A 144,179-nucleotide genomic window follows, 5' to 3' on the forward strand; every position below is an offset into this window, starting at 1 on the left:
GCGTTTGGGTCCAAAGAAGAGAAGACAGAAGGAAGGGAATTATGTATGTTCAGATCATTTTCTTTTGGCAATTTCAGAATGAAAGCTTTTGTTGATGCTTTTGTTTTGAAACAACACTACTTTTAGAAATGTTATTTGATTTAAAGAATAAAAGTAGAAATTATCAGAAGAGCAAATAAAACGTCTTTGAGCCAGTATGTGATGTTTCATGCAGCTCAAAACAACATGCATACGGACTGTGACATCTGATCATTTCCTTGGCTGAGCAGCTCTTTGTACAACCCTATGCAGAGGATCAAAGTTTAGTGACAGAAGTCATACGGTTACATATACTGATGCTTCTCTGTATTACATTAAATCACTGCCCCTCCATTTAGAGGGATAGCCCCACAAGATATAAGACTTAAGAGTCTATTTGGTATGTATCAAAACAATAGAATTTATAAATGAAGCGTGTGAGAGGCAAGGCTGGAGATGTTAAGTAAGCATTACAGAGTTACAGCAGCAGGGCAGCACCATTTAAAACACACTTCAGAGATTAAGGAGTTTAGGAAATCTCTAGGTATCACCCGCATGGATATCTCTACAAATAAGCAAGAACAGTGAGACAGGCAGCTGGAGAGAGGAAGTCATGACGTAAGAATCTCTTTTTGTTTCAGTCCCAGCCCTGGCTGCGCAGGGGATGGATTAAGCAGCGGGACAGAGAGCAGCTGAGGATGACAAACTAATGCTCTCTGGCCGAAAGACAGAGCCCACCGAGCCCCTCTGCTGCCCACAGTGACCATGTCACATGTAACGGCAACAAGGGAGGAAACCTCAACTCACTCCAACCTCGGAAGCCTCTGGAGTTATTGCTGTGTATGACCTTACTGCAGGCCAAGGTAAAAACCTGTCTCCAAAAGCTCTGACCCTACAGTGGTCTGGGGAACAAGATCTGGCAGCTCGATCCGATCCCACCCCTACACACAGGGCACAGGTTCTCTGAGCAGGGTAAGGTGCGCAGCTCCATTTCCACTTTGGGCTACCGCGGGACCAGCATCACATCTTATATAAATCCTCCCTCTGTGTGTGATACGGAGGGGATGCAAAGTACGGAGCTGACAAGGCATCCTCAAAGCCAAGGACTGAAATAGTGTGGAATAAAACTAGTTTTTCCCTCATTTCAGTCTTTGTTTTTAAGTGAATGGATTAAAACTATTAAGCTGGTCAAGACAGAGTAAAAAGGTATAGAACAGAGTAAAATACAACCAATGGCAGAGAGAAAGAAGAGATGCAGAAGTTGTTCCTGTGCAGTGTCTGTTACCTTTGTCCGCTAAAAAGCCTTGTCAGCTATACTGGATTACTATATAGACATTTACTGTATAGACATACTGTATGTGCCTTTAGTTTTCAATGCTTTTTACTTTTTTTTTTTTTTTAAAGTAGATAATTACTGATATATTTTATCCTGATTAAAACACTAGGATTGCTCATTTTTTTAGTGAGAAATGGAGTTAAGCTTGCAGTTTCTTTTTGTTTCCTGTACTTAAAGCCTCTAAAAACTGAGTACTTTGACTTTAAAGCAGCCACTGGAGACCAGTGGATCAATGCATAGGTGGATTTACCTAAGGACTTACTGCATGCTTGCAAAAGTTATGTTGGACATAAAACAAAGGAAGTAAGATGACTTTTTAAACTTATGGTATACATTTCATTATTGTACAACTCCCCTGCTTATGGGGAACATTTTTAACCTCAACTTCTATCAGCTGTTATAGAGTAAAGGTAGAAGAAAAAATACACAGGACTTTCTGAGGTCTCCTTTGAGTTAGGATAATAAATCAGAACCTGTCCATTAATTTCATTCCTTGTCTGTCCTCAGCATTGCCACAAGAACATTGTGTTTCCCTCAGACTGCTGTTTTGTCCATCACATTTATCACAGTCTTTATAGGTCTGCTTCTATTCTACAGATGGGTCATTAAGCTTTAACCGCACGTATTTGATAGCTGGTACCCAAAATTCAGCCCATCCTCACAAAGGGATTTCATCCTCTAAATCATGTGGTGTAAAGAGCTCCAGAGGGCAGCGGAAGCAAGGTGATCCTCCAAACAAGATGATAACTTTCAGTAATAACCTTTGCAAACCTACGAGCGAGGCAGCGTGGGCTGGAGCACCATCTGCTGGCATCCTCTCCGCTGCCTGCTTGCATCGGGGCGCTGCACATTTTGGTTGCTCCCACACACCCCTGGGCACCACAGCTTATTGCCCCCAGGACACACGGTGGCCAGGGATCCTGGCTCCCACTTCCCTGCGGGGTGTGGGACCCAGCAGCATCACCTGGGGGGATGCAGGAAGGGAAAGGACTGTGGGCATCATCCTCCACCAAAGCGTGGCAGGAGCTCAGGGGGCTGCAAGAGCAGGGGGTCCAGCCTTCCCGGCCATGCTCTGCAGCCATGCACCTGGCCATGCACCACTGGGGCTTCCCCGGGGAGCACAGCCAGCAGTGCCACAGGGCTGTGCATCCGCCACATCCCCACTTCCCCACGACCTGAGCACAGGGGAATCTCGCAGCCGCTGCTGGAGCTTGCCTCTACTGGAGGCACGAGCATCTCCGCAAAAACTCCACATTTTTTGCTTTCTGGGTACCGCTGACCTTGCCTGAGGCCTTCCCTGAGCAGAGGGGAAAAGATTTTTGCAAGGTTGATTGGCTGCCAGGAGAAGTAAATATGTTTGTTTTTTCTCAGCACATTTCCGTAAGTGTTCTCCCTGTAGAGCATCCTTTCACTGTCTGTCTTTTTAAGTGTCAGAGGACACTCGCATATGTTCCCTTTCCTCACATTAGCTGCTGCAAACTCAGTTGGTGTATGGATTTTTTGCCACAGGCATTCCACAGAGGACAGAAGGGCCCAGGCAGCTGTGGAGAAATCCTGGCTCGCGTGGAGGTCTCCACAACTTGGAGCATCTGCAGGTGCCAAAAGCAACTTTTTGCATGACCACATTTAATAGTCACTGGATAAAATACACAAACACTAGAGAGAGTGCAGAGGGGAGATCAGCAAGAACGAGCTCAAAAATGTGACCTCTGAGGAAAGGCCAAACAAACTGAGGCTGCTCAGAACACCCTTGAGATGCAAAGATCGAGAAAGGGGAAAGTAACTATCCAGTCATGCTGCAAGGAGAAGCAATATGTTGTTCTCTGTGTCCCTGGGAACAGGACAAGGTGTAGAGGGCTCAGCTTACCCTGAAAAAGGTTCATGTTGGACATTTTGGAGACGTCCCAATAGGACAGAAACACAGCACTGCGTCGAGTTGAATGGGGGGTCTCTATGGCCAGGACCAAGTAAGGCTTTTCTCAAGGATGAGGGAGATATAACTGACCTTGTTCCAGTGTGCAGGGGTGGATCTTCGAAGCCTGTTCCAGCTGTGCAAATCTTTGGCTCCTGGGAGCACACTCATGTGTCCCTGACATGTCCCAGGGAGAAACATCTGTCCGCTCAGAGGCACAACTCGGTGTCTGAAGAACAGGAGAAAAGCTATGGATGAAGCTATGGAGCCGATGAAAGTGGATGTCCAGAATTACAAGTTTACATTTAAGGCAGAAATTAGGCCCAAATTCTACTGTAGCCTCTTAAACCTTTCTTCCCCTGCTTTGGAGCTGAAGTTTAGTCCTCCTTATCACAGTCTCATGCATAATGTTAATGAAGATCACGCCAATGTCTAAGCATGCTCAGTGTCTGAACATTTTAGGGCCCAGTTGTATTATCATTTGTTATTCCTGTACACATTCTCAACCTTATAAGCTAAATCTGGTTAAAAAAAACCCACAGGGGCCATTTTAGACTCCAACAGACAGACAGAAAATTTGCCATGTTAGGGTAGACAATGAGGACTCTTTGTCTGTGTAAAATTGATAATTCCCATGGTCAATGACTAGATGTGGGAGGAAAGGGAAAGCAAGGAAATTTTTTTAGGAAAGACAGCAGACTGAATGCAAGACCAAGTTTCAAATGTTTCCAAATCTCTGTCACTGGCATCAGTGCACTTAATAGAAATCATACTAATATGCAAATGTTTTCAATTCAGCTATTAACTTTTCATATTTTATTTGTTTATTTAGTCATGGTATTAACAGTAAAAATATCTTTTCAGCACAGTGCCTTTGGGGATATTAAAGAAAGTTCCTTTATTATTTCAGGCAGCTCCTGAGAATAGCATACGTGTTTTATATAGATGCGGCAGATCAGTAAAAGCATTCGCTTATAAGACATACAAATCCAGCATTTCGCATTTTGCACTCCTGCAAAGGGATAACAGAAAAAAATTAGGAAAGACACAGAGCAGCAAGCTAGGAAAAATCCTACAGTAAAGCAACACAAAGGCCCAAATACTCAAGCCTCTTTTAAATCAGGTCTTTATAACTTGTGTTCTAGATTGCAGTATGTAACTCACACCAGCTTACACTCTCACCTGTTTGGGTACAAGTCTGGAAGGAAACCGAATACTTCAGGTCTGGCCTTCAGCCTGCATGCAGACCCCCATGTATGCCCCAAATGGCTCAAATGTGTCTCTGGCCAAGGGTTAAATTTTAATCTGCATTTGGTGGTAAATGAAAAAACTTAGCAAGAAAAGAAACACTGCTGTAACCACGAGGTTTTCTTAAATTTCATCTATTCCAAACCATCCTGAATGCTGTAGAGGTTGATAAAACCAGCTGGTGAGGTAGATTAATACCTTGCAGGGGGCTGATCTGCTCATACACTTCAGACAATTCATTACACAACACTACTGATATATGTAAGAAAAAGAAATGGTAGGAAGTTTCTCTAAAGTCTATTACGTACATCTGTGTGAAGATGTATGCAAGCAAATCGTGGATGAACTCAGTGATCAAGATGGCAGCATTAGAAAGCTTCTTTGTTACGACCGTACACAACTTGGGGATATTTTTTTCTGCATTTAATTTCAGTACTATGAAAGACCACCAACTTTTGCAAAAAAAGTCACTCTGTATCTTACCATTATCTGTATCCAGCCAATATGTAGAGTATACAGCTGACCCCTGAGTGGAGAGAAGCACCAAGTGTAAAATTTGTTACAGAAGCTTATGCCTTGAGATAGTATTAGTCTCCTGTTTGTCTGGACTGCATCAATACTGCAACGAAAACAAATCAAAGTCTTAAGAGGCCACAAATGCCACATTCTCTCTGCTGTGTTGAAGAAACTTTCAATTACAAAATGAGTGAAGCTAGTTAAACTCCATAAAACTGTTGATTGTGTTGGTCTAACACAATTACCGTCGTTGCAGAAACATACCTTTCTGCTAGCTCTTTTCCCTTTCTCTTAGGCACATTGCTCCAAAAACATGGAAGAACGGAATTTTGAAACTCCACAAAATGCAATTTGCATCACTGGATTTACGATGCAGTTGCTAATGGCCAAGATCAATAAACTGTTTAAGTGTGTCAGTATGCTTTGCTGGCTGCACATAGGTATGAAATGAACCCAGTTTCTGCTGTAGCCTTGTAACCCAAAGAAACAGTGTACTGGAAGAAATCCATATCCACTCACTGGAAAAGTGGGGAGTTTATCTCTGAAAGCACGCTTACACATTTGCTAGCTGCTGAATGAGATCAGTACATAAAATGGATCACATTCATTTTTGGTGCAGTTATGTCATCCTCAAACATGGGTTGAGCTCTACATGTCTTAAATTCCATATCTTACATTTGATTCTGTAATTTTTCTGCATGATTTTGTAACAGCGGTGTCCACCAGTGAACTCGGCTTCAAGTATGCTAAAACTGTGAGTCTTAAATTCATAATTCATTAAAATAAAACATTGCAGGAATGTGAAATAAACATGTATAAATAAAAATATTCCCTAACAGGAGCCGCATGGGTTTTAAGGGAGTTAAACCAAGGATGCTTCTGGCCAATTATTTGATACTAACAATCACTAGATGCTAAGGGAAGTACCTCATGAAGTACTTCTACACGAGTTCTCATGGAAATGTCTGTTATATGGTATTTCTGTGCTGCACAGCTGAGCAAAGAGGGATGCCATGCAGTGTACTGTATCACATATTAGCAAGGCAAGACACTGGCTGTATTAGGCATGGGGAAGGCAAAGCGGATATTATTTTTGAGTTAGCTAAATACGTTTTGATGTTTCTCAAATAAGATAGCAGGACAAATCCTGAGAAAGCCAGGCACCAGATAAAAAGTTATGCTTAGAATTTAATCCAACAATAATGGATACATTTCTACAGGAATAACAGACAAGGCTCCTACAGGCTACATCTATGGTAGTAAATTAAGCAGTGCCAGGAAACATATTGTTGTAGCAGTCCCTACCTGTTTTCCCAAACAGCCATGGGCATGCTGGAGAGAGATTGCCGTCTCCACGCTGCCTTTGGTGGGCCCACAAACCAGCATGCATCTTCCAACAGATGTGTACTTTTTGCTTTAGCCACTCCCGTGGTGACTCTCTCCGTCACTGCAGCAAACAGTTTGATGAAAAAGAGCCAGAGGTCTGGAGAAGAGGATTTTCTGAGGGGTTCCTCCCATGTTCACTGCAGTCTCATCTCACGGATGCACTTGGAAAAGTGAAATTCTCTGATACCGAGGGCAGAGAGCTGGCTTTCATCAGTGCATCCAGCACCCCTGCCCGCTCACCCCACTGCGCTTGGCAGCTTCCTTCAACTGTTTTTGCAGGTGCTGAGGAGTGAGAGCTGCAGTTTCAATGCAATAGGCCCACTACCCACTGAGGCTGTGTCCACCCCTCCAGGAAGCACCTGGCAGCCCTGAGGAGCCGAGAGGGGACAGAAAGGCTGCAGCCACTCCCGTGGTGAGCACGTAGTGCCTATGGCTGTTGCCCCCCTTTTCTGGGATGAGTTGACAGGCTGTATGACTCCCCAGGACTGCGTTCCCCTCACGAGATCCCAGGCAGGGGGTTGTGCTGGTGCCACCACCTGCTAGGGAGTCGGAGAGCATCAGAGGGAGGCATAGATGCTGAGCACGTAGCCACCATCAGTACGAGGCCAAGGACGGCAGCCCCAGGATGAAACCATCTCCGATTGCTACCTCTGATTCCCTGCTTGTTTGCACACACACCGAATCACAAGTCACTCCGAGAAGTCAAAAGACAGCACAATAAACAGAGCCAAGAATCAGACCAAATAGGCTTGAGATCTCCAAAAGCCTTAGTCATATGAGTAGCTCACAAAAGAGTTTCTTCCAACGCCACCCTCGTACCATCAATGTCTGCTTGTCGAAATCAGCATTTTTTGGTTTGCTGCACCTTATGCAATGGCTGTGAGTGGCTTCCCCCAAACCCCCCCCCTACCAAAACCCAATAAGCAGAAATTGAAGGCATCTCAAGCACTTGCTGAAGTCCAAACAACCATTTAAATTACATGGGGAGGGCTTATTTACCTCCACACCCCCAGCTGAGTTGCTCTGCTCAGTCCTGGCATCTTCCCAAGCACAGAAACACCAAATGCAGCTGAAAGGCCCCACCAGGCTGAACAACCCAAACCACTACCCAGTTCCTTTCCATACAGATTTGTCTTGCTGGTCTCCACTGGTTTCTTTTCAGGTTTAATCACAACTGTAAATATTATCTGTTTTTCTAGCTAAGAACTTAACTAATAGACTGGATGTTCTTAATGACGTGGGTGTGGGTCGTTTGCTCCAGACACACTCTGTCAGACAGACGTGTGGTTTTCAGTAAAGCCCACTGGGTTACTGGGTTTTGACAGCCATGGGGCAAGTCAGCGTGCTAGGCAAAACATCAAAATCCCAAAGCCCAGCTGCTACATTCACAGTTAGCAACACCCAGAAGAGGAAGCCAAGCTCAACTCTTCCTACACCAACCCTGGGAATTACAAAATTATTGACCCCAGCCTGGATGCACCTGGCTGCACGCAACCCCCCTTCGCCCCCTTGTCACAGGGGAGTAGCTGAATCTCCTCAGGCTTTGGTGGAGGCTGCCTGAAGGAGTGGCCCATGGGCAGTGCCAGAGGGACCTCCAGTCAGAAGCCATCTGGACCTGTCCTCAGGGCACACTCAGCCTGAGCATCACTGCTGTGAGGTCAACCTTTGCCAAACCTCAGTGCCCTGTCCCCAGCGTGCCAGTGAGTAAAGCAAGACCAGTCACATCATGTAACACCCAGTAAAACCACATGGGAATAAAATGTCAGGGTTTTCTTCACCTTTAAAAGTAACTCAAAGTGAAGTCTCCTCAGTGTCCTTTTTTCGGTCAGACTTTTTCCTAAAATCAGACTGGGTTTTTTTCCTAGGAATTATATATTTAGACATATATATGTACATCCACACACACATACATATATATTTCATATTTGATAGACAGGTTGACAGCTATAAATACTTGCATTTAATTAAGGTGGTACTCCCAGTCTCCTGGCTCTTCACATCTGCACCTGCTTCACACCGATTGTGTTCTGGGTATATTCATCACAAACCACAGTTGGGATTCTGGATGTCATGGTGCTTGTTTTCACGTTTCTCCACTCTCACTGAAAGTGCCTACACATTTCAGGTCACAGGACCTTTTGCATTGGGAACACAGTTAAATCCTGGGTTTTTTTTTTCAAGGCTTGTGTTTCTGTGTCATCTGAAATTTGTAACTGGCTTTGTATCGAAAATATCATTTGAACGTGCAGTTTATTTCTACTGAATACCAGTTTGCCACAGTCGAAGGCCCTTGAAACCCCATTAAATCATGGCTTACCTGCAGTTCTGTTTTTCTACAGAGAAAAGAAGTACATATGGCAAAGTACCCACTGCAGCTGGGAGCTACGTGAGGCTTGCCGTAGTATTTTAGCAGTGAAACTTGGGGCCACCCCATCATCATGTAAATCCACCGTCCTTTGTTGGTGTTGTTTGGTAGGAAGCTGTACCATTAGTGTCTCCCCAAGTCCAACAAAACAGCTCATCAGCGGGGAACCCACCAGCCCCGCTTCGCAAGTGAAAGGCTTATCACAAAGTCTTTCAATATCAGCAGGCTATTTAAAAATGGAATTTGTGGCACTCTGCAAGAGACTTCTGCAATTTCAATTAGGCTTTCTTTGGAATGGGCTATCTGAGAAAAGAACAGTTTTGGAAAATAAGGGCTTTATCTACTTATTAGCAAGTCAATAAAAGCCATGAAGACTCCAAACTTCTGCTCTGGCTTTGTGTGCTAACAGGCCAAACAACCTAGCTTCATTTGAAACTGGTTTCAGATTACTTGCAGATGGCTGGATGGAGATGAAAGACTGCATAAAGGTGTTCCTTATTCTATTCTCCACTCCCTAGACTATTGGGCTATGTGCTGACACTTGGATGCTTGTTTTACAATATCATTTGACATGTGGGATTTATGTGTCAAAATTTCATTTAAAGCCAAGAAAACGTCAACTAGCAAGTACAGAGAAGCAGCAAAAGACTGTGCTTTTCAAGACAGAAGTCAGCGAGTCGGACATTGCCAAGTCTTAACCCTGTACCAAGCACACACAGACAAAAATCTGACCCAACTGCCAGCCAACTAAGATTCCTTTGGTGTGTTCTGCTGAGATTCCGTTACTGCCTTTATCATTAAGAAAATAATGTAATAAAATGAGACCTTTTCCCTGAATGCATTAATAAAGATAACTTGTTGGTCAAGCTCCAAAACCACTGGAGCCACATTTAATTTACTGCTTTTATGGATGTAGGATTTGGTTTGCTGCTATGTTCAGTCCACTGCAACAATATAATGGGAAATTGTAATGGCATGTTTAAAAGAAAGGGTTTATAATCTATCACTGAAGCTTTAAAATGTCTTGTGCAGACATCCACAATTAAATGCTACCAAAAATGGGCATTTCACATGGTTTCACCACAGCTCACCAAAGGGGGAAGGGGGGAAGATCCAAATAATCATCAATATAGCTCTGTGTGCTAGTCACCTTCAAACAGTTTGGGGAAGAGAGCTGCTAAAACAGCTTTCAAGGGCTTGTGACCCCATTCTGCTGCTCCTCATATTAAGAGTGTCTGTGCATTACTTCATAAAATATCAGATGGCATACTGCTTTATTTCCAATCAATAGAAATAATGAGTTATCATAGAATCATTTAGATTGGAAAAGACCTTGAAGGTCGTCAAGTCCAACCATGTGAAGGTTATCTGAAGGTCTTTCTGATATCTTATGACTCATTGTTGAGAAAGGCACTGGTCTTTGGTCTGTGCCTAGCTCAGTCAGTGGAGACTTTGCCATCACCAACACATAAAGCACTGAGAAAACCAGAGCACCTGCGGGGCACAGGACCATGGGGCTGTCACACCGTAACAGCGATACAGGTGGTACGAAAGACCTGTATCCCACCAATCTCTGAAAGAGCTCTCCTTTTTAAGGGCCTGACCACAGCCTCCTGCCTTGGGCAGAAACTGCTCCAAATAGCTGCATCCACTTGGGCTTGGTGTTGCCTTGCAATGCAAGAAAAATGGGGAATGGAGTATCGGCTTGCTTAAATGTTTAAAATATCCTTTACCTGCAAAGGAGATCGTTCTTCAGTGAGGTTTTCAGGTGAAATGCCAGCCTGAAGGACTAGACAGAAATTGGCACAGCTTTGGCTGACACGCAACAGATGGGCTCAAGCTATCCTCCAACATCCACATGCGTTTCTTCCCTCCTCCTCCTCCTCCCAGGGCAGCAGGACCTCCTCTTCTGCTCAGGCTTTAGAAGATGACAGCAGGAGCTCGCTCTCCGCACCACTGAGCAGTCTCCCATGACACCATGACATGATCCAGCCCCTGGTGAAAACAAATAGAAGCTCCTGACAGAGAGCGAACACTAAACCCACCCAGTTCCTTTGGATTTATTTTAAGATTGTGGGTTTTGGTAAAGAATGTCTGACAAATCCTTTCAAATTGTCCTAGGAAATGTGCCCGTCTCTTCACTTTCAGGCAAAGGAGGAAGGAATTTGCAATTTTAATTTTACCATCAGGATTGATAAAATGCTTTGTAGGTTATGTTGGGAAAAAGCATTCTCCAACCTAGGTGACAAAAAAAGCCTTATTTAGAAAACACAGCTTGTACAGAGACTTACTCTAGCTGCAGAATTAAACAAACACTTTATTCATGCTCACAAGTTTCTATTTGTGCAATTTTTGCCAGAAGACCGAATTGGTCTGTGATATGTAATTTACTGCTCAGTGATTTTAAAGATGAATATTTGGATTCTCATTGATATTTGATTTTTATTGCTCATTTTGTTATCCAGGAGGTTTCCACATGCAGCTTTATATAAACTCGGTCTGGTTTCTTGTTCTGTTCTCAGGATACAGCGTATCTTGCTTTACTAAGAGTTTGGAAACAAATGCTCTGGTGGGTTTTTTTTTTTGTTTGTTTTGCTTTTCTTCCTCTCTACAGCTCATGCTTATACTTTCTATTAATTCCTTGCTGAAGGTAAAGTCTTTATTATTGGGATTTCTATCTGGTTTTGGAACTCCTCATCCTTGCAGACCTGGTAAGCCAGGCTCCCCGCAGCAGAGGCAGCAGGGCATGGCGTGTGCTGTCCACATCCACGCTTCTGCATGTCCTAAAACCTACCTGAAGCCTGTGGGCTTGTGTGTCCAGCATTGGCCCACTATGACCAGTGAGAAATGGGTGAGACCCTGAACAGCCCGATGGCACCAGGGCCCTTTCCGCCAGCTCAGCTTGATCACTGTATGGATGCTGTGAAGTCCACTCTGACCAAAGCTGCTTTTAAGAAGCTCCAAGGGGTGAAAGTCCTGAAACCTGAAGTAGAGCTCAGATCAACAGAAGGTTAAATCCAAACCACTAATCCTGACAGCTCATGCCCAGCAGGCAGCTGACCCACCTGGGAGCACTGGGACCTGGATGCTCCACTGATAAGGGCAGAGCATGGTCCCCCTGCCCACACCAGGAGCTGCCCCAAGCCTTGGCATCTCCACAAGCTTAAGCCGTGTCAAAGCCCACTGAGGAGACCCCCTTAGAGGGTCACTCCAGTAGATGCCCAAGGGCAAGCCAAATAGGTGCTGTCAGAATAGGACTCCTCACAAAACACAGCAGCAACGCTCTTGAAAAGTGGACAGAGGGAGGCGATACCCCTTTGCACGCCAGCCAGGCACTGTGACACTGCAAGCAGCAAGCAAATCCACTTCATTTCCCCCTCCCCACGGAGGGCTCGCAGCTCACCAGGTCCCCTGATTGTGTTTCACCTGGGCGCCTAATCAAACAAACTGTTCATGAAATAAGAGCTGACTGAGCAATATTTCAAACCCTGCAACTCTCCGTACAATAGAAGTTGTTTTAAAATTACTTGCCAAATTAGCTGAAGCGAGCCAGAAGCACTAACTCCTGGCCAAAGACCTCAATGCAAGTTTGAAAGTTGAAATAAAACTTTTAGGGCACTTGAAAAAACAGGAGATGAAGGAAATGGCATTCACATTTATTACAGAAATGTAATTCATAATCCCAGTGGTGGGAATGCTAATGCCTTCTGATTGATTACAGTGATTTCTTTGTGAAAGCAGAAAGATCTCTGGATCTGAGGACGCTACAAAGAGCAAATGAAACGTCCTGTAATCATGGCTATAACTCAGGAAAGCAGTTAGGTAGGTGCCCTACCTCAAGTACCTGCTTAAGTGCTTTGCTGAATAGGGTTGTGCTTAAGTCAATGTTTTAGGGCTTTTTTTTTTCCCTTGTAATAACCTTTGTCTTGCCTTGTTCTTAGTGAATGCATTCTGTTTCTGCTTCACTTGATTTTTAAGAAAAATAGCTTTCCAGAAACAGCTAAAAACATTTTTAGAGATTTACTGCTATGTTTCTTATCGGCCATTAATACAGCATACAAGAACTAAGAACTGTCTCTAAAAATTAACACTGACTTCAGTATATCTGTCATCCCACACAAAAAGCACGTGTCTTCCAACACAACACCTCTAAACACCTCTCTTGGCACTACATATTTTCACCCAATAGTGACCTTTAGTGAATTTTTCTCTCTCCTCTTCCTGCACATCGGCTTGTAGCGTGGCAAGGCTGTGGCAGGCAGAAGGACCTGTCCCGTTCCGTGGGTATTCACCATGGCATATAAACCACCTCTTATTTGTTGCTCTGTTTATAGAAAAATGAGGTGTGTTTACTATCACAATAGCACTGAAGGCCAAAAAGACATCCAGAAAAGTCTGAGTTGCAATGCAATCGTGTTGCATCCCCCACTGACCTTTCTCATGAGTACCTGGTGCAGCACAAATGGTTATTTTGCCATATCTTTTGCCATTAAAAAAGTGCCATCATCCAGCAGAACACTTCAGTGCTCCCCCAACTTTAAGCGTATGAATAGTCCCATCAATGTCTATGACAAATAATATGGTTCCTCTCACTGCTTCTGCAGTGGATAGGGGACAAGAGAGATCAGATTTTATCAGATCCATGTGTATTTGGAATAACAGGTAAAATAGGGTATCTCCACACATTATGCAGTTTTCTATCATTGATTAAACTCCTGAATCCTTAGAAGCAGATAACTGGGCACCAAGCATATTCCCCTCTGAGAATTAGATGCTCGCTAGTCCTGAGGTTTTAAACCTACACCATCCTTCAGTCAGTCTTGTACAAAAAACCCAGCAATTTTTAAGTTTATGGAAAATGCCTGAGTGGATTTTCTGTGAAGTTTCACATACGAGAAGTGTATGTCACTCCTCTTATGGAGGGAAGGACTTCTAAGCACCTGCAACTAAAGTCTTCAAAAGAAAGCACCACGCAGAAGTATCAGCAGAGTGGTTTAAGTGTCATTTTCCTGGGCATCAGCAGTAAAGCAAACTGTGACCAGTCAGATAACTGAAAGGTCTGCACGTATGTATCATGCATGGTTCCTGTAAATTTCTCCTATGAATAAGCACACTTTCAGATGAAGAACTGGTAATTTATCTCGATTAGCTGCTCCACTCTTGTTGCTTCAGCTACACCCCATCCTGGGTATCACAACAGGGCGTGATTGCCTGCATCCGACAGCTCCCCCTACAAGTAATAATAATAATAATAACAACAACAACAATAATAATGCCAAACAAACCGGAAAAGGGGGGGTGGGAAGAGAGAAAGGAAAATAATTGCTAAAACATGGCCTGTACTCAGAAATTACCTTTTTTTCCCCCAAGTAATATACATTGGAATCTCAAGTGAATGGAGTGTATAATTCTTTGTGAAATGGACACAGACTTAATGCAGAAACAAATACTCAGAAACAAATTGGCTCAATCACACATATGCATATATGTCTGTGTTTTACTCAGACACACACAGAAACTATGACTCCTTTTATCCAGTTAATTGTATGTCTTCCCCTAACGTCTTACTTTCTGTACTTTCAAAACCTTATTTTTTAATTAAAAACACTTAGATTTTTTTTTTATTATTTTTTCTTCTTTTAATGACAAAGCCACAGCAGACTTGTGGTAGGCTTCTGGAGCGCGATTACCCAATTCCACAGCACCAGTCCCTTTTCTTTTTGGATGGTAGTCACAGACTCCAGATGCCAATGTACTGAGGCTAATTTTTTCCATCAGCAACATCTAGCTATTTGGCAGGCTGCTCTAGCATTTTTGCTGGCTGCCTCAGAGCAGTTAAATGGCAGTGCTCTCCATATATTGCCTGGGAAACTGATTTACCTGGGTGGTATTTTAATCAATGTTTTGCCCTACCCATACATTTTATGCAATGGCTTCCTACTAATATACGTGCCTGTGAATTATCTTCTCATTAGATTTCCACAAAAATATATTTTCATTTCCAGTCAGAGTCCTGTGCTTAAATGCTCTTTTGTGATTCGCAGGCTCCTGTGGTCACAAATCCAGGGTACAAGGATTCCTGCACCCCCGTGTTGAGGGGCAGTGGAAGCCATGCAATTAATTCTCCTCAATTCACCAGCCAACCTGAGAGAGACAGAAGGGAAATGGTTTCAGACTGATCCCAATTTCAACTTGCAAGTTTGTTACATCAGCAGAACACTTCCCTTCTCAGTGATACTTCCAGTTGACTAAAACTTTCTATACAATTCAAAACTATTAGAACAAACTAATTTCCAGGTAAAAAACTACTCGACCCCTATTTTTTTCCTAACTTGATTAACAAATGTTGAAAAAAAGGTGGTGGTGTTTGTTTTTCCTTTCTTTTTCTGACCAGAAGTCTTCAGGGAGTTTTATATGAATCTACAAGTAAATTTACTTGCCTCAAAGCTTCATTTTTTTATACATAACATGACATTAATGTCATATTGTACTATAAAGCTGATATAAAAGATTGGTGCTAACTTCACATACATATATGTAAAAGCACATACATATATGTAAAAGCACATACATATATATACACACATACGTGCATGCATACTATTAAGTGTCCAACATCCATAATTTACTTGAAAATATATCACACCTAAGCTGAGTGACATAAAATTGGACCTCAGTAAAGGCAAGCAGAGGGCACAGTTCAGCTGGGACAAGGACAAGGCTGCAAGGAGAGTCAAGGTTCTTGGTGCCCACATGGCACTAGGCGAATGGGACAGACCTGCACCTCGGGACACTTGTGTTAGATACCAAGAAAAAAGTTCTCACACCGTAGCTAGTTAAATGCTGTCCAAGTCTGCCCGTGAAGGAGGGAGATACTCAAGGTCAGACTTAAGAAGTGCCGGTTGCAAAAGGTTTGGGTGCAGCTGATGTTGCAAGAGCATCTAGGTGGTCTATGAGCCCAACCTCCACCCCAGTTCTGTGAGCCAGGGACTCCAGACTTGCTCTCCTGGCTGTCCTCACCTCTTTCTTTCATCGGAATTTGCTTCCCTTGCAAGTGAGAGACAACAGGCCGTTGCTAACATCCCCTACAATCAAAACATCAGGCGCTTTCCAGGGAATGATGAACGGTAAGTCTCTCCCCACCAGAAGCCAATGGTGAGCTGCTGTTCAGCTAGAACGCTGGACATCTTTCCTGTGAGATGAGCCACGACGATTAAGCCGTCTACTGGTTTGTATATTAAACCTTTGCATTTTAATTAGGGGTTCAGGAGGAGAGCTGTTTTCTTTGGAAGGCGAAGGGTGTAATTTTCATTTTTTTTCCCCTCTGGTGCTCCCTCCTTTTGGGAAAGTCTCCCCATGGAGCTGAAGCATGGATAATATGATTTTGCAGCAGGAAAAGTGTTGTCTGTGGAACACATACTTCAGAGAACAGAGCATCCCCTTGGCTGCAGGGTGCATGCTTCGGAGCAGGTGGACAGCCGTGAGGCAGCGGGCAGCTCTCCCCACAGCGGTGATGGGAAGCGCTGCCCTCTTCACTGCATGCACACTTCCATGAGCAAACAGAGGGCTTCCTACCTCCCTTGCAGAAGCAGGTATCTCTGTGCATCTGTGCTGTGTGGGTGCAGAAAGTGTCAGGGAAAAGCACCAGTGACGGGGTGTTAACGTGGACTCAGACTGCTCTGGGTCCCTCCAGAGCGATGGCACTGCTGCGTTGGCTGTACGCTCTGTGATGGACTTTCTCCACGTGAGAAACAGCTTCTTCATGCTGGGACTTTTCCTCCTGTGCATCTTTTCTGCAATCCCAGCTGGTCTCAGTGCTGTCACAGCCTTCACAAGAGCCATGCCTGCTTCCCCTGGAGCCGATGACAGGCTCCACACAAGAACAGTTTGTCTCATTCCTATGCCTAGAGCCTTTCTTCTCCCCACCCCAAACCACAGTCTTAACCCAGAGCTGGGGAATGGAGATGAAGCATTAAAACACATTTTACTCTGTGCTGGTGAAAAAAAAAAAACAACATAGCAAGCAATCATATTTTGTAGAAAGTAGCAAACAAACATTTTTTGTAGGACAAAGCGCATCAGAATGACAAGCAATACCTTTTGAGCTTTTTCTGAAGCAAGACTTCATAGCCGTCCCTGACATGGTAGCATACAATGTCCATCTTCTCACCAACATACCATAATGGGAAATAAACTGATGACTGGAACAATCTGTAATTTTTATTTTAAATTAATGGAGGCCAGGTCCTCTTCAGGATGAATTGAAAAGCCTTCCTCTTGCCTTCAGCAGTGATTTAATGTGCTGGACTGTGCTCAAGTGTCACCAAATCACCTGCAGGCTGGTGCCTCCCTGCTGCAGCTGGAGCCCCAGGGAAGAGCTGGCAGAGCCAGGGCACTCTGTGGAAAACCAGGACAGCTGCTCCCTCCGTTTATCAGTTTCACAAGGAGCCTGCCACCAGCTTTGGACACCTACGTGCTCTTGCAAATCCGGCAAAATATGACTTCTTCATGGTGTGAAAAAAAAGCATAGTTTTCTTCCTTAACAGCAGAATTGAAGAAACCTCATCCCTGTGTCAAATGTGATATTGCATAATTGTGAATGGTTTGTGAGCAATTATATATTACTTGCAGCCTGACCTCCAGAGCTACTTAGCAATATCTATTTCCATTTAACTCAGCTGAGCCACCTGATTCTCTGATGCCTTTGGCTCACTTATATTGTCTTACAAAAGATAAATTTACAGATGGAGACCCAAGTGTTAAATTATGTAAGATATGAGACCAAGATTAATCTACAGAGGCCTAAAGAAGTCATGGTTTGATGTCAGCCATTACCTCACACTGGCATCCTTCGGCCACTCAGAAATGTAAAGATGCACATGCACGCTCTGTTGATATTGCTCTTTGTCCCACGAAATGTTTCTCCTTGGCCAGCGACAAGTCAGATTCTGGGACATAAATCCCAATGCTGTTTTATCACTGAGTGCTGCCACACAGAAGATAAAACTCGCTACTCTCCCTGCTTTGCTGTCAGCCCTTTCTCCCCTGGCAGCTTGTCACATGCCACTCACAGATTACACAGCTTTCATCTACCCAGCGGTGGACACCAGCCTGCCGTGATTTTGCATGCTTGCATCTGTAGGTCATGGGGAATACTCAGTACCATTCATCCTGCTCATGCAGCCGACAACTGCCTTGCTGCGAAGCTCACTGGTGGCCACCGGGAACAGGAAGATCCTTCGCTTATGATAAGCAGCAACACCAACGTTCTGATACTGCCCTGTAATTTTAAAACTTGAGGCTGCAGCTTCTCACACCCTTAGCCAGTAACAATCTGACAGCTGCCTTCATACCAGCTGGGCTGCAACACCACAGGGCTTCACCTTCCCAAGAGTGGCAGCAGCAGAAAGGAAACACGAAGGAAATAGAGAGAGCAGTGTGACCGGTGGAGGGCTTTGCTTGTGGGCAGCAATGCCTCGTCTTTCATTTTTACTGCATTATCCATCACATATGTCCATAGGCTATGGCTTTCCAGACTCCTGTAAGATCAGGCTTCTAATCAGAGAGATCAGATGAAGGTCTTTAACAGAAGGAGAGAAATCCACTACCATGATAGATGGGTTGTAGCACTTGGAGGTGAAGAAAAGAAAAACAGCCAGTGAACTCTCCTACAGCACACAGTGACAGTCCATATGAAGCAGCCGTAGTTCCCCTTTGGGAGATGTTCCTACGTGAAGTATTCATGGCCAGCAGAGCCAATGTCCACCACAGCCAAGCACAGTGCCAGAAGCATCTCCTGGCTGACTCACAGGCTTCTGAAAACAAGGCCTTGAAGAGATCATACCAGTTTTCGTGTACTTGCATGGCTTGATGCTTAGAAAGTAGTCATCCATCAGCAAGGAAAAGCAGTGCTGAAGAAAAAGGTTTTTCCCCTTTGATAAATCTGCTGATTTTTTAGAGAATATTTTTCATTCTTTCTATGAAAAAAAAGTGCATAAAATTAAAAATTGATAGCACTGAGTGCATCACATCCTAGGTGTTCAACATGAGACGCTCCGAAAGTGTCAGGTCTTTAGAAAGCATCAGGCAGGAACCTAAACGTGAATCCTTTCTGAAGTTATTTTGTTCATGTATCCAAGAAATCTGACCCCTAAAATAAGTTTATTTTAAAAAGTGCTTCTGTAACCTGTGAATCATTCAACTATAATTTTGATGTAGCAATAGTTAATCAAATACTGCTGGATATTTGTACTTGTAATCATTGATGAGATCATTACTTTCTTACCTTGTATTAAGCTAGTATTAATCAACTGCTTGCACAGAACAGGTTGAATTATTATTTTAGGCATAAAATAGCTTGGGTTTATATTAAAAACCACTGCTTATCTCTGTCCAGCAGAAGATTTAAAGCATGGCACTTCTCCAATCTCAAGGAAAATACTCTAGCTGAGGTGGTTCCTCAGTGCTCAATGAGAAACACAGGCCTTGCCAGATAGGAATAATGGCTGTGTGTTAGATGATGGAGATTCAATGCGCTTGTTTAATTTGCAATCATACACAAACTTAATAATAAACCTCCTCAGCAAATAATGAGCATTTGATGTAGGGCATTTTTTACTAGGGACAACAAGCATGAAAGTCAAGATGAATACATTGCTTCAATTTCATGGACAATGTGAATTAGAAACAGGCTGCATACGTTCTGTTTTAACTTAGAGAATAAACTGTTTTCATTTGTCTAAAAAAATAGATTTATTTTCAATAACACTAAAACCCTATTTTTCTTCCTCCTACTGATTTTCCCAAATTTTTCACAAGTAGGGAGTAGCTGTCTTAAATATGGCCAATAAATTTTGTTACTTAGTTGGCTGTGAGACAGCAAACAATAACTTTCTTGCTATTAATTGATAGCTACAGAAAAGATGCAATGGATCACCTCAGACAGCTCAGATCAGTCTTTTCATGTTAACATTTGTTTAGAAAACACAACTTTGCAAGTGATTGATGCAAGGAAAATTGGCTACAGTCTCCTCTGCCATATTGGCTAGAAATGCCTGTATTTAACATCTAAAAGACGGATTTCCATGTTTGGTGGGTTGCTCAGGCACATTTCTCCTATGTACCAGTCCCAGCCCACATCTAAAGGTGCCTAGAGGACACTACAGTGAGAGTGACAGTTCACGGTATGTTCAGAGGCAAGGAAGAAGTAGGTGGAAGCCCCACTTCTATTCCTGCTGCCACATCTGACAGCTGAGTGGCTTCAAGCCACTTCCCTGCGCCTTCCTCTCCTGCAGGAGAGAGCAAGGAGCACCACCACACTACCTGCTCGATGGCTGCCTAGTGCCAGCCCAAGGAGCCTTGCTCAGCCCCTCTGTGCCCTGCACTAAACCAGTTACACCAGCAGACTGCAAGACAGCACAAAAAAAAAAATTTAAAAAATCCACCAAGATGAGCAAAATCAGCTCAAGCCTGCAAAGTACCAACTACATCTATAGAGTAAGGAAGAAAAGGTTGCAGCATAAGTGCCCCTACAGATGTAAAAAGTGCACAGGAAAGAATTCCACAGTTCAGTAAAGCAAGGGGACAAAAGCCCACTGGGAAGAGTGCGGGAACAGCAAGGAAAGGCTGCCCTGAAAGATAAACAAGCAGGAGGATGGGAAGTAAACCCTGGGAAAAGAGAAAAAAGACGAAGAACAGATGGTAGTGAACAAATAAAGCCAGACACCTAGCAAGGATTATAAATCTTTTTTATATAAACATCAGTAGAGGAAAGAGCCCAATAGACTGGTAAAATATTATTTATTAACTCACAGTTTGTGCATTTTATGGTGCCCAGCTGAGCGGCAGGTGTGTAAGACCAGTTCCTGGGCACTCTTCAGGTGTGCTCCTGCCTCTGGAGGAAGGTGTTCTGTAGCTGTTTTAATGTGGATTTTTGCCTACACCACAGGTTGTGGTTTTGCTCAGAATTCCCCCAAATGCTGCAGGGAAAGAAACAGCCAAAGAGAGTTCAATGTGTAGCTATGACCAGGGAGCTCTCTGCCAAGCCTCTGTAAAAAAACATGTCTTCAGGGAGGACCTGTGAATGTTTTGCATGGGACATTCAAGTCAAAGGACTAAATTGCTTGGAGGAAACAAGAGTTTCAGGAAAGCTTGAGCTTTCTGAAATTGGAAAATATTCTTGTTCTAGATAAACCCATAGGAAACAGTCCATCCTTGATATGCCAAGTATCTCTACAACAGAGATGAAACTACTTCACCTAATAGCTATTATTTACGAAACTGCAAAACCATGTTATTTTTACTGAAGCAACAGAAGTGAGACAGATGGAAGGATGATATATCCGGGTGCCTCCATCCAGAGACATTGAGACAGACACCCTGCAATACAAGGTCTGTGCTAGGTCACGGGCAGAGGGTCAGTTTATTTTGCATGCTGTGGTCAGTTTGAAGGCTGGAGTCAATGAGAAATTATAATCAGTGAGTTAGCTCCAGAGAGCTAGGATAACAATTATATTTACTGACCACACTGGATCCTACAAAGGCTATTTATTACCTCTTACTAACTAATTAAACTCACTACTGATGGCATGACCAACCCATGCAGTGCCTTTTGTTATTGCCTGGACCTGCTGTTCCCCTCAAAATACTAGAGCAGCTGTCAAAAAACAGTGAGTCTATTCCTGCTGACAGTTGTGCTTCGTTGTGTTTTACATGCTGTGGTTATCCTGTGCTATTTGTGTGTCACGTCGTTACGGGCATCTTTCAACGGTGCCTCTCTTGCTTGCAATCACTGTAGAAACCCGTTGTGTCCCGAGACAAAAAAAAATCACAGCGATGTTTTGTTATTGCATTTAACCTTCATCAGTTCATACTCCTGCCTTGCTCCCGTTTCTCTGGCCTCAGTTGCCAAACCTGCAGGAACTTGAGCTCTCATTTTTTTAAAAAATACACGAGAAGTAAGATTTTATTACTGCTGTCCTGACATTTCTATATGGATTTATGTATTAGATGTGGATTGGCAGATAGATGGGTATGCAGTTTTCTTCAGGAGCCACTATATTTATTTACTATCATTTTCCCCTGTGGTGGATTGAGCACAACAGGTTAATAGTTACCTTTCCAAAACTCCAAAACTGCACTTTGTGGCAAACAGGCTAAAATGATGCCTCCTGCCTGGAAACTGACATGTAAAGCATTCTATGAGTACAATAAAACCCCAAAGGGCAAATATGAAGTGGAAAATATTAACGATAAAAGGTAAGTTGTCATGTCTGACTAAATTAGATGCATCCTATTTCTGTTTAGCTATAGTCCCCTTCAGCAGGGGGACTATGCTAGGGGACTGTCACAGGGGACCGATAACACCTGTTTAAAATAAGAACATATTTTTTGCAGTACATGTGAACTGAGAGGAACTTCATTCACCTCTGCCCCCCCCCCGAGGGGGCAGGGATTTTTCTTGGCCACCGACAGTAACTCTTTGATTTGCCTGGGTACATATCCTTGGCGTGTGTGATCAGCGTTATTGGTTTCATCTGTTCTCTGAAGGAAAGAACAAAATGTCTTTCCTTGATTCTACCCTTTTAAATTGACCCAAAGTTATGATTTTGAATATGCCTTCCTCTGTGCCCAAGGAATCACCCGTCAGGCACCCTAAGGATGTCTGGAGCGGGGCAGGTGGGAGGTGCAGTCCCGGGTAGCCTCACGAACAGCCTCAGCGACCTTCTAAAGCATCTCAACCCCATGTGTGATGGGCCACCACAGCCTGTACTTTCTCAAAGACTGGACATTTTCCCAAAGGCTTCTTACATCAAGCTGTTGCGTACATTCCTAGTTCTTTTCCTCAAATGCTGTAAAAAAATCCTTTTACAAATACCGAATCTCTTCCAGGGTTGTATTCAATTTGCAAATGCTGTACACATCTGTGTGTTCGTCATCTGGAGGTGAGGGGGAAGGCATTGGCCACATCAGGATGTTATTTGTGCCAGTTAACATGGGCTTTCCACAAATAAAGACACTAAACCTTTCGCACCATACCCACAGGCTGTCGTCTTTACAGTTTTTGACTATAAAACACTTTAAAGTGTTTGTTAGTGTCTACAGTGCATAAACTGCTGATCTAATGCTTTAGGTTTTAAATCAAGTTGACATTTGTATCAGTCATAGTAATGAATTTGTGGTTGCATAGAAATATTCCCAAACATACACATCACCCAAAACAATTCATTCTGAATGCTACGAAGAGAAAGGAAGGCCTTTTCCCACAAAGCGCGTGATTAAATGGTGAAATGTATCATCCTTACCTTATGGAAACCTCAAGTTTAAAGGGATTAAAAAAGAGATTAGGGAAGTTAATAGAAAACAGTTTAGTGCAGGGGCTCTCAGCTCGCAGCTTACCATGTGTCACGGTGGATGCCAGGCCCCCAGAAGACCATACTGCTGGTTTTGGTACTCTTCTCCCAGGCATCTGCTGTTGGCCATGGCTGGGGCAGGACATGGGATGGCTCCCATGATCATCGCTACCTTCCTTGGGAGCTATGGATACAACGAGCCTTCCTGCTGCTGCCTCTGAAGCAAAGTTATGACACTGGGAAGAGACCACCAAGGCATTTGAGCTGTATCCTTGGGAGCAGATGCCCTTTGCTCTTCTGGTGGTACATGTTCCAGCTCCAGTACCATCCCAGAGTAAGACTGGGCTAAATGTGTGCATGGGTGCAAAGAAAAGGAGTCTTTGCAAAGTCAGCTACTACCACAGTCCCTCCACTCTGGGACCACTGATGAATGTTCATGCTCACAGCACTGACTGTTCATTAGCAGAAGCTGTCATTTTTTCATCTGAGATCACTTAACTGAAGTGTTTTGCCAGTAAATTTCTGGCACTTCTCTTCATGAGGAATGCCAGACACAGCAAACTGTTCACTAGTTGCTGCATCTACACTTTTAAATAATTGACAGTTTCATTTTGTTCAATTTTACAGAGACATTGATGTATGTGGCAGTTCCTTTAAGAGATGCCTCTGTGCTCAAACTGAAGCCACATCTGAAGAAACAGCAGACTGGCGAAGCAATATTTCTATTTGCTCTTCCTCCTTAACCTAAATACCTCCAGCCTGAAACGCCAAATGTTGGACTCTACCACCTCCTTTATCTCTCCACGTACAATAAAAAGGAAACGTATTTCCAAAGATGACATTTTTATTGTGAAATAACCTGTTGCTTTTTTAAACACTGTTTTATTTTCCTCTCCATTTTCCCAAACTCTTCACAGTCTACCCAAACTAACTGAGTTTTCTAATGCTGTCCATCATTTAAAAAAATAAATAAATAAATCTGAGCACACATTATTTAAATTATTAAAATCCACCAGGGCCTTTCTACATTCTCTAGCTTGTTTCTTTTTCAAGGAAAAACTGGTTGAGAAAAGCTGGAGGGAAGGAACAACTGGAAGGGGACACGCCGTGGTTGATGTGAGGTTTGGAGACAGGTTTTGTGAATGGCTATGCTGAAGGCAGGAACGATGGAGGTTTTGCTGTGTTTCCTCAAGGGAAACACACTCTCTTCTTGCCTGATCTCTTGCAGGTCCTTGTGACTGAGCCATCGCACAGCGCAGCTGGGTGTGCCGGTCTGCAACGCTACAGCTGTGCTAGTGGCACACAAACTGAAATTCAACCTTTTAACGTAGTTGGGACTTGGCTGATCAACATGGTGGAAGACTGGGGCCTAAGCTCTAACCCAGCATCCAGAGCCAAGAGCCAAGTGAGCAACTTGAACGTGGGCCCAACGTGCTTGCCACATGGAGAAGGCAAGCAGCCATCTGCTGTAACCCTAACCGTCCCGTTCAACCGTCACATATCTAAATACCCCACTAGACTCCACAGCAACAAACAAAAACAGAGTGAAAATGCAGAAATCTTGCAGATTAGTAGATGTGCTCTGAGCTTTGGAAAACTAGACCACTTGGATTAGACTGTTTTAACTTCATCATTTTGGTGAGGCAGGGAGGGAACTTTAGCCTTAATCTCTTTAGTTTATTATCATGTCTAAGCTCTTGCTCACATTTTTCATCAGATGTAGCAGATATACTCAAGAGGGAATATCGTTCTCTGGTGGCATCTTTACGTAGCTTTGCGTAACAGATTAATGACTTTGCTTGGCTGGTTTATAATGTTCTGTTGACTACAGAAGGGTGACACTTTTTTGGAAGAAATGCTTTTCCCCTAAAAAATGTTTAAGTCAACCAAAATTCTTTGTGATTTGGCTGATATTTTTTGGCCAAAAATTATTAAACATTCAAACATTTCAGAGGTTTAAATATTTTTATTTGCCATTTGAGTTGTTTTGCTTCCTGCTTTACCAAGGACTTTTAAAAAATAAAAATGCTTTTATTCAGCTCTCAATTAAATTCATTTTTGGTGGTGGTGATGATTTTACGATTTAATTTATTGAATTTTCTTCACCCCTTCTTCCAGTTTTGGGGGTTGTCTACCAAATCCAAAAGCTCATGGTCTTAGCATCTCTGCCATTCAGGCAGTCATGGATAACTATTTGTCCTGCTTACTGCAATTTAGAGACATGTTCCTAGTGAGACTTGCTGCTGCAAAGCTTTAACACTCTTTAATCCAGCTGATCTGAGAGTTCGTAGGCAAAGTAGTGATGCTCAAAATGTCAGGGGGCTTATGATCACTGCACGGGCACTATGCTCCAAACCTGGGTGCACAATTTCCTAGGCGTTCCTAGAGTTGGGTCTATTTTTACCTACATGAGACTGTTTGTTTGTCTAGAGCTTGTATTATTTCATTAAATATCTCACACAGGAAGGTATTCTTCTTAACGTCCTCTTGGCTCTACTTCGCAGTGAAGAGGTAGCCTTTCATTTGTGAAATGGGGTCATGCTATTGCCTCCTCCTGCAGCTTCAGTATTTCAAAGTTAGCAATTACCCTGGAGGTAAAGCCCTAAATCAGCAGTTTAGAGGATTAGGATCACTCTCATAAGGCCTTTCTCACCTGACTGAATCTGGATTTATTTGGCACTGAGAGGCACAAATCCAGCAGCAGGAAATGAGTGTCACTTCACAATGCTGTTATTGCTCTCATGGCTCAGCTCTAAACCCAACCCATATTCAGCATCTTCTTGAATAACGAGCGCCAGAAAAGGAGAGAATTTGCGCAGCAATCACCGAGCCAAATACGAACACGAAAAAGTCCCCACACCACATAATATCTCCTTGATTATGGACGCAAGGTTGAAGGCTCGGGTCACCTTTTTAAGCCAAAGGATTGTACAGGGAGCCTGAACTAATCCATCAGCCACCACAATTCCCAGCTCTTCTTTCGAATTGCCAAGTTCCACGACAAATGTAGCCAACACCGTGCCAAGACAGAGTGCCGTACCAGAGCAGAAAGTATCTGACTGAGCCCCTTTTGCCATAACATGTCCCCAGACTACTTTTAATTCACCAGCCTCTAGGTTAACTGCAACTTAACGTTTTCTGGCCATTGATAAAAGGTAGGAAACTGCCCTGGTCCAGGATCTGGTCCTGCTCATTTAATTGACTAGGTTATAGAGATTTTGCTCTCTCCTTGTGTCAAAAGTAAAATATAGCAGGGTAAAACAAGTAAAATACCAGGAACCTGACATCAGTACAGAAATCATTAGCAAGTAAATTCACAGTCTTATCACAGCTCTATCAAATTAAATCGGCAAATTCTCTTTTCCCTAACCTCAAGCCTCTGCCTCAGCCTTCATGAACTGGCATTATGTATTTTACTGCTGTTTAATTCCCTCGAGTCACAGCTCAGCCTTTCCAGCACTTTCATTCAGCCAGGCTGATGAGTCCACAATGATGACTCCAGTTGTCTCTACTTAAAAATTGACTTAATATTTACATTTATATGAGTTCCCCAGGGTGTGGGGAACCACCACATATAAAAACCAGCCCCTGCTCAGGTAGCTGTTTACAAACTCTTATGATCTAATTATTGAGAGCTTGACTCCCGTGTTAGTGGAAGGCATTTCACCATCAGCCAGCACAAAAGCATCACTTGCTTGCCTCTTCTGTCTGTCAGCCCCAGTATTTGCCTGACATGAACTTCAGTGCTAAGTCATTCTGCTTAGCTTCATCCGCTGTGGCTGACCCAGCAGAATTAACAGCTTGAGTCATTCAACAGCAAAGACAGCTGCAAACCCAAGCACTGACCCCAGCACCTTGTCGTCACACAGCCACAAGAAGGCTAGACCCTTCTTCAACCATCCTGCACAGGACCTCCATGAGAACAAACTCAGCACGCCCATCTAACTCCGAAGCAGGATGCTAAAAGCGCTCAGGATATTCCCAGCAGCCACAGACGGAGGACCAAGCCTCTGCTTCCTCCATGGACCTCACGACAAAGCAGTAAACATTCAGTCTTCTCGCAGGGAATTTCTCTTCACGCTGCTGTTGTTCTGTTCACCCAAGTTTGAGTATACTGGATCAGAGGTTCATCTAAACCAGCAGATCTAGTTTTTCCAGAATATGTTCCCAAGCTCCAGCCAGCTGCGGCTGAAGGATTTCCTGAGCCAGAAGCAATGTCTTTCTATTAAGACCCCTGGGCGGACCTTTCTTCCACAAACTTTTGCAAGAACATTTTAAACTTTGCATACACACACAGGCACATTTTTGTGGCTATAGATACATTAATTCAGAGAAGACTATGTATCATTGATAAGCAAAATGATTATTAGAGCAACGGCATGATAGGGGCCAAATAGTTACATAAGCAAAATGAATCCAATTAAAAGCCCATTTTTCTCACAGCCACAGTCTTCTGAATCATTCATTGTTCAGGCTGAAGTTTTCCATGCCTAAAGAGAAGGGTTTTTTTTCTTATCCCCTTAAAGTCAAAGCAAAATCCCTGCAACCATTTTTAGGTTATGGGAGAGTGATTCTAACCAAACTTTTTCCAGAAGAACTACAGTAAAAACAGATGAAATTTGAAACTTGGCCATGACTGAGTAATCAATGAAAATCAGTGCTCTTGCACGCTTTGAAAGGAATTGGCTTTAATTTAGCAAAGTCGTGGCTTTCCAAAACCAGCGTGCTGTATACTCATAACTGAGATGTTGCCTGCAGGTGGATGCAGTGCAGGGTCGCTGAGCACACATACTGATTTCAAAGAGCTCTCTAAGTTGCTGCAGAACCTGCCACTCACTGAAGTCCCCATGTAGAAGGGGGATATTCTTTTATGGCTATGATGTTAAAAAAATACCATCCAGAGCTTGCTTCCACAAGATCTGAGCTAATCCAACCTTTGAGCTTCCTCCAACCTCCACCAGGTGCGAGAGGGCCCTGTGCACATTCACACTGTGGGAACAGGCTCAGGCTAGCAAAGGCAAAAGGGAAGGAATCCATCAGCCTGCTATCTTTTCTAAGAGCATTACTGGGTCTGAAAGAACCAGGTACTCATGTTTTCCTTCTGGGAAGGAAATTCCTGCAGCAGCTCAGCTTTGGAGGGGAAGGGAGAGTCCTCCCTTGGAAAACCCAGCGGTCCCCTGGCAGTGAGGGACTCCCCTGAGATGCAGATGGTGATGATTAGGACCCCTTAAGATAGATCTTACCTCATAACTCTTATTTCTTGGATGGGTGCTTGAACTCCTGTGCAGCCAGGGAAAACAGGATGAGTCCTGGGTGACCAGAGGCAGCTGAAGATCCCTGCTGTTCTCTGTGCACTTCGTGGGACACTGCCAGCAGCCAGCGCATCTTCTGAGGGTGTCCTTCGGGAGTCAGCAAAGTTACCAGCTGATTGCTCAGTGGCACATCTCCAGAGACACCTGTTGCTTCTGTAAGGAATTCACTGACTAAATAATTCAGACTAGCCAAGAACCTTGGTAGGGCCAAATGGTTAGAAAATTGATAATAGCCCAGTAACCAAGTTAGGCTACTTGAACTTCTCCCCCTGCTTTTTAGAGTGCATATTTCCTGTAATAGCAGCCACATCTGATTATTTTTAAAGCTTGGTTGTGCTTGAAACAATATAAGAAATTGTGTAATGTTGTAAGACAACATCTAACAAACAAAAGCCAGCCCCAGCTTCACCCAGTGACATTTTCTGAGAGTTCTCCTGAAATATCTCCTTATACTTAGGCACCACTCATTTGCACATTTTTGTTTCCTTTACATGAATAAATGGTTCCCACAATATCTGAAAAGTTTCACTTCAAACATTAATCTTGAAAGAAATTTTTATGAAGCAATTTCCACCATGTCAATTTATAGCTCTTTAAGATTCCTCTTCGGGGAATCATTTCCTTGGACAACTAATTACAGGAGCAGCCCTTTTTTGTCAGAATTTATAAATGCAAGAATAAAGATAGATAACATCATTCTGACTCATCTGAAAATTGGTATTGTGCTTTTTCTCTATTTTTAAGGTTTTTATAGCATTTGGATGACGCATGACAGATTACTACCTTGACTTTATGCACCGCCAGGAAATGCTGTTATCCAGCAGGCAATACTGGAACACAAAACTCTAGAAATTATTTATATGAATTAGACTTATTGTACTTCCCCCCCCCCCCCCCCCCAAAAAAAAAAAAAGCTCCTCTGTTCTTCTGGTTTAATATATTATATATTTTGTCCTTCATCAAAGCACACAATGGCAAGCTCTGAGCCCTTGAGAAAATGAAGTGCACAAAAAGTTTGGCCAGGTAACAGCACATAGAAGATTATGTAAAAACATGATGATAGAATCACTTTTAATATTAAAAGTGCTATAATGGATGACCTGGGGCAGGGTTAGGTATGAAGGAAAGAAAATTTCTTAAATTCTGTAAAATCTCAGGTTTTGACTGCTTTACAAGTTTAAACCCTTTTGCAAAGATACACCTATACAGAATAAAACCTGTTAACGCAAGTCCAAAGATAAATGATCCATGACAATTCCTATTTCTTTCAAAATGTAGAATTACTTTCAATACTAATTCTAGTAGTATTCCAGATTGAAGTGTAATAAGCATCTGGCACAAAACAAGCAACTTGTGTGTTCTTTCCCAAACATCCAAAAAATATTTTAACGTTGGGTTAATCAACCTCTAATTACCCATGTAGGAAGGAGTGGAACACTGAAGCATCACAGCATAGGCATGCAAGAACCAAGTCAGACCCAAGAAGAGAGTCAGCTTTGAAATCCTTTGGCAACATGATATAGTTGTTTCTGTTAGAAACCCTAAATTACCTTTTCTTTTATGGGCTCCCAATCCCACTAGTCGAGTTCTTAATTTTTGTCACTTGCCATAGAAAGACTTTGATCATGTGCTAAATGGTTTTACAGTAAGTGGGTAGGACTGCAAGTAGCAAGATACAGAAAAAGGAATTTATCCTCAAGAGTCTCTCTCATTTTGATGGGTTGCCTTTGATCCCACAAAGACCGGATTATAACTTTAAAGTCTGTCCTAGCAGTGGGTGGATCATCTCAGGAACTGACCGGAGAACAAAGCACATTCCAAAGACAGAAATTGCAGGACCTGGCTTAAAACTGTGAGCTGCAATTCAGGGACTTCACCAAAAAAAGAAACCCAACACTGGTGCCAAGCCATCTGACAACCACAGAATTTGGGAGAGCATTCAGCTCACTTCCTTTTTTATCTCTTTGTCCAGCCTCCAGCTTTCCCCTTCGAGACCATCAGGTTTGTTCTTCAGCAGCCACTGTCAAGCAAAGTTATTCCTTGAATGGTGTTCCGTTTTGCCTATACCTTGTGCAAATAACAGGAACTGTTTGTCATTTATGGGAACGAAACAGAGAAAAGAATCTGGCCTTCCATTCCTTTGGGCAGCTTAAATACTGAGGATACAGTGTTGAAATACTTCAAAACTGAGGAATCGGAAGACGAAAAAGTGAGAAAAGCATTCAAAATGTCTACAATAAAAGAAAGAGATGGAAACAAAAGAAGTTAAAGATTTATTTTTCCTTTGGTGAAAGCCAGCAGGGAATTCTTGAAATTCTTCAAGCTACATTGAGCTACATCTTCTAGATCTAAATGTGAAACCACACAGGATTTAAGTACATGCTTCCAAAGGCATTTCAATCACTGGCAATTTTACTCCCACAGGAAGGCTACCTCTTTTCTTCTCTTTCTTCTGCATCTTCTACCATGTCTTCAATAAAGTTGTTTCTCACTCGTAAATTTGGTTTCTGACTAGTGGGTTTTGTGAAAATCATAAAGTGATAGATTTATTGCAGAGGGAAGCATAAAATGATGTGATTTTCACGTTGTGAGCGCTCTTCCATGTATCTAAGAGATCTGTCCTGTGTGAGAATTCCCACTGAAGCCCTGGGGGAGAATTGTATTCAACTGAATTATTCCCAGATGGCTAAGTTGCAGTTTTATACTTACAGATATTGAAAAGAGGGAAACCTTGTGGGTGATGCCAAGAAGTGGAAAAGATGTTAGAGGGAAGAAAAAAAGAGTGGGCTTCTTTCTCCTGTGTCCCATCACAGAAACGGTCCACTGGCTTGAAAGCCATTTGGGGAAGGGAACTATTTGTATTGTGTTGCAGCCCTCTGACCAGAAGGAACATCCATAGGAAAAAACCAGTTAATTAAGCCACCAACGATCCATTTAAAACAACAACAAAGCCTACTGGGAAAGTTCCTGGGGAGGAGATAGTACTGCTGTATTTGGGGCATTTCCTTCAACATTTCCACAGAAACCCACCCAGTTTCCAGGCTGTAATCCATAACATCCAGCGACCGGTTCAGCCCTGGAGTCACAGATGACACTTTGCAGACTTTCAGCAGCCAGGAAACTGAGATCCAGCTGCAGGAGTTTCATTTGCACAGAGGATGCAGACCCCAGTCCTTCTGAGCAGGGTGCCACTTTCCCCAAGTTCACTCCTTTCCCCTAAAAACTACACACCTCCCCCTTAGAATTAGCCTGCTCCAAATAAAAGCTACCAATAAGCTTAACGACCCTCCTAGGCTGTAAACAAAACAATTAATTCCATAAAATTCCATTAAAAATTTCCATTGCATTAATTCCAGAAAAGTTACATTCCATTTAATTCCATAAAAAGAGCTAGGAAGCTCTTCCTACCTAAATGTCTATGGTAAAAAAAAAATATCTCCGTCTGTGGCTGACCATGAGATATTCCCCTTTAAGAAGTGTGTCAAAAGTTCTGCAAATCATTTTTAGAGGTTTCTAGATGCATTATTTATAAGTTCTTTTCCTCTCCCAGAACTCTTTATAGTTGAAATTGTAGCATTAATGGAGCTTGGCTTTACAGGCAGAGACAGAAATAGAAACAATAAAACTTTAAAACTTACTAAAATATTTTACGAATAAGCTGCTGTAAAATACCAGGCATCTACAGAGCACGCTGTGGTGAGAAATATTCTAAAGGCCTTATCATTGCTTCTTGGAGATGACCTACATAACTCACAGCATCTTCACTCAGAAATACTGCATCTTTCCAAATAAATGCTGCGAAACTTTTCCAGACCACATTCTAAAAATGCTACAATCTTTTTATATATCCCATATACATATCTTTCTTACTTTCACATCTCTAAAATGGAGTAAAATGATTCAGTAATGCAATATTAAATAGAAAAATGTGCTTTCAGTCATCTGACTACAGCTCCCCAGTTTGAGTTCGATTCCCAAAACAATTTTTGGCAGGAAGAGATATTGCAGGGAGCAAACAGAGGCAGGGAAAGAGAAAAGGAAAAAGATGTAGATTCATGAAATTGGAAGCTTGAATAAAATGTCCCTGCCTTTGAATTTTCATGCATTATTTATTAAATGTGATCATCACTATTACATTTCAAAATACCTTGATGAAAATTCAAACAAAATATTTTTAAATAATTGAATCCCTGGGCAAATTTTGAAACAACTCTATTGGTCCAAAATTCACATCAAGAAATGGCCGTTCTATACAGCCTAATGGATTAACCACAGCTCTGTGAGTTATGGTGCCTTTAAGAGTACTGAAGTCCATGCCAATACTCACGATGCTGGACACCACCATCTCTCAGTACATTTTCTTTTGTATTTGCATTCCTGTTTTATGCATTTTTTTCAAATGATAGTATCTTCTTTCTCTGTGAAAATCAAATTATTTCTTCAAACGCAACTGTGCAAAGCAGCATTAATTCAAAAGTGTTCAATATATCTTTCTAGGCTGTACTACTGAAGAAACATGTAGAACCTCCAACATCACTTAGGGAGAGTAAGCATTACCCAGATAACTAGTAAGTGAAGGGAATCGTAATTTTACTAAGGTCAGAGACCTCACAGAGGATAAATATGGCTGAATTAACAGCTAGGTTATTTTGCATTCAAGAATCAAAAAAGAGCTGGCTGCAAATGCTTCAGGTCTACAAGTGTTTTGTTGCAATAATTTTGGTATTATAGGAATATTTGAATAGCAACTGAATTAAATTTATTTCAAGATGCTGAAAAAGTAGGTTCTGATGAGAGCCACAAACACTACTCAGGGACTAGAGAAAGTGTGACAGTAGAAAAGGTCAATATTTTTAGTAGGTGAAGAAAGAGATTAAAATAGATTTGATTACAGTAAGCAATCATACCCGAAATTCAGGTGCTCCTTAACCTATAGCAGAACAAAGTATTATAAGAACCGATAGCTGGAAGATGACGTTTTGTTGACAAATTCCTATATGAAATTAATCCAAATGCCCTCTTAAAAACTGACCAAGCTCCGTTCCAATCAGGCTTGCTTCTGCCACTGGCTCTACCGGAAAATATCTAACAATCCAGAAGAATCTACCTGTCAAAAACAATCTAGGAAAAAACCTGCCTGTCTCTACCAGTGACCTTGCTTCAGCTCTGTCCTTCCCTTTTTAAAGGTCACCCTTTGCTCCCTCTCTAGTAGTGCTCTTCCCACCACACTATTCCTCCAAATGACAATGTACTATGCAATAAACATGTAATTTTGTAATTGTAAAATTAATTCTTCATTGGCAACTGTGTTGAATGCTTTTCTGAAACTCAAATACATTAATTCCATTGAATTTATCTACAGAGTTATCTCCTCAGAGATTGCAGAGTTTGGGCACATGACCTACCCTGAAACCCACGTGCATCCTATTGCACCTGTGTGTCATGAGTTTTCTCCAAAGCTGATTCTAATCCCATAGAGGTAACTATTCAAAAGTTGTATGAATCGCTGTTTTCCCCTTCTTGTCAGGACTCCATCATGATTTTCTAGTGGCATGCTCTCATCCCTTCCCCAATGAAATTATGTCAATGCCATACACACACACTCTTTCACAATCTCAGGACAAGGACTATTCTTTCCCCTCTATTTGAGCATCTTAAGATCTTTGAGGTAAGTTCCCACCTTATGCGCGGTGGTCTTCTTCCCTGCCCTTACTATTAACTTTGTCCTGTCATTCATTCCACGGTCAACATGATCACTCGCTTTACTGCAAATAGAGGTTAAAAATTATTTCACTTGAGCCAGGAGAGCTTATTTTTAACCTCTACTTCATTTTTCAGGGTTCCTACTTCTTTTCTTCCTTTTTACGAGCAAAGAACCTTTGGCAGTTTGTTGTAATTTTCTTAAGTCTATCCACTGACCTTTTGCAAACCTCACGCTTTGTGCCTCCTTTAAAATATAAACACTTTTTACCGGACAGCCCGTGCCCTGTTCTCTTTGCCCTGGATAACCTTTGCTATCCAGACAGTTCCAGCTAACGTTCACATCTTTGGCTTGACACAATTCTAAACTTCCCCAGCATCCAGACTGCTGGGTCCCAATGTCTTCACCTTTGTATTATTAAAGTTTGCTCTTTGAAGTCAGTAATCCTAGAATGTGGCTTACATGACACAGCTTTGATCATATTCCCTGCTATTTTGGGTAGTGTGGCTATGCCAGTGTGATGCTCCACTTTGAATCTGTTAACTAGAGCAAAGCATGTGGCAGTACAGCTTCTTATATTCAAATCAGCCCATTGCAAATTAATCTGGTTTTCTTTACTGGCTAGATACTGTTGTGTAGACATAATTCTTAGTTACAGACCTATTTCTTCCTTTTACTGGAACAGGCTGTTATTTGGTTGATGATGGTTTTTTTTTTTAATTTGAACAAAACTAACTTTGGATTACAGATGCAAGCTTGTTTTGTACAGTCAAGTCTTCCAAGGCATATTAATTAGTTATCGAAGTAGAAAATAATACCGATCACCTTTTGTCAACTGTGTGAATAAATGTGTTAGCTCTATATGGCCCTAGCATGATTAGCACTACCTGTTCACTAGCCATGCATATATTATTACAGAAAAACATTCCAGCACAACAATTACAGAAACCCCTACATGTATGTATATACCTGTGCCTCAGCCAATCTTAGAAAGTACAAACCAGGAGCAGCTCTTTGGCTACTTTCTCCCGAAGTGACAGTAACCCCAAAACAGCTTTATTTTTGCTGTCCCTTCCCATGTCTTCACAGCCTATCACATTAATAATGTATGGTGCTACCACATCACCTTCTGCCTTTAGTTCTGCTCCCCTTGGGCAGCACACATTTTTCTGATACTCGTGTTCCAATTGTAATTATTATACTTAATTTCACATCCTGCACAAGCAGTTTCAGTGCGCTGCCAAGTATCTTTTTGAAAAACACAATGGAACCTCAGCTGCGTCTGCCTAACCTCATTCAGTACCATACCTGACCTTCCAGCTTCCACTGCATCACCTGCCTGATCACTACTCTTGGTAGTAACATTTTTTTCCCACCGTAACAGTTACACAATAATTTAGGTCAGAAAGGACCTCTTGAAGTCTATAATTCAACCTTCTGCTCAAAGCATTTTGAGCTTCAAAGTCACATCTATTTGACCAGGGCCCCATTCAGTTTTGTGAACCTCCAAATCTCTTGGTCGTTCCCCTTGCCTCTGTGACTCCTTTCTCCCTTATCTCCTCACCCGACTTTTCCATATAATAGAACCAGACTTGAGAAATTATGTGTGTCCTCCCTGACCTTCTCCACACTGTTTTGTAGCATCCTTTCCTCCTCCTTGACAGACTGGCAGAACTCTGCTGAAGGTCATCTAGGGTGCAAGGTCTTGAAGCCTCAACTTCTCATCACTATCCTTGATTGATTCCAAGCAACAGTTTCTTTTTTTTGTGAGACCATAGGTGAGAAAAGGAAAAAATTTTGTTTCTTAGAGATTATTTCTTGGTGTCAGATCTTCAACGTGTAATTCTGTCCCTGGCAGGCAGCACAACACTGTCTTCTGGACCAGCTGAGCTGGCAGGCACTCAGTTCTGCTCAACAAGAGTCCTCACTAGCAGATCTGCTCCACGTCTGTATGCATCTCTGCTTTTCCTTTCAACTGCAGTTTGTCTCATCATCTTTTCTCTGTCATGGATTTCCACATATCACCCTCTTTGTTCATTGCTGAGACTCACAACACCTCTGCTCAGGAGACAGACGCAGCAGATAAATGTACACACATTTCAGAAGCATGTAATCAGCAGTCACTGGAAGGATTTTGCTCACATTATTTATAATTAATTTCTCTCTCAGGAACAATACCTTCAAATCTGTCCTTTTTTATTTCTTTGAGGCAGTTTTTTTTGTAAATTAAGCAGATCAGCAGGTGACAGGTTCAATGGCGTTCTACTAGTCCCCACTATTGCCACAAGCATCACTGATTCTGCCACGGGACACAATACCAGGCACTTTTGTTTGTATACGTGAGCATTATCATTGCTACAAAACAAGCTGTAGCAATGGACTAGCAGCTGCACACTCCCCAAAGCACTACCTAGCAGTCTTGAGTATCACAAGATCTTCCTTGGCAGCTGATGTCCCAAGCAGGCAGATGAACTGCATACGCCTTTTACTTAGTCTCATGTTTTAAAATTTAATTATCAACATGTCCTCCTTGCCTCGTAATTTTATCTTTACACTATTTGCAGTAATCAAATTTCCTTGTTGCTTTTTGTTTCTATGGTATAAACATCACTACTTAACTCGATTTAAGTCACAAAATATCTCATTAAACCCCATCCAGAAACTGTTGGTAAGAGGTTTGTGTTACTAAACACTCATTTATCTCTAATTATAATGATGGAACATACCACATTCTTTTGATAGGAAGCATTCACATCTTGGCTTCACACCTTAACTACTTAGGAATCAGAATCCCCAGTTTTCAGTTATTAAAACGAAGTTACAAGAAACATATGAGGGATGGAAATGGTGGGCAACGGAACATTTTAGGTAGATATAGAAAAAAACTAGAGGAAAAGTGAGTGAGTTCAAGCATTATCATTGATCAAGCATAGTGTATGATATTCAGAAACTAAGTTATAGTTTTCTGCAATTCTGCTGCCAGAGAACAGAGTAGGTTGCTGAAACTTATCAGTCTCTACCTAGCGAATGTGTGATCAGCTGATAGCACAAGATGCTCCATTAGTGTGACAGAAGCCAAGATTCAAAGTGCAAAAGCTGTATGACCGTGGAGTTCAGCTTAAAGTTGAAAAACCACATGTACCTCTCAAAAACCCCACAAAAACTCCCAAACCCCAAACAAGTCAAATAAACCCAACAACCCACTGAAGAAATCCCAAACCCTTCCTGCCTACCTTAATGTTAACAGTTATCAGGATAATTTTGAAGACTAATTCTACCCACCACTTGACCTCAGGTGAAGTGCTTACAGGATGAAGCCAAGTAGAAAAGTCCCTGTCTGAAGGCGTGATTATTCTGTGCGTTCAGTAAAAGCAGGAGGAAATCAGGCAGCACACTGTAGTTTACATAAAAATAGAACAAGGAAACAGTAAGCGACCTTTCCCTTACAGACCTTCTCAAGACTTCTCTAAAAGTCACTCCAAAATAAGCATATAAAGCATATAAAGCAAGGCTTGCATCAATCACCATGAAGCATAGAGGAACCTCCCCTCCAAATCCCGCCCGCCTTCCCCCCTTGCCCCATGCTGGTTCGACTCTCTTTTCCAGGCTCTTGAATTCCCTTCTTTTAATGCTCTTCCTGCTGGTTTACAGCCCTGCACACCGGGGAGCACGTTCTCTGCTGCCAGTGACTCTTGTTACGGTACCAGGGAGGCACACATGTTGTCCATTTCTTCCAGGTGCATTCTTTTATTCAAGTCCCACTGAAATCAGTGGAAGAAGTCTTGGGGTGTTGGATCAGAACCCAGTATTTTCAAACCTTTTGAAATTAAATGAACCCTACAGTTTGTTAAAAGGGACATGCTGGAAATGAGTCTACACCCAGCTAGATGAGGCTCGAGACAGGAATTTCCGAGGTCAATGCAAGCAAGCTTGACTTGCTACTCATTTCTTTTGCTTATGGCACCAGTAACATCATTTTAGAAACTCTTTGGAATTTCCCATTTGAAAGTTTTCAGTGAAATGCTGCAGGCATATATAAGTAACATCAAGGTATTCCTTCAGGCTGGGCTAGTGAGCGGGCATCATCTAGCTCCATCCGTTCTCACGTGTCACCTTTACATACCAGCTACTGTTGGCCGACCAGCTCTCACAATAAACAGCTCAACTTCCATGCTCTGAGCTCTCAGAGAGCCTTTCATAGGCAATTTACATACAATTTTAGGGAAGGCGATTGCGTTAGGATTGTGTTAAATACTCTTAAACTTCAAAAAAACCCTGTTAAACATAAGATTATTTTTAAGTGGACAAGGTGATATGGATATGGCTGACAGTTTTAAGTGTAGTTTGTAGTTCAGCATTCCTTTTTTTTTTAACATGATATTCAAGAAATTTGAGTTTTCTAATTGGAATGAAATTTTCAGCTGATGTTTTGAATACCATGGTGGATCACTTCAGTCTTTTACCATTACATCTGCATCTTCAGGCACTGGGTTTGGCATCTAATGCTTCATCCAGTACCGGGCTTGTTTAGGTCAGTCAAACATTGATACAGTAAGGGGCTGCAATTTTTATTTTTGTGACTATCATCAGCTAAAGGATTTGTTATTTCCTATATTGCTCAAGTAACTCACGTGTCAAGAAACAGAACCATTCTGCAATTCTAGCCTACCCCGATGCCTCTCTGTATTCCTTACAGATGCTCTTCTATTATGTTTTACAAATTTTAGAAGAAAAGCATCTGACGTTTTATGACAAATAGCCCTAGCAGCAATTTAAAGTGCAAGTCTAAACCAGAAAGTTTTAGACCTTCAGTTTTCCTTTCTATAAGGCCCCTTTTCTTTTGCTTAGACATCCACATTTTTTCCAACGTTTTTAAAAAGTTGTATGTATTTATGGTGGAATTTTCAAAGCCACCAAGAGGATTTGGATGCCAGACTGCAGCTCTTTTTAATGAGATCTGGACATCCAAATCCATACACAAATTGAATATACATTAAAATTTGTATACATGCTAGCAAACAGCTAGCAGAGCTAGCAGCTATGCAACACCCAAAAGTATACTCAATTTGATTCTGCAACACCTTAGTCATTCTAACCAGATCATCTACAGGGAACTATGCCATGTACTGCCATAGCGAGTTGGTTCAGTTGTGCCAGATACTAAGAGCAAGAGGCTGCAAAGCCATTTCACTTGCAAAGTAAGCCAAATTCTAAATATAAACCTCCCACCACAGTATATTCAATTACAAAGTCGCAACTGCCTCCTATTCCAATTAGTGTTTTTACAGGACTTTAGAGAATACCACTCTCCGTTCTCAGCCAACCAGTACCAGCTCCCTTCCTGCAAGGATTCCTCTGTGTCCTTCACCCGCAGGGGACTGGTTTTCAAGGAGCACCGTAGTCAGCACACACTGGGAGGAGATCTAATCCCAATGGCCCCACACACCTACGATGGCCAACTGGATTGCCATGAGCTGTAGAAGTATAAAGCCATATGGGCACAATTTTCAGTCTGGTACTAGTTGATGCTCTAGTAACAATTTTTATCAGTGCAGCATTTTTTGGCTTCTAGGTCTCCCAAAGAGAAGATTTAAACATAGCTCTTCAGGAAGCTACATGTCAGTTAAAGAAAACAAGTGACATACAGCACAGAGAATTGATGGCAAGCAAATGTAAACAATAGTAGGAATTGGCAGTGTAATTGACTTAGCAACAAGGGTTCATTTTTATCAGAACTGGTTTTAGCTAGAAGTGCTTTAGGAACAATTCCTGTCTTCAGCTGAGGATAAAATACAAACTAAATATGGACATGTGTAGGTAACTAGTGTTTTTAGTATCATTTTAGAAAATCAGTATATATATTTTTATAATCTGTAAATGATGGATTCCCTAAAAATATGAAGGTTTTTCTTCTTTGCACAGGAATCTGTTTGAACGTCAATTTAATGATTACTACTGGTAGATGGAATTTTGATATCCATTTGGTAGTGATTTACACCAGTGTTTTGAAGGCTGCCAACAAGCAAATCCAGAAGGCAGGCAGCCAAAATTCCAGAACAGACAACTGTCTTTTATTTTATAGCTTATGCATTTTGAGCTTAATATGATTTTCCACTAACAAGTTCTGTACCTTCTCCAAAGTGCTAAAACTGGTGTGCAGAATTGCAAAGTAACACAGTCTCCTCGAGGCAACCTAATATTAAACTCATGGTAAATTATAGAAGTTATACTGTTTACTTAGGGAAAAAAACAGAAATGTTAAAAGAACTACACATGATTTATTGCAGACACTTGCTTCAATGGTCACATTTTTAAGCTTGATTATATATGAAACAACAACCTATCAGCTAAGCGTTGTTTCCCCTTTGATACAGAATGAACAAATAGATAAGAGGCAAGGAAAAGATTGCTATAACACTTATGAGGAGCACAAAGTATGCATTGGTTGTATCACACATTTGATAAACAGGATGCAAATCATATTTCATCTTTTCAGAAAGGCATCTAAAAGAAGCTGCATTTTAAGGAGCAAAAAGGGTACAAAGAAACAGGGGTTTCTCACCTTACAAGCAGAACTATAGGAAGTGGGCACACATTAGCATGGTGATGGCCAAATCGTATGCTAAATATGACGACTGAATGCTTTCTAATGCTAATAGTTTTCCATTGGCAACAGAAATATTAGTAAATGAAAAGCTACTTAACCATCAGTCTAGACTCTACAGATGAAACGAGGCCCTAGCTACCACTCTGTATCCATGAGCATGAAAGATCAAACACAGTTTCACTGTACATATTATTCTTCCACCACTCACCCATCAAAGATGATCCCTATCAGAAGAGCACGTGCTCATTACTCCTCGGAGCTATAGCTGCCACTTGACCATTACCACCTGAAACTAAAACCAGATTAGCTAAGTTGTTGACTATATAGAAAAGGTAGTTCTGTGTGCCATGCGTGCCTCCTGAACTATAACCGCACAGAACTGACCACCACAAAGAACACCTTTCATTCCATTAGAAATTACTTTACAAGTTAAGACATACAAGTCCAAACCAAATAGGCATTAGACAGCACGTTAACAGGTGAAAATAGTATCAGTTCTGAAATAATGGCCTTGAAGTGATACTCCATGTTCATTATGAACTGGGAATGAATCTTCTGCATTGCTTTGCTCTTCCTGGCACAGGTTTTTGCCTGACTATAAAACTTACCATCCTGTCTCCTTTCTTAGTAACGTTTGTCTATCCCAATGAATTTCTAAGCTACATCTTGTTTCATACTCCATGGCAGTAGAAAGAACAAACGCCAACTTTAAAAGAAGCACCCCTGCAGAGCAGCATGGATGCCCTTGCACGACAGTACAATGCAGGTGTAGCCTTAGAAACAGGATCTTATTTAAAGACAGGTTATGAGCCCACAGGATGCAAACCTTGACACGTATGACCAAGGAAATGACAAAAGCCACTGCACACATGCTGCTCATCCCACAAGATCACATAGTCTAACTGGACCGTATGCTTTTCCTCCGCCTGTTACAACCTGTACAATATATACCTCTGTACACATCCAACTTGTAACAGAGTCCCAGGCCAATTAGACCCTTCCCTATAGCCCAACTGTAACACAGATGATGCAAAAGACTTTTAAATATACACTGAAGAGAAACCGGAGTTACTCTAGATGTATTTTCTGTGTATTTTATTGATCTGATACAATATACAAGCATACACAACAGTATAGGCACGTGCATGTGTCTGAATATGCATACATACACAAAATGCCATATGTATGATACATACAACAAACAAGGCTAGATTATCTGGTCTTGCAGAGATACACCCAGTACAGGACTAAAAAGCAGGTTGCAGGCATACAAGCCCTTCAGAACCGTAACACTGCCTGTTCCTACAGCTGCCTGGGGACCTATTCTGTAATAGGACAGAAAAACAACAGGTATCTATTTTAGATCTGGTAATAAAGTAGATGGTTGCTTTTATCTTACCACTGGTTATTCTGTTTTCCAAGGGTGATCTGTTATTATTCAGATAATTGCGACTCGCTGGCTTTACCTCAGCAGGTAAACAAAAGGTGCGCAGGAACTGCTAAGTGGAATTCCACAGCATGAAGATAAATAAAGCCCACTGGGGAGCCACGGCAGATGATGAAACTGCATCAGGCCCAACAGGTTGTTGGGACCCAGGGGCTGAGATGTGGGAAGTCTGGGCCAACACTTGAGAAAGAGCTCAATAGGAATTATTGCTTTATTCTTTGCCCCTCCAAAACCCACCGTACTTACACATCCCTCTAGTCCCCTCTTCTAATACCACCACAGAAGTCAGAACCCACCAGCATGCTAATAAAGCTTTTCCACAGTGAAGAACTACTACCATTTATTTGTCATTGACATATTTTATGAGGAAAACAGTAAAGTTGGTCAAGTTGGTTATCAGGCACCTGGCTGCGTGATTTGCATAGGAAACCACAGTTGTTGGGAGCTGAAAGAGAAGCCTCATGGCCTCACAGTGTATTCTGAGAAGAACACGATGGATAGTTTCTGGCTAGTTTCTATTTTAACTTTTCCAGCTCCTGAAAACAAAAAGAATACTGATGATATAGCTCTGACAGTCATATTTTGCTTGTTAAACAATAACAAAATACATTTTAAGACACATTTTTTACCATGAACTAACGTCAATTAATAACCTAGACCTGAATTTCTTCCTCTGCGGCAAGTTCACGGCTTGGATCAATAAGACAAGTTCCTATCATTTTCCCATCAGATATTACTGGAGAAGCAGTAGGTGTCTGCATGGTAAGTAAAGAGAGAGAAGGAGAAAAACTGGGGGTCATGGTTGGTGGAGGGTATACAAGATTATGGGTAACGGGAGAACGAGGATATTTTTTAAATGCTTGCCCAGTTATTATATCTGGCATACGTGGTGGCACTGTCCTTATGCCAGGCTGAGCTACTGATGTTATCAAGGGAGGAGGGAAAGCCAGAGATTTCTTCTCCTTAGGGAAGCTATGAATGTGTACATTTTCATCTTCCAGTTTTGCAATATCATTAAACACTGAGGCAAGAGGTTGAAATCTGGGCTCCCAGCTGAGCACATAATCCCAGTTAAAATCGCCTCCGAGATCCTCATCAGAGGTTCCAAGCGCTGCAAGTGAATCATACACAGAGTCCTGCCTACCTGACGTCAAGACATATTCTCTTGTGAGGTCTGTCATTATGTCTTTCTCCTTTATTCCAATCTTAAGTGTTTGAGACAACATTTTATGCGCATAGACTGTGTCGCAGGCTTCTTTTGTGCCTTGTCCTTTAATGGCCCGCATGCTCTCCATGCTCTGCGTGGGAGGCACAACATCCATTTCTCCAGACTGACAGGAGAGCTGATCAGACTCCCTTGGGATCCCCGAATCTGGCACCTGTGAGCCACGCTCGCTCAGCGCTGAGCCAGTGCTCTTTCTGCAAGGATGCTCATTGATCCTTTTGATTTCCTCGTCCTCTGCAGTTTCTCTTTCAGCAGAACCGTGGCCACTGGAATCTGAATGCCTGCAGGGGACACCATCATCCTTCCCCTCTCCGATTCCTGCTAGGCTCAGCCATTCTGCTATGGCACCCATGGGAAGCCTACTGCTCTCAGTGCTTTGGATTTGCTGGCAGTCCTTACCTTTGCTGGCTGAATTCACTTCAGTAGCTGAGGAGGATACTGTGGCTTTTTTCACACAAGAGTGCATCGGATCTTTCTGGTTATGTCTCAGAATAAGCGCAGTAAGACTGACTGCAAGCAGTAGGAACACTGTCAAGGAGACCAAAACACTAATGGTCAGGCTGTATGCTGACGCTACAGGATAACTCTCAGGAGAACTGGAAACATTTACCAAAACGGTGCATACTGTGAACTTTGACTCAATTTTGGGGCTATGAGCTCTTACCAACAATTCCAGTGTGTCATTCCTTCTGCTGCCGTTCTTCTTTCTGTGAACAGTCTGAGTCAAATAAATATTACCACTGGTTTGATTCACAGAAAAGAACGGAGAAGTTTTTAGCAGGGAGTAATGAACAATTCCATCCAGTCCACCATCGCTGTCTGATGCTGTCACTCTGCCAAGCAACTGGCCTGCTTCATTCTTCTCAGGGAGATTAAAGAAATATTGATCTTGTGTAAACACTGGGTCAAATTCATCTCTCCCCTCAATATCTACCTGAACCGTAACGGTAGCCAGTGAGTCACCTTTATCTTTTGCTTGAATTATGAGACAGTACCTATTCTGACTTTCATAGTCAAACATTTGCTTTGTATGAATATCTCCTGTCAAAGGATCAATGAAGAACATGTCATGGTCTCTAGGAGCTTCACGATGAGCCAAACACGAAGACTGGATGGAGTAGGTAAGGTGTCCATAGGAGCCTTTATCAAAATCCAGTGCATTAACAGCACACACAGAAGAAAAGGTAGGCAGATTTTCACTGACAATGCAGCTGAGGCTGGGAAACAAAAACAGTGGGGCATAATCGTTGTCATCTAGGACGCTAACAAGAACAACAGAAAAAGCCACATTTTTTACATCAGTTCCTCCATCTGTGGCTTGGATGATCAAAGTGAATTTCATGGTCTCCTCATAATCCAGCATTTTCATTAAATCCACTGATCCCGTTTTCCCATCCAGGCGAAAATGTCCCTTGTCATTTCCAGAGATGATAGCATAAGTGATCTCAGCGTTAGTGCCTGCATCGCAGTCATTTGCTGAAACTTCAGTAACATGACTACCGACAGGGATGCTTTCTTTGACATGAACATGGTACTCCAGGCTGCTAAATACTGGAGGATTATCATTAACATCCAGCACAGTTATTAGCACAGTAGCAGTTGAATTCAAGGAGGGTATTCCACGATCAGAGGCAAGGAGGACCAAACGGTGAGAAGCCGCCACTTCCCTGTCAAGAACGTTGCTCAAAACAAGACCACCAACAAGTTTGTAGGATGTTTCTGACTCCATGACACTTGTTTCCACGGAGAATAAATTCTCAGCATTGCCATCAATAATGGAGTATTCAACATACGTGTTTTCACGTGTCCAGTCATAGTCAATGGCTGAAAATGTGAGGATGCTTTCTCCAATTGAGGCATCCTCACTCACTGTGAGATTGTACAGAACCCTCGTGAACTGAGGGGCATAGTTATTTACATCTTCTACGTGCACCTCTAGGGTGGTAACTGCACTCAGAGTGGGACTGCCACCATCCGTGGCTTCTATCAGGAGATGAATAAAGGACACCTTTTCCAGCTGTGTCACTGGTCCCGTAGCGAACACCGAACCTGAAAGTAAAACAGAATTAACTAAAGGCCACACTTCACACTCATTAAGACAAGTAAATGTGATTCCGAAAGCTGAATCTAACCAGTTATATTTGAAAATGACTCAGCTGTAAAGACTGCACACTCCCAAGTAACTCTCGCATCCAGAGTAGTGGGTCAATGGCTCAGCGTCTGGATGGAGATCAGGCCGGAGTGGTGTTCCTCAGGGGTCCGTATTGGGACCAGCACTGTTTAATATCTTGATCACTGATGTAGACAGTGGGATCAAGTGAACCCTCGGCAAATCTGCCAACACCACTAAGCTGAGCAGTGCAGCTGACATACCTGAGGGACAGGATGCCATTCAGAGGGACCTGGACAAGCTTGAGAAGTGGGCCCGTGTCAACCTCATCAGGTTCAACAAGGCCAAGTGCAAGGCCCTACACCTGGGACTACACCTGGGGCAGGGCAACCCCTGGTATCAATAGAGGCTGGTGAATGAAGGGATTGAGAGCAGCCCTGCAGGAAAGGATTCAGGGGTACTGGTGGGTGAAAAACTGGACATGAGGCAACAATGTGTGCTTACAGCCCAGAAAGCAACCATACCCTGGGCTGCATCAAAAGCAGCAGGTCAAAGGAGGAAATTCTGGCCCTCTTGGTGAGACCCCAACCTGGAGTACTGCATTCAGTTCTGGAATCCTTAGCACCACCAAGACATGGACCCATTGAGGTAGGTCCAGGAGAGCCACAAAAATGATCAGAAGGATGGAACACCACTCCTACAAGGAAACACTGAGAGAGTTGGGGTTGCTCAGCCTGGAGAGACCTTATAAGTGGCCTTCCAATATTTAAAGGGGGTTTGTAAGAAAGATGGGGACAGGCTTTTTAGTAAGGCCTGTTGTGACAGGACAAGTGGTAACAGTTTTAAACTAGAAGAAGGTAGATTAGATTATATGTAATTTTATTATTAATTAGATTAGATATAAGGAAAACATTTTTACAATGCGGGTGATGAAACACTGGAACAGGTTGCCCGAAAGGTGGTAGATGTCCCATCCTTGGAAACATTCAAGATCAGGTTGTATGGGGCTCTGAGAAACCCGATCTCACTGAAGATGTCCCTCATCATTGCAGGCGGGTTGGACTAGATGACCTTTAAAGGTCCCTTCCAACCCAAACTATTCTATGATTCTAAGAAATCATAGCTAATGCTGCAAAGCCAAGGCCTACACACAATGATGCAGTATCAAATAAACATACTGTGTTTAGACCAGCAAAAAATTCTCTTCCTAGTAACAGGCTGAACATGCAAACTGCATAAAATAAAAGGCAAATCAAAGCTAAGGAAATAGAGGCTCCTTATTAGAGGTGGCTATACTGTGCAAGTTCATTACTGAAGGTCATTAGTTCTCCTGTTTTGCTTTCAATCCAGTAACAGGATTATGGGCTTGCCTGTTATTTAGATAGGATTGCCAATAAGTTATGTAAACATGTTTAATTGAAATTGCTTATCTAAACATGGTGGTTGGACTAAATGACCTTGAAAGGTCCCTCCTAACCCAAAACAATCAATGACACTTCATTCATAAGCTATCTACCTCTACTTCGCTCTTCACGGTGTGTAGCTAAGCACCACAGACCAATGCTGTGTGACAATTTTCTGATCACAGTTGGAAACAACCACTAGTCAAACATAAGGACAGGCTGGTCAATAAGAGTAACAAATGGGTAAAAAAGAAAACAGCTTTAACTGGGCGAGACATTTGTATAGTGTTTATAGTTGCCACCACCCAACAAACACTCAAAAATTCATCTCATGTAAAAACCTTATTGCAAATAAGCAATAAGAACTTTCTCATAGAATAGCTGCACATCATTTTTGCAGTATCTAGCAATCTCTAAAGCCGATATTCCAAAAAATCTTCTGTATAAATGCATACAAAAAGAGAGAGACACAATTTTCCACCTCCCAGAGTGTTACAACACTAGGCCAGAAAAATTTAAATTGGTGTATATTTTAACTATTGAAGAAAATTAGGTATTTTGGAGATACACATGTATTTCCATGTTCTCAGTTTAGAAAACTCCTAAAGTTTTCTAAAGAAGCAATCTTAAATACATACTGCCCAAACCCCATTATGACAGTTTCAACTTGTACTGAAAAATAGTAATTATGAACTGAAATTGAGTGAAATCTAATACATCAGCTGAAATGTTACGAATCAATGCAAAACATGCAGCAACTTTTCTATCAAATTACATCAGAAGAATAGCACCTACAGGACGCTGTAACTAGCTGCCTCATGCATGGTTCAGGAACAAACAGAGAACTCTAGTTTTTGATGCGATCAGTTCTTCATCAATAAGCAGTTTAGCAAAAACATATGGTGGACTTTGACCACCAAAGATTTCCAGAACTCAAGTGATCACTGGCAACAGGTAAGGAAGTGCAATAGGACTCTTCCATTTACATTGAAAAAACTGAAATAATAAATTGTGCTTACAGACTCACCGTTCTTGTGATTAATAGCAAACCCCTCAGCAGAAGAGAGGATTTTGTAGGAAATTATTCCATTATGCTCTGAATCCCTATCCACAGCAGAGACTGTCAGAACAGTGGCATCCATAGAAATGAGCTCTGGCAAACTCACCTGACATAGAAAGCAAAATTATATTTTTTACAGAGCTTAAGAAAAGGTTTTGAAAATTAAACACACAATTTTCTTCATTTACTCTTAGTGGAAAAAAACAAACACAGTTTTCAGCATTAAAAAAGTTTCACCTACTCATTTTCTTCTGGGACAAAACTAAAGAGTTGAGATATTGAAAACAATGCACACAATACAGCCAAAATTTATAGTAAACTTCAAATGGTAGTAAAATCTGTCTAGTTCTAGTTCATGATGATGATGAGTTCAGAGAATCACTGAATCTCTTTTTTCACCAACTAACGGAAGGAATATCTACAATGGACTGCACTTAAAATTGGATTTTCTCCCTGCTTTCAGAAACACCTTGATTTTCATACCTGGAATACAGTCTGCAGTCCCTGCCTGGAGTGTATGATTGACCATTAAAAAATAAATAAATACATGTACCCAGAAAATTCCACAACCAGAGCACTTAATCATCACTGGAGTATTGGTAGAATTTAGTTTTTTAAAATGCTCCCTTCTTCCTTCATATGATCTAAGCCAAGAAAGTCCTTTCCCTTCTTAAGAGCTTCCATTATTTCAAGTCCAGACACAGCACTTTTGTGACCAAAGTTTCCTTCCACCTTATAAATCCAATTTCAAATTAACAGTATGATACAGCAGCTACCTTTGATGTACCTTCAACTGTTAGTTTAAATCATTTTAACAGAGAGATTATATGCATATAATAGCCATATATATGAAACTATATTTGAAAAGTATAAATATGAAAACACTTGAAAGAACAATAAAAGGGTAAAAGTCACAGAATGATGAATAGAGAATTATACGTATCACCAACTGAAAAGAAGCAGTGCATCTTACTGTCCAACCAACACATAAAACATCAGGATTGTGGAGAGAGAAGCTCACTTGTTTATGCTCGCATAGCCAACAGAGCTACGCTGGTTTGCATCAGTTAATAACCCTGCCTGCAACATCTGCTCCAATCTACAAAAAAAAAATATCCTAGCACTTGCACAAGCAAGTACTTGCCTAAACTATTCTCCAAAATCAGACACATATGAGGGTTGAGGAAAACTTAAGGCAAAGTCTAAAAATCACTTGAGCTTTAGTGGTGCTTTTTTTATTTCCCCCCCCGTTCCAGAATTTAGACTTGTAAATGGCCAATTTTCACAAATCCTGACAACTCAGGCACCTGCATATTTCACAGGTATCTACAGTCTGTCCCATAGTTACCTAAAACTGCTGCACCTGCTCAGAGGTTGATATGTCACCTTTACTCAGACAAGTGTTTAGATCTACACCTTGACTGAAGATTTTTAAAAGAAGCATTTTTAAATCCAAGTCTTCTGTGGTGCCTCATATTCTTGGCTCTGAGCACATCCACCACACACAAAAAGCACCAACCCAAGCAGACAGCTCAGCTCACAGGATTGCAGAACGGCGGAGGCTGATGGGCACCTCTGGGGGTCACCTTGTCCTGGCTCTGAGCCGGGTCACCTAGAGCAGGGTACCTGCCCATGGATATAGTTAAGTTTTTAGTATCTTCAGGGATGGAGACTCCAGAACCTCTCTGGGCAACCTGGGCCAGTATTTGGTACACAGATTGGCAGCCTTAGTGCAGCCGACCTTCACCTGGAGCTCCAGGCTTTGTCTCTCTCCCACCCCAACCTTAACTCCAAGCCATGACAGGTGCTGATGCTCAGCCCAAGCCCCACGGCCTGAGGGCTGATGAAGTCACAGCAAACCCCTTTCAACAGGCTCCGTCGAGAGCTCTGTACGATACTGTGCTCACTTTGGCAGCACATATCCTAAAATCCGAATGATACAGAGAAGATTAGCACGGCCCCTGTGCAAGGATGACATGCAAATTCACGAAGCGTTCCAGATTTTCTTAAAGATCTGGGGGTGCTGGCTGGCAGCAGGCTCAGCACGGGTCAGCAGCATGCCCGGACAGCCAAGGGGGCAACCCACATCCTGGGGGGCATCCCAGTATAACCAGCTGGTCAGCAGAGGGGATTATCCCACTGTATTCAGCACCGGTGTGGCCAGACCTTGAACACTGTGTCCAGTTCGGGGCCTTGACATTTAAGAAGGATGTTCAGGTCTTCAAATGTGTCCAGAATATGTCACCAGCAACAAAGCTGGTGGAAGGGCTGGAAGGAATGTCCCATGGGGAGGAGCTGAGGACTTTGGGCTTGTCTAGATGGGAGAGGAGGCGTCTGAGGGGCGACCTCGTTGCTCTCTGCAGCTCCCTGAGGAGGGGAGGTGCTGAGCTCTTCCCCCTGGTATCCAGTGACTTGTGAGAGTGGTTCAAAGCTGCACCAGGGGAGGTTTATACTGGACACCAGGAAGCACTCCTATACCAAGAGGGTGGTCAAGCGCTGCAAAAGGCTTCCTAGAGAGGTGGTCGATGCCCCAGGCCTGTCGGTGTTTAAGAGGCATTTGGACAGTGCCCTTAGCAACATGCTTTAACTTTTGGTCAGCCCTGAATTGGTCAGGCAGTTGGACTAGATACTCATTGTTTATTACTACAACAATTATTACCACATTACATGTAGTAATAATTGTCCCTTCCAACTGAAATAGTCTAGTCTATTTTATACGTGCTCTAATACCTTTGATCATCTTAGTGGCCCGTAGTTGTCCATAGTTGCTAAAGCAGCTTTGTTTCAAAATACTGTTGGAAAACTTACATCTACAACAGCCTAGCAGTCCAATTGCTTGTCCAGAAGCCCAATAGCTGAGCTGTATGTCCTCCTCAGTCTAGCAGGGGATGCTGGGGAGGTCAAACATGTATACCTTACTTCCTTCTATGACCGCCACTGCTGTAAGGCAGGGTTACACATTACAAACTATATGTGCGTAACCTACCATACGGGCATTTGCTGCACCTCTGTGGTGCTGTGTAACTGAAAATGAAAAAAAATCATGCCATAGTAACAGGGCCAGAATAAACATACAACTTGTTCACCGTTGTCTCAGGAGGAGGAAGTTCTGAACACCGGACCCTGCTCCTCAGACCGGTCTGGATTATATCTGGTAACGCCCAGTGATGAATGCATGGTGTGTGGAGCACAGCTAGCATTCACACCACTTTCCCCCTGAAGTCAGGAATCACAAACATGAAAACTGAACAATTCCTTCAGTCCTTTTTAGCAGAATTCCTACAAAGGGGCTGGGGTTTCACCAGAAGAGCTCTGCTTTGTTTCTGCTCAGTCATAGTTTGCAGAGACCTTCCCTCCCACTGCTCACATGCATTTTTAAGACAAATATAAACAAGCACTCCTACTATTTATCATCATATATGGAAAGACATCACATGTTTGCTGTCCATTTGCTATGTTCCCACCTGATACGAATCCTGAGTAAACACTGGTGGGTTATCATTAACGTCCAAAACAAGGATGGTGAGTTCTGCTTCTGTTTGATGTACAGAATCTGAAACTACAATTCTCAGCTTATGCACAGCAGTTTCTTCAAAATCTAATGGTTCCACCACAGTGACTACACCAGTGTGTTGATCGATGGCAAATTTCATTCCAGGACTATTATCATAAGTAAAACCAAACTGAAGTGCTGGCCTGGAGTCCGCATCACTTGCTGACACTCGAGTCACTATAAAGCCAGGCAGGGCACCTGAAACAATAATTTTCAGAATAAGTCATAGCTAAAATATGATGTTATAATTTCTGAAGATTTTGCCAATTTCCCAATATTGAATCTCAGTTTTTGGTGTATTTTGACTTCCTGTTTCAGAATAAAAGCAATGTCCATAAACGCTACAGAAACAGTAGTGGATTTCTTCAAATGCATCTGCTTTATCCCAGTTTTAATTTCAGTTTCCTTTAGACCTTCCCAGATCCAGTGTAGCCTTAACTGTTTTTTTAGGAGGAACAGGAATTTCCATTATTTTCCCCAAGCATTTATTGAGTATTGTCACAGACTTCCACAAGAATATTTAACTGAGGCATCAGAGTCCCCATGTCTGTGTAGAACGAATGAATGCAATTCTGAAGCTTTTCCAAAGGAGGCCACTAGAGAGAAATGAGACCTCCAGCTAAACTTATGTAGCACAAAAGTCTTAAGAGCTCAAGGTATAGCCCTATGAGATTGAGAAACTGGATACAGAGAGCTTTTGCATTGTGCTAGATTCACATGGGATTGCAAACTGAACCTATTAGTAATCACCTAACAAAGCCTAGAGCTAACAGAAAGCAAAACATTTCCTATTTGCACACCTGGGGAATTAAGCCTCAAAAACACTGTGCAGTGTCCTAAAGCAAGTGTTCTTAAACAAAATACAAAATCTAAATAAGTAGCCAGTAGTTTACAGCTGCTGGGCATCCATGATTCCCATACCTCTCATTACCATTGGGAGCTAAATATAAGACAGGCTAAAAAATATCACTAAGAAAGACAGCCTTGATATTTTTTGTTAACAGGAGTACTGGAATTTCAGCACCTAAATCTTCATAAATTTCCAGCTGTGTATCTTAATGCATCACAAGTACATGTATTTTCAGATGCTGGGCTTAAGACTCAAGGTCTGCAAATGCTGAACTAATGTCACACAACATGCCAGATGTATGCTGGGATGAGAACTCAGGAGGGTCCTGGGTCATCCTCTTCATGATCTTCAACTGCATCAAGCTATACAGCATTTTAATGCTTCAATCAAATTTACAGAAATTATTCTTTCATCACATGAAGTTCAAAATGTCTAATTTCTGGCAATGCTGGTTTTAACACCAAGTATTTTTATTGGAGAAAAGCAGAAATTGAAGACATCTGAAGAATATGACACTGCAGTCCAAAATGAACAGATTACAGATGTATTTTTGCAGAGTTTGTTTTTTTCTTTCTGAATTGCCTATGGTTTTATTCCAAACTATTCTTAAAAACAACGTCTGAAGATTAAGAATAATGCCTCTGAAACAAAAGCAGATCACAATTTACTTTGATATTTCAGTATTAATACAATCCATTATCCTTTTTAGTACAGGTGCTTAGTTACACAAATCACCAAAAGCATCGTTGTCTGACAAATCCAGTTTTACGATAACATTGCTGTACTATCACACTTACTTTCTAGGACCTCCACTTCACCTAGTGGTTGGAGAACTGGAGCATTGTCATTAACATCTAACACTTGTATCCTCACAATACTTGTGGCAGAAAGTCTGGGGTTTCCTTTATCAGCAGCTTGTACAACTAACCTACAATTAAAGGAAGCAGTAGTTGTCACTATTGGTCAGAAATCACTGAATTATCTACCAGTGGTATAAGCAGGGGGAAAATCACAAATGAAAATATTAGCCCTTTCTGCTCCTCATTTCAAGTCTTAAATTCCATCTTTCTTTCTATAAGATTGACTGTCTGGAGGGTGGGTGTGTGTCTTGCAGGAAAAATGTCTAGGAGATTTTAGGTGGCAGAAACGTAAAAAATCACAGAAAAGGAAGCATTAATCTATTCATTTCACCCGATTTCATACCAAACACAGGTGGTTAAACAAGCTAGCAAGACTTTCAAAAAAGGACACATTTCTCCAGCTGGTAATTCAGAGGAGGAATTAAAACTTAGGTACTAAATTGTCCTTTGGAGGAACCTCATTGTTCAGAAAGGGACAACAGGAATGTGAAAATCGGGTTATATGAAAGCATTCAAAGTAATATTCAGCCAAAATGTTTGCAGAGACCTAGAATAGCCCCTCCAGTATATTATGAATGTAAGCGATAAAGTGAAAAACCTGAATACATGCACCAATTGACAATAGCAAAGTTATCACTGATCTTAGTGGGACCAGAATCTCACCGTCAGATTGAGAGTTTGCCTGTAGGCTTCCATTTTACACCTGCATAAGGATACGTAGTAGATTCTGCTAACAACCTTTTGATTTCCACAAACAACACGGCAAAGATGACAGTACATAACGATGTGATAAACATGGATAAAAGGATGTTCACCGTCTCTGGCAACTAGTTTCTGAACAACAGTGCAGATGTTTATTGTAAGCAAAGATTATCTGGAAAATTTCACTACTCCTCAATACTACAAATTATCCAGAAGGGAATTCAAAATTAAATCTAACTCGATAGGTGCTCTAAAAAACAGGAGCAGACAAAAAAACAAACCAAGCTATGCAAAAGGATATACAAGGCAGAGTCTGGCATCTCAATTAAATGTTTTGTGTATTAACAACTGTTTGCATGGTGCATCATATTTTCTGTCTCCCTGTAGATCTTCTGAATGCTTTATTTCTCCCTCTTTCTGCTAAGTCACAGTTTCAAGTGTCGAAGAGATGTTACTCCCTAAATGTTCACATGTCAGTATGGAACACCAAGGCTGTGACTCAGGCTGCGGATTGCAGCACTTCCATTCCTGAACCACACCAGCTCTGCTCTGGGTGTCCTTGTGGTTTTTGACACTGACAGAACAACATAACTTGAATTGCAGGCTAGTATTCAATCAGTGACCATGTATAATTCCATATAGAAAGTGTGTTTTTTCTAGAATGAATATTGGTAAGGTATACATATGGAAATATTTTACTAAAAATAATCACTTTCTAAGGTTTCAGGAAAAAACTCTCATAAAAACATCTCAGCCAAGGTATTAAAATTAAGTTTCTGTCAACACTTCCATTATAACTCCTATTATAAGGGACTTAGAACTTCTGCAGATGAAAATGTTCAATTTAGATAAAATAAACAACTCCTTGAAAATTTGAAAGAACCAATGGTAACATTTTGAAATTAAACAGGAAAACAGTTTTGAAAGCTTCTTTTGCTATTCATTTTTCACTTCAAAATGTACAGATTAATAACTTATTAATAAAAAGGAATATGAAGCTTCACATTCCTCAAACCGGCAATTTGAAAGGCTAGAATTCCAATGTAAATACTGAAATAAAATAGGCTGCCCATTAAAGACAGATATGAAAATTATTGTGCTTACATGTTCAATGCTAAATCAACAGTACACATCCCTCCTTTGAAGGACTGATTTTAGGCATTCTTTTAAAGTATTAGTCACAAAAATTCTATTATGATATTTAAACAGCCAAAAATCAGAACTGATGTTTTTGATTCAGTGAAAAACTGAAAAAAAGAAACTCCAAATGAAGTATTCTGCATATTAAGTTAAAACAAAGTATTTCCTTTAGGATACTATTATCAAATTACACTGATACTTTAAAAAAATTATCACATTCTGTTGATTTTTGGATGGTTTTTTTTATTTTCTAAAAGTTATTCTGATTCATAAGAATTCTGAGAGTATGTTTAAAATTTTGAGGTCCCATAGGATAGGAAAGCTTGCAAATATTTTAACTGATGCCACAACCATATTAAAAAAAAAAGGGGGTGGGGGGGGTAATTTCCACTGACACACACAGAGAAATCTACTTTTTGTAGAGATTGCAGTACCTAAAATGGGTGTATTAATGAATCTCGATGTTTTCTCTTTAAGACATGATTTATTTGCTTTCTAATTCCAGTTATGGCATGACCTGTAAAGAAAAACTGTCATGTCCACTTGATCGTATCTACTCACAGTTTCTTGGAAAACAGGAAAAACCCTAATACTTAGTACAAGACAGCTTATAGATGGAAAAGGTTTACAGAAGCATCTTTATCAGGTTGTGGAGAAGAAAATTTGAACTATATTCTAATTAAAGAACAGAATATGTCCCTATTTCACGGATTTGGCTTGAGTGTTTTCTCTGTGTCTACATATTTATAAAAAAACATTTCCAGAGAGGGAATGGCTGTACAGTTCTTAATAAACTAAAATCCAGGAACTATCATCATTCCTACAGTGAACCATCACACTCACTTAGATCAGTAAGTGTTGCCACAGATTAAACAAGACTGTATTTCTTCCCCTGAATTTGGGAAGTATGCAAGAACCCACAGTACAAATGGGCAGCTTTAGTCCCGTTCTCAACACTGTCTGGCTTGCACCCAGGCTCTGCGGGTAATGGATATCAACAGAAAACTATAAAATAAGTAACATGAGCGATTTCAAGTTAAACTGAACGAAAAGAACAATACATTTTTATAAAAAACTTGCATACAAACCTGTAAGATGAAGTATTTTCATGATCTAGGACTCTATTAGTTGCTAAAATCCCTCGTGCGGAATCAATTAGAAACGTTGCATTTTCATTACCAGATAAAATTGAGTATTCAGTTTCTCCATTCAGCCCACTGTCAAGGTCAGTTGCAAATACCTGTTTGGGAGCAAAACTGAGGCTTAATTCAAAATGGCAGAACGTGATTTCAGAGAGAAAAACCTTATACCAGAGTCATCTATTTCTGGTTACTTTCCTTTTGATTGCACAGATTTAAGGAAATAATCATAGGACCCCAACATGAGTGTCACGTGAGGTCACAAAATCTGCTCATGAATTGCAATAGGATGCACCTGAATTCTTCCCCTGAGCAATTTGAAATTCAGCTACACAAAGCACTAGGACTGAAGGTAATCATTTTACACTGCTTATATTACTGTAATGTTACTGTTAGAATGCTTTCTCTGTTTAGTGCATAAAAACACACTTTCTCATGGGTCCAGGACTGGCCTTTAAAGTACTACTGCTATGCAAACAGACAAAGGATAAAATAATTAAACTATTACATTTTCAGAGCTTTCATGGAATGGTTCATTAATTACTTTTTAAAATACGAACCAGTGGATGTAAAAAGGGCAGAGGCAAGCTATAAAACCAACAGAATAAGTAACATTCAACAGCAGCGACCAGGTTTCTCGAAGACTCCTCTGACTCTTTGAAGAGTTGTCTTTGTATTTTCCTGGTTGCTGAACAAGCATTATAATGAGCATGGGATCCAAACCATCGCAGAGGCAACCAGTCAGATTGAATAAAGGAAACAGAACAGAATGTATTCTGTCATAAAATTTTGACTACACATCTGGGTTTACTGCCTTTTGATTTTTCTCCATTCCTGGACATATGTTTCTCTAAATACAATGTCCATCAGTTTCTAATCACTTTGGCCTGGAGGCATTTGTAGCTTTCCATTTATTTATTCTCTAGAGGAGGAATATCTTTAGTACCTAACATGACCCTCACTGTGACCTGACTTGCAATGCAAGAACATGCACTGAGGAAATTATGCGTTCTTCTAGTCCAATTGATGTCTTCTTTTGCTCTAATATGGCCAGCTGGAAACACTTTTGGAGAATGGATCCTTTCAGAGGAAGAAGTGTTTGCACATTTAAATTGAGACAAGCTGCTCTTTAGGCATCAGATTTTAAATTGAACACTTGGGTTTGACTCTACTAGTCTGATGGGTTGAAAGTATTCTTTTTATTGCTTCAGCCCTTTCAGTAGATGCATTAATGCAAGGCCCAGCCTATATTGTAACCAGAACCACAGCTCTGAATGGTATTTTTCAACTATTTGGAGTGAAACAAAAGAAAAAAAAAAAAAAAAAGAAGAATTTAAAGTCCAGCTGCACAAATATTAAGAAGATAAAGAATTCTCTTTCAAGTTAACAAACTTGAATGAAAGATCTGAAACATAGGCTAGAAAAAAAACCATTGAATAATTTAGATATTCAAGCAAATTGGTAGCAACTCCAAGAAACCCACTCAGTTTTTAGAGACAGTGGTCCACAACAGATCTAGCTGAAATGTAGGCATGAATGGATCAACCAAACTTCTTTTTAACTACAGCACTGGGCTTGGCAAGATAAATTTCCACTCACCTGTATGATGTCTGTTTTAGGACTCTGGCCTTCCCATACTGATGCTTTGTAATAGCTTTGCTCAAATTTTGGTACATTGTCATTCACATCTTGTATCAAAACCGTCACTCCACAGAGTGCTGAATTCAAGCTATTCTCAGCCAAAACGGAAAGATGTATTTTATTCTTAACTTCAAAATCAAGAAACTTTGGCTCTTTTACTGTGATTGCACCTGGTTTATTAAAATGAAAATAAAATCTGAATGTGACATACGTATTCAGGAAAAAAAAATGCACAAATGCAGTTATCAAGTCCCTAACATATATCCTTGAACTCAAGGCAGAATTCTAGCAAGCTCTGCACCATGTCCTCCCTCTACCTAATATCACCCCCACATGCTAGTTACTGTACAAATCGTGGACAGCTAAGTTTTCACTGATCAACCATGTTGGCAATTTCCTAAAACAAGACCAATTGTAGAGCAACAGAGAGCAAGAACATGGCTGCATGATGTATGCTCCTTGATACACAACGTTGAGCTAGCTGTGTCTGAAGAGACTCTTGGCCCTCACCTGAAAATGGCAACATCTGGCCCTTCATCTATGTCCAAATCAGGCAATAGTTCTATCAATTTCTGTATCTGTCTGACAGGCAAAATACAGAGCCTTTCTGATGCTGTGAGCAGCTCCCAACTGTTACTCTACCAAAAAAAAAAAAAAATCAGTGAAAATTATTGAGACTACAAGCACAGTTAGACATCTCCACATTAAACCTGAAACATCCTTGGAAATCCATGGTCATTGTTTTGATGTCCAGGTAATATAGCATTATACTAAAAATTCTTCACTGCATCTACACATCATACATACATAATTTCTAGTTAATTTCATCAGAATTCAAATTCAATTTTGCATGGATTTTCCAGTAATGATGCCAGGAATATCCATATCCCAAACCTGTAATAGCATAAGAACCCATCTACTGTGGCTCTCCAAGCTAGTGGGGTTCAGTTCTCATTTTCTAAGCTAAGCAGCACCGACTTGTTTAATAATAATAAGATTGCTTATGCATCTGTCCAACGTTCAAGAACTGCGTGTTGAACATCAAGATTTCAGAGCTGGCAGGTAGTGTCTCTTCAGCACAACACTGAAAAATTACCACATTCTGTGTACAGAAAAAGCTAAATAGATAGCAGTAGAAGGAATACACTTCAAGATGGTAGAGAGTAACTGAAAGACTCTAGTGTGGAGTGGAGCAAATAATGAAGTTTGAGGTACACCAGCTAGGAGGAACAAGTGAAAGAACCAGATTTTCTCATTCTAGAGAAGCGACCATGAGGAAGTAATAGGGTAACAGTCTTGAAATACATAAAGAACGGGGTTTGCCATTGTCTCATGTCTACCGTTACTAGTTTAAGTAGTAATAAGTTTAAATCCCTTCAAGAAACAATCAGGTAAGTATGAATAAAAGCTTTCCAACTGCCAAGACTTGTATGAACTATTAAGAGGGTTTGCCGAATCACTATCTCTGGAGGCTTTTAAGAACATGACAGACAAACTTCTGTCAAACTCCGGCACAACTGAGTTCCCTTCTGCGTCAGAGGACAGACTAGTTCATGGGTCACTGGGTCACTTCCTAGTATACTTTATATGATTCTAGTATATAATAAATGGCCCTAGAATGGGAGAAAGTCTTCTCCAAAGTGGGGATAATTAACACCAGTGCTTGAAAAGACAAGTAGAGCAGACCTTTAGCTGTTTACAATACCTAAGATAGAATGGGCATAAATATAGCTTGAAGCACATCTGCTGTAGAAACAATGGGTAGAGAGTTACCGGTGTCAAAATTAAGCTAAGAACTGCTCTTAAAATGTCCTGAAAGGCTGCACTTCAATTAATGTCTTCTAAGAAACAGAAGAAAGGTTTCAGAAAAAAGGAAACAGAAGAAACCATAACGGTTCAAGTATCTCAAAAGATAACTTGTGACTTCCACTGCTACAAAAATTCCACTATTGTTTGTAAACAGAGTGCTTAGGAGACTCTTAAAAACATCACATAATAATTTTTCAGCCTGGCTTGATAAAAAAAGGAGGTGATATTGGAGAAGATTCACTTTCTTGGGGATAAACTTCTCTGGGTCTAAGATGTTCTTTAAGATTAATCTTTCTACCTTTATTTCAGTGAAATAAGGACTTGGAAATCAAGTGTATGGTCTTTAATTGCCCCTCATCTAAACAAAACAAAGCAATTTTAACTGTCCACCAGCATCAAACATGATAGCTTTACAGGATGCCTGGGGACATCAGAATAATCAGAGATTAAAGCCTCCAGGAACTCAGGGAGAAAGTAAATTGTTAAGAGTACAAACTATTCTTTTTTGCCTGAAGCAAAGAGCATTAAACTCAACAAGAGTCTAATGTCTCCTACATTTGGGGTGTTTTGGAGGATTATGTTTATTGAGTTTTGGAGCAACTTTATGATGAGAAACAAGACGGAGTCTCACCTTGGATCACAAAGCAGTAGTTTATCAACTCCCAATACCTGGTGATCAAAGTTAATCAGAACTGAACATTTTAAATAGGTATACTTGTGTTCAATTGTTTTCCAAATCAACTTACAATTGTGCAGGTCTCTTCATATCCCTGGTTTTACTAATGATTTATTCATTGTAACAGGAGAGTAATACTTTAAGATACCCCTGGTTCTTGCAGTAGGAACATGCTATGGTTTAGAGATCACACTCTCGAAGCGATAGACACAGACAATTGGGGGGAAAAAAATAATCCAAATGTACCTGTAATGGGATGTATGGAGAATATGCTTTCCTTGTCACTGAAGATGCTGTATTTTATGTTTTCGCCTGTAAATTTTTGTTCATAAGCTTCTACAGTTAGAAGTGATGTACCTATGGAAGCAATAACACATTTTCATCATGTTCACTTTAGAAGGTTTTATTCTAAATTTATATTACTGTGATTAATAGAAGATGCAGAGCCAAATACCTATGTACTAGGTTAGGTGCTCATTTATGAATTAAAATAGTAGATAATAAAAGTAACTCCTCCATAATTTTCACTGCATTGCAACTTTACAGGCAAGGCACTGCCTACACATCTCTGCCCAGTAAATTGCTCATCTCATCACAACTTCATCACCTGCCTAAATAAAACAATGAGATTTAATTTTTTGTAATTGCAAACTCCCATGTACCACCAGAATTACCTCTTACCTGAAGTCATATGTATTCCTTTTATTCAGATTATGCTGTCTTTGGTCATTTAAATCTCACTTTTTCATTAATTCTTTTAAGGAAAACAGTCCTTTTTTTTGTTCATCATAGGAATGCATATTACCCCTGAATCACCATAAAGAGTTTATTTTTCCTTCATTTATCTGAATTCAATTTAGATTTTAATATTTTAAAATAAATATTCTTCAAAAATTTAATTATCAGTCTTTTGACAGAGAGAATGAAAAGGTGGAACTACATGCACAGCTATGTGTGACTTCAAGCAAAATCCAAATTCCATGAAAAAAGCAGTAATTTAATATAGAATGCAAGAGACATGAAATAAAAACCCTGTTTGAAATAGGATTAGAGGAAAAAAGTGGAACTGAATATATTATCCTGCTCAGCATCATCACATTTAACAAAAACGTAGCCAGTTTAAAAAGCATTATCAAGATTTTAAAATAATTATTACTTTCAAGTGATTTATTAAATTGTTTAGCACATGTGGAAATTTAATGGATTTTAATTATTTTAATTATAATTTATTCCATGCAACTGTGATGGAGTGAGGTTATTGTGCAACCTAACTCCTCCAAACAGCATTACAGACAACTAGCTATTTCATCTGCTGTTCACACTCAGTGTCCTAGATGTCAGAGGAAAGGACTTTTATCTTTAGTATAAAAATGAGAGGAAATTTTGCTCTTAAGAAATGTAGCAAATATTTGTATTTCAGCGTTGTTCCTTATTAATTTCTAAAAATAGGAAATTTTAAGTGGTTTGGTATTTGCTCCTAAAGTCCGACTGTCAATAGCAAAAATATGCCAATTTTTGCTATTTAGTCAATATTTACTAGAAAATTTCTGGAATTGAGAGCCAACTGTCCAATAGGTAAAAGCTGATTTAACACTGCACTGGGGTTTTTTTTAGGAACTAGAACAGGGAGGGTTAGGTTGAATTTTCATCGCTGAGGAACTCTGATTTACTACAAAAGTCTGGAAGCAGAGTTAAAGGTAGGAAAAAAATTAAAAGTCCAAAGAAAATCACTATTTATATTCTAATGCTGTCAACAGACTTTTTGTTTGCTTGCATGTTTAAGAAGAAAAAACCTACCAGAAATAAAGGAAGTAGCAGCTTTTCTACTTGAATCTCTTTTTTCAGGGGCTAGAGGTTAATACGTTATTGCTCTCGCCCTCAAACCCTCATCATTTCAGTTTTGTATTTTTCACGTAGTTAAAATAATTTACAACTTATTTTTGCCAGTGAATACATTTCTTCTCTTTCTGATACCTTTCACAGAAAACGACTCCTTCAAACAGCAAAATTTTACAGTTCACTGTCAACACAATCTGAGCAAACTCTGTGGTCTGCCCTGTACAGGTAAACAGCAAACGACAGCACCGTCTGCTGGAGCTCGTGACTGCAAGTCCACATGATTCAAATACTGCTTCAAGCAGAAGACACAACACGTAACACCTAACACGGAGCAAAAGAAGAGCAATGTGCCACACTAAAATGGCACAATGAGCATGAGATCAGCACTGAAGCAAGTGCAAGGAAGGAGGGAGGTCCGGACCACAGCAGAAAGCAGAGAGGTTTGCTTGAAATACTATGCCATCAACTTCTGAATTAGTTAAGAATGTTAAAGGAAGTGAAGAGCGATGCAAATGTTTATATTTAGGGTTTTCTTCAGTTCAATCACAGACATCCTGATTGCATTTGAAAGTCTCTCAAACTGCTTTGAATAGCCTACACCAGCCTTCACCTTACGCCTACTGCCCTGGAACTGAAGCCCGGCAGTGTGGACAGCATCTGCCTACCTTGCCAGACAGGCTCAGAAAAATGCCCTGTACTCTGTGTTAGGACATAACAGACACCAGAACTGAGCTACGTATCACTATATCATCATTCTTCTTCTCTTTCCAGTATTCATTACAGCAGTCTCTTTTCCCCTTCTTTGTCATCTAACCCTGGTTCATGTTCGCCATTATTTCTTGAGACCTCTTAATGATGCATGGAAGAAAAAGCTAACTGAGCACAAAGAGTAGAAGAGGACTTTCAGAGTAAGAGGCTACATTTTTTTTTAGACCCATTATGGAAAAAAATAGAAGATTCAACTAGTTTTACTGGTGAAACTGTCTCCAAGGAAGTGCTATGCAACCAACTGTTCCAGTGAAAGCTTGGTGAATAATAAAAGTTTCTTACCCTCTGGAGACTGCAGTGGCTTGTTTAGTTATTAACTGGCTTCTAAGTCTGTTGTAATACAGTTTATAATATTTAAAGACATTAAATATTCAATATTAAACAAAGCAGAAGAATGGGGGTTTGTGAAGGTCATCAAACTTGGAGGTCAAACACTTCAAGAAAATCTGACCACAAGGACCAATTCCTGAGGCACTCACCCAATTGACTGGTTCAGACTAAATTAAAACGAAGGACCCTTAGCTTTGGCTTTCATCGTTTATAGTATTCAGATTTTTTATTCTTTTTAAAATAAACTTAGAGTTTTCCCACTCTATTAGTTAAGGTAGAAATAAAATTAGGAGGAAAAGCCACATTTATTAATACCAGTTCTACAAATAATCAGTACGTAATGTAAATCTCCCCTGGACTGAATACACTGGTACCATTCATATTTGTAGGGGTCTCAGGATCACATATATCCTGTAAGCTAACTCCTGTGAGAGTTTTAATCATAATCATGCTTTTTTTCCCACTAAAATATTTGATATTTACTTATGCTTATATAAATAAGAAAATATTACACACAGAGCCAAAACAGTACTGGTATTTAGTAAAATCTCTCATGCTCTTAAAAGAATTTGATCTTCTTAGCAAATAGACTTATTAAATATACAAACTAACATTTTCGGATGTAACCCTCCTGTTTACCCTGAAGCTTTGTAAAATTTCCTTTAATCAAAACAAATTAAACTGAATCTTATTTGTATTTTCTGTAGATTGAATGGGAGAACATGTGACTATGGCATTCTGATACCAGAGTTCCTTGAGGCATTTCCCTGATTTCAGGTTGGATTGTCTACCCTGACCCAGGAATGTATCGACACTTAGGAAAAATTAGGATGAGCTAAGTTTATCTATTGCCATAAAGCCCTGATTTTTATCTTATTTCTGTAAACCTAACAAAACTTACCTTCCCTTTTATTATTTTTTTCTTAATTAGAAAGAAACTTTAATGCAGGATTAATGCAGGTTAATCCCACGTCTCCTGAAAAGACTGAAACCCCCTGGATTTTAGTCAAAAAAATAGAAAAGTCAAAAAAAATGACACTCCTCCCCTGGAAAGACCCACAAACAGGTTCTCGCAGCACTTTCTGCAAACACAAGCCTGCTGCAGCAACGAGAGAGAAAAATGAGAGCCTAGAGTTTGCCTCTGGAAACACCTGATCCCTCTGCTTTCCGGACACCTAGGAACGAGGGCCCCCCTCCCCCCGCCATACATCACCATAACTGATTCTCAGTGGACAGATCAATGAAGAGACAGAACATGAGAAATTAACACAGATTGCTGTGACATCCGAACTGTATGTTATGGAAAAAGCAATTCCCCCAGGGCACGCTCTCCTTTGGGAAGTGACACACAATTAACTCCTGTGCAGTGCTGATTCCAGTAAAACAGGGCTTGGAGGCCTGGGGGTGCATGACTCACATTCACAGAAAAAAATCAATTTTAGGGTGTCCAAACCTACTTGTATTTCCTGGACAATTTCATGGAATAAAATGCATTTTTTTAAATGTCAGGACAAATATGTTTAGGGATTTTTATTTTTTGCATTTTTGCATTTGTAATGGAAGCAATAAAAGAAGCATAGGTTAAAAAAAAAAAAAAAAAAGAAAGAAAAAGAACACTAACAAACTTCTTATCTCAAAGGTTCCATACTCAAGAGTGCTCAGTACGGAATGAAAGTTAAATAAATGCTCCTCTGCCTGAGCAGACCTGAACCTACACCTTTCCTATTTCAGGAGAGTGTTTTAACCACCAAGCTACTGCATGTTCCATGCCTTCCTGTTGGAAGCCTTCCACTTTTTCCAGAATCCTACATGCTTTTTGGCAGACATTGAGAGCGCTAGACAGATGCTCTAACTTGGTGGTTTGATGTCTCATCACGACTTTTTAAAAAGAGCCTGAAAGTAAAATATTTCATCTACGCTTTAAAAAAAAAGTCACTTAAAAAAAAATCACCTTATTGCCTAGTTTTGATCTGTTAATTGAAACATCAGTAATGCTCACAGCATTATCTTTATCTTAAAACACACTGCTGAAAATTTGGCTTGTAGTCCCGAACAGGCACAGAGAAAGGAATGGCTGAGTAACCACAGCAGTAATTACTGCAACAGCTATTTTCACCCTTCATTCTCTGTTCTGTTTGCAATTAGGCAAGAATATTGACTGGTTTTCCAAAATTATTAACACATTTCTTTTTTACTGATTCCTAATCAAATATATAGGCTGTTACTCAAGATCTAAGAATTCACTAGTCTCACAATACCCTTAGGATATAAAGGAATATTGCTTTCATTTTACTGAGGGAAATTTGAACTATAAAGAGGATAAATTACTTGTTCAAGGTGACCCTCGTGAGGCAGTATTTGAATCAAGAATATAGTGCACGTCAGGTATCTAAATACATCTGGTCAATTGTACAGTGGGATTTGTGGGCAGAAAAACGGGGAAGGCACTCCTTTCCGCCCCTCATTAGAATGAGCCCATCCCCTGAAGTCGAAAAAGGTACTTGCCATATCTAACTGGCAGGGGGCATAACTACAAATATTTTCTGAATGACAAAAATTAGAGCAGTAATTCTGATCATCATACAGAAGAAAAATACAACAAATCTGTAAGCACTTTGTGATTGAGGCTGGTTTGTCTATAGGCAGCATTCAATAGCACAGGATCTATGCAGAGATACACCGTAGAAGCCTGAGTGACAATGTGCCACAGCCTCCAAACTCCTCTCTCCCTCACCCCAATCCCAACCCCCCATTCTCCTTCTTGAAAGTCCAAATCTTCGGCAAGGTTTTGTAGTAGCTTCCAGAGATACTCTATTTCATGAAGGGTTTTTTGCAAAAAAACAAGAAAAGTTGTGTCGCAACTGGTTCACACCACTCACATCATCTGAGCTTGTGTGCACTGACAAGTGAGGCGAGTAAATGCTGTTCACCCATCATTAAAGTCATTTTGCTAAAAGAGTGAACCCACTGATGCTCAGCGCTTCCCAGGCTGAGGGATAGAAACACACCAGGTCTGACAAGGTAACTTTATGTTTCATGTGAGCATCACTATTGTACATGGGCAGCAAACACAAAAGCCAGACGACGCCTCCAACTAACAGACCATGTTTCTTTTTCATGCTGGTGTACTGGAAAAGGACAGATGAGTATTTGCTACACCCAGATAAACCTTTCCATGCTGTTGCACGGGAAAAAGGTTTCCCTATACTATTCATTACAACTACCATTCCAAAAGGAGGGGAGGGTGGCAACCGCAAGAACACAAATTGGGGTTTGATGCCCACCTGCTGCACTGTTCTCTGGCATGCTTGCTTCATACAGGCTACGGCTGAATGAAATCTCCTCCTCTTCTTCCGTAAAAATAATGACCATAGCTGTGGCTGTCCGAGGTGAGATACCTTGATCTGAAGCCACCACTAGCAGCTGGGTGCTGAAGTCCTTGGAAGCCAAGGGTGCCTGAAGAATGATGTCACCTGTCTTTGCATCGATCTGAAATACGGTTTCTGCTATCAAACTAAAACCGACAGTTCCGTTTGATCCCAGGTCCATGTCCTCTGCTCTCACAGTGGCTACTGTCTCATTCACAGAGGTTTCAGCAGGCACAAAGGCCCTGATAGGGTTCTGCAAAAAAACAGGATCATTGTCATTGACATCCTCAATGTGCACCACGACACTGACAGTAGTGCTTCTTGGCAAATAGATGCTAGAGTCACTTGCTACAGCCCTAAATGCGTACTGGGATCTGGTCTCCCGGTCCAGTGCCTTTGTAGTAACTATAGACCCCGTTACACTGTTGATAGCAAATGCTCCAAAGGTGTTGTCAACAAGGGAGTACGTAACTTCGCCATTCAGGCCATCATCTTCGTCAGAAGCAAAGAGGTCGAGGATGGCTGAGCCTTCCTCTAGGTCTTCTCTCACAGAGATTTGATACTGGGTCTTTGCAAACAATGGGTTGTGGTCATTTTCATCCAAGACCGTTAGGTAGAGCTGTGCAGTGGAGCTTCTCGACGGACTGCCTAGGTCACGGCACTCAATTACAAGAGTGAAATTGCTGACGTCTTCTCTGTCTAAGCTACGAGTGACCAGCAGCTTTCCTGAAGTGTTATTTAGTGTGAAGTATTCTCCAACATTTCCACCTTTCAAATACATAAAAAATAACATGATCACAAACAATCGCTTTCTAAAAAAGAATCCCTTGTGAATACCACTATGGTAATTGCAATAACATGATCCAATTGCTCATACAGCTGGTGCGCTTATGTGCTTTTCACATATTTTATTCTCCTTATATGAATTAAAACCTGCATTTCATTTAAATCAGTGGGTGGCAATGACAGTAAATACAGAATGTCATATCAATTTACAGAGTGGCTATTTTGCCAGATGCATGTCTTTTTTCCCAAAGCAGCACACCTTATAAAATCTCCTGCAACTTCGCTGCTGCATGAAGTGACCTCTTCCCAACCTTTGTTACAAATTCCAGAAACCTATAAAGCATTGCTGACAATTGTAATTACTTGCTCCTTGTTCTCTTCTACAAGCCTGTCTCTTGGAAGCGAATAGTTGTGTAAGGTCTTGATTTGGAGGGCATGGGGACGGGGAGGTAAATATGAAGCAGTCAATAGAAAAGTCAGCATTTTAGTAACTGTGAATGGCATATATACTTTATAACATGTAGAAAAATCAAAGGTAATTAAATTAAAGATCATAAAAGATCGTGAAATTAAACCCAAGAAAACATAAAGGAATTCAGAACTGTTTCTTCAAAAGGAAAACGTGTTGGCTGTTACCACAGTAGCTATCTGCCTACGTTTGAGCTATTGTTGAGAGCCGCAAACCAAAGCAAGCACAGCAAATCAGTATTTGTGCAAAGTATTACAGGAGGCTTTGAACAGCTGTAGAGCTTACACTGGCATAGTGGACACGGGGGGAGTTTGGCAATATGAAACCCAAGTACGACACTACTAATTGCTGGGTGAAAGAAATTCTCACGAAATAAAATCAAATAAATAAAATTAATTAAATCAAATTAGATTAATTCTTGTGCTTATTTGCAATGGTATATTTACATGCAGAACTTCCACAACTGTAACAAAAAGGACAAAATTATGCCTTCATGATTAATGCCTGCTTCTAGCATTTGGTAGTTTTTTTTCTTTTCTGTACTATTTCAAATCCAGAAAGCAGATTGAAACTGTGCCTGGAAAGCGCTTATTAATGCTGACAAAGGGGTGAAAGATCTTTTATTTTTTCCCCACACGGAAGTAGCACATGGACAAGATGGGAGCCAGGGAGGCCTGGTAAAATCAAGACTAGTCTAAAACTTCAATACTGCTGTTTATATATTTCCTGATTTATGCTAACAAAAGTGATGGAGTGTAAACTTACCGATTATTTTGTATCTTAGAGCTCCATTATTGCCAGCATCCAAGTCCATAGCCCGGGTAATGTAAATGACAGAAGGCTGCTGGTTCTCTGGAATATGGATCTCAGAGGTGGGAAGAAGAAATATGGGAGAGTGATCATTTTCATCCAGGACCCTGCAGATAACTGTCACCGTGCTTGACAGCAATGGGGTTCCACTATCTCGAACCAAAACTAAGATTAATAAAAATAAAGCAAATTTTATACCATGGTTATGGCTGCAACAATAGATGTTCCTTAATAACAGCAGAACAGGAAAGTCATTTGTGCTATGCAAAAAGCACATGCTCTTCTGTACCCGAAAATCTTACCACTTCCATCTAATTCAGCCGTCATCAAAAAAGGTAACACCACATCCATTCTCACTTCCAGTTTTACAGGCACTCATAGTTACCTTTAATACTGAAAACCTCCTGGGTTTCCCTGTCCAGTGATGCAGCTGTTACGAGTTCTCCACTGTCCGAGTTCATCTTGAATTTCTCATAACCAGCTCCCGGTACAATTTCATACCGAAGCAAGGAATTCAGTCCTTAAAAGCAAAATGAAAGTCAGTAAAACACAGCCACTGTCCTCACATTCAGGTCTTCAGATTTTTCTTTTTCTTCTCCCCCTCCCCAGGAAATGGGTTATGGGTGAAATTACTATTTTTAGTGCAGTGAGTAATTGCTTCTTCACTAACTCAAAAGGGCTAAATTCAAAATCTGGATCTTCAAAATCCTTGTCCAGATGCTGCTTTGTGTCTGACTTTTCCAGCCACTCAAAGCGACCCCAGAAACATTTCTAGGCACTCAGGGCATCTCTCCAAAAAAGCTGACTTATCAACATTGTGCAAGACAGCATTAATTTAGACCACGGGATCCATGCATTTGTCTTCTGCTCCCCCAGAGGTAGGTAGTTTACTTCTCCACAGGCTGTCATGCAGAGTACTAGAGGCTGCCCTGGCACCTCTGGCTCTCCCCTCGGAGCCAATGCAAGGATCTCTATACAGTAAGACACTGAAAAGTAGAAACAGAGAAAACATCCACTTCTTGGCATGCCCACCAGTTCTAAATATCCGTAACACCGAGCAGGCAGTTTCTCAAGTCACAGCAGGACTCACAGGGTAGCCATCTCCTAGTCGTCTTCAACAGAAAAGCCAACTTGGTGGGCATTCCTACAGCTCATCTCAAGCCTTTCGGGTGGCTCCCACTTGTAGCCAGTCTCCAAACGATACTCTTGGTTTTATAATGCTGTGCAGGATTTCCTGAAGGGAAGATGAAACAGTTTCCTTCCCTCCAAGTTTGTCTGAATGTCAATTCCATTCAGTTTCTTATCAGACCTACCATTTGTATATAGTACAGGGATATTAGCCTTCCTGTCTTTCTCTAGGAAACCGAACAGACTTTTAGAAACCTTTCTTCCAAAGTTGCCCACCTGAGTTGAAAAAGAAATGTGACTCCACATTCTTAACTAATGTGGTTATAAAATAATTTCTTCCATATTTCTTCTAGTTTCAACCCCCTCATGAGGAAAGTGTAGTATCGTCTTCATCACGTTTATATTGTTAACTGTAAGGAGTTTAATCCTACATAATATTTGAAGGGCTTGTACTATTGTGTTAATTTTGGGGTTGGTTTTTTTTTCCCAATTTTTCTAAGTTTCATTCTGTGGTTTTCCAACCAACAATTAGTCTTTTAATAAGGTAGGGACAGTTGGTGCACCTGGAAAACTGCAGCACTCCTAGTCATAGGAAAACTGCTATTCAGAGTCAAAACTGCCCGCCTGTTCTCATCTGCTGCAGTCAGAACCAGGACAATCTGCAGTGGAGTTGATGGCAAAACACTGGTGTGAGAGAAGAAACAGAGCCTCCAGTTTTTAACATCCATGACTTCGTTTGCCTTTGAATAGTTTTGCTAAACAGTTGACAACACTACTGAAATTTGATTAAGAGAATTATTACCATAAATGCATTTGCACCTAAACTAAGTCAAGGAACGGATACATTCATACAACGTACAGCAGAAGGAAAAATGAGTTACGGAATCCTTCCAGCTTTGTGGAAGAAAGGAGAAAAATCACAGTAGTAAGGACAATCAAGGAGAACGTCTTGAAAGTTTTAAGTTTACCAACACACATTATCTGATCTGTCCATACCAGATACCATTCAACTACATTTAAACAGATATTCATAGCTCTGCCTGCATTTATCTATCCTTAATTACCAATATGCTAAAGATGGAAAAAATGATACTAAAGGGCTGGTATTAACTACTGGCCTTTGGTCTCTTGCCACTGAACTGCTTCAACCGTGTGTGTGCCTTCACTGGCATATTTCACAACAGACATGATTTACAGACAGTGCTGAAAAAACACAGGTACCATCCAAGTTGACTATTCACACACTGTTGAAATTAAAACTTTTAATTAAGGACACAGATACCTGACACCTTAATTACAGTTATTTACCAAGCACTTACTGCTTCCTCTCTCATACACAGCTGCTAGGAGCATACACCTAACAGTACGAGAAAGCTGCACACCCTGCCCAAGAGAGGAGCATGACAACTCTCTGCATTCACATACCATGGCACAGCAGCTGCACATCTGCACTCTTGGTTAACTATTCAGTAGTGCTGGCTACATTTCAGGGGCTGAAATTACAAACTTAAATGAGAAACAAACTATACTTGCCGCACATTATGAGCTGGAAGAGGAGCAAAGCCCCTTCCTTGCCACTGGCCAGTGGCAAGGACCCCTTTCCCTGCAGGCCAGATGGCAGGGTGGACACACGGGGCCCGAGCTCCAGCCAGGGAAAGGCTTCAGCCCTTTTTCCCATTCCCCTGCCACAGCACAGGCAGCCCCGGCGCTCAGCAGCAGCCGTGGTAGTACATTGTGCATATGTCTAGTGCCAAGACCAGTGAAGAAGCAATGGGAATAAATGTCCCCCCTGCCCCAAACCTAGGCTCAAGCCTCATCTTTATGATACCAGTGTTGTTAAGACTATAATCCATGAATATGAGCAAGACAAAATGTCTACTGAACGGCAATAAGCCCTGTCTCCTAACTCTAAGTCAGCACCCCCTACTAACTTTTCGGAGATTTTTCTCCTAAGGCTCCAGACATAGCTACTGAACCACAGAGGTCCACATCAGCTTCAAAGCAGCCCTTGGCACTAGCTCAGTTCGTTCAGAGCTTCTGCAAAGACCTATCTCCAGACAAACCCCTGATCTATCTTAAAAATGCTGCTGATAACTTTGTTTTCCCATGCATTCCCCGCACGCCCCCCCCCCCCCCCCCCCCCCCCCCCAGCTTTTAGCTGTACTACACACATCTTTACACTTGCATTTACTCATGGTGTGGTGTTAGATGTTGGCCTGGGGGCAGGTGGAGAGCTCGCAGAAAGCGAGGCAACATGGAGCTGCAGCAAGTGCAGCTCTTGTATGTGCAAGAGGGACTTGAATGAACATGATGTTTCATGGTTATCCACGTGAAAGAATCATTAGAAACAAAGAAACTTGCAGTGATTTCCTAAAAAAAAAAAAAAAAAGAAAAGAAAAAAAGGGAAAAAAAAGAGCAGGAAGCAAACTTAAAGCTTGGGTCAAACACAAAGAAGGTGACAGCTGCTTGCCTTCCCTCATCCCTTCCCAAGGCATGAAGTACAAAGACAAATAAAGCAAAGGTTGATGATGGCTGATACTGTCAATAAAAATGATTCTTACCTGTGGTCAGTCACAGAACATATGGGAAAAAAAAATAAAACTGTGATGGGAGAAAAGTCCTCCACTGAGACTATGCAAATATTACTGGGATGTGAACTGAAATTTAAAAGGCACGTAAAAATAAAAGTAAAAAATGTGATGTAAAAAATTAAGAACAGTGTGAGAGGAGTTACCTTACTCAAAATTCTGTTCCAAAAATGTGAAAAAAGTGAGTAGCTTTTTATTTATATAACTCTTACATAAATTCTATTTCCTTACATTATGAGCATCACTTCAGTACTTGTTTGGAACAATACTTGTACAACACACATATGACATGGGGCCAAAACAGCCAAATGTGAGAAAAAGGCGCAACAGAAAGATTGTGGTTACTGGAAAATGTACTTTAAAAAAAAAAAAAGGCAGGAAGGAACCATCAGCCACAATAGTGCTCCAGCCCGAAGTGTCTGCACAGGGAGGCACACGCTGTGCCACCCAGTACACTTGGAATGCCCTTCCCTCTCCACCCTGTCAAGCCACCCCCATCCCTCCTCCTAACAGCTCCCAAAATTTCCCTTCTGCTGTATTTCCCACAACATGTGCAATACATAAATATCAGGGATGGAAAAAAAAAGAGGGAGAGGAATTCAAGCAAATTCCCATTTCTTTTCTCTAGTATCTTGCAAATTCTTACTTCAAAGACTGCCTTTTTTTTTCCCCCTCAATAATGTGAGCCACAAAAAGAAAATACTTGGAAGAGCAAGGTACAAAGGTAGACCATAATGCTGCTCAGCTGTCATGGAGATTGTCATAGACAGGGCTACCCACCCAGTCCCACTTTCTAAATACTTTACATACTTGTGGGGAAATGTCTCTTCTATATAGCACCTCTGTTGAGCTCACATCAGCCTTTTGTAATCAATACGTGCTCTACATTAAATGAGAAATCTTACCAAATACAGAAAATAATTTTGGTAACAAGATCGATTGTTTTATCTACTTTTGGATAGCACAACCTTAAACAAGCCTAAAGATGTGCAAAAAGCGAACCTACAGTAACAAGTCACTCACAGAGCTGAGACCACCTTTGGGCCAATTGCAACAGTATTGTAATATTTAATTATTTTCCAGACTTCATCTTTACTGCAGACCGCAGCCTGTGTAGCTGTTCCACGTTACACCAACGGCATGCACTGTGTGTGGTACTACTTCGGACAAGTTTCTCCCCAGCACACAGAGTACCTGTTCCATCACACGCCTGTTAGGTATTCCAAAAGAGCAGGCAGCTGAAGAGATGGAGCGCATTTTTTGTCGCTTAGCAAAGACTCTCACTTTTAGTTCTTACCTGTGATTCAAAGAGCAGAAAAACCACCCCTTCTTCCTCATCCACGCATGTTTGAAAAGCAATGCATTAATATTCTTACATATGCAAAACCCCGTTTGGAATCTGGTGCGGCTTCCACGATCTCTTTGCAGCTCAACTAGCTGGAAAATCTTGGATGACAGTGCCCCTCTCTGGTTAGCAAAGATCAGTGCGTGTCTGCCCGTTCTCTTACAAAACCGGGACCCTTCCCTAATGAACCGTTTTAAAACGGTTCAAAACGCTCTGATGGGAGAGCAACACAACGTTCAAATATTAACTTTAACCCAGCTGAACCATCGTTTGCTGTTTTATAACAAAAGCACGCCGGCTATCCTCACACGAAAGCTAAAGCACACTGAGCTACTGCTCTGCATCACACAAGCGCACATAACACATGTAACATGCCTGTGTGCAAGGCAGAATACCTCCAAGCTGTGAATAAAGGTTGAGGGTCTGAACCACAAGCCACGTTTTGAAACTCAAAACTCATCCATTACCTTGGGAAAAGCGCAACGGCTGTACAGGCAAGCACAGCAGGCAGCAAGATTTGATCAGCCTACTATGGTCCGCAACAAAATGAATAGCAAGAGGCCAGAAATCACCTGCATCTCTGTCCACAGCTTCCACCTTTACGACAAACTCCCCTGGATCTTGATTTTCACGAACTGCAGCCTCGTAAAGTTGCTTCAGAAATATTGGGGTCTCGTCATTCACGTCAACAACGATGATGGTTAGAACCTGGGTGGCAGAGAGAGCTGGGCTGCCATCATCGAGAGCCATGACTGTCAAACTGTAGTGCTCCTGAATCTCACGGTCCAGAAGGTGGGCTGTAGTTAAGAGTCCTATTATAAAGAAAGAAGGTATTATAAAAGTATTCTGGTCCAAGTTAGGATCCCAGTTGTTCCAGCACTCTCAGCTCCCATGTAGCATCATCATGCATGCTGTGTCACGGCTGCAAGGCTTCCAGACTCTGGAGTCAATCATTACCTGTGATGCCCTTTAGAATGCTAATTGGCCCAGAAACACCCATTTCGACATCAAAAGAAACTGGGATTCATGGCATATTCAAGTGAAGTTCAGAGATTCCTTTTTATTTAACTTTGGGCTTAACTTCATTTCACTTCTTCTGCACATAAGTTATGCAATTAGGAGCTCTACAGATCAGTGTCAGCTGTATCAAACAGTGGATTCAAAACCAGAAGAACCACCAGAAAACACTGCAATTATTGGGGTGAAATCTGCATTTGTGTGCAGACAGTGTAATAGTTGCAGAACTCATTCAGGAACCAAAGAATTTCAGCGGGCTGAAGAATGAAATTCATCAGCACTTTGAGCCTTCATCGAACATATTCCATGCACAGTATAGTGCACATTCCTTGATCTTGACTTTGCCTTTTCTCATGTGTACACACAGCAACATACACGTGTGCCCATGCTGTAAGTATGCATCATGCAATTATCAGAATTAAGTATTTCACTGCACACACTTTCTTCCCACATTCTTTAATGGGCTACTGGAAGATGCTCCAGTACATCTACACAACACAGTGTCATGCAGAAGTTTTTGAGCTGAGTCTCACTGAGTTTGCCTACTGCACACAGGACTTCCAGGCTCATGTGATGCTCTGCCCAAGGTAATCACCCCTGAGGATAAGTCACCTGGGTCAAATACCATAGTAACATGGTATTTCGGTATTGCATTGTATGCACTCCCAAATATTACTGTGAGAAGCACAGTACAAGAAATTCCTGAGAACAGAAGTTACAGTACCTGTGATTTTATCCAATACAAATACATTGTTTTCATTTCCTGAAAGAAGGTGGTATGTAACTTGCCCGTTTCTTCCCTCATCGGGATCCTTTGCAATTACGCGGTGCAAAAGGGAGCCCACCTCCACATCCTCCATGACATAGGAAAGAGGTGAAGATGTAAAACTGGGACTGTTGTCATTGACATCTAAAATAACAATTTTCACTGCCAGGGAACCAAGCCTGCGGTCAGTTAGATTTATTGCCTGGTCTTCTGCAGACACTGTAAGGATCACAGAGCGAGTCATCTCCCTGTCTAATGGAAAAGCTGTGGTCAAGGTGCCATACGAAGGGTGAATAAGAAATAGATTTTCATGCATGTCACTCATTTCTAGGGAATACTGTATTTTGCTGTTCAGAAAACTGCCATCTCCATCTTTTGCATCGAATGTGTAAACCAGAGTGCCAATAGGTAAATTTTCCTCTATGCCAATCACTACAAAGTCATCTTGAAAATATGGGGAGTGATCATTCTGATCTTCCACATCAATACTTAGGAAGACAGTGTTACCCTCCAGAGGATTCTTACTATAATCCTTTATAATAACTTGCAAAAGGAAGTGTGAAGCTGTTTCATAGTCAAGTTCCTTGGAAAGAAAAATGTCTCCTGTCAAGCTGTCTATTTCAAAATGATCATCATCATAGTCTTTAGCAATAGTGAAATGCAGTTTCCTGTTAGTTGTTAGATGATTTTCAGGCCACTTCAGAGAATTCAACACTTGCGCAGGTTTAAAATTTTCAGGTATGACAAAGCGCTTGAAATCTTGAGAGAAGCCAGATCTCCCATTGGGAAGTGGAATCACCTGCAAAAAACCACACAAAGATTGCAATATTTTCCCATTGTTATTATCAATAGTGTAATGAAAATTGTTTTCCTTAATTTCCTTAATTGAGAGTTTAATAATTTATTATTTGTGGCTATATTTATACTCATATATTTATATATGTATATACTTATATATGCCCCAAAGCTAGGAAACCAACTCAATGTGCTCCGTAAGAGCTCACACAGTCCTTGGCCAGTCATTCCGTAACTCTATCTTTCATTCCCACATTGAAAAAAAAAATATAAAAAGACACAAGACTGTCTTCTCACCCTCTGAATCACAGGGGTACAACGACGGATGACTTGAATACTGCTATCTCTGCCCCTTCTCTGAAACATTTCAGCTGTCTTTCCACATAGGACAGCATCACAGGGAAAGATGTGACAAAAAGCACGGTACGTTATGTGGTTTGCCAAACACAAGCAGATAACTGGGGGTTTTGGGGGGTTGTTTATGGTATTACAGGGTTTCATTCACTATTGATTGCTGCAGTGTTCCAAGTTAATGCTTTAAAATGAAAGAATGCCTTTAACTGTGAGAACTGCATTTGCCTTGACTGAAGCCGTTTTTTTCCAAGCTATCCAAAATTAACCATCTTTTTTAGGTGACATGAAAATAGCAGCCTTGGTGACATTCAGCTTCTGATAAAGGAGCACGCAGGCGGCCCGGACAAAGCAGCCCCACTGCGGCTTGATGAACAGCAGGTGGCTGGCTGTGGAAAGAACACACGCTGCATTTCACACTCACATGCAGAGCAGCACTGTATAAACCAGCACAAAGGAATAAGCTATCCTTATACTGGGTTACAAAGACAGAATTTAGAAAAAGAGAATAACATAGCAGAGGGGAAAAAAAAAAAAAGAAATCTACTTTCTCCCTCACTTTCAGTCTCCTCCTGATATCTGCTTTTCCTTCTGCCTACCTTTTCCTTCTCTTTTCTGGTGTTCATAATGACCTCTACTAAATTGCAAACATCATCTATTTGCAAGACAACCCAGTATGCTGTTGTGTATTCTTAACAAATCGAAATCAGTCTGCCCTCTCATTTCCTCCCCTCAACAGAAAAAATTAATAGAGAAAACTACCATGAGACAAGGCGCTTATAATTTTGAATTTCTGCCTTTATTCAGCTTATTTAACTTGTTTCTCCCAAAATTGTTTTTGAAAGAAACAATTTCTAACATAACTGTTCCACCCGTATGACATAAACAAGTACCTGGATGTAAAGAGCAGCATGTCCTTGAAGTGAAGGAATCCCCTGGTCCCTGGCTGTGACCACCATTCTGTAGTCAGATCTCTCAGCATGCGACAGAGACCGGGTTGTTCTTAACTCCCCACTGACAGCATCGATCTGGAAACATCCTATACCTTCTTCTATGGGGAAAAAATGGATACGAGTTATTGCAGATCTCTTCAGCTTGCCTCCATAGTACTGCACATCGTAATTAACGGTAAGAGCAGGACCCAGAGGACAGGGAACCTGCTGCACTCACTTGGTTCACAACTCCGTCCTTCACTGAGTACATGGTTAACATAAACCTCTTACTCTGGATTTAGAAAGCTACAGAGAGAAATGCTATTGAGTCCTAAAGCAACTGCTCAATTTTGGATCATTATTGACACCAGTGGTGCATGCAATGGGAAAGCAGAAGACACCCCAGGACTGGTACTCCTACTTCCAACATCAGTTGGCAGGCAGGGCCAGAGGAAGAATTAAGTCTTGGTCTCTGAACCAGCATGAAAAGTCAAGTAATGCTGGATACACTGGCTGGCTCATGTCCTTCATAGCCTATGGGTAGCAGAGAGCCATATCTACCCCTAAGACACCATAATTGAGTGATGCCACCTGCCCTGTCTGTACTCTGAACCAGGAGCTGATTGGGGTAGCTAAAACCTTAGAGTAAATTGTTGCAAAGCAACATGTGAATATTGGAAATTATGTTTACATCCCTCATCAAGGACTGGCTGCATGCTAATAACAAGCAACTTTAAGTAAAATTACTACTTGCAGCTACATCACATTACATTTATTCTAGAGTTTCAGAGAAAAATTCTACCATAGAAGAGTAAATAGCTCTGTGACTTGGAATCATAGAATCATTTAAGTTGGAAAAGATGCTTAAGAGCAAGTCCAACTGCAAACCTCACACTACCAAGTCCACCACTAAGCCATGTCCCTAAGTGCCACATCTACACACACATCTTGTAAATACTCCCAGGGGTGGTGACACAACCACTTCCCTGGGCAGCCTGTTACAGTGCCTGAAAACCCTTTCAGTGAAAAAACTCTTCCTAATATCCAATGTAAACCTCCCCTGGTGCAACTTGAGGCTGTTTCCTCTCATCCTACCTCTTGTTACTTGGGAAAAGAGACCGCCACCACCCACCTCCCCTCCCATCATTTTCAAGGAATGCAATACAGATTACTCTCCAATATTTAGTAAAATGGGAAAGTATCTATTACTTGGTATACCCTACCTGAAACTGAGAAAACTGAATTTGTCGTAACTACTTCTCTCTTCAAATACTATGCAAACAACATTTTTCTATGTGAATTTTTAATAAGGTGTGCTAGTAGGTTAAACAAAGTCATGCAGCATAACAGCTGCTATTCTAATAAGCAACTGTGGTAAAAATAAATTCTGTGCAGATGTAGTACACAAAACACCCATAAAGAACTGTATTTCCATAGGCACCTAAGTGAGCATGAAGCTGTTTACGTTCTCCAAATCTGCACATGCAAATTAATTAGCTACACATAGAGATGTTCATTTTTGTATCCAATCATGTCACCTGGAACTGTAAAATATTTGCACCTGTACAATCTGAAAAAACACTGAGCAGGCTAATTAGCAAACAGGGTTTTCACAGCCAACAAATAGGAGTTTTTTCCAATATTGTTCTGCTATTTTTGACTGACTATAGGTTTCTAGTGCTCCACGAGTCCCTTCTGGGTTGACTCTTGCAGTCTGGAACGTAACAAGGAAATTGCCAACAAAAGACAAATATGCAGAGACAATTATATTGAATGAGACAGTTCTGCATTCTTCATGATAGTTTCAAAATACTAATGATGCCGTGTTACTGTTTTCATAAATTGCTTTTGGTTACTTTCCTGGTTTAGGTCCCAACAGTATGTCTACGTTCACAGATAGGCTATTTTGTTCCATATACTGTTTCACGACACAAAATCCCACCTAAGCAAAAGACAGGGGATATGAAAAACAGAACACATAATGTGAACTGCATGCATATTTTTAAGATTTTGCTAAAACTGACATTTAAGATAACTGATAGGAATAACTAACAAGAAAACAATTCAGTAAACAGATGAGCACAAACATTATTCTCATAATTTTTCTACCAAAAATGGAGCTACAGTTACTAAACTGAATGAAAAATAAAAATTAATTTTTTTTTAAAAGGTAATCAGAGAACAAAACCATTGCAAATGCATAATTGCAATCTGAGCATGAGGCTATGAGGATTCACCCTTGCTTCAGCAGTGATGAGGGTAGTCAGTACCTCTTAACATCAAGACCAATACTTGTTCAGTTTCAAGTAGCAGAACATAGATAGCTAAGCTCAACTGAAGGTGTCAGTCCACAGAGCTTTGGAAAGGTTGAGGCTTATACATAGGAGAAAGGAATGGTCAGAATCTACGTTTCTGAATAACATAAAGGAGAAGTGATCAGAAAAATTACCAATAGCGTTATTCACTAGAGACTGCATCTCCACTCAAATCCAAATACTGCATGAACGCTCCGTTGTGCACATATTTTGGCAGTGATGAAAGTAACAGAAAAGTCTAATAATGTTGGAAAGAGATACTGTATAAAACCAGAACCCCTTGGGACTTACATTTTGAAAGTCTCATTTTCATCTATTTCATCTGGTACTGCACTATGAAGACAATCAAAACTGAAACATCTTTATTTCTATTTTTCTGGTGGTTTTTATCAGTCTAATTTTTAATTTATTCATGGACAGTTTCAAAGTGTAGCTATTTCATTCCAAATGAGAAAAAAATTCAAGAAAAAACCCTTATGAAATTGATTTCCCTTCATCTACAGACTAATCAAACTTTTATATTACATCTTTTACATAAAGCAATTCCTTTAATTTCTTTCATTTCAAAAATCTACCTAAAGACAGATCTTGCTTTTGAACTGATTTCATAGATGATGTGCTAAGAGAAGAGATAGACCACTTTTGAATACTTTTGCCTAAGATTACTGAGGGCATGTGCACGTGAGTGGTATCTTGCTCAGTTTCTAAATACACTCCAAATCATCCTCCTCGTTTTTTTGAAGTTCAAAGTGAGGAATAAGGGAAAAGGCAGTTTCAGGTTTTACACTCAAATAGCATGTCAGTCATAGCTCTAAAAGCTCGTGCACCCTGCACCTCCAGAAACAACTGCTCAGCTTTCATCTCCGTAAGTCGCCTGAATTAGGCAACTGCTGCTTATATCATATACTCCAAAGATGTCCCTTTTTGTATGAAGAGAAAAGGAAGAAAGCATAGAAGACATGGACAAGAAAGAAGGAAATTGAGAAGAGCAGATGAAACGTGGAACAGAAAAAAATTACAACTCTTAATAACTAGACTCTAATGGCCCCAGTCTCTTCTTGTGCTTGCAATTCTACCTTAACGTGCCAATAAACGGATAAGCATTTTCACTTAAATTTCCCACCTCTGCGTTTTCCAGCCCGTTGGCCAGACTTTCATTTACATGAGGTTCTCCAAAGCCCAGGCACCTTCTCAGCTCTGTGCCCTCAAATAATAATCTGCAGTATTGGACAAAAAAAGATGGCCTGAGAAATTCCAGGCCACGTGTGGCTGTGAACTGTGGCAGAACAGTCAAGCCTTCCAGGCACTGGCATTCAGGCAAAATGGCCCAGAAAGCAGAGAGAAGGTGACACTAGAGTCTTCTCAGACATTCATGACCTCAGCACACAGTGGTTGTGTACAGCTAACTCTTACCTAATGTCCTGAAGAACAGTATCTTCCCTAGGTTTTAAAATAGTTAGTGCCTTGGCCATCTCATTCTCCTTTGAGAGGAAAGAAAAGATGTTTCTCTTAACAGAAAAAGAGGAAGGCAATGCCACGGCTCCCAGAGCTCGAACACCACTGGGCTGCTGCAGAAATGCAGCCCTCTCAAGTTAAGAGATGCTCCCTGCATGCTGCTTGCAAATCACCCTGGAGAACGAGTACTCATCCACGGACACATACACCACTTGCCAACTCCTGTGTGTATGCAGTGCGAACCAGGCTCCTCCTCTCCTGGCACTCTGGTGGTCTAGTGCCAATGTATCTGCAGAACTGGTCCAAATACAACTGTAAAAGCCTCTACTTCGCCAGTGCTAGTCTTAAAACAAAAAGCAATAGTTTACGATGCACTTTAAATACAGACTAATTTTTGTTATAAATGCTATACTCTAACCTATTGACAATCATAAAGAAGGGCAGACAAATCACTTAGCAATTGCCAGTGTCACTAAGGAATAGTACACATAGCCGGGATCCTCCTCCCTCTGAACTAGGTTACGCTTTCAGTGATAACACTGAAGCGGAGGTATGGCCATATGATCATGCATTTCTATACACCTAAATGTTTATGGATGATTTGTTTTGATTTCCTGGGAAGAGGGAGGGGCATTCTGAAGGAAATACTTGTCCTCTGAAGGCTAAAATTAATCTGTTGGGTAAACCTCATAGTTCTTTTACAGATTTTTCCTTACATAATTTGTTGGAATTTGGCATTAGCCCTCCTGCGTAGCTTACTCTATTGCTGCTATCCTGGCATTTCTTTAAGGTCTCAAGAACATGAAAAACTACCCTGTGAGTCTTACAAGCTTCTTAACAGCTGACACTGACACTCACAGCTCTTAATCTTGTGGCAGTCCCTCAACTGTTGAAAAGAGCACTGGTCTGCATGCAGTCCGCCAATTAACCTGATGTCTTTGTGTTTAACAAATATGGCTGTAAATTAGATCATGTTTCTTCATATTTTAGTACTGAACAGTGCCCCAGAACTAGAATATACTATTTTAAATATAAACCAGGCAAGAACTTCACCATGAAACAGAAGACCAGATGTTAAAGGCTGTGAGCCAACTAACAACAACAACAAAAATGAGTATCAGAGAAGCTCAGCTGTTTCTGGATTTGTTTATCAGGAAAATATCTAGTTCCAAGGCTGGCAGGGCTCTTTTAGAGAGGTTTTTTTGCTGCTGTTTTTATCCTTTCGTTCTTTCTAGAGACAACATTTACAAGACCAAGGATATTTTGTGTTGCTAGTCATTTTTATAATCTGAACTCTTACTTACTCCCCTCCCGGGCTCTACAGTGAAGCCAGTAAGAAACTCCAATGTGCTGTTTAAAGGAGGGGGATATAGTTAGATACACAGACAGCCAGAGACCCCTGAAGGACACTTCCCGTGTTGCCTGGCCATCACCCTCCAAACAAAGCGTTATATACTACTCATTCCCTTTTTCTTAAGGGGGATCAATTTTGTGCAAAATACTATTACTCATAGTGCAGAAGTCTATGATTCTGTCCAATTCCCTCTAGAAGAGGCAGCCACTTGTATCCAAATTAAGGGAATAACAGTATGGCCATAAACTGACTCTACAGTCTTTTATTATCAATATATATTTCAACAGCAAAATTTTCAATAGAGTTATTAAATGTCTCATTTTTTTTAAAGCATCTCTTGGTGGAAGAGAGCAGAGTTAGTTCGCTGGCCCTTGAGGATTTGGATCTTAAAGTCCTTCCATTACTCCACAGAAGTCAAAAGGGTACATAAAGACACAGTATAACATAATCCACGGGAATCTTTTGGTAATCTCAACCTTGGCAAGAGGAAGCTACAGATTCTCTTGGTCTTTAAAAGCGAGAAGTAATGTAGCTTTGCAGTATTTTGTCTCTGCAGTGACAAAAAACTGTAATGAGTTTAAACGAACTGAGCCCACGTTTGAGCTCTGCCTACACGGGAAAGAACACGTGAGGAAATGCGCTGAGTGGGTGGAAATACTGGAAATGTTTTCTTGCTCTGATGAAACAGTATGCTCCACATGCAAGTTATCATAGACTACAAATACTGAGATTGAAAGGTATTGATTGCTTTAAACTGGTAGAATAGAGCAGGTACCAAAATGAAATAAATAGTTCTGTTCTTAGCACCTCTTGCTGTTTTGAACCAATAGTGAAGCAAAGCAGGAGGAACAGGCACGTCTTCCTCACTTGTTACAGAAAGGAATTCTCTCTCGTGTAAAAGTGTAGCAAGTGGTATATAGGAAAAAGAGAGATCACAGCTATGTCTCTTACCATTATTAATGCCCCAGTCCCACTTACGCTCTAATTTAGGACTGTTCTGTTATTGATTTCACTGCAAAAAACCCCCTAGATCCTATAGCTTATCCCAGAAGTGAACTACTACATGTAGGAATTACAGGGAAAACTGAAGAAGGTAAGTGTTTTTAAGCAGCCAGGCTATGTCAGGCTAACAGAGTGCTGAACAAAGGGTGAAACACGAACTAAAAACCACAAGCCTCATTGCTTGCTCAGATTATTTGCTGATCCCTCTGATCCCCATCTCAAACTGTCATGTACCATTCTTCTAGCAGGAAAATTTTCAGCTGGTCATGGGAAAAGGGAGATCATCTTTCCTTTAAGATGTTAAACAACTGACTGAAACACTAAACTGTACGGTGCAAGATCACAGTCCTAATCTTTTCTGAGTGCTGTTTGAATGCTCTCCGGCCGGCCACACAAGCAAACCAAAACCCTGGGGAGATGGAGCAGAGGGGGAAGGGAAGAAAGGTAGCAGCTTGCACCTCCTTAGATCATTCATAAGACATATATAATGGTCCTGATTCCTATTTACACAGGCACCTTCATTATCTAACAGACACAAAACATACATAAAATCCTGCCTGTATACGTGGCACCCTTAAAGCTCCAGTTATTTCAATGTATCTTTTCTTATGAATAACACTATAAATTCTTACCTGATTCTACTGAATATAATACAACACCGTTGTTTCCAGAATCAAAGTCTTTTGCAAAGAGAGTGGTAATGAGCGTCCCCGATGGCTGCCCTTCCAAAACCTGTCATCAAGCAATTTATAAATAATTTAGAAATATCCATGGACAACAGCAAGTCTTAAAATAAATTCCTTGCCATAACATGAGGGTTTAGCTGTTGTTCTATTTTCCATTTCAGTAACATTTACAGTCAGTGCAAACGGCATTTCAGGAAATGGTTAAATAATAACAGTTCTAACAATCCTGTTACGGTCTGCTGGTATTGCTAATTCAAAAATCTTTAGTAGAGCAGACTCAGAGATTAGAAATCAGAAGAGATTCTACTGCATCCATAAATGAAATTATACATGTATATCCTTTACATCTAACAGTATAGAAGGCAGAAAAGTGCAACCCTTTCATGAATCTTGAAATTCACAAAAAAAGTCTCGATTCAGAACGGGTTACGTGTCTGTTTTGGTGCTGTGCTGTCCCTGTTCCACAGCACGGGGGTTTGGGCTCCTGCCACAGGGTGGTGCTCAGACACCGCCAGCACCCCGGGGCCAGACCCACCTTGAGGCGCAGCTCCTGCCCCGGTGACACCTGCGGGAAGAGGGGCTTGTTGTCGTTGAGGTCCCTCACTGCGACGTACACGGCTGCTGTCGCGTTACGCCGCGGTGCCCCGTGGTCAGTCACTAGGACGGCCAGCTGGTGGTGAGCTTGTTTTTCACGGTCAAGTGCAACCCAGTTTATGATTTCACCTGACAGAGAGAGAAAATGAAGGAGAAAGGGAGCTTGATATCTACTATATGCTAGCACTCATCTTTCTACATGCAATTACACATTTAATTTATCATGAAATAACAATACATGTCTTCTAATACAACTTACTTACATCGTAAGTATATAACCTCAGATGTCCAAGCTCCATTCCATACAAATGTGTCAATCACAGTTTGCACTTGTACATTAGTACCATCTCACATCCTTTACTGTACAGTGGAAGCCTCAGAGCAAAGGCAGAACACAGTACAAACCAACACACTGACCTTCCACAGAAATCCATCTGGCCTTTTCTTCACCACACTTTAGGGCAGACAATATTTAAGCACAGGGTTTTAACTGCTGACATTTTGCCTTTATTATGCCCTTGAGTTAGGAAATTCTCAACACAACGTCTGTACGCTAATCAGGAACCCTCACGTCTCCTATACATTCCGGTAAACACTGTGAATAAATCTGACCCAATCTTCTCCCCATCTGCTCAACCATGCTCAAGCTATCTGTAGGTTTGCAGTTGACCAAAGTCCTTCACACAGATAACCACATATTATTTCAAGAACTTCTTGGTTAACTCCTAGTACTCTGTTTGCCTTTAAACTTCCATAAGCATACTATACTCAGCAGGAACCTGCTTTGAAATGACAATTTTATTTTGACATTCATACAGAGAAGTTCTCCGAGAGCCTATTCACTCCCCATGAGGACAGGACAGCTGGGAACAGGAATTTTAACAGCAGATCTTTGCTCAGTATGGATCATTTTACTAAACCAGAGGATTCTCTTTCTCTGAGCTCTCCATGCCATGGTCTGTGGTGTTAAACTGTGTGGACTTAGTAGCTATTACTCAAGGCATTTAGGATTCGCTATTCAGAGTATACTCTGTGCCGTGGAAAATGTCCCTCGGCCACTTTGATTTCTGCGGTGCCCTGTACAACATGAACTCAGTCTTGATGTAACTTACAGAAGTTTTCACAAATATTTTAAATCACTCTAACTGCCAGATGTCATAGTTACCCTTACAATTATTTATGGCTGATCTGTTCTTTTCAACTGCACTTAATCACAGGCAATTAAATTCCTCATATGAACTACTGAAGCTATAATTTCAAACTCTTTCAATTTGTTAGTCAAACACTGAAACTTATGACCAAGTGACCAGCATGAAGTCATGAAAAAATAAAATACTAAGAGTTAGTTAATTCTTCATGAACACGTATTAGATTTATTTCACTCCCCAAATTGCGAAGCTGGGAGTTAGAATAGTCACATATCAACCCAAGAGATTCACAGCGATTCCTGAAAGCTTTACACTTTACTTCCTTTAGGGAAGGCTGCTTTCCCCAAGCAGTATTAGGCAGATGAAAAATCATAAAATGCTACCTGTGTTGGAATTCATCTTGAAATACTTCCCATCAGACAAGAGGAAATAAGAAAGTTGTCCATTTCTTCCTGAGTCTTTGTCAACAGCTGTAATGGTGCCAACCACACCCCTGGGAATTGGATTTTCCTCCACTTCAAAGAAGTAGCTCTCGTGCATAAACATGGGAGAATTATCATTTTCATCCAGGACATTAACTATTACCGATGTACTTGCATTTTGCCTGAGGTCTTCATCTTCAGAGGTGCTGACTAGGGCTCTAAAACTTAGGATCTGTGCACATTCATAGTTCAGATGCCTCCGAAGATAAATCCAGCCAGTATCAGAGCTGATTCCAAATGCAACAGATTCTGTGCTAGGCTCTAAGGAATACATCAGCTTGGAGGTAGCACTGAGTGGATCAAGCGAGTGGGCTTGAACCTGAAGGATTTGGGCACCTGGAGGGGTAGCTTCACTGATTTCTACTTGATACACCAAGTTCTGAAAACACAAAGTAGGGCCCACCTTCTGCTCTTCAATAATCACCGTCAACATCAGCGAAGAAGTCAGAGGAGGCCTTCCGCAGTCTTCAGCTGCTATGTGTAGAGTATATTCCTGCTGCTTATCTGCAAACACTGTGCTGCTGAGGTTTACCACTCCAAGGCTTGGATCAATGCTGAACACATTTGACTGCTTGCTTGCAATACTGTATTTGATCACCCCATTTAGACCACTGTCTTTGTCTTCTGCATGAGCAATATAGACAGCGGTACCAGGAGGCTGGGTATGTGAAATAGTTACCTTATCAGATTTGGTAAGAAATACGGGAGGGTTGTCATTAATATCTATCACAGATATGTTGACCTGGGTGCTACTGTAGACAGGGGAGTTACCCAACTGTGACTGAACAGTCAGCATCACAACAGCCTGAGTTTCATAGTCCAGATGTTTTTTGGTGCGGATGATGCCAAACTGGGGGTCAATAGAGAAACTTCCATGTGGATCACCGGAGGAAATTCTGTAAGAAACCACTTCTAAAGAATCTAGAAATGGAAATAAAAAATGTAAAAAGGTATATGAAAGTAGTAACATGAAGGTTGGTAAGAAAATCTGTGAAGGACGCATGCAGTTACATTCAGCAGAACAAATGTAAGCTACAGAGTCTTTTGACTTTCTTGGGCTTTTTATGCTTCCTTCTTCCCATCCCCAGAGCCCTTCAGTAAAATATGACTGTATACAGTTTGTCCACTGGTGTTCCATTTGATTTTCATCTCACTGGTATGATAAAATTCTATACAGAAAATAGTATAATAGCCTCTTGTTTTTCCCTGATCTAAAATACAGAAAAACCACTCCTATAAATTAGTCTTATGGGAGTAATTTCACTACACACCGGCATTCACTATAGCCAGGAATGAAACAGGTGCCAGTTCTCTGAAAGAACTGCATTTTACTGAACTTACTGCTCACGGATGACAATTGCTATAACTCTTATACATCAGATGCCACCTAAAGCAAAAGCTGTCTAAAGGTTCAGGCTTATTACCACGGCTGCTCCACAGGTGCTACCTCACCCTGAGGACAGTGGTTAATGCATTGTCCTTCCAAGAAGGAGAACATGGGAGGACCTGACTAATCAAACTTAAATAAAACCTCTGCCTCTACCACCTTAAATGTAAAGGTCCATCATCAAGCTGGTATGTAGACTCATGGCTCCCACTGCTCTGCATAGGAATCAAACACATATGTCCCTCAGGACAGGGTCTTTTATGACTAAGGCCTGGCAGGAGCTAATCCATTTCCCTCCAAAAATGACAATGAAACCAAACAGATTAAATACATTTTCAAAAGGTTCCATAAACATTCATCTGGAGTTCACCACTTAATTCGAGGCACTGGGGGGAGGGGGGGGGCGGGCGTTTTTTTGTTTCTTTCTTTCTTTGGGTTTTTTTTTGGTGAGGGGAGTCATCTGGTTGGTTTTGGGGTTGTTTTTTTTCTCCAGCAGCAGCAGCACTTCATATAGATTTTCTGAAACTTCTGAATACTCTGATCATGAATACTGCTCTGAGATGTGTCTTGCATGGCTAATGCTTCAACAGAAGCCACACTGCCACACAAACCCTTCCTTACACTTTTCACAATGTGCTTCCCATCTCCCCATTTACAATTACAGAAATCTATCCAGAAGAAAATGGAAGCAATTGCCAATCTCCATGGACCACCAAGGAGAGTACCACAAATCTTCATCTGTTCTAAAGAGCATCCTGATAAGCAGCGCTTACACCAATTGCTGTAAATACCAACAGTAAATACTATTTAATGCTAGACAGACTGAATAAATTATATGAAGGCTTAAAAGAAATTATCTGCAGATATTTCCAGTTAATGGTCACAGCAGAAATGCAATGTAATCCCTGACTGAGCACACAACTTACTTGGAGGCCCTCTGGCCTTTACAGTGCCAACTGGGCTGTCTTCATGTGCATCTTCAGGAACAGAAAAAGTATACCGGGATCTCTCAAAGACAGCAGGGGCCAAAGCAGCCTGAAGGACGTTGACTGTGACAGCTGCATTGGCGGCAGAGGGAAGGCCACCCCCGTCCCGTGCAGAAACAGTCAGGAAGAGCACAGAACGTGCCAGGTGGCTGAGAGCTGAGATCAGGTAAATAATTCCTGAAAGCACACAGAAAAAAAAATATTAAAAAAAATAAATTCAGCAGGCTGACAAAATAGTATATATGACAACAGATACAGCTGCTCTAAGAGAAGACCAGACAATGAGGAGACAGCACTCCCAATTCCTCTCTGAGAGCCAAGTTTTTTCAAATTGTATGGTCTTTACCATGCACAAAGCCACTGATGCACGCTAAGTTCTGTGTCAAAACACAGTGTTGATAATTCTGATTTTAGAAACACAGATTCAGCTAAATCTTGAACAACTTCACCGAGTTGGTGGATGACTTCTGAATTTTCAGCAATGTTAGGAAAAACACAATTTTACCAGTACTAGTCTATAGGAGTCTGGAAGTGCATTGGGAGGAAAAAATGCTTAATTTATCTTTGCAAACAAAGTTAACTTTTATTTCCAACAGGCTGCGGAGACATTCTGCTTGAATAAGCCCCCAAATAAAGCACGCACACAGACAGAGTTGAAGCCACAAAATAAAAAACTTAAGGGGAGTGGCCTCCGTGGAAAGTATCTGGGAAGCAATCACCTGCTGTCTGATCACAAGTTTCTGGTAAAGTACCCTTTAATAGTGAACTCTAAGGTCTGATGAATTTGCAAGCTGCTAACAATTACATTATATACAAACTATATGAAATAATTCTTTGAAAAGAAAATGCAATGCTCTGTCCCGAAATACAGCACTTCAGATGTGCCTTCTTCAAGATAAATACATTTTCATTCTTTAACTCTGCTAAATAAGACTAGCTGTCTCCAAATACATTCTCTTTGACTGCTAAAAAAAGTCTTTAGTAATAATGATAATTATGCCCAATTTTCAAATACTCTCTATATAACTACAGAAACCCACATTAACTCTTATTACTTAACATGGTAGTATGGGTGAAAGAATGAATGTAGCAGGAATCCTGTCCCATCTTTTACAGTAAAAGTTTTTTTACTTTCTTTAAAGTTCATACAAGCTTTGCTTGAGTGAAGACTTCAGTCTCAGCAATAAGAATTATATTCAAACCATAGCTCTCTGTGGAATGTTCATAACTGTCCACAATGATTATCCAAAACTGATACCTGTTAATTATTCCATGACAGACAATCATTCATTGCCCTTTGCAAGCAAATTAAAAGGTTTATGATTGAATATACAAACCTGCAAAAAAAATCATTAGCCCTCAGAGCACTCGTGAAATCTCTGGTCTAGATGATGTGAACACAAATACTTAAATTTAGGGGTCAACACTAGATCACAGAGCAATACAGCAGATCACGTTATGTTCATAACCTCATAAATTGTATAACTAAATTGTAACCTGAGGCACACAGTCGAAGGCCAAGTGCTTTCATCCAGGTAAAAGACAGAATAAGGAAACATAACTGTGTCCTAGGGAGCATTACTACGGGGTTTTCTTATTGTTTCCAGCAACTGCTCTATCATTGAGCAGGAGAAAGAACACTTTCACTTATTCTGAGATGACAAAAAAGTCATCAATATTCTAAGACCCTTTGGTAGTCACAGATTTTGCAACACACAAGTAACTACTTATAAAGCAAGTTTTTCAACATTTAAATGAAGATGAGAGGCGACCAAATGCAAGAAAATTCTTCTTAACAATGACCGAGTTTAACTATACACTAAATGCTAAAATTGCAGTAGGCCAAGTAGTAAGGTTGCAATAAACTCAAGTGATTGAGGTAATAGGGACAACTTTCTACATACCAACTGATATTTTCAAGAAATCAAGTAGGCTTTTTGTAGAAGCTGGTAAAAACAAAAAACCTCTAGCAGCTCAATAAAACCAAACCTTTAAACTGTGAGTTACCATTGTAATTTCCTGAATCTCAAGACAGGTTTAGTAGGGATGATGCTTGGCATTCAAGTCAGACATTTAGTGGTCCTATTTGCCAGATAGGGTAAAAATTAGATTTAACTCAAACTGCCTTAGGAGAATCAGTGCATAATTCAACTACAATATATCTTCTCAAAATTCAGGGTGAAGCCACAATGCCAATTTGCTACAATGCATTTTTAAGCAGAATAATGGAAAATACATAAAATCCTTATAAATATTCAGATGTGCATGTGGTATACTTTCCAGTTATCTGCCAGGACATTATAACAAACTCTGTCTTGACATGCTTAAAATGCATTCAGAGGGTCTTCAGGATCAGGTCAAGGAAGAACGCTTTCCACTAACAACAAAGGACACTAATTCCAGTGAGACAAACAACAGTAAAAACACAACAGAGATACAGATGGATTCAGAATTCATTGCTGATCCAGCTCCTATGCCAATATAACTGGAGCACTTCCAAGAATCAACCTTATTTTGGCCTTTCATTTTCTTTTTTGTCTTCTGATGACTGGGTTTTATGATTAATTAGATACCTCAAGAAATTAGTCTTCCAAGGACATAAACTTTTGGCATTTCCTGAGGTCATCTGAGCAACTGTAGCTCAAAGGAAAAAAGGTTTTAACCTTTTTTCCCCCAGAGGTTAAATGCATAAACATGGATTTTACACACTGTTGCTCTCAAATGAAATGAAACCAATCAGACTGTATTTGACTAACTTGACCAACTGGGTATTTTTCTATTGACAAGGCCAAAAGTATTTCATTCCTGTTTTTGATACCTCAAGATGTATGTGAAGGGTGGGAAAAGTACAGAAAAAGCATCACATTGAAACTCTCTCAAAGCAGTAACTAATGACTCCAGAACATCGGAGCAAACAGTACTCCACTCCAGGAACTCTGAAGACCCGGTGGAACAGAAATATTTCGAACCAAAATCCATTCTCTGGTGACCTGGACGGATTACAGCACAGTCCATGCCAGTTCAGCTATAGAAAGCAGACAGAAAAGGAAACGGATAAAAGATTTTGCTTTCTCTCTTCATTCTTTTGCTGTGCCCAAGGGAGGGAGGAGAATAGGCAAGTACATCTCACCAACTCTGCCTCCTCTTGCAGGACCAGTGATGCCCTAAGAACAGTGGCAGATTCCAAGTAAAAATTACGTGTCTTCCGTGTGGTTCCTTCCAGCCTCAAAACTGTAGTATGCAGAAAACTGTACAACCCGGGTCAACTTTTAATTACGTACATTCTGTTCCTTTCAGCATTTGTAGGACTGGGCAGTAGCATTGTGTCTGCTGATCTATAATTTACACAGACATGTGAGACAGTTCTACCGTACGTTGGGGAACACACCACACTAGACTCTGTTTTGGCACTATATAGACAGGAAAGCAGCTGTAGAAGCAAGCACACCTGGGATCCTACGTTCTATATGGTTAGGTAAAAACACTGGACTGACTAAAACAGTCGTGACTGCCTGTGTCGAAAGCAGCTGCCAGCACACCTCAGAGCGGGCTAGGTGTACCTGATCCACTGAAGCACGGTGCAGGAGATCCCCAGCGCCACATCGCAAAGGCAGAAATGGGGCTATCTGCAAGAAGCACACAGCAGGAACTAGCTGTGTAAGTCACACATTCGGTGTGAGAAACTCAACAGAAGCATGCCTGGCTAAGTAACAGGCTGAAGAGAGTCACAGTTTTCCCTTCTTTCCTGTTCTGTAATCAGGAAAAGACAGAGGCTTATTGTTGTTATTCCCATAGTCTTCTGCAGCATGCAGTTCGTGGCTTTGGCAAACTTAAAAGACAAGGAACGCTTGTTCCCAGCAGGGAACACCACAGACACAAATTTGGTTCCACTTTAAGAAATCACTGCATTAAAAATGCCACCTTCTTTCCTACAGCTTGGCTCCCTATATAAATGGATGGTCTTACCTGCTGCCTTAAATAACACTTAATTCCCTTTTTAATTGTTTATATTACTGCAGTGCACTGAAGATCTTCCCTCTGGTAATTCTACATTCTGCACAAGAGAGCTGGAATCAATTCTGCTTCGCAGGTGAACAATCATAATTACATACCAAGTGAAGTATGAACATCCACCTCACAACTTGGCAGTCTCATTTTCTTGACTAGATCTGCACGGGTGTAACTGACTGCAGAGTCCAACCTTTATGAATCAGGAAGATGATGCAGACATTGCCTATCACGATTTGCATCACATTTTAGACAGAACCTGCAATGCTGGTTGCATGTTAGCAACTGTCACTGCAGGCTGTAGTTTGGGAACAGCTCTGCTCCAGGGGACGTCAGCTCAGCCCAGTCACGTTGAAATTTATGATGCTTTGCTGCAGAACGATCTGAGCTCACTGGCCAGCATAAATCGTTACAACAGTTTTGGGGATTCAATGTACCGTGAGAGCTAGTGCTAATGAAGGGTGAAATCATGACTGACAACTCTGATCTGTTTCATACTGCCTCACTCACTGTACATGCTAGGGCATTAACTTCCAAGAAGTTCTTGCTCTCCACTTCGTGCCTACCAACAACAAAAGGTAAATAAAGCCCCTATCCACCCAGAATGTGCAAACACATCAGTGAAAGACACGACTCTATGGCACCCGCCATCCTCTGGCTATGACAAAGTTTCTCATGGGTTTTTTTTGTTATTGATGTGGAGATGCATCCTACTCCACAGGTGGGTTAGCTGCTAAGTGCTGTTTCTCAAGAGTTAAAGGCAGGAGACAGGCACTTGCATACAGCGATTCTTTTAAAATGTAGTTCTGATCATCTTCATGATCCTTTGTTCAGTTCTAACATTACAACAGCATACATCACCAAAGTAGGTCCACTCATCAAAAGCACTTTTTGTGTGACAGAAATAACACTGGTTACCCCAATAGGATTTCCACACATAATCCGAGCTAACCACTTTGAAAACATACCTGCTTTTCCACAGGGTCCTCAGGTAAGCAAAGCAAAAACCAGCCCTACATTTATAGACTTTCACAGGTATACAAAACATTTTCCACTAGTCAAACATTGCAGAGGCAAAGATAAAAATCAGGATGTGCTAACTTCGGTAACAAAGTTTGGATTGCATAGAAATGTGTACTCATGTAAACAGCTTCTAGTATTTTCTCATTGTTCATGAAATAAAAAAGCAACTTTAAAACATGGCAAGAGGAATAAAAATCCACAACACTACATCAGTAGTGTTCCCTAAGACCACAACACTGAACACCCTAACAACTTTAAACGATAGCAGTATTTCTTCAGCAAATACCCTAGGAGGGGGTCAGCTGGCATGATCTGAAACACAGCTCAGACAGTAAGCAGATGGCAAAAAGGTACGCATGGTTCATCACCCCAATTCACCTTCAAGCTGGCCGCTGGACCTACTGTTAATACTGTGTAGGTCTGTGCTGACCCCCGATACACTCAGAGGATGTCTCGCCCAGCCCAGCATGCCATCTTCTCAGTGCAGATGCACATATTTGTTTGCTTTTTATGCTGGAAAAATTTTGAAGATGAGCATAGACAGGGTCATTCGCCGGGAGGTGGATGCAGTTAGGTGAGGACTTGCATTAACATTAAACTCATCATTGTTCTAGTGAAGAATAATAGTGTTTCTGCTTGACATTTCTATTTATCTAACTCATTGCCTATGCTCTAATCTTAGCATCGTGTTTAGGTTCCAGTTTTAGCAATTTACTGTACCTAAAATGCACCTTTTTTAGTGAAGCTGCATTCTTGATGGTAACCATCTTGATGGTAACACTGCCAAATGCACTGTTCAAAGAGCTGGTTTAATAACTTTAATTACTGTGCTTAATCACAAGACTTTGCTTAGCATATGGAAGTCTATTCCAGAGCACTTCATCCAAATTTGCCAAGGTTGGTAATTAGCAATGTAAGAAACCACTACCTGGATCTATTAGCTAATGTACACAGTTTTAACAGTGAGGCTCTCCCACAAGCACAACGTTTTTTTTAAATACTATGGGTTACAGACAATTTTAGTGAGCTAAGTAGTACTCATCAATACACAAAATACTAATTTCTAATTAAGGAAGTTCCATTATTCACAAGCAGAATACCCACCTGAGCATCAGCCTCTAATGTTGGGCAACAGTGGGAACGAGCCTAGTACTAGAATGATTTTGCATCATCTAGGCTCAGTTTTCTGTTACACAAGTGCTTTCAGACAATGTCTTGCAATGGACTATTCGGGATGCAAACTTACTTTGTCTCTGGAGACTACAGTTTGCTAGTTTAGGAGGCCACATGCCTCCCAGTGCTCAGGGGCAGGTGAAGGAACATGTCAAGCCAGCCTCTTTCAGCCTTCCTATCTGCCATCTAGCCATTAAAAGGTTAAACAATTCTGCAACTTGAAGTAGTGAGCTAGAGGGCTGGACTTAAAAATGTAAGGTGGTACTTTTATTTACATTACCAACTTTTTGAATCAAGTGCCTGGCCTAACTGCTATCAAAACACCACCAAAATTTAAAATTCTTTATTTAAAAAAATTTTAGGAACTTAAATTAGAGGTAATATTAAGATTTCAGTGGTGCACTCAATGCATGGTTCAAAGTTCACTACAAATCAAATTAGCATGATGGTTGTTTATTTTGTAGAGGAAAAACTTATTTATAAATTATCTTCTGTAAAAAGTCCTCAGGTGCTGGACAATCCTAAAAAATGCTCATGAATTCCATGAAAAGCTGCAGACAGATAAAAGAAACTCGTAATGCTTTTTTCCAATCATTTTGAGAAGCTGAGAGATTAAAGAAGGCAAATTTTTCAGAGCAACAGTAAGAGCCCATCAAAGAAAGGTCTCAAGCTGGATTCAGAGCTTTCCAAACCCCATCATTGGTTCAAAAATGAGTGTTTCATTGAACAAGCTCTCAATGAAGAGAGCAAGCAAAGCAAGCTGAACGTGCCCCACCAGCTACAAGCCAGGCAGTAGCACTCTGAATGAGTTGCAGGCAACAAAACGCTCTCACACTTCTCATTTAGCAAGAAATGGCACTGCTTTAGCTATGAAGCCCCCAGTACATGTGGCTATCCTGAGCTGGAAAGCAGCTCCACTTTGCCCAAAATGCTTAAAGAAATATTAATAGGGTAAAAAAAAACACGTCCTGCAACTCCCAACTTTAATCAGGTGATTACAACATCAAGCAGAAGGCACACAGATCCAATGTTTCTCAAAGCAAACAAAGAACTCCACCAGGTCTTTCTGGTGACCACAGCAATCGCTAAATGGTTAGGGAATTCACTTTCTTGCTTGCATTTCAAAACTATTGCTTCATTTCCTTTATTTTTAATGTTCAAGTCAAATGAAACATTTTGCTTGATCCTTTTCCTCCCATTTTAAATTTCAATTGAACCCCCCCTAAACTGTCAACAAATTTATTTTTGCTACATATTCTTCAGAATACTGTCAAACCTAAAATGCAGCTCCTCAAAAACTCTTCTTTTCTACAGCACATCTTGAAAGAAACCTGGAGATACTGAACCAACTGATTATCATGTCAATCCACTGCTGTCTCACTGTGTCAACCTACTACAAACCTCCTGGGACAGGACTAGGGTTTGGGTTTGGGGATTTTTGCTTAGTACAACCCTAATGTTAGCACAACAAAGGTTTTATGACTCAAAGGACATCAAAACTAAACTTAGTACAAAAAAAACAACTATTACTTTGATGTAGCTATTTCTATATTGTACTACTACATGTTGAAGTAATTCTTCCCTAACAAAAAAAAAAACCCACAAACCAAAACCGCCATGGTAATTTGTCAGTAAACCAGCATATAAGCAAAGAGACGTAATTTGCTATGGCAGAGAAATCTCCTCTGTTTCTGCCTTGTTTTGTTTCCTTTTATCTGACATAATAGTAGCTCAGAGTATGTTTGTTGTCTGATTGCATCCAAAGAACACTTCCACATAAAACAGGGGCTTTAAAAAACCTCACATCAAGAATCAAAGCAATACTGGGCAGGACAGTGGCCTGGTGAACTGCTGCATTTTCAAAGACAAAGGCAGAGCCTTCCCCACACAATCCACACAGCTCCAGTACTGCCACCCCACCCCACCAGGTCACCTTTGCTTGCCTGGCTTATTGAAGTTTTCAAAAAACATCTTTTTAATCCAGGACCTTTTCAGTCAAGCCGCCAGCCTGCTGATCCAAAAATAGCTCAATGCAAAACCTGTTAAAAAAACTCAACTGCCAAGGTAATCGGAGATGATATTTCTTTGAAGGTGCTGTACCAAAAGATGCATGTTTCCAGCTCAGCTATAGAATGAAGCCTAGTATCAGCCCAATCAGATATATTTGCTGTTCTTATATTAAGAGCATTACGAAACATTCCAGGTGCTCATCTTAAATACTTACGAACTGATTTTCTACTACATGCGCTCCCCTACTATATTCATTTTACCAGTCCAACAGCGTGAAGGCATTTTGCCAAGGCTGTCTGAACTCTTTGTGTAACCTGCCGCTTTCTTCTTTCCTTTAGTTTAACTGAGAACATGAAGTACATTAAGTACATCTGTTCTTAAGACTCACGCAGTCTCTGTCAAAGAGAAAGTCCTGATTGTCTGAACTTTACAAATCTCACATTATTCCTCTCCTCCAAATTGGGAGGTTTGGGCATAATTTTTCCACAATTTTTCTCCATTTTTCTGGTTACCAGCCCACAGCATCTGTGCAATGCTATGGCAGCTCACTCTTTGTCTCATCTGGTGGGTTCTTCTGTTTCCAAGATCTGTCATTGACTTAACTACAGGGAAGGGGGATGGGCTACAGCATTTTTGTAAATACTTTGCGCTGTGTCATGCACAATGAATCTCACGTACGCCTGTCACCCCACTGTCGCGTGGTTGAGTTTTTGGCAGATAGCTTGTAGGAATTTTTCTCTTCGTAGATGGTTGATTCTATTGGATTGTATTCATTAAAGAAAAAAAAAAGGTCCATTAAGAGCTGGTACTACGCATATTTTTCCATGCTGTTTTGCTACACGGCTTTCTTTCAGGGCCAAAATCTGTCTTCTCACACTTACTACAGCAAATTCTGTGTGCTTCAAGGAGAATATACCGTTTCCTGTATTCTTCATGTTAGATTTCTCATTAGATAAGACCTCACTGAAGGTAAAGGTTCACAAATTACTCGACTGAGACCACTAATTTTTCCTTTGTGACTTAACTCCAAACTCTTAGAAAGTGAAAACTTAGTGAGCTAAACCAGTGTCTCAGACATCTTCCTCTGATCTGCAGCATTCTGAATATGCTATCAATTTGTATGAAAGATCAGAAAAATAGTAATTGAAGAAACTGCAGTTTAAAAAAAACAAGTGGCCTCAAAATGTTCCAAAACAAAACACTCCTAATTTTAAATGTTATTTATGTGAACCTCTTCATATGTTTAGCAAATGTACTACATGCTGTATGAAAATGCCAGAAGTAGTTTAAAAATAAACCATTTTTTTCCTACAATACTACAGGAAAACATCATTAATCATCATAAAAATGGCCTTGTTTTCTTTAGAAAGGATGCATCCCCATTTCACTTTGATGCATATTACAATCTGCTATATATTAAACATTGTATAATACATGGAGTTAAGCAAAGTTTAGATTTTTGTTTTTCCCCAAAATGAAATTTTGGTATTTTAACTTTTGTTTCCAACCTGTATTGTAATAAAAACAGAGCAAAACCTTTTCATGCAATGAAAACGTCCTAAGATGTGACTGTTGAACAACAACATTTCCATTTTCTTCAATAAAACAAAACTTGTCAACATCCTTAACTGGAATGAATCTATTCTGGTGCTCTGGATTAAATCAAAAAGTTTATTTTAAGTCAGTTTGACATAAAATCACATTTACATATGGTGCCACAGTACAGTAATGGAAGTAGTACAGCACTAAATTGCACACTGCCAAAACAAAGAAAAAATGTCAGTGGGGGGACTGTTCCGTACAAGCGCTACACTTCACCTCTCTTTTTGTATCCATTACCAGACACTGTTAAAGAGATAAGATGCTGGACTTGAATCTGCCTTTTGGCTGATTAAGTTAATAATTCTTATATTCTTAAATTTGCATGTCCTCAGTTGTATCCCTCCTTTTATCCTTCTCCAACGGACTAAGCTCCCAGACTGCTCTACAACTCTTACAGGACATTTTAGTCACATGATACACTATGCTATTCACTTAAGAAATCAGAATTAATCTTGGAGGAAATTATTTTTTCAGCAAATCAAGACGTCCTCAAAACAATGCTCATTTTGCAGAAGCTGTACTTCTGTGCTGACAAAAAAAATATTAACGCTAAACTACTAAACAGCTCTTGTAATAAGACTTGTCTGTTGTACTCAATATGTATTTTTTGGCATAAATAAGTAACAGATGGTATTATGACAAAGTTGATCGAAGTATCTTCAAGTCAACGCAAAGACCTCCGAATTCCTCAATGTATTGGGTTTGTGCAGCAAGGCTTTGGTAGCAGGGGGGCTACAGGGGTGGCTCTGTGAGAAGCTGCTAGAAGCTTCCCCCATGTGCGATGGAGCCAATGCCAGGGGGCTCCGAGACAGACCCACCGCTGGGTGGTGACAAAACAGTTTGTCAGTGATGGTGGTAGCACCTCTGGGATACCATGTTTGAGAATGGGGAGAAAAAGTTTCCGCACAGCAGCAGGAGAGGAGTGAGAATATGTGAGCGGAGCAGCCCTGCAGCCCCCCAGGCCGGCACAGGGGGAGGGGCAGGGGGTGCTCCAGGGCCAGAGCAGAGGCTCCCCTGCAGCCCCAGGGGAAGCCCATGGGGAGGCCGGCTGTGCCCTCAGCCCGTGGGGGTTAACGCTGGAGCAGATCCCACCCGCAGCCCGTGGGGACCCCACGCTGGAGCAGATCCCACCCCCAGCCCGTGGGGGTTAACGCTGGAGCAGGTGGATGCCCAAAGGAGGCTGTGACCCGTGGCCCCATGGAGAGAGGAGCCTGGGCTGGGGCGGGTTTGCTGGCGGGACTTGTGGCCCCACAAGGCACCCACGCTGGAGCAGTTTGTGAAGAACAGCAGCCCACGGGAATGACTCATGTTGGAGAAGTTCATGGAGGACTGTCTGCCTCAGGAGGACCCCACGCTGGAGCAGGGGAAGAGCATGAGGAAGAAGGAGCAGCAGAGATGTGTGATGAGGTGACCGCAGCCCCTGCTCCTCATCCCCCTGTGCCACTGGGTGAGAGGAGGTAGAGAAATTGGGAGTGAAACTGAGCTTGGAAAAAGGGAGGAGTGTGGGGAAGGGGTTTTAAGTTTGGGTTTTATTTCTCATTACCCTACCATAATTTGATTGGCAATAAAGTAAATTATTTCCCTAAACCGAGTCTCTTTTGCCCATGACAGCAATTGCTGAGTGATCTCCCTGCCCTTATCTCGACCCACGAGCCTTTCATTGTATTTTCTCTCCCCTGTCCAGCAGAGGAGGGCAGTGACAGGGTGGCTTGGGGGGGCACCCGGCATCCAGCCAGGGTCCAACCACCACACTCACAGAAATATTCTCAGTAAAATACAAAGGAGGAATGTCATAGCCTCTGTTTCAAGCATCTGATTTAGGCAGGAGTCACAGAAACACAAGCCTAAATATCTTTTACAGGCAAAAGAAACAGAGCAGCTCAGTTAAATGCTTATACTGCTGTAATGTACATTGTGTGAATGCTACTTTCCCTACAGCCTTTTCATACTACGTTTAAATCACTAATACCTTCAAATGACCAGAAACCAATGGCTGCTGCCTTTGACTTAGCTTTGATAAGAGTTTTTCTCTGCACACAGTGACTAGGTAGGGCACTTGTTCTAAAAATATGAACAGGCCATTTACCTGAAAACCGACACGAAGTCACACTGCCCCAAAATAATTTTCAAAAAATATTAACTTTGTTGATTTGAAAGAGCTTCCCTGAACCAGGGCTACAGTAAGATGATAACCATCTTTTTATCCAGCTCTCAAGAAGGTTATCACTAAGATCAATGGAAAAATGAATTATATGCCCTTGGGTGAAAGAAAATATTAAAGCTTGTAACTTAATGAAAGTTTAGAAATTCAATTATTAATCCCAAAGCTTTAAAGTTAAGCACTGCATAGGTTTTCAGTCACACTTGTGATTGTCTTCTGTGACTTACATTCTTAATTACCTGCTGAGCCATAACTATAAATATACTGTTTTTCAGATAGCTTGTTGGGTAATGATGGGAAAATAAACAAACATAGCTCAAACAGTTTCTTAGCCAGAAGAGCGTTTCAACTTGCTCTGTTCTAATCAATTCACGAGTGCTGTTCATAGATCATGCATGGATCAGATATCTACAAAAGGAAACATAATGAAGCCAAGATGTTGTTTACACTAACACTAGAAACAAACGATAGCAAGAGTCACGAACTAGCACAGGAACTGGTTTAGAGTTCCCTATCCATATATTTTTTTAGTTACACAGTTCTTAAAGTGGTTTTTTTTGTGGACAGTCTACCATCAATCAAACAAAATATTTCATTTCAATTTTTTTATCAAAGGGAAATGCAATAAATGTTATTTAAGAGTTATTAAAAGAGCATATCACAAACAATAAATGCACTACCTAAAAGCTAAAATAGGAAACAAATGTAACTAATAGATACAGTAAATATAAATAAAGACTTGTTTAGAATTCAAAAAACTTTTTAACGGAGTATCTGTCTGCTCTGTGAAAGGCTCTTCCTTCCTACTCTCATTGAATTTATCTGCACATCCACATGTCACAGTGCCTGAAACAAAAGATGGAGCCCTTCAAGGAGCTTGGATGTGGCTCATCCTCATAGTATCTATATATCAAAAGCACCACTGATATATGCTATACAGTCAGCGGTTGACCAGCTGGTATGATATCCTGTGTTGTGAACACAGCTTGCTATGCAAAGCCAAAAGCTTTCTTGATTCATCCATACAATTGTTTTAACGAAACAACAGCCAGAAGCAAGGCATAGTAGTGAAGGATTCGGGTTGCACTTTTTATTATTTTATCAATTCCTCTTTTAAAGATGAAAAAGGGGATAGGGGAATAAAAAGTTAATCTTTAGTGAGTATTTTAAGTACAGCACTCCAAAAACATCCCTGAAGAAAACTACAGTAAGATAAACATTCAAAATCACAATCTAGATGCCATAAAAAAGAAATTACATATGCCATGGAGAACAGCATCAGCCTGCATATGATTTTAATGTGACAAACTGTTAGCTACTGATTAACTTAAAGCTCATACTATTGAAAATATCTCTGTCCACTTACAGGTATAATGCTAAGGACTGCAATGAACGTAAGTCAAAGAGATTAATGCACTGATTTTCATTCCTCATTTATAAATGCTTTATCAGCACCACCACTGCTGAGCCTCCTTTTAGGTCCTCTAATAATCAAAAGAGCAGCCCAACCAGAATATGCCATACTGCAAATTGGAAGAACTGCAGAACTCATCACTAACAGACTGCACACCCAGAAGATCAGAAAACCAAAGACCAAAACTGTATTACGATCGTTTGGCTTACAGGTTTGGGGATCCACCTCCTGAAGAATTCTTATTTCTTGTCAGACTTGTCCATTGCCCTCTGTTCACAAAATACAGCTCACAACTAGATAAAGTCACTCATGTAACCTTCAGAAAGCCACATCTAAATCAGGCCATGTATCAGAGCACATGAAGACAGCTTTATCACAATGAAAACTGGGAAATGTCAGTCCTAACAAGAAGGAGAAAGAGCTCAAAATCTCTGTGACCTAATACCAAGCCACTTGTTTCATCTTCCTCTGAACACTGAACAGCTTTTGCAGCTATTTAACATGCAACAATTGCAAGATTTCAGTGTGACAAATTGGCAGTTTTAATGTTTGTTTTGTTTCTAATGTTTATTTTTGCCAAGAGCTTAAAAATCATTCTGTTCATCAGTGATGGAGCATAAGCACTACTGTAGGCAGACGTGGAAGAATATGAAAGGAAAACATGTAATCTTCAGGGAATAAAAATCCCACACACCATTAATATTAGTAAGTTAAAATTAGACACAGTCTTGACGTCCTGAATTGCCCAGGAGTGTAATCAGATTCCAAGCATTATAACGTTGGGAAGAGTGTCTCTGACCTAAATGCTCTTCTCATCATGAAATGTCAGCAATAGTGACCTAAAGCAACTTCACCCTGAATTTGGTCTGCCTTTGATAAAATACCATGATGAATCTGCAAGATAATAGTAACTTATATGCCAAAACTAGAAAAAAAGGCCAAAAGGTCACAATTCGAGGAAGAAGCCTTTCAGAAGAGAGGACTGCTGCAAAGCCAGTGCTGCTAGCATGATCCACAGGGGCTCCCCTGACAAGCCTGCCTGGGGCACTGTTAAAATGACCAGTTCAATGCCTGTGGAGATCCAGTTCCCTAATTTTTGATCGAGCTATGTATTCTTGGCATCAGTTATGCCCCACAGAATCTGATTTGACAGGCAATTAAAAGTCCATTGTTAAATAAATTCTGAAATAGCCAAGACAAGCGGACTGACTTCCTAAGATTAGTTTCTTCTGTTCATATTTTGGGGACTGTGTAAGAAAGTGAAAATAGGCACTATTTTGAAAGAACAGATCCTTGTGACATTTCATACACCAAACAGCTAATACATACAGATGTGCAACAGCCCAAAAAAATTCTTAAAACATATAAAATAGTCCCCTGTGCCACGACCATCACAAAGCAAAACTGCTGAACAGGGTACATTCATGTGCAAGGGCTGGCTCTCAAGTAAAATGGTAGCTGCAGTTTAGTTAACCACTCCCTGAAAGACACCATGGACATTTGTAGATACGCTGCTCGTGTGCTTTCCAGCTGAAGTTAGTAACTATTTTAAGGCTAGAAAAGCAGACTACAGGGGCTGCTTTATGGCCGTGGGAAAGGTAATTCAATCTGTGAAATTCAACCTGTCATCAAAAAATTTCACCCAGATTTCCTTTCGCCATCATTGTTTTCTTGCTCTTGTCATCACTCCTTCACTGAACCTCTCTCCAGAAACCAGAAGGATGAAGAATCATATCAGGAAGTAAAAGGCAGAAAAAGCCACTTACGAAGCCAATCATTGAGTCAAACAGGAAGGCAGCTGGATATCGTAAGACTATGAGCAGAACAGGGCCTTATTCTAGCATAGCGTGCAGAAAGAAGACTGGGACAGAAACAGAGAGATTAAACAAAAGGGCAACTTGAAAAGTCGTTTATTGCTCCTCAAGAGTAAGACCTAAAAATTTCAGGAATTCAGATATTACTGTAAAAAATAATGCTTTGATTATTTCCTACAATGATGAATAGATTTATAGCTGAAAATAGTGGATGCAGCATACTGCTTGTCCTGTATTGCATTGGCATGTACTCTGTTCCCCATTCTCCTGTTTATTCCAGTGAAAGCAAATGCTTCACATAAAACCTAAATCCTCCTCCTTCCTCTAGAATCATTTTCCAGCAGAATATGTTTCAACTGTATGACAGGACTCCAAATAAAAGCAAAAAAGCATCATCAAGCCAAAAATACATGTTGTATAATTATAGTCTTTCTGAATCAGAGTACCTGTGGATGTATCCACTGTGAAAAAAGAAGAAAATTCTCCCGGGACTAGTTCATATGTGACAATGCCATATATTCCCGAATCTCTGTCTGTGGCAACAACATTGATGATCTCTGTTCCTGGCTGTGTGTGACTACTGATGCTCGCCACATACACGGCTTGCTCAAAAACAGGTTGATTATCATTAATATCTTCTATCTCGATGCGAACAAAAGCTTGGGCACTCAATCCACCCTGTTGGATAAATTAGAAAGATAAAAGCAAAAACCAAGGTCAATTTTAAAAGTGTACACAATAAAATGATACAAATCTGGCTTCAGCCCATCATTAGGAAACAGAACATGCTACAACAATATTGAAAATGTCTGTTAAAACCAACTTACCCTATCTGTAGTACCTCAAAATACTGCATTTAGGCAAGCTACATGCTCAGAACACCACCAGTGGGCTAAGTACACAAAGAAGTTCAACTTCTTACAATTGTGAGGCCTGAACACAAAGTTATTTTTGTTAATACTAATGAGCACTACGCATATCACATCCTTGCTAGTCTAACCACACTTGGTTTTACTGTAATCACCTACACACCACTTTTTCCTTCACAGATAGAAGTCAGGGTTTTCTGCCCCAGAAATACATGCCCCTCAGGTGACCAGTGCTTCAGTAAAACAAAATAACTTTCTATCTACCAGTCTTCCAGTTTTTAAAAGTATAACCATCATAACAGCAAATATCCGGCTTTTTCAACTATTAAGAACCCAGACTGAGAGCAGAGCAGTGCAGGACAGCCAAAAGCTACCTGTCAGCTGCTATCTGCAAGACCTATCCTCAATTTATCACTCTGGCAGGTTCAAGCAGTTCTGTTCATGCAGTGTGTGTCTGTGTTCATAGATGCATATTTTATTTGTGTATATATGTGTGTGAGTGTGTGCATATATATGTACATGTGTTTGTCTACATGCCCATACCTTCACTTTGTGTACACTGAGTTGGAACACTGTAAATTCAACTGAAGCACATAGCTGAAACAATTTGTCAATACAAAATTCGTAACCGATTACATAAAATTATTTCCAGTGCATTTGTGATTTTGCAGGGAAAGAGGTCTGACCATGCTTTCTAGGGGGTTTGGCTCAACTGCTCTGCTTTTGTTTCTTTTCCCTACACAAAGAGCTAGGAAAAGCGCCAGGCCTTGGTCGCAGGTTTGGCACATCTCTTCGCTACCCCAGCTCAGCTGCTGCGCTGCTCTCCACACAGTTGAAGTTCCTGCTCCAGGTGCCCACCAAGACCCCACTGGAATACTACATGGGCAGCCAGGGGACCACCTTCAACCTTGCTCTGCAGTGGAACCAGAGAACCAAGGAGCAACTGCAAGCTGGCTTACCAAACTGTGCTACAGCAAAATCACAATTTGCAATGGCAAAGTACTGAATTTGTGACAACCTGGAAAAAAACACAATTCTGAGGGTGCTGAAGTGTAGACCCCACAGGGCCATGAGTGAAACAAATGGCAATTTACTTCTTAGAGATGCTACCTCATATTCTCTGCAGACTCTGTCCATCAGTTTGGAAGGGTTCGTATTTCCAAACTTAATTTACAGCTGTAACTACAAACATTTTTAAAAGCAGCTCCACTGCACACATCTAACAGTGAATGCTGTGGCACTGACATGTGCAATAGAGGCACAAAGCAAAAGATGTGATGTATAGCCTGCATGTGCTGTACGCAGTACATGAAGACACAGAGGAAGTATACTGTGCTCAAAGTCATGCTGAGCACGCTGTGCTTGCACCCATCAGTCACTTACAGAAACTGCTGACACAGATCAGATGTTGGTGCATACACATGCCAAGCTATGCTGAGCTAGCCCAAACTTCATCTTGCAGTCACAGTAGCTATGATATAAAAAAAAACAAACTAGGTTGCATATTTCAGCAACCTAATTGTTCATGTCAATTGTTTTTAAACTTGACCTTCATGAGACTATCCAATGATTCAGACTGACTACTATTCCTTTAGGCTTGCCCTGCAGCATAACAATCACCCCAAAACTACTTCTGAGGGTTTGCTTATTATGTCCACAATTTCAGACTTACTTTTGGCCAAAAAGTACTACCAGCATTCTCTTCCACATTTCCATTGGGATTTTTGCCTTGTTCTGTTTTGGGTTTTTTCTTCCATGTAGTAATATCACCTCTGTTGAGTGACAGTGACATTCCCATGAAGGCTCAAGTATGTGGAAAATTAAAGATGACCTTGTGTATCGTGTGTCTGTTTCACTCTCAGACTAGGAGATCTGGCCCACATGCTCCTGCTGTGCTTGGGTTTTCTTCTGAAGAATATAAGGCATGGCATGTGTCCAGGGCTTACATTGCTATGGAGGCAGCCAGCAGTCAGGACACATACCTGGGGACTAGGACTGTGAAGGCATGCTGGTTTTGGCTGGGATAGAGTTAATTTTCTTCATGATAGTTAGTATGAGGCTATGTTTTGGATTTGTGCTGAAAACAATGTTGATAACACAGGGATGTTTTAGTCACTGCTGAGCAACACGAGGCCTTTTCTGTCTCTCACCCCATGAGCAAGCTGACCTCAACTGACCAAGGGGATATTCCAGACCATATGACATCACACTCAGCATACAAAGCTGGGAGGAGGAGGAGGAGGAAGGGGAGCACATTTGGAGTGATGGCATTTGTCTTCCCAAGCAACCATTACTGTGATGGAGCCCCACTTTCCTGGAGATGGCTGAACACCTGCCTGCCAACGGGAAGTGCTGAATGAATTCCTTGTTCTGCTTTGCTTGTGTGCATGGCTTTTGCTTTACCTATTACGCTGCCTTTAACCATCCGTTCTCTCACTTTTACCCTTCCAATTCTCTCCCCCAACCAAGCAGGGGGAAGCGGGCAAGCAGCTGCATGGTGCTTAGCTGCTGGCTGGGGTTAAACCATGGCAGCAGGGTACTGTGCTACCATCAGCCTCAAAACGGAAGCAGCCATGAAACCCTCTGCTGATAGGGACAAGTGGAGAATGCAGATCTAGTGGGCTCACTACTGACACCCCAACCCCACCTTGGAGAGAGTTTCTTCCCCAATACCTTGGTTTCCACAGGAAAGAAACCCCTGCACAGGAGCTAAAAGGGAGGCCCATGTGCTCTGTTCACTGTCAGAAGATGCTCTGTGGCTATCAAGTACTTTAGGACAGAATCAGAAACATTTCTAAGAGGGCCAAGGGAGAAGCGAGGTCAAGAATAAAAACCATCTAAAAAGATGGTTCTAACAGCATGAAACCAAACTGCAAAAACTCATGAGAACTTCTCATGAAGTTAAATTACTTCTTCCAAGGTTCATTATTGCTAAACAGACATTAAAAAAAACCCTAACACCACACTCCAACCAATTCATATTTATCCTACAGAGTTACATAAAGACTGGAAAGTCTTTGGAAATTGATTAATTCTAAGTATATGGGGGAACCTAATCTCTCAGAAGACAGACCAAATTCTATGATGGAGACAGAACCTTCTTTTTCAAAAGCAGCAGTGTATCCCCCACACACAACTCAAGTACAATATTAACTGGTAATGGCCCATTTCTTGCTCTGGCTATCAGAATTCTTAACTATCATCCCAAATGGGAAGGGACAAACTGCTTTATTTCTAACCACATGGATGTAATTTATCTACTCAGGAGCAAGCACAACATAGATCTTCCAAAATACGAAGGCTGATTTAAACAAGTCTGTTGCTGATAGAAAATCACATTTGTCAAAACATGTTACAAGCAACAGAAACCCATAGTTTTTTCGTTTTGCAAGCCCCTTCTCAAATATTAAAGTATTTTTAACGACTGTTGGGCTGTTTGATGCCACAAGTAGTCACAATTAGAATGGCTTCTTTGTCAGACTCCTGAGAGTTGTGTGCCCTGTGGAACAAAGAGGGGACATAAACTACCACCAAATCAAAATAGCCACAAGTAGTATTTTCTTTACTTTTTGCAGGACCAAACTTGTGTGAAAATCCAAAGCCATTAGTATGCTTCTATCATGTGTCAAAAAAAAAAAAAAGGAAAATTAATCCTGCCTTTGGCATGAGTCTCTTTAGCTTAGTAAGTAGAAAAGGTGCTATTTTGAATAGCTGTATTTCTTTGTCTTGATGCTGTAAAATGATTAAGAATCCATCAAGATTTGGACCACTGGTAGCCTCCAATGTTTTTGTCAATGAACTGTGCTGTCAACTTTTTGTTCCAAACTAAACTGTGATATACAAGATCTGACATGAAGACATATTTTCTTTTTTCTTCTTTTTTGTCAAACCTAAAAAGACATGTCACCTTGCAGTCATAATGCTGTCAAAATGGAGACACATCACCAATTCTTATAAAAGCCTTAACCTCTCCAGAAGGTTTTCCTGCGTCGAGTATTTCTCTCTGTGTTTCAATTGCTTCAGTGTAAAAGAGAAAATTGGACAAGCAGTACAGTTTAGAAAAAAGCAAGTGATGAAGAACAAAGTATTTTTCTATGCTGAAAGGCAGTAAGAGGGTCACTAATAGACCTGCCAATGGTATTTTACCTTTTGCAATGATTATGTAGCAGCTGAAAAACTGAAGATCTAACATTCCTATTGAAGATATACACAAGGATGCTTCTTCTCATCTCCAGTTGATTATTAAGATAATAAGAATTTTAATTACCTCCCAACACCATTATATGGCAGTCTTCAAATCACCATTAGGGGCAGTCCTATCACAGCATTCAAGAACCTCACTTGGAGAAAACAAAACCAAGGCAGTCCAATCTGCAAAGGGAAAAGGCATCGACCCCCCTAAACCCAACCTCTGGACTATCAGTAGGGCACAGAGATTGGTCTGTGGCACCCCTTATACTGGTGGGGGACAAAGTGGAAGAACACACTGCCTGTGCTCTGCAGTTTTTGAAACTTCTCACCACACCGATGAAGAGAGTGGGTACACCAGCACAAGGTCCTGTTAGCTTCAGAAATGTGCATTGCTGGAATTGGTCCATGCCTGGTAGCAGCTCTTACAAGCATAGGTCATACAGTCTTCCCCAGGTTTTGAAGAAAACTGCATGGGCCAGCTGCTCCCAGAGTCAAGGCTGGACACTCCTGTACGCTTCTATTTGTGCACCAACCCCAAGACTGCAAAACTCAGATTTTGGCTTTGAAGGCCAGACAACTGTCGTGTGTAAGCAGGTAGTGCAGATGCTACTAGACAGAATTTAAATTAGCATTAGTCCAATTAAAATTTCCCTGGATTACAACAGGTTTTCTTTAGCAGTCACAGTCATTACTGTTTATTTGGTTGAAAGAAAAAGAGGAGTGACAGGCATCATAAAAATGCAAATGAATAAACAAAATGATTGAATTATGCATGATACAGAGCAATAAAATTTGCCACTGTACAGCAGCAAAAGTGTGTGCTGTTAAAATAAAAGGTTTCCTGGATGAAAATGAATTCACATCAAGACTCTTAAAGGCAGAAGAACACAAAACAAAGGAAGCACAAATTTACATATATGGTTAGTTTGGAGACCCCCAAGAAAATAGAGAAGAACACACAATGGAGTGTCCACTACAGTCACATTGGCTCTTTTTTGTTTGTTTTCACAAACAGAAGAATTAAAAATGTATCAGATCAAATTTGCACATATTCAAAACAAATGAACAAACAAAATCACTAATTTTGTCCCCTATACTGCTTTGGAAGCATGCATATACTTTGATTACTGATTGATTTTATTATTAATCTGATTTTTTTTCCAGAGAGAGAAAAAAATTACAATTTTAATATCATTACAAGAAATTTTCAGCTGACTGTAAATTCAAAGACTGCTCAAACACCTGCTGAGGCTGTTTCTGATGTGTCACAAGTGCATAAATATAGCTGATGTGACCAAGGGTGCGGTTTGAGCAGGGGGTGTCCCAGGCAGAGCTGGCACACAAATCCCAGGAGTTACCCTCCCTACTGGAACAGCTCTGTCTGCTGCAGTTCAGAGACCAAAGGAGAGGGCTAGATGCAGATGCTGTGGAATTCCGTGCAAACACCTTTCTATAAACCTAACTACATGATTTCTTTTCATATAAAAGCATTTCAAAGAGGAGTACCAAATATGTACGTGAAGTGACTTTGCGACCAAAACTAGCTCTGCCAACTGGAAAGGTCAATGCTAATATTATGATCAGCCTCAACCCCACTTAATCAGGATGTGTATTTAACACCAGTTTAACAGAATCTGTTTTCCACTTGCCTCCCCACAGGCTTTTGTGTGTTATTTCAGTTCTCCCATTACACTTGCTGCATAACACGTAAAAGACGTGACCAACAAGTTCCGAAACCATGTAATGGAGTAGGCATGGACAGGTGGAGGAAACTATAGTTTTGCTGTAAGATAAACTGAGCACCACCTGGAAAATACTTTCTTTTCCTCCTCACTTTTAATTAACTTTGTTATCTTCTTTTCATCTCTCTTCCCCCCCTCCCCTTGTCAGCAGTGACCCTTACTCTTCCTCTGTCTTTTCTGCACACACATCTCCCCTGATCATAGCCTCTGCTTTGAACTCCACACCTAACATCTTTAATCCATCAAAACTAGCAGCAGAATGCCAGGAGATAAAATAGCCTACTATAATTCAATTGCAGAGTGGCTCAGCATAACTTCAGGTTTAGCGAAAATTTTAAAAAGCCAATATTGAATTTAGGTGCTTTAGTATTTAGGTGTCAGATAGGCAAATTTTTAGAAGATAAATCAATGGGATCTACAAAATGCTGACTTTCAGTAAAAAGCGCAAGTCCTGCTTGTCACAGACGAGGCAATAAAAAATTGATCCCCTCTCCCCATTACTGAATTTCTGAAAACACAAGGATCCTAAATTAAGACCAAATTAAAAATGAAATACTCTATAGTTTCAATGCATTGGGTGTTTTCCTTTAACTTCTGATGTAAGATTTATCACTCAAAATAACGTAACCAAAAAAATGCATCAAGCTTTCTTCATGTTAACTTTTTTGCCTGCCTCCCCACATTTTCAAAATAATCTTCTGGACCAGACCAGATATCTTAGAAACTTGTCAGAATTTCAGTGCTATTATTCAGCTCTCACGTACACTGTTAGTGACACTGATCTTGATATTCCAGATATGTGTATGTTTTTTACATTTAAACAGCTTCAAACCACATGAGTGAGAGGAAAAATGAAGTGATGAAGTATAGCAGAACACAATTTTCTGCTGTTATACATTGTAATACTGCTTTACTGTTCGAGGCCTGGATGTCTGTACTCAGGTGCATGCTACAAAATTTTGCCTAGAAAGGAATTCTGAAGACAGAAATCACAAATCAGAGAAATTCCAAAATGGTCACATGGACTTACTTCTGCTGTAAAGATTACAGATGCTGTCGTAACAAAAAAGACTTACATTTTTAAATCATTAGATGTTCAAATAAGATAGAGTCAGAAAACATACCAAAAAAAATCCTTATATAACCATTTATCCTCAAAAGAAATCTATGGGGAAGAAAAGGCACACTCCTAAAGGCACCATTCATACCAAAAAATGCTTCTGTAGCCTCTGAAATAAACACTGAATAGTGACAGCTAAAGAAATAAAGCAGATGAACTGCTTAGCTATTACACATATATCCAAATTCAACAGCATACAAATATACCCTCAACTTCTATATTCTCAAAATGCAACAATACCAAGCATCAACTGCAGCTATTTAAGTTCACTAAGTTTCTTCAGTGTACAGTAACAAAAAGTACACACATTTTAATGAAAAATACCATATTTCTAGCACAACTGCATTTTTAAAAACTCGTATTAGATACACCTACGACAGTATCTTAAATGCAATGTTAATATTCAAAGTATGAAATAAAGATTGTATAGCCTGAAACAACTTAATTTCAATGTTTTTCAGCTCAAATTGTGCTGTAAAATGCAGCCTGAATAACATTTTTAATAGTGTCCTTATGTTTATTTTAGTATTCAAAGACAACCAGTAATCTTCTTCAGCCTCCTCACAGTTCACCACTTAAGCTGAAAATAATTAAGAAAAGTACCAGCTGCTCTCTTTCTGGGCCTCTGATTGCAAATAGCCTGTGGATACCTTCATAACAAAATGAACCCAGGAATTTCTTCCCGTCTTTTCAGGGGTCATGCTACCCAAATTTTCTTTTCACCTGGCATCAGATAGACCACGTGTTTACACCCAGAAATCTCAATGTGTTTCTACCACAATGAACATCTCCTCGCCCTTCCTGCCAGAGATCTGAAATGGATTGTTTCAGGCACATACTACCACCCTGCCCTCACCGTACCATGAATACCCACTTCCAAGCACCAGATCTTGTAATGTGGGAAAAATTTCAGACATGCCGCTGCAGGGAGGCTGTACCCAGCCACAGCAGCAGCAATGGCATCAGCTAGCTAGAAAGGACAAGGAATTTATCCAGGAAAGTCACTGGCATGCACAGGAGCCACGCAGCTCTAGCACAAGTTTATTACTGCTGCAGTCACCTTGAAAGCAGGAAGCAGAGGTAACCTGGAGTCCACTGGTTCCAAGAGGAGGAAGAAAATCAGCAGGGACTTACACATCCTAGAAAGGTTTCAACACCTTGTTTAGGAGTAATTGGGGATTTCACAGCCAATGTTATCAGTTTGGGTCAAAATTTATGGTTCATGAAATATCACTTTCTGCGTTCTGTAGAGGTAAGAAATGCACATTCATGCAATTTTTACCTACTCATTACATTCTCATTTAGAAGTACACACCACATCCAAATTTACAAGTGCATTCACAAATCTGGCAGCATGGAAAGATGAAACTTACCCCATCTGTAGCTTTTACTAAGAGATCATAAGTGGTTGGATCTTCTTCTCTGTCAATGTCTTGAGACACACAGATCTGACCAGTACGTGGGTCAATCTGGAAGGCTTTGGATTTTTCATAATAATGAAATCCATCGTAAAGAAAATACTCAATTTCACCAAACCGGTCGGCATCTGCATCTGTTGCCTTGACCTGCCAGGAAACAGAGAGGCAAAATTAAGCCAGTGAAACTATTACTCATTCATTCAAAAATCAGAGATACTTTGTTCTGAAGTTACCTGTTTGTGTTGTAAAAGCAAATGTGCATGCGCACAATAAATACAAACATATTCTGCTACCTAAGCTGTCTGCCTGCAGTTCATAAAATAATGACCACGACTGACAGTGTAAGCACTGCAACAAGCATGCAACATCGATTAGACCTGTCCATAACATTACCTGTTTATGTGTCAATAATTACCTCAATCAAGTGGGCTTCCTGTGACTGGGAAAGCCACGCATGTTAAGCCGTGTCAGTAGACCATACATGAAGCCACTTTCATGTTATTTTTACCAGTTGCGGTAGGTCTTACGAAAACTAGAGCATAAATAGATCAGAAAAGGGCTGCAGGACATTCTTACCTAATGCATTTTCTAAAAGACTCCCCCAAGCTCAATTCAGCACTCTTTCAGGGCCTGGTGGCACAGTGAGCCATGCAAGTCAAGGAATGGAGAAGTTTTTGATGTCCAGTCCACTCTTCAAGGACCTAGAGATCTACCAACACAACTAAACACGACCATCACATGCATGCACAGCACAAAGCAGGACATGCACAGGCTGCGGCAGGTCGCTGTGAGAGGCTTTATCACCTCACCTGTGTAGTCTTGCATGTAGCTGTAACTGCTGAATGACAAACGAGCCTAACATCTTTTATTTTCAGCTATATTAAGTACATCTGATGCAGCATAAATTCTGCCATAAATCCCAAACAAGACATGAAAACCTGGAGCAGCTTTCAAGATGCTGCATGACCGTCCCTCAGCTGCATTTTAAAGGACTCACAAGGCATTACACAAACAGTAGGAGGTCAATGCTCTTTAACAGAACATGCGATTAAGGCACGCACCACCCGATAATTTAAAATCATCAGGTGATTTTAGATTTTAATACAGGAAAACCCCAAACCTTTCAGGTATGTTCTAACATTAATACTTTGGGGTTTATGCACATAGGAGTAGTCAGAAATCAACCTACCTCTTAAAATATTTTAATAAACGCTTACCATAGTGATATGTTTTGCCAATAACATATACATGTGCCCTGCACGAGGAGAAGCTGAGGGATCTGGGCTCGTTTAGGATGGAGAAGAGAAGGTTTGAGAGGGGCTTTAATAGCCACCCTCCAGTGCCCAAGAGGAAGCTACTGGAAGACACTGCCAGGCTCTGTCCCCAGACGAGCCAACAGCAGTCACACACTGAAGCTGGAGAGCTGGACCTAAGGCAGGATTTTCACTGTGAAGATGATTCAGCACTAGAGGTTCCCTGCTCAGAGCGGCTGGAGTCTTCATCTTTGGAGTTTCAAGACTCAAGGGGGCACAGCCCTGTGTGGACAGAGACATCCCACCACCCCCTCCATCCCCAGCAGGGCCAAGGAATAAATGCTGCCCAGCTGCATCAGCACCACGACACAACTGTTCTGCTTCACCAGCTTGACCAGTCAAGTCAACAGGATGCTCAAGTGTGAAAATCTTGCTCTTTGGACAAAGGGTGGATTGGTTAAATAAGTGTTTGATAAACAGAACAGTTTTGTACAATGCACCGTCAATTTTATCACCTTATAATCTCTGACAACAAAATGTTCTGTGCTGAGTTTGGCTATCCTGCATGTCCCATTGTGAAAGCTTTCATTTAAATATACAAACATCTCAGAAGAAAACAATTCATAAAAACATGTATACATTAAGAGAGCCAATATTTCTAGTTCTCTAATTTGTCATTATTGGAGATACTTAAAGGCTTTTTCCTCCTCAGTTGATTTCATTCTCTACTTACTCATTGAAGATGATAAATCCTGTGGTTTTTCCATCAGTCTACCTGCACAAGTACAACGCCTGAAGACCTTAATGCAGCTTTGGAAACCATACTATCACAAAGCCTGAGACTTAGAACTGGTGGGAGTTCACAGAGAAGACCCGTGCCAGGTACCGCACACACCTGACCCAGGTTGGTACGGGGAGACCCACAGCCATCAGCCACAGACAGGGCAAAGCTGGAGGTCTGTACGTGACTGCCCGTACAGATCAGCGTCTGGCAAGGTTTTAGGCACAACTGCAGAAAAGGCCAAGCAGGACAAGCCAGGGTCTATTTGTAGTAGTAAGTCTGGATGAGGTCATCCTGGTCTGGGGATGTAAATGAATTTAGCTGCATGGACACAAGCTGTGCCAGGTCATCTGGCCTTCAGGTCCCAGAACAGCCTTTGGCTGCTTCTCCCACTAGTACAAACACTGCCTGAAAGACCAGTCAGTGCCTTCATTACACACTCGCTTCTTTGCCCACAGAGGAATTGTTTTGGCATTAAGATACTGAACTAAGACTGAATTAAAACCAAATGAATGAAAACGTGGCTTGGGAAGGCTAAAAATCCTAGCAGTGGGGAAAGGGAAACCATGTAAAAAGTGCCAAAGCAAATTATAAAGCTAAATCTTACTTTAGACCAGTTACTTCCATCAGAATTTTAAAGTGACAGATAGCCCCAAAGACACACATGTTATTTCAGTATTTTATTCATTGTGGTTTGTTGTCTGTTTTTAAGCACCCTGTGGAATTCCCCACTTCTTCCACACAAAATGAGATTTGCTGTTTCAGAAGAGGTATCACTGTGTCTGCAATTGTACCACGTACTCCAACGCACCTTGCCCCTCCCCAACAGTTTCTCACAGCACTGAAGGCCATCCATCATACCAGAGTTTCTGGTGCTGTAGATAGAAAGTTCCTCCATGGGAGCCCCGTGTTTGCAGAGCCCCCCAAGACCCTTTCATGCCTTGCAGTTGGTATCCCATGGCTGCAGCATGGGGTGGATGCATGGCCACTCCTGACCCCAGTCCAACCACTCCTTCTGGCTAAGTTAAAGGCAGAACTCACACTCAACTTCAGCAGAACAAAGACCTGGCCCTAAAATTGCTTTACAGCTGTATATAAATCAAACCTACACCACAGGTATTTCACTAACCTTGTACTTCGTTATTTCTATCATAAAAAATTAAAACTAATTCTAGCATGCTCTCAGTCCTCTGCCACCCTGATGCTATGGAACAGTAATTCACTTGGCCCTTGTAAGAAAGTACTTCATTTCTTGTGCCTGAAATCTAATGCAGGACAACACTGAAAGGTTCTGTGTCCCTGTGCCTGGCACACAGGTACATGTTTGTATTTACACATTTATGGCTGCAATTGAGAGTGGGTGATTAATTACAGGTGTGAAATTCGAGGGTATTGTTAGAAGTCTAGCCCATTATGTTCAGCGACTTGTTCTCTTTTTGGTAAATTATGCAGTCCTCAGACAATGAATAGCACATGCAAAGGCATAATGAATGACAAATTTAAATAAAAATGCTTCAGTTCAAAGCAATACTAATTTGAAGGTCTAATTGTGATCAACTTCAATTACTTTAATCATCTCTTAGGCAGCATAACTAAGTGGCATCAATTTTTGCATTTATAAAAACTTGGGTTTTTTTCCCCTGTTCAAGTGCCTCACATCCATTGAATTTCCACCCACTTGAAAGTCTATTTTTTACTCATTTACCATGGAACATTTGATTTTAAGAAGGAAGAATATGGAATTAAAAGCAAATGAAAATTTTACTGTAGCAGACAGAGCTGAGGTTGAATGGCAGTACAGCTGAGGTCAGAGGAGCAATTAATGATTATGATAGAATAGTTCAGGTTGCAAAACACCCTGAAGATCATCAAGTCAATGCAAGCTGATTTAGAAGGAGGAATCCAGTGAAAACATGCTTACAAAAAAAAGTTTTCTGATTTTCATGGTTTAAGCCCAGCTGGCAAGTAGCCACTTGCTCACTCCCACCCTCAGCAGGATGGGAAGGAGAATGGGGAAAAAGGTAGAACTCATGGGTTAAGAACGACTTATTAAAATAAAATATAATAACAACAAGAACTGTAACGAAAAGGAGAGAGAGTGAGAGAGGAATAAAACCCAAAAGAAAAAAAAAAAAGCGATGCACGATGGAATTGCTCACCACCCTCTGACTGCTACCCAGGCAGTCCCAAGCAGTGATTTGCAGCTCCTGGCCAGCTCCCCCCAGTTTATACACTGACCATGACACTCTATGGTACGGAACATCCCTTTGGCTAGTTGGGATGAGCTGTCCTGGCTCTGCTCCCTCCCGGCTGCTTGTGCACCTGCTCACTGGCAGAGCACGGGAAGCTGAAAAGTCCCCGATTTAGAGTAAGCACTACTGAGCCACAACTACATCACCAGTGTGTTATCAACATGATTCTTGTACTAAATACAAAACACAGCACCGTACCACTACCAAGAAGAAAATTTTCCCAGCCAAAACCAGGACACTGATACGTTTACGAGGCCAAGTAATCCCAGATTTTAGAAATTAAAGCGCAGTAGTCACTGTCCCAAACACATCAGGTTATGATAGCATACCGTGCCATGACCAACCCTACGGAGCATTGCAGTTAAGTGCCCGAGAGCTGTGAATTACAGCAGTCCAAACAAGGAAATGAAGACAGCAGCAGGAATTTTCACAGTGGATTGATCAAGGGTGTTGTACATCAGCGGTATCACAGAGCTGACAGGGCTGAAAGGATTTATGTGCCTTGGAGATGTGGGAAGCAAGGGAGTACCAAATCTGTAACACCTCTGTTCTGACAGGCTGGATATGAGACTGGAATCCAGGAGAAAAGAAATAGAAGGAAGGGTTATGCTCACAGGGCTTTTCTTTCACTAAGTATGTTTTCAATACACTAAGTTGAAGACCTTGTTAAGGAGTATAAACTTGGCAATAAGTACTGACAGGATGAAGTATTTCCCCAAGAAACATTTTTAAAAGCCAAGAGAAGTCACGGTATGGACAGCTACTCGCTGGACCTCTCCCATCAGTCATGATTTCTGTCCCCCAAACCCTTTATTCTGTTTGTACACTGTGTAAACTGCAAATCTGTCAGAGAAAAATTAAGTTTCTTCTGTCCTGTTCACACTGCCAATAGAGTAATAAATGCTCAGAATGCAGACATCCTCTCAGGAGAAGGAAAAGGGGGACCTAGAGAAACATTACAGAGAACAATTAAAAAAGGCTGATCGACCCATCTATGTGATGCTCAGACAGACCAGGGCATGAAGAGAATAAATGGTGGAAACTGGCAGACACCAAAGGGTGTAAAAAGATAAAGAAAATTAAACAGTGTTGGAAGTGCAGAAATAACCTTTCTATGTGCATTCGTAAAGAGGGGTTCATCTCAAAGAAAATAAAGGGAACCACTGTGTAATTAACCTCATCTTATGTGATGTACACCTGAGTGTACATCTTAAGTGTACACTCACCTTAGTGTTCACTAATGAACCTCACCTTAGATGTACACCTTAATCCTATAACACATGTGCAAGTTTGAAGGAGAAAAAAATGCTGGCAATACCTCTAAATAGGAGGGAATAGAACCATATTGCTGAGGAAGGAAAGATTTTAGAGCTTATAGAAAGCAAACATTTGGCAGATCCTCAGTTGCTTGCATTCACGTCAGTGGAATGATGACAACTCACAGCAACGGGCAGTATGTCCCCATATTTTATGGCCAGGAAAACAGTGTTACCAATCAGAGAATAGTAAACAAGATTTTAGAGAATTATATCACCTCCTGATGCCCAGATTGTCTTAAACACTAAGCTATTTTATGAGAAAAGTCCCCTGTTTTTTGTTGTTGGGGTTTTTTTTATTTTTTATTATTTCCAGTGCTTAAATCCTCAAACATGTATTTAGGTGTGTCATCCTATCATTTGAACAGATTAAAATAAAGTTCCTGTCTATAGATTCAGCTTTTTTATTTTCTTTCCTAGGCATTATATATATTGCATCCTGTTTTACAATAACTGAATATTTTGAAAAGCAGAGCAAATATTTTATTTCATATGCAAAATGGGAGACATTGCTTGTGCACTCAAAACCACATCAGAAAATACAATCTTATTAACTGTGCGGATCAAAAATTCAGGACCTATATAAAGACCATTTGTAGGATTCACAGTATGCAGCCTTAAATCTGACTGTTTTGCAATGCTGAGTTTCACATGTGGGTTACCATAATTAATTTTATGGCTTTCAGATTGACAGAATAAAGTAGACTACAATGGGAAAGAGCAGGCAGTTTGGCCACATAACTCATGACTGCGGTCATCTTCGATGGCAATTAAATGAGACAAAAAAATATTAAATCAATTTTTCATGGCTTAAGAATTGCTCCCATACCACATATTTTGTCAAGTTTACTTGATTGGATTGCAGCTAACCAAGACACAGCTTTCATAGCTTATAAAAATCTGTTTGGGGGACTCAATGTCAGAGCATGAGACAGTTTATTTTGTGCATAAAAAGCGTGTTTAATTCTTTCAGTTGTACCGCTATCGTGAAAAGCATGTTAATTGCCAGCAGTCGGTTTTAAGGAAAATCAGAATGTAGGGTAAATAACAACATACTCCACTACTCCAAAATATTCATCATCAAGATGTAAGGCAGGACAAAACAGGTGGATACAGACAGAGGGAACCTACCAGGAAAATGAAAGGAAACAGTTCAACAGGAGAGTTATGCTGCTGCTGAATGGTGTAAGCACAGCCCCGTCCTGCAGACACCACCGACACAAAGCGTACATCCTTCCAATGAAAGGACTGAAGGACAGAAGGGCCTGTTTGCGTAGGTACAGCAATGCCTGATGGCAGACCCTTACCAGAGGAACGCTGCAAGCCAAGTGCTACTGGAACGGCTGGCCACCAGTACTGTGAAAGTGTCTGCTACGCCAGACCTTCATGGCAGGTCCATGGCCACAGGGAAGGAGAGGTGCAGCCTGTGCTGGTGGCATGCAGTCAGTAAGATGAGACTGTAGGAATACTGGCAGTGAAATTCCTGGTAGTTGATACTCTTCAAGAGTCCCTTGGGTGTAACGGTGAGATTATCCCCTGAGATACCAGAGACATGCGTCAGAGGTCTTCAATTCAGTGCCCTCGCTTATTCCCCTGGCTGGCAAGAAAACAGTCTATAAAACAAAAACCAATGATCTTTACCTCCTAACTACCTAAGGCAGTGCAGACAATGCTGACACCAAACCTGAAGAGTTCTAGTAAATATATTACTTCTCTGGATTTTCATCTGTCCGTCTCAACATGCATGATCACCGCCCATCTCCCTGGTATGGCAGGTTTAACATACAGAAACAGGAATTAAGCTTCAGATCTACTTGCTTTAGTCCTAGAGGCATAAACATTGACTTCAAGAACAGGAACCGTTTGCCTGAGGACTTAACAGCATGTCCTTGAACAACACCTGGCATTGACAACAAAACCCCACTCCTCATCCTCAAACTGGGGTCCATCTGGAAAGCCACAGACCAAAAAATAGTATCTGGAATTTAAGCTGAACATTCAACTGACACTGATGCTCACTTTGCCAACCACCACAGGTACAATGTACTCAGGAAAAAAAAAAAAGGCAGCAAAATCCTTAGCCTTCATCCTTGCTCTGATGCAAAATATCTCCACTATGCTGGTCAAGTCCATTGACGTGACCAATCTCAGTCTGTGCATTCTTTTCATCTACTATAGCACAGAGACTACCAGAGCTCAACAACCAACTAAGCACCACACAGCCATGACCTTGTTAATCTCTCCCGCAGCATCTGCCAATTCCCCCAGGTCACTCCAGAATTGTCATCAGTTTTCCAAAGGTGCTCATCACCGCTCGATTCAAGTCCCATCAGAAATACTCGGTAATTAGATTTCTACAACCTTTAAAATGGAAGCACAGAAGCCTAAACACAAGCAGAGAAAGAGTGTGGACACCCTCTGGGCTCAACGACACCGTATGGAATGTGCTGTAACCTCAAGAAAGCATTACATTTCTTAATTATGATAAGGCTTTTGGTTTGGCATTTCAAACAGTTATGAAATAGTTCCCCAAATGCATTTTGTGCTTACCTGCATTTTTTTTTTCTTTTGCTTATGGGGACCCCCATGAATGGTATAAAAATTCCCAAAAAACTACAGGGTTTTAAAATGAGGTAAGACTAACCCCATTTTACCTATGAATCTCTCACGAAAGATCACACTGATTTTTATCTTTTTAATAACACATTGATTTTTTTATAACATTCTGTATCTTCCCCAAGACAAGTAAACGAAAGGAAACAATTTTCCTTGATGAATGAATATGAGATTTTAGCTTTTTGCCTTCTCTGCTCTTCTGTGTATATAACTGATGACAATGAACAAACCTGCCAATAAAAAATATTGACATATATTTGACTTACTGCTTCCAGTTAGTCTATAGAAAGCAAGAAAGATTAAAATTACTGGAGGAGAAAACAGCGTAAGTACATTACAACATCATGCTTTCATTCTGAAAACCAGACATCATCCAGCAAGCCAGGTCCAGATCCAGGAAGAACTGGGCATTTCAGTCTGTACAGTAATCCACAGTTCCTGCTCTATGGCTAGCCAGAGCCTGAACACACCCCTATTTAACCCCAAAAAGTTCCTGGCATGCCTTCAGTTTTGTTGCTGTGCCCCCTGTGAAACAGCACGAGCAGCTGAATCCCACTGATACTAGCCAGGGTCCCAAAGCGTGGGATGCAGGTCCAACCTGGAAGGCATGCCCTTCTCATTCTGAACACACCAATAGAATATGGACTGCTACAAAGTAAAGGTTTTGATGTCTGAATTTATAGCAAGCAGCAGTGCTGCTAATGCCTACTTATTACGTGGTAGAGTAGTGGTTATAAAATACGTTTTAGGAGCAGGAAGCTTAGGTTCCAGCTCTGAAAGTATCTGCTAAAAGGACCATCTATTCTGTCAGTCTATTTGGTCTACATTGCCACCCTTCTTATCATGCTAACATAACCAAACAGAACATCATTTATTTTTAAATGCCCATGTAAACTGGAAAAATGGGAATGAAAATAGAATGTATTTCTGAGGGAGGAAAACTAATTTTCATAGTAACTAGCAAGTACTTGCAGGTCTAAAGTCTTATTTAATCATCAAAGTCAAGACCCCTACTTTTCAGTAAAAGCTCTATCATTTCATTAATGCTGCTCACATATTCTGCTATAATTTTAGATTTTATAACATGCTAAAACCTTGCTATGCACTGTTAAGAGTTTAAGTACAAATCCATTTTTATTCATTAACTTTAGTAAGCTACAGAGCTCCAAGTCTGAGTACCTCTGCCAAGAAACAGCAATGCACAAAAACTTCCCTATTCTGTGCTAATGGCACAAAGCAAGGAGCCATGGATTTAATAATACAGAATATCTTTTACACAAAGAAATATTGTGTACAGAACATGTTATTTTAATAATCTTGCAGTGGAGCATGTTTTAAATTTTCGTAGGAGAATTAGTTTTAAAATTATATTTAATAAGATGGTTTAGAAAGCATGATGCCAGGTATTAGCTATCTTGTTGCTTAGGATGTTTTTCCCATTAGGAAGTCTTACTATGAACGATAAGTAGATAACACGACTTCTATTGGCAGCATGTATTATTACACTGATTAAAATTACTTAGAATAATTCAAAATTTTTTGCTTAGATCAATCAATATGATGACTATATTTATAAAGCTGCAATGCGATATACTATCTGAGCCTAAATGATCAAAATGATCCTGAATACAGGCTAGGTGTGTAACCTTGAAACAGAACATGAATGACAAAAAGATCTTTCAACTATACTGGTGTCTCCAAGAGAGAAATGATAGGAGGATGCTACAAAGGAGAGAAAGAACTGCAGCAGTGGATAAGCAACCTTGCACCGGGCTGCCCCTTCCTTCTGGCACACAGGTTTGTGCAACTGGCCTTCGAGTCAGATCAGAGAGATAATCCAATAAAAGCTCATCGTAAACAGTTCATTATTGGTGCAGCACTAAATTTCAGCCAAGCCAGTTCCTCATGCAGCCGACCCCAGAGCAAACAGTAGGAGGGTGGCAGGGAAATGCAGTCCAGGTAGAACTTACAAGCTCTTTAAGCAGTGCCGTGGACTTAGGCTGAAAATGCACACTTACACATTTGTGCAAATGTCTTCCAAGCCCCAAGACCAGTCTGAGCTGCTTATTCCTGCCCACAAACCACAATGCTCCTACCAATACTCCTGGTTAGACTGATACAACTGTTAACGAAGCAGTGTTTTGAACAAGATCACTAAAAGCAGAGTTTAATTCCTCCACTGAAAGAAAAAGAAAACAGAGTAAACCCCAGGAAGCTTTATTTGTATTTAGTCAGATTATTTCAAAAATTCTTTTCCTAATTCGCTTCAGAATCACACTAGCAAGGATCAATGAGTATCCAGAGTAGAAATCTCTTAGACTGATTTTGCTGCCAAGAGTAAAAGGGTTTGTTATTACACTTTTATGGTAAATAAAGGCCATGTGTGGGGTGCCTAAATTGCCACTTACGAATACAGTTGTAAATTGCTGCACTTGTTGGGTACATGTGGTGGTTTAGCATAGGGGAAAGGGTAGTCTGGCAGGCCAGCTGGAAGCCTGCTGTCACCAGACAAGCAAGTCAAAACAGATAATATTACTGGCCCAAAGACCCCTAGCAGAAGTTTGCTTCAGAAAATGTACAGCTTTGCTCAGGCCCAGAGAAGGTCTCAGAGCAGGTCCACCCAGAGCTCCATCCCCCCCAAGCCTGTATTACAGCTGTGGCTATTCTATGCATTGCACATGGATGTTTGCTGATGGCTAGTCACCACCTTTCCATAAATCAGGAAGGAGTCCTCAAAAAAACCCCAAACAAGCTGACCAAAGCTAGACAGCCTCTTTTGCATTCCTCATGGCATCAGCTTTTGACCCGCCATTTCAGTTTCTTTCTTTCTTCAATTAGTGATGGGCTTCCTTCTAGCCATAATTATTTTAAAAATATTTATCCTTTTGATTGCTACATGAGTCAATGAGTTAAGTAACAACGGATTTGTTAAATTTACCTACGCTCATCCAAACACCCTTGAAAAACAGGTATTTTTATTGCATTCATTAAAAGTCAGCTTTTGTAATGACTACAGCCAATGGTACTAATGTAGGTCAGATAACAGCAATACCATTTTGTTTTGATCAGCATGGTGATGTTCAACACCACCACTTCAAGATAGGCTTTACAGGACACATCAGCACAGGCAGGCTAAGATTTCTATCACTTTGCACCTCTAATGCTCTGAATATGAATGCTCAAACAGTCTGCTGCCAAATACTAACAAGTAAGAAATGCCTTCCAGTGTTCTGACACTGCTTGGTTACAGATTGAGGCCCGACTCTCCTCCCACGTCCTCCAGCAGTTAGAATGACAGAAAAAAAATGAGCTTGAATTGCCCCACAGGGAATATGTGAAAGGACACAGGGAAAAAAAAATAATCCATGAGTGTTCTGGACTTGGACAACAGCGGTCAGTCAGTAATGCTTTTGTTTCCCACTCCTTGCTCTGCAAGTGGTGATTGACCATTTTCTTGAAGGAGTCTGACACCAGTTAGAATTAAGAGGGTTTTGGGCTGGCTTTTTGGGGTTGGTCGGGGTTTGGGCCTTTTGAGGGTTTATTTTTTGGTTTGTTTTGGTTGGGTGTTGGATTTTGTGGGTTTTTTTTGTTTTGTATTTCAGTTTTGTTCTGCTTAAGGTGTCTGTGCATCCACAGGAGCCACAGAAGTTTGCAAATCCCATAGCAAATTATCTCAGGTACGTTGTAGCACCTGAATCTCTTCAGAAAGCTGGCCCCTACTGCCCTGTCCTCTTGTTAATATCTATTAATGTGCTTATATGCAAAATCACACTATTAACACCATCTCCTAACCACCAATTAGAACCTTAGCTTGGCTCTCAGAAATATAGCCTGCACACTGCTCTCACTTACTCCCTGTAAAAGTTGTGTCCCTAAGCACTGAAAAGAATAATAAACTCTCCCCTAAGGAAAACAGGTATTTTGTGTAACTGGAGTCTTATAAATCATAGCCAATTTATATTTGGAAGCAAGCAGATGAGGTCTCTCTTGGTTCATTTCTGCTTTTATGGAAAATTTTCAACATGTCCAAACTCACAGCTTGGATAATGTATTCATAGCACTTAAAATATTTTTTTATTTTGTTCACTGTAGACAAAAAATTAGCAAGGGATCTATATATCTCCTAGCGATTGGTGCAGAAATGAAGCCTAACAAAGTATAAAGACACTTCTCCCCTCCTTCCTTCTAAATCAATTATACACACCAATTTTGCTTCCTAACTCTCCAACGCTGCATGTCTATATCTCTAGCTATTTTTGCTCTGTCTCTCAATTTAGAGGCTAGCAGACTACAACGTGCAACAATAAGCAATCATCAGAAAGATCAAAAGGCACAGAACATGCAAAACCTTGACAGGAAGCAAAACCTTGACAGGAAGCAAAATCTGGGATACCGTCAAAAAGGAAGCCTTTAGTACTTTATACTGTAATACTTTGTACTGAAAGAGAAAGCCCCCCAAGTGCACAAAAAATGTGTGTAACCAAGCCAGCAACTTCAATTTGTTGTATATATATTTTAAAAATATGATTCAGATGGCCCAGCTCTGACTACATGGAGGTGGCAGGGCCACTCCCAGAAAGTTAAGGACATCAGCTATGATCCATGATGTTCAAGCAATGATATGCAGAAGTACCACAAAGTACCACTCAGTTAACACAAGCTCTTCTAAAAAGAGCTTTCAAGCACTCTCAGTATCTAAAAGGAGCTTACTATAAATTACTTCCTTATCCCAAACTACAAATCCTAATTAGCATTATAAGAATTACACTTAACATGCATACAAAGAAAACTTTAGTGAAGGGCTAGTATAAGTTACCTGATACACATTATCATGCCAACTAGGCCATACATATCAATAATGAAAATAATTGTGTGTACATACCCTTTCACAAGCTACAGATCCTCAAACGAACACCATGACATCTAGGTCATTAACTCACCATCTCAGAATTTTGGGGCCAGAAATACCTCTATCCCCTCTGCAGATCGGACTAGATGTCTGAATGAAACCATGATGTGCATCAGCCCTCCTTCTCCTACAATCCACCTTTGTCCACACACCCTCTGTGCACAACCCCAGTTACATGAGCCACGAGACCAGCATGTTCCATGTATGCAAGTCAGGACACACAGGCACAGGGTGCATGACATGCACGTTTCATTTAACAACACGATGGATGTGCCTCCATCAGATGGGGATCCAGGAGTAGACTGTCCTGCTGGGCCATTGTTGGGGTCTGCAGACAAGTTAGTTGACTTCAAAGACTTAGCTGTGTACCTTTAAGACAGCCACAAATTGTCAGGTATGTAAACAGGATGTGAAGAACCAGAACTTAGAAACACAGCATAAGGGCACCTACAGCAACAGCAAATAGCAAGCAAGAAGAAGGACACAAAAACCTATCAGGGTCTGACACCTGCACTAAGATATATAAATAGTTTGTATAAACAATAAAGGCCATTTTGTCCGAACCCAGCCACGCAGACATAGTGTTTCTTTTCAGTCCGCCTCGACTTGCGTCACCACAGGCCACAACCACTACACAGCTGAGAAACGTCCGGTTACAAAAGTTCTCAGGCCAGAACCGTGCAGATCAACTAACAGTGTCAAAGCAGACAGGGGATTTATGTTATATAAATATATATATTTATATATAACAAACCTGCAGCACAAGTGGATCCCAGGCCATTACAGCTGATGTATTACAAGCTCCATTCACTTTATTCATAGTATCTTTTGCTGCACAAGTTGAGAGTTTTTAAAGCATCATGATCTAATACTTGGGGAACCTTTAAGCCTTTACGAAATAAACCACATAACAAATGGAATATCGTATGTGGGAGTAGCTCAAGCACATCTAGAAGCACAGAATACGGCTAAGTGTTATAGTGTAACATCTAAGGAAAGCACACTGTAAACTAGCAGAAAATTTTCATGAGTAAAAGCAACAGATTAATTAAGTTCAGGGAAGAAAATGGCAGGGCTGACAGGGCATAAACTGACCACATCAGTGATACAGACAAGCATCCCTTTTTTTTTTTCTCTTGATAAGAAAATCTTCCACAACCAGGACACTGGAGCCCTATGCTGTTCCTGTATTTCTTGCACAGCAGTAGTGAAAGCTGTTTTGAAGTGGGAGATGATGAAAATCAGATAGCTAGGCCCATTTCCTCAGCTCCAGAACTCTCCCAAGTCTTTTATCTCCTCTTAGGAAAAGGAAATACTCTGTTCTGGGGACTGGTTCTGAGCATTTTGGATGTAGCTCCTTCAGTGATCAATACAGTTAACCAGAATGGATTTCAGCTTCAGCAATCACAAGAGCGAGGTGGTGCTGGCAAGTAGAGGCATTCTTCAGTATCTGGTCTGCAGAAACAAAAATTAAAAACATAGCAACTCCAAAAAGAAGTGTATGTCCAACTTGGTATACGCAGAATGTGTACATCCCGATGTTCAAGGAGGCTTGAGGCCTCCCTGAATAATCGGACAGTATGTCTCTAATACTAAATCACTTTATCACATGTGCTACTTTTAGATTATGCAGTCCTTATTTCCTCATCGCATTTTTCTCAAACTAATGGATGAGACCATTTGTAGCATGGTATTTAAACTATAAACAGACCAGATATTCTTATTAAGCCAAAAGGATCCCTGCAGTTTTGTCACATCTATGTACTAAATTTGTAGCTCTTTAGTTTTCATTGTTGTGTAGTGTTCCTCTGCTTTCTGGAGAAACTAAAAAGACACATTAGAACAGGGAACTGCTCAATAATGAGATTCTGCTCTCAATTGCTTCTGTGCCTCATGCATACTGCTGGTACCTGTCCATAATGCTAGTTCATCTCAGCTGCCTTCATTGGAGCTTTTCACCATCTGGACAAAAAAAAATGGCTTGTTTTTCCCAAGCTCTGCCATGCCATTTCATCCCTAGCCCTGGTTCCATCCTTTCCCAGACCTCTGCAGAGACTGGCAGCTCCTCCCCCCCTCCCCAGCAGCTATACAGCAGACACAGCAAGAGTCTTTTGATTTAACTTGCTAAACAGTTTCTTACAGAGACCTGGCTCCTGCTGAACTACACAAATGGGAATCACAGCAGCTAAAATTTCACAAGAGAGCTATTATATTTCAGCCACACAAGAGACACTGGAGAGCGTACAGTAGAGACGGGGATGTCTGGGATACAATGTGTGCTCTTTCCACTTTGCACCACTGTTTCCACTTCCCTTGTAAATACACCCGCATATTTTATTCTCAAGATCTTGTTCCAGTGCACAGAATTACAGCTTGTTTCCTAGTTTGTCCAACCACATTATAACTTCTTTTTTTTTCTTCCCTTCCTCCTTCCCCAAGTGAAACTCTAGCTTTTGAGAGAACATTATAAACATGTAAAACTTCCACACTGGAGCACAACTGAGCCTTTAGTCCCGGACCTTGTTTCTGGACTATGGCCAGTTCCAGAGCCTGAACAGTAAGATGCAAGAAAACCAGTCAATAAAACTACTCTCTCCCCCTCTCCTCCCCCATGAAGGATTCAACATAACAGTTAAATAGACTAATAACCAAAGGTCAGGGTTTATTCTTGCCCAAACTTTTCTGAATGAACAGTCTTTACTTATTTTATGTGCATAAATTCCAAGCTTTCTCCAAAGACATTACGCTACCCACCAAGACAAGTCATGGCTACAAGTTTTCTGCTCAGGAAGAATTCTATCTCATTATTTTTAAATTTATGTCTTTTCAACTTAATGGAGTAATTTCTGTTGTTAAACAAGGAGTGAAAAGCTCCTAATACCTACTCTGAACTATTCATTACTTCTTAATTCCTCTACTACATCCCTTTGTTCATTTTCTGGCCAAGATAAACAATACCAATCTTTCTTTCCTATTTCTCAAACTGAAAACATTTGACACCAGTCACAGCTTGCACTGAGAAAGCAGGCTAACTGATCTGCAGACTCCCATCATTCAGCCATAAAAAACCCACCCCTTTGAGTATGAAGCTGGCATTAGTCAGCACAGTAGAAAAGGGAAACCTGAGTCTTGGACAATGTTCTAGATAATGGTGGAGCAGTACCAGTAAAGATCTTTCTCCACTGATCATGATCAACTTATCCTTGATGTCCACCCATACTTCTGTCCATGGGAATTGCAGTAAGGTCTCTTGAGCCTGTGGGAACACTAGTAATGACTAATAACCAATAACTGCTAATGATCACTTAGGAAGATGAAAAGGCATGAAGTAATCTCTTACAGGAAAGACCCTAATGTGCCAGAGTCCTCCATCAAGAAGGAAGATGGAGCTGGTTGATGTACCTTCTTTAGATCTTTATCATCCTCTGAGCTGACATCAACAGACACCGATGTGGCATACCTCCACCACAACTTCTGACATTTAGATTCACTTCACCATAAACTATTGCACTCTTAATTAGCAGATTTTTCAAATGCAGAAATAGATCACTTACTGTAATGCTAGAAGCATTCAGTGTGCAGATTTAAAGGTAGGATGCAATAACGGTACACAGAGCAGGACTGAAATCAACCAATACAAAGGCTAAAAAATACAAATTGACATTAAGGAATAATAGAAGAACACATGGGACCTAAAGCAAGCAAGGCACCTCTGCAGCTCTAACTCCAGCAGAGAAGCGATGGGGGCAGGGGGAAGGCATGCAGTTGGAGGAAACCCAGTGTCTTAACAGCAAATGTTAAAGTTAAAAAATGACATTTTTAAAAAGTCAGTCCCAAGGGAAAAAGCCCACCATGACTATGCATGTGTGCTAGCATCAAAGAACTAGACTTTCCAGAACGATGTGAAAACTAAGAATGAACAGAGAGCAATCCTAACAGGAAAAAAAGCAGTAAAATAATGTTTTATAACTGATTCTTCTTATTACTGTTAAAAAAGACACTTCAGAAACGTATGAAAGAATTAATTATACTGAGAGTGATGGGGTTTGGTGGGAAAGCACCTGCTCTACCACAAAGTAAGTGTAGACCATCTGGCCCACCAGCTACACACGTGCTCTAATTCTTAGGAGAATTAAGAGAAGCCTGTGCACTTTAGAAGTCAACCGCTGCACTTTGCAGATGCAGGTTTTTGTGACAGGAAACAAACAGGGTCTCCACATAGCCACCATGCTCTGTGCTCCATTAAGATTCACAACTCTGTCACTCGAGCTGCTTTTACATCTGTAACCTAATGCTCCAGCAGCCCAGCCTGAACATACATCTGGTCATGTCGTGCACACTGCATGCACCAGGAGCACAGGTGGGATGATATAAAGTGAGTGTGTTTTGAAGTGAATGCTGAATGGATTGGCAGTACATCCAGAATGCAGTGACCATGTCAGTAGCAGCCAAAGCTCAGGAACAGCGAGCTGTCTTTAATAATTCTTGGTAGAACTACTTTACCATTAACACATGCTTACAAATAGCCTACATGGAAAAAAGAAACTGATGCTTCTTGACAGCAGCTGACCTAAATCCGATTGCCACACAGCAGGGGATGCTTGCCAAGTATTTGATTACAATAATTACCTGCTAGGCTGTGCAATATGCTCAAAAAGATTGGTAAGCAAGGTAAAGAGATTTATAGAAAAAAATAAACAATGATGATACTTTGTGTTCTCACTGAGGGGCAAAACTTTCTTTGAAGTTACAATGCATTCTCCATCTGCCAGAGGCAGTCTCCAAAGGCACTGTAAGATGGAACGATAAGATGTACGTTAATTTTCTCTCACTAGTGAGAATTTAAAGTGTTTTTTCTGTGTCTGAAAACTATCCATAGGAACCGTAGTATTCTTTACTCACAAAAGATTGCCATTATCAAGAGAAAATACAGGCAAATGCACTGCTTCATACATGCACCACTACTACACTTTATAATGTAAATCCAAACTGGTAAGTTAAGGCCAGTAAGTGCCTGGAGCTTTTTGCCTAGTTGTGCCAGGAACACACCATTACAGCTAATGGAAGTTGACTGTATCAACTCCTGCAAACTATTTAAGCAGCCTCCAGTAAAGCCAAAGGAGACAGATTCACTAGCTAAACATAACCAATCCTTAAAAGACCCTTCATGTAATCTCCTGGTTCTTCCGTCACTTGTACAGTGCCAACACCATGGTCTCATTTCCTGCAGCCTTCTCCTTTCCACCCACTCTGCAGTATTTGCTTTACTTCTCCCCAGTTAGAGTAAAGGTACATAACACTGCACAACTCCCGATGACAACACTTGTGCACTGTACACACATGCTCGTTTGTGAACCATCTGTCAACTGGAGCGCTACATGTTGTATGCTATTGCAGTTAGTATGCACAATCCAGGCAAATACTGACAGCCAATTCATCTGTTTCGTAACAAAATTAATTTACTTTTCTTCTAATTGGAAATGATGGTCAGAGAAGGTTCAGTTGTCTCGCCCTAAGAGTAACAGGGGGATTTTAGGGTCACCAAGGGTTCCCACCCCTCTTGTGTCATAGCAGGATCATGGCACGTATGTCACTACTGTGCTTGGAAAGACATGACTAAAGAGCTAAAGTAATGTTTCCTTTTATTTTCAGAATAACATCTGTAATGAGAATAAAATAACAGAATGCAATAAAGATATCAGGGGGGTCCCACACAATTATAAAAAGCTATTCTATACAGTAGTTCAAAAAGCTGGAACTGCAAACTGATCCTTTACTAAATCCTGGGGTATTTTACCTTTATTTCTGTAGAGGAGTACTTCATTTCCACTAAGTTCCATAAGCATCTTCTATAGGCACTGTTTAAGAAGCTAGGGAATACCTCAAAATCAGCAGCTCTTAGTCATACTTTGTTGCACAGACCAAGACTTTAATTATTATGAGCAGTGATAATTAATGCAAGACATGAGAATATCAACCCTTGGACCGAGCACTACGAAAAACAACACTGCAATTTCATTACAAAAGCAGAAATGGAGTGAAGGGGAAACAGCACCAATCTCTAGGAAAATGAGATCATCAGAGAAATCCAGGTCTTCAGCCTTCAGAGAAAACAAGATAGACATCATGGGTACCAAGTGGTACACTCCTTTGTACTAAAGCTGCTCTCAATACTAACACCATACTGGCTACAGTGTCAGGCTTTTCACAGACCACAATGCAAAGGTCTTCCTTTTCTGCTCACATAAAGATCCACTTCCACCAAACTAGAGCAATTTACTCATTCATAAAAAGTAACATCAATTTCTAGGATAATTTCAGAGCCAAAAAATACTCTTTCCGAAGTCATTATGGTTCCTCCATCTCAGCCTACTAGCAGGAGAAAAAAGAATGGAGAAAAAAGGCCTCTCCAGTTCAAGAGAAAGTTTAGTAACCTAAATTAATTACACTAAAAAGACAACTTTAAAGCAAAAGAATAGAGTAAGCTGAACAAGTCAAAAGGGCAAATTCCATTCAAATTTTGCTGGCGTGTAAGGAAACAAAGCGACTGAAGGAAAGAACGAGCTTTCATGTAAAGACACTGACACCAGAGTTATGCATTGCTCTAGCTGCATGTCTTCCTGGAAAAGCTGTGGCCAGCCACACACAGAGCAAACTGAAAAACCCAAGAGCAAATTCAAGTTCATATTTGTTTTGTAATTATATGGCCACAGGCCAATACCTTTTAAAGTACATAATACAGAAGAAAGCAAAGGAACAACAGGCTGACACCAAAGAAAGGACAAAGAAAACTGTAGAAAATGTGTGAAAAAAAAAAAAAAAAAAAACATTTCCTAAAGCCAGAGACCTGATAGGAAAAGCAAAATTTGGGGGATGTTACAAAATTCCACTATAAAATTAATATAAAATTATACTACAAAGATAAAAATTAAAAAAGCAACATAATTGCTCTTGTGCTAAAGATAAAAACTACATCGCAACACTGCTATTAGTTCCTACTGTTCTGCAGCATGAGGAATTCAGGATTTTAATAACACTATCACGGTAGCACGCAAAGGCATTTGCAAAATGTATGTCAAAATCCATTTCCCAGCGTAGCCTGTATTCTCTATTACGGCATGAAATCCCAAGGGACTGATTTTAACTGGCCATGACCGCACTTTAACACATTTTGAAATTAACCCCACTGTCACCACCTGTAGGTTCCAGACAAAAGAAAAGCCCTTTATGCAGGCCAGCATGCAGAGCAAGGTCTCTTTCTCAGCATTATTGTCTCCTTTCTGCCCTGCCACCTAATCTGTAACATGATGAAAAGTAACTACTAGTTGCTCTAGCTTCCCCCTTGTCTCAATGACTCCTTTAATTCCAGAATTACATCTGCAGTGTTTCAACATTCTTGAACTACAAATTTTCATAAATAAACACTCATACAATTTCTTGTTTATTATGGAATGAATAAAAATATATTTAATACAAAAGCAAACTGTGCCACGGTATATTTAGCCTTCTTTAATAATCTTGCCCCTTGCAAAGAATTCCACTATTTTTTTTAATATGCTAGCAATAATTATGAAGTTTCAGAAAAAATATTATTAGCTTTATATTGTCATCACCTTGGCATTTAAAGGAAAAGTAATGCAGACTCCACGCCTGATTCAAAGCTTGTTTCACATCTAGTATAGAAAATAACATCATTCCATGGCAATAGTATCAGTGATAAAATGTGTGTAAAGTCAGGCTGGCAGGTATTCACCTGATACCTGTGCCCAGATCAACCACGTCAGGATAACTTCCCCAAAGACTATGAAAATAAATTACTAAGTATTGTCAATGTTCTGCAAAATAAATAAAGGGATAAAGACAAATTATGGGAAACCTGGAAAAATCAACTGGTTTGGACTACAACTTCATGAGTGCCCTCTGCTTCCAGGCAGCCACGGGCAGGAGTGACTGCTGCTATGGATGATACCACTGTGGGCCAAGAGCCCTGCCCACAGCCCAGGCTACCAATGCCTCGATACCAAATGCAACAGGGGGGAAAAATCCAATGCATTTCAGGAATTAAGCAAGCTGTAGGATTCATGCATTAAGCATAAAAACTCCCCTTCTAAAATTCAGTTCTATGGTTCTTAATTTCTGGACTTTTGGCAATAAAAGCAAGGAGGGTTTGTTAATACTGGATGGGATAATTTCATGACTGAAGTGAGAACTGTATCTTGCTGCAAAATACAGTGGTTCAAAGCCTCTTCAAACAAGTAAAATTAGCACAGAACTCAACAGAAGAATTTAAAGATTTAACAAATACCTGTTTATTATACAATTGTGTCTGTCAGAGTGATCTCACCTGGAAAAACTCATTAACTAAAAAAGAAAGAATTACATGACAGCAAATGACAGAACTCAAAAGATCAAGTGTAAAAAAAGCAGAATCTTTAGTAAACAAATCCTGCGGTGACTGTGTTTGCAGTATGCTTTACTTCACACGCAGCTCCTCTGCATTCTTTGAGTAATTAGCACTACTGACCAAAGATCACCTGACATCATCCATGTACATGTTGGTCATTGACAGGCCCTTGGCAATCTTTAAAAGCTTCTCATCTTCATATGTGTTACCAACACCAGTTTCTGCTGGTTTGCAGATAACAAGCATCTACAGTTTTGAACTTTGAACCAGTGGCAATCTGAAAAACCAGCACCGCGATACAACTTACTGCTTGTTCAGCACCAAGACAAAGTTCTGCAGTGAAACAGCCTTTTTCTGCAACACTTTGAAGCATGAATAGTACTAGATCCTTTATTGTGTGCAAAAATGGCTCATCATGTGGGCTTCATTTCTGTATGGAGCTGTAGCAGCTGTCACACATTAACATGTTTAAACACATAAATACAGTTACAATATAGATGTGAAGTTACAGAAGTTGAATTCATTTTAAGGTAGTATATAGTTGATATAATTATTTTTTTCCAGTGAGCATCAGAATCCCATAAATCTCAGCTACTGTTGAGGTCTCTATCCTTATTTTATTTGGCTGGGTAATATCTAAACAGATCTACTTTCCCTCTTTTTTAGGCTTTAATCACTCAGTAAAGTAACTATTATTATTTTGTCTATTGGGTTAAACTGTCCACAACTACATACTAGTTTTATCAAATTTGAAAGGTCACACAGCAGTCACGTTGTGTGTGACCAGATAATGCCATGTGAACAACTGCATTTGGACCTTTTAATGTAAACAAGTGTAATGAGACTTTATGAATTTCGTGGGAAACTGATATTTCCTTAACATACATTTGGTTTCCCATAAAAGCTCCAAACCAACAGCACTGGCAAAATGAAACCCCTTCTCTCCTCTAACAGGAGTTGATCTTGTTGATGCATATCAGCACCAACTACACAGGAACACATTTCTAGTACAGAGGTTTCACTATCTGTACGCTTTTGGACTTTCTTCTTTTTTCTCAGCTGCAAAAAGGAGCAGCTTCTTCCACAGTGGTTTCTGTGACAAAGACAAATGAAGCAGCAGTAACCAGCCCAAGACATTCAGTCCCATTCCTGAAGGCTAAGGAGGAGTGAAGAGTAAAAGCATTCATTAGTAACATGCTACAAAGCCATTCCCAACAATCTGGGTTTGTAGGATAAGGACAAATTTAAGTTCTTCCTTATTTTTCAGTTACATCATATTCCCTCTTAAAACTCTTTCAAGAAGGGTCTCCTTTGAAGCACAGCGTATTTGGCTCTCCATTTGTTCAACACCTCTACTCACTGTCTGTAATACAACCTCCCAATTCCTAAGGAAGCCAAGTAAGAGACTTGACAAGAACTGCCTGCAAGTCTATGCACAACTTCCAAGAAGTGGGATTCCTCCTGGCTTGGGATGTTACTGCCATAAACACTTCACAGGGGTTACAGAGCTTGTGCTGAGCTGGTTTCAGAGCAATTCTTAAAAAAAACTCATAAAGCATCCCTGTTCTTCCTCTTCACAAAACCACTGAGGAAAAATTAAAGTATAATGGCTTATGTACTGCCAATATCCCTCTCTGCTATCAAACATGAAAGCGCTATTTCCTAGATAACCAAGATGTAGGATCTACATGTGGATGCTAGACAGCTAGGTAAACCCTAGCAATCCTAAGCTGGTGCTGCTGGAAAAGAAGAGTTGCTAAAAAAGCCATACCACCTTTCAAGGATCACCTGTATCAAATGTAATCTCCCTACAGATCATTAGGCTACCTGTTTTGGTATTCACCTGAATTTCTCATTCTCCCCAAACACTCAGAAGGCCAGAGCAGCTCAAAGAGTCCCATTCCCACCACCACTAGGCTTAATCACAACAATCACAAGCTGTTTCACCTTCAGGCCTCACGACTTTGACTGCAACAGCGGAGATAACTGAACACACCACAACTCTGAATTCTACGAAGGCTCCAACCAGACTGAAAGGCAGCAAGGCCGCTGCTCAGCAGCTACAGTCACTCAGCACATCTCCTCTCAGTCTGTTCTCCTTTGACTAACTCTCCATTAAACAACAGGTCAAATTTAAGGATCCCACCCTTACCTTCAGACCTCTCCATTGGAAATGGCTCCCCTATGGTGAGAAACTAATTTCCTGAAGTGAAAGAACTATCAGTTTCGAGTTACATGTTCAAATGGTCTTTTCTGTGGTGGGGACAAAAGAAATTTGGAGATAGTTTCCAGAAAGGATGAGGGCAACGAAAAACCTGCTTTATCAAAATAGAACGCAAAACCCACTTCCTTAAGCTACTCTTCTGACAGTAACAGCCAACACAAAATTCATCTCCCTACCAAGTAAGCAGTGTTTGGTCAGCACCATCAAAAGAAAGGAAGAAACATATCTGCGTTCCCTTCGGCAAACAAGTACCACAGCCAACGGCACCACTGATTTCTGAAGGAGGCAGACGTGAAAGTCCTTCCCTTAAAGAAATTTAAATTCTTTCCAGATGATTACAGAACCTCCCTTCTTAACAAAGCAATGAACACTGAAGAAGCTGTTCAGTGGGAGCAATCTACAGCTGTGGTTCAGACAGGTCCCACGCTGCAAGGATGGAGGCTCCCAGAAGCACTGGCAGATTCTGGAGAGGCTGGGGACAGTTGGGTATAACACAGGTATGTAAACAGGGAGAGAGAAAGGAAAGAATGGAATCGCGGAAGGAGAATTACAGCCAATGAAAGAATTACTGTTATTTGGGGCCTAAAGAAAAGACATTGCTGATGCCCATTAGAGGAACAAGATCTGACACAATGTTGAGGCAGAGGAGAATTCTCACATTTTCAACACTATCATACTCTACCTACCTATGAAGTTATGTATTCTTATTGACAGACAAAATCCTTCCTTTTCAAAACCACTTTGAACATAGTTGATGAGGAGGACTTGAAGCTTATTAAGGGGTTACTTCACAAAAGGTCAGAAGTGCCTCTTTTCAATATAGCCATTTCAACAAGCTAAGCATTTATGTAACTACTAAATGAAAATCTCACAAGGACATATTATGAAAACAGTATTTTTATAGTATAGTTATTCAACATGCTTAAGAAAAACAGATTTTTTTTCCTTACACTAACAAAAATCCAGTACATTGACAAGTTTTATAAATTAGACTTAATGTGCTCCTTCTCCAGTCATTAATGTTACATAGTGGTGCCTCATTTTATACACAGAGAAGTTATTAAAGTGTATCATCTGGCAGTGCCAAGCTTCCAACCCAAGGGTCTGAATAAGGAGGTGGCACCAGAGCTCTGTCGTGTTCCATAAAGACTTTCTACTCCCAAGAAGCAGCAGGTCAGCTACACTGGCTGCTTTTGTCCCAGAAGATAATGTATGCACAATTCCCTCCTTACTATAACTGCATCTCCCAGGCACCTAGTGCCAGCATGGAAAAAGTACTCTTTATGGTTCATTTTAGGTTCTGCCCTGTGAAGTTTTCTTCCCTCCCAAGAAATCCACGTTTGTTTTTGTCATGTAGCCTCAAGAGCAAAGCTGCTTGTGAAAACAAGTCTGCTCACACCTACTTACCTACACATCTACCCATTCTCTGCAGTCAGAGCTGAGGATAAGCAGCTGTGGAAACAGTCATCACCCAAGCACAGAGAATAATAACATCCAGGCAAGTGGAAGGAATGAGAGTAGTCAGGTTTCTTGCTACCTAAGGACAATGAACACAAGCCTCACGGAAGCATGTGAGCTTTCTCAAGAGAAACTAAAAGCAGCTGTTGAGTTTCTCATTCTCCTTTGAGCCCTGATTTCACAGTGAGGAGTCAGTATCCTGTTTTACAAAGAAAAGTGGGCGGTTGGTTTCTTTTTCACAATAGGACCTGACCTGCTGGCTCTGGAGCTCCTCAGATGAAGGCAGTTGGACACACTACAGCTGCTCAGCTCCGGAAGAAAGCAAGTTTCATTCTGTAATAAAATACTGCCTGCAGTCCTTCTGAAGCTATAAAATGTGTGGCTTTAGATTGGTTTTAGGACAGTTGTTGACAAACTGTATCTGCGAGATATGTAGGAAATCTACACAGCTGGGGTGGAATTTTTCTGCAATAAAGGCACCTGGAAATTTGGCAGTTACCGTCAACTAAAGTGATCCCACAAAGTTTTTCAATTCCTGCTGCAATACAGCAGTATCAAAGAATTCAGGTTTTGAACTTAAACACCTGCGGACTAAGACAGTGAAATCAATCTGCTCCTCCTGTATAGATGCATTTAAAGACAGGATGCAATGAATCAGAATGTTTGTTCAGAATAACTCTTCACAATATCACAGAAATTTAGAGAAAAATTCACAATAGCAAAAATTATAAAGTAGAAAACCTTAGAAAGGTTACTCACAATTATAAGGAATTTATACTATAATACTAATGAAAATAGTGACATCAGATTCCAGAAACAAATGGAAATCTAAATGCCAGTGCCAAGCGTTTTGACTTTTACTGTTTTTCATGGCTGCTATGACTGTAGTCAATGAGATAGCTTGAACTGCTATAAAAGTACACTACCCAGAGCTAGATCTAAATAAACAGGAAGAGTAATATTATAACAGACATCAGAGAACCAATAGTGATAAAATTAAAACTGGTCTTCCTCTTTATAATTACAGGTACATTCATGTTTTGGTAAAGCCCTCAGTACCAGCCATTTTCAAGGGTTTAAGACAGCACTAGACTGCAAGAAGGATTTTACTTTTGCTCTAAAACTTTGGACAGCATTGCCAGAGGGTAATCAACAGCTTCAACAGAAGACACTTGATCTCTTTTCAAGTCAGTACTAAATGTGAAAACTAAGAACAGCAGCAGGAAGAGGAACAAATGGCTGAGAAACCATCCCTGAGTGATTATTTTCACCCTGTTTTTAGCAATTAAAGCTTTGAACTTGAGCAGACAAGGAATTATAAGACTATATACTCAATTCCACAATTACTGAACTAGAAGTAAAGAATCATCATGACCAAGAATACAGAAGAAAAATATACTTTTTGATAGAAAACTATAACCACACTGAGAAAACCAGAGAAGCATGATGGTTAATAGACTAATCTTTGACATTTGGAAAAGTCTGCCAATATGCATCAGTAATTCTCTGCAGGAATGAAACAGACTGACCACTATCTTGAGTAAGACTGAAACCAGCCACACCACAGAGGGACAAGAAAAGTCTTTGCTTGATCTCATTAGAAAAAGAGAAACTCTGCCACGCACCAAAAATGCATCATGACAGGACTAAATGTTCCACATTTGTCACGTTGATGTTACTAAGCATTCCTGACTGTTAAAGCATGAAAATGCAAAGGTTGCTGACAAACATAAAAGCTGCTTCAATAATCTACTGCCATCTGTATTATTAAAAGCACATTTTTCATATGAGCAAGCTTCTTAACAGCATACAGAACAAGTCTCCATCCTGGCTCATGCTATGAAAAAAATCTAACAATTCTATTGAGCTGATGAATATAACGTAAAAGTTCAACATGAACAATTAGAAAGAAACCCCATGTAACTGAAGTCGCTTTATATACTTGGAAATGTTACTGTATCAAAATCAGTCTTCACAGTTCATGTATATGTCAGTTTACTATGCTATTGCTTATAACATGAAGAGTTTCATGGGATAAAGCACAGTACAGCAGTACACGCATTTTGTATGATGCCTTTGGAAGGAATGTATCTGTCCAGCCGGAACGTACATGACAGATGTAAGAAGCTGAAACACCTTCAGTTGCAAATCAAGTAAGAAAAGTCAACTAGTCACACAGTCAGAGGGTCAAAACACTACACACCTTGATAAAAACATTAAAAACACAGAAGAAACAAGATTTGCTTTTGAAGGTTGTGTAGAAGAGCAAAGTAGGAGTGAAGAACCCTCCCTCCCATGCCAATTCAAGCACTATCAGTCACCCCCGCTCACTGCTCAGTGACACTGGCTTACCTGAAACTACGACTGCAGAAAAGCCTTGGCAATCGGGCACGCTCCCTGTTCCGTAGTGCTGGGTTTGGAGGCCAAAGGCTTTACATGAGGCAAGATATGGGTCAGAGCTGGACTCTGGCATAGGTAGGAGTAGGAAAGGTAACTAATCACTATTTTTAATTCCCTTTCCTACGAACATTGGTGTCACAGAGAAAAATCAGTGCATCTTTTTGCACAATTCCTATGAGAAATATTGATGTCTAAAATTCTCCAAAAGATCTGGTTCAAATATTTGCTGGACTTGTGGAAGTTTCTAGATACCACCTCTACCAAAATGTAAAAAACTCCTAATTTCTGCTGTGCAGACTCACCACAACCTGACATTAAAGTGTAAAGGGGACTTTCCAATCAAATAGTAAAGCCTGTGCACAGCAGAGTAAGTCACTATTCCCGTGCAGTAGCAAGCTAACTGTAACACATTGTCCTAAGGAGCTCTATAGTCTAACCTGGGGACTTTAAATTGGGCATGCACTTACCACATCTCAGTATCTTCAAAATACTTTTGAGATATCAAAATGGCTAAATAAAGACAAGAAGATGACAAAGACATCTACTGTTAACTTCTTAAACCCATCCGTTGCCAATTGCAGGGAGCCACAGCATAAGCTCGAGTTAAGCAGAGTTCACCAAAATACAATCCTCAAAGGAAAATAAAGTCTAAAGACACAAATACCTGAAAGTACTAAAGGCTTTTCCCACATACAACTACCAAAATGAAGAGCTTTGTGATCAACAGCCATTCATGACACTATCTAAACTTAGTGAGGTTTTAATTATAATACACAGGTTTAAGTTTCCAGTAACCTATTTTTCCTGCTCACAACATGTGCTAACCAAAAAAACAAAGACTAACATGCAGCAGAGGGATCAGTGACACAGTACTCCATTAAGTTGCAAGCAAAGGCAAGTGGCACATTAAACGCTGAACAGGTGACATTTCTAGGGAATGGAAATGAATACATTAGTAATCTCTCCCACAGAAATTAAATCTGTTAGGCAATTAACTGCCTACAGCATTGCATCCCACTAAAGTGAACACAGCCGAGGCTGTTCCCTTTTAGATTGTTAACACCTGGACAAAGCAATTAGGCCCCGAGGTAATTCATCACCACTCAGCAACTGTACCTCCACAAGTGTTTCTCCAGACTCACATTTTTATGCCCTTTGTACAGCTTCACTGCAGGTCCCTCACGGTCAACCACTGATATTCAGTGTCCTCTACTTTAAATTGAACTAATTAATTAAAGACAATTAAGTCAGGCTTTCAGTATTAAAGTGGCCTCAGGGAAAATTAAAACAGCAGTGACAGGCAAGGAGTACAAACAAAGAAAACCAAAATGTCACAGTAACTTGTCCTTCATGAAAGAGATCCTTGCTTTACTGTCTGGGACTTTTCTTTCTCTTTCAACTTTCCTTTAAGTCTTATTTCCACAAGATTAATTCCATGTTCTGGTTTTCTTATCATCAGTTCCCTGGGAAACATCTTGGCATGCTACAGCGTCTCACCAGAATAATATCGCAATGATTAAGAACACCTTCAAGACTAGAAATGTTTTCCAAGAACAATTCTACAGCTGTGATTGTGGAAAATAGTCTGAATTGTGTCTAGTTTTAATGATCAGGAAAAGTTTTCACCTGCAGATATCACACACCACTTTCCAGAAAATGGGAAATGGGAGCTTGATTTCTGCCTCAGTCCCTGTATGAGTGAATTAACAGCTGAGCTATCAGGAAAAAAAAAAAGAACATTTACTTTATCCATTTCATTGCTTTCTTTAAGGGATCAAAAAAAATTTGCTTTATTTCTGAAGAATGTCAATGTTTCATTCAGCCTGCAATACCTTGTTAGTTTCATATTTAATCTGAAATAGAAAAAAGCAATAAAATAAATTTCAGGTTCATTCTAATTGAAAGCCTGTAATAATTTCTCAGCTCAGAGAAGGCAGGACAAAATCTGAAGCACCAAACCAGAATAAGTGTGATGAAGGAGCCAACAGAAGCCACAGCTCTGGGGATGTGAAGTAGAGAAAATATCAGTAACAGCCTAACACTGCTATTACTTATTCTGTGCTGCTGGTCTAAGTGTCAGAACCAGATTGATGATCCAAAAATTCACCTAAAAACTTCTTAGCGATGGTGCTGGAGTTACCAAAAATTGATAAATTACCCCAAAAAACACCTACTGAAAGAACAAATTAAAGACTGCTCTACCAAATTAATACTTATATTTTAAGTTTAATTCATCACATAAAGATTACCCATATTATTGATGCTGCAGCTACAAGAGATTAATATGGTTACAAGCCTACTAGTTCTCTTAACATACAAAATCCTCCCGGAATTGTCACAAGCACACACAATGTTCCCAATATCTAAGTCTGTGTACTACATTACAGTTTGCAAGGTCTACAATGATTGCACAGGTAAGGAGGACATGTACTATTCCAGCAAGCTGAATAATCCTAAAGGGGTCATTTGCAAAAAAAAAAAAAGTGTTCTTGAAATTCACATTTTAAATAAGAGTATCCAAATAACTACAGCTCAGCTTATGCTTCTGTATCTGTGTGAATCCCATTGTCACTGTCTTTTAAAGAAGACTAACACCAACACTTTATTTTTGCAAAAGAATATGACAAGAATCTTGAATGGAGAGATTACTGTATACTTGGTAAAAAGCACGCAGATATCTAAAGAGAATAAATTGTTTTAGTTGTATATGGTATTAAATGGGGCTATCAGCTTCACAGCTAACTCTGGAAACGGACCTTTTCACAGCAAGAAACAAAAATAAGCCAGCCTGCCTATCACTCTCCCAGCATGTCCCCTTCTATGGTTTCCAACAAAAATATTTACTACTTTAGAGGAAATCTCTTCTCTGATATGCATTAGTCTCCTCTTCCCCACCCACTCACTGCAGAATTTGTTTTTAGATCAGTTTGTTACATAATGGAAATTTGTATCG

The 144,179-nt window shown here is 40.7% G+C and overlaps 1 protein-coding gene and 1 non-coding gene across 2 annotated transcripts; one reads left to right on the forward strand and one right to left on the reverse strand.

The window, feature by feature from the left end:
* Positions 1-41,851: 41,851 nt before the first annotated feature.
* Positions 41,852-114,863, reverse strand: DCHS2 (dachsous cadherin-related 2). The gene is made up of 20 exons (XM_027779988.2): positions 114,831-114,863; positions 113,569-113,760; positions 104,720-104,951; positions 89,009-89,245; positions 86,597-87,616; positions 85,007-85,194; positions 84,418-84,517; positions 77,621-77,778; positions 75,540-76,380; positions 74,371-74,610; positions 69,123-69,257; positions 68,693-68,902; positions 66,589-67,440; positions 60,614-60,724; positions 57,841-58,052; positions 56,191-56,342; positions 53,198-53,328; positions 51,462-51,748; positions 47,965-48,103; positions 41,852-45,473 (listed from the first exon to the last, which is right to left on the reverse strand). Exons 1-20 carry the CDS (start codon positions 114,861-114,863, stop codon positions 42,853-42,855), a joined length of 8,091 nt encoding a protein of 2,696 aa, XP_027635789.2. The 3' UTR covers positions 41,852-42,852.
* On the forward strand, positions 49,897-50,003 carry LOC114010829 (U6 spliceosomal RNA). The gene has a single exon (XR_003552501.1). It is a non-coding gene; the product is annotated as a U6 spliceosomal RNA (small nuclear RNA).
* Positions 114,864-144,179: the final 29,316 nt, after the last annotated feature.

This window comes from Falco peregrinus, chromosome 2 (assembly GCF_023634155.1).
Source record: "Falco peregrinus isolate bFalPer1 chromosome 2, bFalPer1.pri, whole genome shotgun sequence".
NCBI classification, from domain to species: Eukaryota; Metazoa; Chordata; class Aves; order Falconiformes; family Falconidae; genus Falco; species Falco peregrinus.

Bases quoted from the DNA above. Each gene is read 5' to 3' on its own strand.
- DCHS2 (XM_027779988.2), bottom strand. From the start codon at position 114,863: ATGTATATGTTATTGGCAAAACATATCACTATG. The intron at 76,381-77,620 runs GTACTTGTTTAT...GGTTTTTTGCAG, and splicing joins ATGCTGCTCTTTACATCCAG to GTGATTCCACTTCCCAATGG. The intron at 58,053-60,613 runs GTACATTTGGAT...TTAATAAACCAG, and splicing joins CTCCATACATCCCATTACAG to GTGCAATCACAGTAAAAGAG.